This window comes from Mastacembelus armatus, chromosome 18 (assembly GCF_900324485.2).
Source record: "Mastacembelus armatus chromosome 18, fMasArm1.2, whole genome shotgun sequence".
NCBI lineage: Eukaryota > Metazoa > Chordata > Actinopteri > Synbranchiformes > Mastacembelidae > Mastacembelus > Mastacembelus armatus.
Genome location: NC_046650.1, coordinates 15,241,501 through 15,363,396, shown reverse-complemented (window position 1 = coordinate 15,363,396; position 121,896 = coordinate 15,241,501). Strand labels below are relative to the sequence as shown.

Genomic DNA, 121,896 nt, shown 5'->3' with positions numbered 1-121,896 from the left:
CAGCAGAAGCACATCCACCTGTTTCTGTGGATCAGCGGAAACTGTGCATTTGCTGTGTAACCACGGCAACATCTCCAAAGCCCCCACCGCGCGGACTGAGCAGGGGAGGCTGCGCTGTCTGCAGCTCACCTGGCTTTATCAACAACCCACCCGCCTCACGTGGTCAGCCCAGCCCAGGCACTATATCCTTCCCATTTGCAAGGTATTTTCGACTGGGTGGTGCTTTTTTTTTTTCCTCTCTCTCTCTCTCTCTCTCTCTCTCTCTCTCTCTCATCCGGAGCGATGCTGCTGCTGCTGCTGCTGTGAGGGAGAGAGGTGCGCGCAGTTGGAAAAGCTTTTCCTCCCCGTCCTCCCAAAGCTCCTCCTCTGCCGCCGGAGAGCGCAGACTGGTCACATTGTGCTCAATGAGAGCACGAGGGCAGCGGAGAAGGTTTTCCTAATTTCAACCTGCTGCTGAGCCGTGCGGCCGTTTTCACGCCTCTGTCAAAGGTAAGGCACGACACGGTCTGCAGACGCTCCGCGCGTCATGCGCCTCGCCTGGGAAACTAGTGTTGGGCTGCTCAGGTCGGGGACGGTGGTTTGCGGCTTGTTGTGTGATGATGATGATGATGATGATGATGATGATGCTGCTGCTGAAAGGGCGAAGGCTTGACTGAAGGGCAGACAAGAGTTGTCAGTGCGAGTGGCGTCTCGGGCAAGGCGTTCAGTCTAAACGCAGCAGGCTGTGCATGATTGGAAAGTCAAAACAGGACGGGACGTGTGTTTATTATGCGCTTTGACCTGAGCACCAGCGTCGTAGCGTTTCTCGTTTTCACTGGCTGCAGCCGAGCGATGTCCGAAAACCTTCGGCCTTCACGTTTCCTGGTAATTTCTCAGGTAAAACAGCAGATTTCAGGGTTTTGCGAGTGATTTATGAAACATCTTGACGGGTAGAATTTAAAAATGTTAAACCAGCATCAGTCAGAATAAGTTTTCTCCGTCTTCTTTCAGTCTACTGTGAATTACATGTAATGGGAGATTAAAATTCCACTAAATGTCAAGGAGCCCGATGTGTCATCCAATTTAAACTGATATTTAGACACTTGTTTGTTAAAGAAATGTTTAAGTTCTGCGTTTATCGTTACATGAGCATTAATTTTCCTGTTGTTCTCAGGAATATTCTGTATATTATTTAGCTCAGTCCCTGCATGGAGCCTCTTGGCAGTGGTCCTGCTGCTCTTCATGTATGTTTAAAGAAAACAACACTGTACTTTAGTAATGTGGACAAAAGCAGCAAACCTCATATGGGAGGTTTTTACTTAAAACCGAGTAAAGAATCCATTAAATGTTTGGTTTTCTTACTTTGTAAGACAAATATTGTCTCCTCGGTGTCCAAACAGGTATTTGATTTGGTTGGGTTGTAATGTCCATTGTTTGTTTCTTGGCTCAGTAATATTTTATCTTTGTTCTTTGGACTTTCACCAGCAGAGGCTAATATGAAGACATCATTCGGCAAACCAGACCCTGGGAAGCACCTACTGAGCATTCAGCTTATTTGAAACTGAGGACAACACAATGCGTCGTCTCCGGTAAAACCTGTACCCGTCTCTTCCCTATTCCTACCTATCCATCAAGAGTGAGGAGACCAGGAGCTGCAAAGAGATGGGTTCACATCAACCCTGCATGGACGCACTAGAGCAAAGACCCACACTGGGCACTGCCTTCAAGCGGCAGGCCCACCGCTGTGTGAGGAAAAAGCTGAGGCCTGTGCGAATCCTAGGGTTCGTCTTCAGCCTGGTGGCCGTAAGTGCCGTCTCCTTGAGTGCCTTGACCTGGAGCTCAGGGGGTCTGAGAGAGCCAGTGCTCCCCCAGGAGAGTCACCACCAGTCGGCCCCCCACAGGACTCTGCTTTTCACCCAGCAACAGACTGACCCCAATGTCTCAGCTGACGTGCCAGTAGCCATGAAATCTACTGCGGATGGCAACGTGAGCCAGGGGGACTACCCGCCAGACCTTTTCAGCCTTGAGGAGAGGCGCCAAGGAGCAGTGGCCCTCCACATGTTCGGCATGATCTACATGTTCATTGCCTTAGCCATAGTTTGTGACGAGTTCTTCGTCCCCGCGCTCACGGTCATCACAGAGAAGCTGACCATTTCAGATGATGTAGCAGGTGCCACCTTCATGGCGGCGGGTGGCTCAGCTCCAGAGCTCTTCACCTCCATCATCGGTGTCTTCATCTCCCACAGCAACGTGGGCATCGGGACCATTGTAGGCTCGGCCGTCTTCAATATTCTCTTTGTCATTGGAATGTGCGCCATCTTCTCCAAGGAGATCCTCAACCTAACATGGTGGCCGCTCTTCCGCGACGTCTCCTTTTACATCCTGGACCTGATCATGCTCATCATCTTCTTCCTGGATAACTTCATCTCCATGTGGGAAAGTATCACGCTGCTGTCAACCTACGCCGCCTACGTCATCTTCATGAAGTTCAACAGCAAAGTCGAGGGCTTCGTCAAAAACTGCATGAACAAGAACCAAGTGGTGGAAGTTGAGGTGCAGCCCAAGGTGAGTTGGTTTCTTGATCCATATTATTTTAATCCCATCACGCCATCTCCTCTGAAAAATACACTTTTATCTATAACGTCATACTGTGAGAGAGTTGTAGTAGGTGTATGTAGTGATGAGTTTTAGTATTTTGGCTGAGAGACATGACCTTTCTCTTCTAACTTGGACACACACTCATCCTTTCACAACTACCGAGCAGCTGATTTGTTATTCCAATGAGACCAGGCTTGTTTTGGTCATTTTTCCACTTTGAGCGAGTGGAGGCGCATACGCACTTTTACTTCCCTGTATCTTTTTGTTTTTCATCAATCTAACGCCCGTGTTCAAATCAACAGATGTCCCGCTCTCTGAGCAACTGATTCAAAACATATGGCTTATGATAATTATTCACATCAAGCTTGTTCATTACATCTTGATGAGGAAGATAGAATAAAGCTCAACTTACTCTCAACAGCTGAACTGTCTTTTAATATGATTCAGGCAAAGCTGCGCAGTGCTGGCATATAGTATTCCACAGTGGGGATTAATAAAACAGAGGCAAATGTGTAATTCTGGGTTAAGCTGCACAAATTGTGTCCCAAACTGAAAAAACAAATCCCTTGGAAAATCTCAGGAGCTATTTTTTCCCCAGTTAAAGATTTCCCCCACTGTATTGAAACTGTATCGTATGTCTATGCAACCACGTAGAGCTCGATGAAGGGGATCACGTTCAGTACATGGCACGAGGACTGCTGCAGTGGTCTTGTTTGTCTTTCCTCCATGTTTCCCGTCAGAGGAGATTCCTCAGGTACCAATCAGTGCATTTTTCACATTTTGCTCATTAGTATAAAGAGCCGGTTCTTAGACGGGAGCAGTACAAGTCATTATATGAACCTCACGTAACATTCGCCCCCCTCAATGACACTGGAGGGCAAAAGACATTGCAGTGCAATTTGATACCTGTGTAGAGATTATCCGGATTGACTTAGATTTCTTTGTGACATGAGATGGAAATGAAATTTTGAGAAAGTTGTACCATGAAGCTTTTATTAAAGCAGGATTTGTTCTAAGTACATAAAAGATATTTAAACAGCAGGTTATGTAATGGTGGGAAAAACTCTTGAGGAAGCCGACATTAAGTGGTGACATTTGCCATGTAGCATGTAAACAAAATGCTGAAACTGTCGAACTTCATTATTGCAAAAAAAAAAAAAAATGCAAATAGTTATTTCACCTACCTGTTTGTGATGCATTACTTTGATTTAGAGCTAATGTGCAAGAAAAGAGTGAGGACTGGGGTGCAGAGGCTGAGTGCCAGAGATGGCTCAGGTGACCTTGAGCTGCAATGGATTCTGGGTACTTTGGCTTAGACAGACGTGTGTGTGTGTGTGTCTGTGTCTGTGTTGGAAAAACAACTTTTGAAGGAGCGGAAAAAAATAGAGAAATGAGTCAAAGTCGCCATCATGTCTCGTTCTGAGCATCACTTTAGCTTTAGCTTCTCCTCTCCTCTTGCACTGTGGGTAACAGTCCCATGGGTGCACGTGACATCATATAAACTACACCACATTAATGCAATAACAGTGTACCAAATTAGTCTAAAGCTATTACTTTACTGGGTAGAGTTAACCTCGTTTTAGTTTCTAGTCTGGGGCTACGGGGTTAATGGAAGTAGTAAAGGCACAAATATTATTAGAATATAATCATCCAAATACCCTTTTTAATCAGGCTTTGACACGTGTATTTCAAGACACAAGTGTTATTTTGAGAGTTAATTGGCAATTTAGCGGGCGTGTGTGTTTGTGTGTGTGTGTGCGTGTGTGTATGGCTATGTATCGTGAGGACCAGTTTGAGATTTATACCATGGGAGTGAGGACATTTTATCAGTTCCTCGTGTTCTCACAGCTTCTGAGGGATGTTGGAGGGTTCAGACTGAGGTTAGGGTTGGGGTTAGGCATTTAGCTGTGATGGTTAAGGAGGGGACTAGAGTAGGTATTATGTCCTGGCATATCCTGAGTGTGTGAGAAAATTTATACACATTCATGAAGAAGGTGACATGAGGGCAAGGATTAGTGAGTTGATTGATTGAGGGTCTGGTTTGCGTTTCTATTTTAGGTGACACTCAGCAGATTTTTTTTTTTTTTTTTCTTATAAATGAATCATTTCATTGTCATGACTGAGCTCAAAGGTGCCTTTAAAACTCCATAGTATTGATCTCCAGGTGTTGCATTAGCAAGACACGAGGGTGCGTTTTGAGGCTGTGCCCTTGAATTAAACACTTGATTAAAATGAGATTATTTCCACTTTATAATACTGAGCTATTCCCACATTGTGTGTAAATGTTGCTGCCATTAGTAGGAGCACCGGCAGTCTGCAGCTGAAGGATAGTTCAGATAGTTGAAGTGACAGCAGATAGATGTTCTATTAGAAACCGTCCCTTAGTTTTGTTCCGTGACTGATGCCTCTTCTCATTACGTAACGACTGGTACTGTCTTCGAGGTTTTTCATTTATTTATTTATTTTCCATAAAAAGTTGTTTCTGTATAAGTTGCTGCAGGCAATATAAAAATAGATGGCCTTGTTTCTGCTATTTTCTAGAAAATAATGCCTTAGCTTCCAGGCACTGAGAGCATAGCTCAGGAAGATCATTTGACCGATCATAGGATTTTTTTCTGTTGTACCCCCAGCCTACCTCAGTGCATCACCAACAGAGGTGTCATATCTCACGTTCATGCAGTAGCTGCTAGTTCTGCTTAAAGCCCTTGTTTTCTCAGCAGTTCAATGGTCAGCCTCGTCAAAAGCAGTCTGCAATAATCTCAATAATTATAGCTGCAGCTTTAAGGTCTAAATACAGTGCATTAGTTTGTTTATCGTACGTCGCTTATCACAAAGTTGCAGAACCTCAGCTACTAGTCAGTGAATGGATCAGGTGGAGGTGGAACATGAACCCTGCTTGCACTGGTCAAAGTCACCATGCTGATAATTAAGAAAACATAATTCTGCTTAACGTGGCTGCTAATAATTTATTCATTCAGATTATGAACTGATTTTATTTGATTTTTTTTTTAGCCAGTTAGGGCAGTGGAAACAAGCTGTCAATGTGGAGAGGCACACTTTAGCTTTTTAAAACCAGGTTCCTGAAAATGATGCAAATGATAATAAACCAGAACAGTAAAGTTAAAGGTAAAGCTGATAAAATGCTCAGATGCTGGAAGGAAGTATTTACTGGTTCTTAATACCTTTGTTTACCTAAGATGGCGTCACTTTGCTGTATCGCTGCTCTTAATTGCTGCACATTGTGTTGCAGTTAAGCTTCTTAGTCTAGTGGTGTGTCTGGAAGTCCACTTGGGCCCATGTGTGAAGCTCTGATCACTGAGTGCAGCATGATGCCTGAACACACACCGCTCACATCCACACACTCACTACTATCCAGCCAAAAGGTCACAGTAGAGCAGGAGGCTCCTGCTTACAGCTCACAAGCTTCAGTGGTCGTGGCAGCACAAGATGGAGGCGTTCGAGTATCACCAGCACTTTTCTCTGCTTCAGCCACTTTTTACTGGGGAGGCAACAGATGTGTGTGTGTGTGTGTGTGTGTGTGTGTGTGTGTGTGGGTGTGTGTGTGTGTGTGTGTGTGTGTACTAGAGTTGGCGTTTGCATGCTGATGGTGTCCCACTGAAGCAATCATTGATCCAACCCTTCTCTTTTTATTTCTGTGTGGAGAAATGGCCCAGTAAACTGAGCCAATCAGCACCGGCGTCTTTAGGACCACCCTTTCGCCGTGGAAAAAATAAAAATAGCTTTTTTTTTTTATTCCAGGCTGTACTTTTTTTGTTTTTCTTTTTTGTTTACACTTTTTTTTCTACTGTTGCTGGAGATTTGATCATTTCGAAGCATGTTGTATGTTTTTAAAGGGGTGAGTTTAGCATGGAGAAATCAGATGAATCAGGACCAGCAGTGCTGAACGTGGCACTGGAAGGGTCTTTTATCATTTGCACATCGCCTCCTCAGGACCACCTCACCAGACTGCTCCGGGCTTATCTTGTCATCTTGTGGCCTCTTTTGCTGTTTGGCTGATGGACTGACTGACTGACTGGTTTTGCAAATACCGGGCCTGAAAAATCAGATTAGCCAGCAGCAGTGGAATGACACAGTACTTAATGAGATTGTTGTGAACAAAAGTCAGTGTTTCTCAGCAATAATCATGAAATCAGCTATTTTAAGTCATTTGGCAACACTTTGAACAAATAGTTGAACAGTTAATGGAAGATTATATAAATAAAGCTAAAATTTATTCCGCTAACTCATAGCATTAAAACCTCCCGAGTGTGACATCAGGATGAGCAAATGAAATGAGTCACTGGGCTTAATAGGACAGTAAAGAAAGTGACTCAAACAAGAATCAAAAGCTTTCGGATACTTGTGGAAATAGTCTGCACTGCAGTCAGGGTGAGACCGCATCTAGCCGCACCATCCTGCCTGCTATCGTCAGTGTGTATCGAGGCAGATGTTGGTTCTGCTGAGATGGAAGGTGTGACCTCTGATGCATTACCAAGCTATAAATAGTGTCACGGAGGCGAGATCTTCCATCAGGATGTGCTTTGGAAAGATCGGTTACAAAGCTGGTTCTGTGCAGGGAGCAGCCTGTTTCTCCTCGCTGTGGGTTTGGACATGTGTGTCCCAGTGCAGATGCTCTACCTTCTGTGTATTCTCAAACACACACACACACACACACACACACGGTGCTGCTCATTCGGCTGCTACTTGTTTTAATCCAGTCCAATCATGGTGAACTCCAGCCTCCTGCAATATATTAGCAGACTGCACTGCATGGACTCAGTTTATATCGTCTGTGTGATGCCTTCATGGACTTATCTTCCATTATGACGCATGTCATAAGCTCATAAACTACATCGGTTTCAAATGGCTTCTTTAGGCTTGAGTGGCTAATATCGGCAGACAAGCTCATTTCAAAGAAGCCCTGTTGAATTACTCATTTTTAATCACAGTACACTCTACATTCCTACAGGAAGAATAAGAGGTTGTTTTAACAAATGTTCAAATATGAATTTCCTGTGGCAGTCTCATCTGTTCAGTACTTGTCCTTGGTTCGTTCTGTGTATTTCTCTGAAAGCACTAAAGTTATTTGTGTGAAGTTGTAGAAGTGACCTTGGTTTAAATGAAATTAAAAATAAGTATAAGGCATTTAGAGCTTGTGTGTATTTCATGCAGACCCAAGGTTAGTGAGGGATTGGTGGAAGCAACAAAATAGTGAGTATGTTTATTGAATCCTAAATTATTTAAGCAAAGCTTGATTGTAAAAAGCAAAACTGTGTTTATGTGTGCAGGACACATGTACACACCTCTGCACACACAGAAAGAAACAGTCATTTGGAGCTTGAGCTCAGCCAGTGACAACAGAGTCCAGAGTCCAGTAGTTTTAAAAATAGAAGACCTGTGACTCTGATCCCTCCATGATGATGAGGAGTCCAAGTTTTCACATCCAGATGTTCCAGATGTGGCTCTTTGTCTAAGGAGGGGGGGCGGGGGGGGGGGGGGGGGGGGGGCGGGGGCTATAGAGTTAGTTTGAGAAAAGTGGAGCAGAAGGTGGACTGAGCCTGGTCATTCATCGAAGGTGTCATTCTTCGCTGGCATCCTGCTTTTCAATTCAATTTAACCGCATTCATTCTGGTAATAATTGTGCTAGTGAAGTTCTCATTTGCATCACAGGTGCTGATGCCTGCGTTTTATGTCATCCTCAATTGGTTAGTGTAATATTTTGCTTCCCCCTCCATTCTTATCAGAGTGGCCAGTGGCTCTTCACTGCCTCCTCAGTGCTGCTAATGGTTTTAAAGGCCACCCTGTTGCTTTTACAGCATCTGTGTAATTATCAAAAGCACAGTGAGCACAGAGTAGTGTGCTTTTAACAAAAATGTAAACAATAGTTCGAATTTTAGCCCTAAAAAAGATGATTCATGCAGTGTGGCTCCATTATGAGGTGGCCAACTTTATAGTTTATGCAGCAAATTGTGTTACATGCCCCCTGACGCCACTGGCTCCCAAATTCATTTCTGCACAAAAAAACGTCCTTTAGTTCATCTTTCTCTTCATATGTTGTGTGAATCGGCTCTAAAGAGTCCACATACGGCGTGTAAGCTCTGAAAAGAGTACGAAACAATGTGTTTTGAATTTTAATGTGGAGTCAGACTAACTGAGACTCATCACAAACTACTAATGTTTGTTTTCTGTTCAGCCTGAGTCACACTGAACACGGTCTTGGCCCTTAGTGCAGCACCATGGACAGCACCTCCTTAGTCACACTGGGCTCCAATGCTTCAATAAATATTAGCATCTGTCATGCTGTGTCCAATGTCTTCAGTCTCACCCTCAGCCCTTCTCCTTTCACGGTCCTGGTAAATGTAGTGGCGTCCGTTTTCATCGAGGGCTCCCCGAGTCCTTTCACCTCCTCCTTATCATTTGTGCTGTTCTTGTTTAATTGTCTTTAATGTGGGAGGATTGAAGTGAAGGGTTAAATGGTAAGACAAAAACCCGAGTCCACGTGAACGTTGGGGTCAGTTTAGATCATCAGATGTTTTGTGGTTAATTTAATTAAACCAGGGAGAGACCTCACTAAGACGACAATGCAGAATATATGATATGGAATGAGGCAGAGAGTGCGCTAGTATACGTTTTATTTCATAATGATGTTAGTAATGAATGACGACTATTTTACACATTATGTTCATCTCCTGAAACAGTATCTTGCCACTAATGCAGAGATATTTTAGAGAAGGTGAAAGGGGAGATTGCTTTTTCCTCCCTCTTTCTCTGAGGGAGAGCCTGAAGGTGAAATGTTGAGGCTTGCAAGAAACTGAAAGCCTTATTGATCACAGGCTATTTTTGAAAGCTGGGGTGAATTGGGTAATATAACTGCACTGTAAAAAGCGTCAAGTGAAGGGCACCAAGATCTCTATCTCGTGAGTGTATGAAATAACACACACAGCCCAGCGAGATGGAAACTGTACATGGTTGGAGGTGGCTGATGACCGGCGGGCCTCACGTACTTAACTCCGTCCTCTGGGGGGGGTTTCTGACCCTCAGCACCAGCCTCACTAAAGCTGCAGCAGGTGTACATTACATCTGCTCTGAGTCCTGGTCCGTGTACAGCACCCGTCAATTATGAAATCCAGGGTGAGGGAATCGGCACAATGCAAATATGTAGATCTCACAGCTGTAGACAGGCCTGACATCACACAGATAACCTCGGAGAATTTTAAAGCAAATTTAAGAAAAGTACATTTACAATGGAAGTGATTGCAATCAGACAGTCTCTAATGAGCTAATGAGAAAATGCTCCGGGGCTCGGTGAATGTGCCGAAAGCCTCTCCTCCTCTGTTCTGGTCTCCAAGAGTTACCACTCGTCATGTCCGTCACTGAGGACAAATGCTGCATGATTCTGCCCCTCAGCCCAATCCTGCCCCCACTTAAGCACCTTGGAAGGTCACGGTCTTGACATTCATCTATCTGTACCAAATGTATCGGGCTAATGTGGGTGGCTATCAGAAAGCTTTTCTTTTCCTCCTCTGCAAGGTAAGAGTCACCTGTCAGCCGACTTACTGCTAATGCAGCAAAGCCTGTGGGTTATTTGGATGAGTTCCCTCTGTAGGAAAACTATATGTTCTATATAAACAAGTATGTTAGTACTTATCTATCTTATTTCCGTGTTACTTTCTAGAAACTGTTAAAAAGATTTCAGTGAGTACCACTGTACCGAGCAACATGTTCCTTTATTACGACGGACACCAGTTTATTTTGAGTCAGTCCCACACTGTCCTGCTGTCATAAATAAAAAGAATTAGTAGGAATAAATGGGCTTGGTACCGAGAGCCACAGGCAGTCTGGGGAGATAGGAAATAGCTAAGTGGTGGGAATACATCATCTGTTTTCTAATGTGAAACACTGAAATATTTGTGTTGCATCTAGTCGTCCCTTGAGTTGTAATTGAAGAGTTTTGAATAGAACTAGATTATTGACACCTCAAGGTTGAAATTTCAAAACTGGGAACGATCATTCAGCCAAATCTCATCATTAGTTTTAATTCAGGAAATGTTAAATAAAGTGTTTTGGGGTTTTGAGAGGAGAATAGTGTTATGGGTCCCTGTGCGTTAACAAAGTCACCGATCTCAGAATCCAAATGAAGTGAACATGGTTTTGTGTCTTTCTTTTCAGCTGGCTCCTGACCCTAGTATCTCTGACTTTGTGTAAATAGAGCTGGACTTTCACATGTTATTAAATGTGAAGCTATTTATAATGTATTAATATTAATAAGTAATGCTAGAGAGAGAGAGAGAGGGAGGGAGGGAGGAAAGTCAAACATCATCAGTGGAGGGTGGACTAAACGAGGCTGCTACAGCAATACTGAAAAAGCTGGAAAGTACATGTGGATGCCACATGTGATCTGTGACCAATACCTGGGTTGCCTAACTGGCTCAGGGCACTGAGGTTAGGAGAAGTGTCGGTGATTGAGTTTAGTTGGGAGTCCCTTTCAGCGAGACAGCACTGTAGGACCAGTAACTGTACGTACAAATCTAAATAAAACACAAGAAATCATGTCGTGCAAGACCCTCAAGATAAACAGATCTGGGGCGGAGAGCTCGGCAGCAGGAGCATAGTAGACGTGCTGCAAAATACAAATGCAGACTTCTGGTAGAAACTTCTGTTCATTGTTTGCTACAATCTCAATAACAAAGGCCCTGGTATTGTTTACTGCATCTGCAGATCAAACCCATCTCTGATCTGACAGGAACAACAAACCACAGATCTGATCAGGCTGACAGGAGGCCATTTTCCCACTGCTTCTGTTTACTCAGCTAAAACATTACATTGCATTACAGTTACTGAGAAATCTGAACAGACTACCTGAACTTGTACTGACTCCACTACCAGCATTGGTAGATTAAAAAAAATAAATAAATAAATACTCGTGTCTGGTCAAAGTCAGCTTTGGGTGATTGCATTCACTTGTAAAAATGACACAGCAGTTTCCCTATTTATCTCTCAGAAGCCTGATTGCTTCATGTAAGGGGAGAGAGTAAGAAGAAGCAATTTTGGCTTAGTCCTGGTGAGCATTGCCTTGTGGGAAATCAGTGTCGTGGCAGCTCCTGTAATTAGTTCTGCTTGTTAGAAAAATGAAGGGGTTACTAATTAGCAAGTGGATGGCTTCTTGACTTGTTGTGCATCTTTTCCCCCCCTTTTCTTGAAGATCATCATTATTGTCTTGGGCAAAATGAGGAAAAGAGAGAGAGAGAGAGATGCTGCTCAGTCATGCTGCTCAACAGTTTAGCTGTAACACCATAAATCTAGACGGACAAATCTCGAAGGGTGTTCTGTCATTGCTCTGACAGACGGGCTGCCAAGTGTAAGCATGTGTAGGCAAATGCCTGGAGCTGTGCAAGATTTCACTCCTCAGGTTTGCTTAACAAGCCAGGCAGTGCGCTTTTCACAGATCTCTACATACGCAGGCTGACATATGTTTTATTTATAGTATATCCACATTTACTGCTTCAACACGTAAGGATTTCCTGCACAAGGACTGTGACACATCCACTGTTACATAACCTTTGTCCCAATAAGCCCTGTCTGACTGAAATCCTGACTTGTGTAGATTTTTCTCCACATGCCCATTGAAATGCAGTGTAAAGACCCTGTTTCTCATTAATAGCTCATCAAATTGGATTTTGATTTCAAAGTTGTTTTGCAAGTAAAAAAAAATCTTTTAGATTGGAATCAGGTGCTAAGTGGCTGAAAATGTCAGTGTTTAATTTAAAGTGTGTGTTACATGGTTGTGAAGACTGTGAGAAGAGTTTGAAAACAAACTTAAGAAACATGCAGTCTGCTGGTTTTTCTAGACACAACTATGAGATCAGGTTTGGAGAAGCAGTATCCTCAGTGATGGTCCTGGTTTTCATCTGATCCATGTTTAGATTGAACTCTTAGAAAACCCCTCAACTGTGAAAAGGAAATTATGTGAAACGACATGGAAAGTGGCTCATAAGATTATAAAACGTAATGCTGATTACCGTTATCATATTTTATAATACATGTAGGGAGGCCTATATTAAGGACCTGAACAATGAAGTGCAGCTGTGATGAATTTAATCAAACTCCACCAAACTACAAAGTGCGTATGTGGGGAAAAAGTATCTTGGCTGATGTAATTTGGCTTGGACGCCAAAGAATAAAAGGAAATGCAAATCAAATTCCTCCAGTAATAGAGACCCCTTTTGTGCTCTCAGACTGCATATGAGAAGACTTACAATCTGCTGCTCGTGTTTGAATGTCAGGACTTCCAGCTCTGCCTTTGCATTTCACCGCTGTGCTCCGATTCCTACGAAAGTCTCCCTTTAAGCTGTGGGCAATTTGAGCCGTGAAGGCGGAAGTATTTTTGCATGATGTCACACTTTCCATCGATAATTCTCCATAACACGGCGTTACATGCATGCGGCTGCAGAGACACATTTATCTCTTTCAGCTGATCCGCTTCCAAGAATGATCCTGATGTGACGTTACGTAAGAACTGGAAGCCAGAGCTGGTGGTATTAGAGAACACACAAACTCCAGAGAACATACTAATCTCTCTGTGTGATTATTAGTCATAATATTTAACGCTGGCTTAATGAGCGGCCCACTGCGTAATCTCTATCTGGCACATTCACCTGTTCTCCCAAAACCCCCCCTGACTTGCCTTTGAGGAGGGTGATAGGGAGTGAAATAGAAGAATCGTCCCTTGAATGTGCAGGGAATTACCCTGAAGATATGAAATGAGGGAATAAAGGAGGTTACAGATGTATAGGTCTGTGGAAGGTCTCAGCTTTAGCTCGCCTTCTGTTCAGTTTTTCCGGATAAGGTTTAACTTTGGCCTCCACACTGTGGTAAATATTCTGTAGTTTTGCAGCAGCAAGCTTTAATATATGGTAAATTATGAACTGTTAAACAGACACAGTGGGACCAAGTGGGAACTGACATTCACAGTGCCTGCAGATGAAACCAGCTCCCAAGTAGAAATTATTCCAAGATGAGGATAATTAGATTTGACAAGTCTGTAATTTTTTTTTTTTTTAAAGGGAATTAACAAAAAAAGAGCCACAAACAATTTCATTTTCTTCTTTTCATGTAGAAATCTGTTGGGATGAATGTTAACACCCATGAACCTGAGTTAGCATCACACTCGTCCTCCTGCACAGTTATCGAGAGATGAAATATTCAGTACAATGCAGCGTCATTTAGCATGCAGATGAATCACTGGGCCGATAAGCCAGGAGGCCTGTCTTTAAGTGTGTATGTTTGCCTGCATTTTTAAACACCGACAAGATCAAACTCCATCATTTTCTGCTTTTCTGTCGGCATTGTTGGCTTTATCAGCGCACACCAGTGCCTCCACGTTCCGCACGTTTCCGCCTCAAACCCGTGCTGTGAAACAAAGCTCACGCTAAGATCTGAACAAAAGCTTTGTGTTTGCTCCCCTTGTAGTTGGGAACAGAGGCCTTAAGTGACTTAACACACCAACACATTTCTGGAGATGAAGTGAGCGCACTTCACTCGGGCACTCGATGAAAAGCTTTTGTTTCAAAAATAGTTACAGTCCTGCACATGCCGAAAAAAAATGCCTGCTGCAAGCGACGGCAGAGGATTGAGAGATTGTTAAAAGACAGAGCCACCGTGGCATCATCAGGCTCACACACACGCTCACATTCAAACAACCTGTAAGGCCAAGCTTCAGAGTATTTAGGTCACGACACAGCGTCGACACGGACTCTCCAGAAAATCTCTCGACTGACAATGTTGATACTGGTTTCCAGTTTCCCATTTTTATGCTAAACTAATCAGCTGCCAATGGGAGCATGATCAAGAGCTTTATTACTCTACCTTACTTTACAGTGAGTTCTGATGTGAGCTGACGTTTGACTCAAATGGGTGAAATTTAAATGACACTTTTAAAGATTTTTTTTGAAAAATTAATTTAGCCGTAGTCTAATCTTGCTCAGTCTGTGACTGAGACAGAGGAAGGTGTCCCTCAAGTCTTGTCCACTTATACCAGTCAGTCATCACCGTCACCGTGACTGTGCCGTAACGTCTCTCTCTGTCATCCCTTCATCTTGTCTGTGTGGTTGTGTGTGGCATGCTTCACATCTGTGTCCTGTTTTCTCTCCCTCTCCCCCTTTTACTGTTTCTTCTCTTTGTGTTGGATGAGAAGACAAGTCCCGGGGCGCCAGAGGATGATGGCAAGCTGTCGGTAGGTCCTGTCTGATTGACACACTTCCTGTCTGCTTCTGTTTGTCCCTGTTTCTGTGTAGACGTAGTAATGTAACTTGTGTTTATCCCTTCATACTGTGAACAAACACGCACTGTTATCTGTAACCTGCAGCCACCCTGTGCGCATTTGTACATTTTGTACGCAACAAGCGAAAGACAACCAAGCAAGTTATGTGCTTAGAAATCCGAAGGCTCTTCTAATACTTCTGTTCTTCCAAAGAAGTACAAAAGAGTGCTTCATTTACAACCGGATTTGAAAAGGAGAAGAAGAAGAAACGGAGCCGCTGAAGGAGACTCATTGGGGTCATGTTGAGAAACCTCACCTCCAAGACCTTACACGAGCCCTTCCAGTCTCCATTCCAGTCTCCCTTGCCTCCCACTCACACCCATATGGGCCTGTGAATTAGCACCTAACACCTCCTGTGCCTACGTATCACTTGTGGGCAGCCAAATGCAAGCACACTCCAAACAGCTGCCACCTGCAACCGTGCCTAATTTCCCCACAGTTCTCAAGTTCAGCTTCAGCTGCTGGAGTGACCTTGGTAAATTAAAGAAAAAAACAAAAAAACAAAAACAACTCAAATGCCACTTTAACGGTGAATGCCTGTCTCAGTGCATGACTTATATTTTAAGAAGCTGTGGTACCAGAGGTTTTATGCAGAAGAGGATTAGGAAGTCGAGTTCTAACCAGGAGCATTATTGAAGGTAGTGGAGCATCATACGTGCTGCAGTAACACCAATCCTTCCCTCTAAGCTTAAAGTGTAAAAGCACAAAAATCAATGCACCTAAAACCATCATTCTTTATAATGTAAAATTAAACAAGAACAGCAGGGTTTCCTGCACTTAGCTGAACGAGCCTGGATTAGAAATAGCGTTAGAGAGGTGGTGATATTAGGCTGATACTTTTGCTTCATGACAAAAATAGGAACCAGTTAAAAGGCTGTGACTAGTAGGATGCATGCTGTACGTCAAGAGTCCCACCCCAGACTGCAGGATGCTTGACTTGACACCTTGTTTCTCCTATCACAGGCCAGGCCTCGGCTGCAGAGGGGGGGTAGTTCTGCCTCCCTGCACAACAGCTTGATGAGGAACAGCATTTTCCAGCTGATGATTCACACGTTGGACCCCTTAAGTGAAGGTAACAACACAACTCTGCAAGGCCCAGATGATACAGTAGAAATGTTCTTGTTCTACTTTTCTCTATTTTCAGGTTGATCTGCCTCGGATTTAACATAGTCTTTGGCTTTTTCTGCTAAAATGGCTTAGATCAAATTTTTAGATGTAGAAATGTAAACAAAGAATTGAAGACTATTCACTTTGTCCTGTGAGCAGCAGCAGCAGCACCCAGCTGAATAAAAACACTAGCTTGTATCAATTGTCCCTTAAAATCCAGTCTCCACCATTAGCATTTAGGAATACTTGCTAAGCCCCTGCTTCATATGCCAAGACTAAACACCTTCTTTCTAAAGATAGTCCACTTTAGACAAGGTAAGCTGTGTCAGAGCACAGCTGAGGTGAAAGAGCATTTTCCTTTAATCCAGGATGAAGGCCTATTAGTTTAGCTAAGGGAAATGTAAAACGGCAGCGTCAGTACTTGGCGCGGGGGATAATTATGTTAATGTGCCGGGGGTGGAAGGTTGCAGTGTCATCCCGTTCTCAACCCAGTCTAAAAAAGATGGAGAAAAGAAAAAAAACATCATGTTAATGGAGACATATGGAGAATGTTTCATTAGAGCATCTTCTTTTTCAGGTTTGGTGGAAGGAACATCTCAACATATTGAGTCCTAAGCCTTACAAATGAATGGTTCTCCCTTTGTGTCCTTTACTTGATAACAAAATATCAGATCCAGAAGCCATTTTTGGGCAGAAAACAGACTTTTGCACAGCCAGACTTAATATTTTCACATCCCATGGATGTTTTCGCGTTAGCAGATGTGTGCTCAGAAGCAAAAGAGGCATTTCAGCTGTCTGCGAAATGACTTTGCGTTCCTTGAAAGCCAAACCTGGAATGAGTCAGCTCAGAAAGATTAATCACCTGTGTCAATACCGGCCTTAAAGGGCCCATTAACATGCATCAGGTCATTGTCGTACACTGAATCCAAGGCGTTGCGTTTCTGAGCGTATTCATTTTTGCATTTGAGTGATTAAAATGTAAATCAAGTCTGCTGGGGTAAATGGAAGTCTGTTTGGCCGGTCCTATATGAAGAAGTGAGGGTTATACATACTCCACCCTGCCAAGTGCTGTAGAGCCATTTTTCATCTGGTCTACTTGGTGTCTAACGTGCAGTTATAATGGTACACTGAAATAACTGCTGCTTGTTTGACTTAATGAAGATTAATACACTGGACAATGCATGCAAAAGACTAAAGACTAATCTTTTGTTCTGGTCTCACCACCTGACGCATCTTAAAATGGGTCTCCAGTGTTTATGTGCTGCTAAATATGTTGCTGCTAAAGTGGGTTTAAAGTCGTCAACCAGGCAAATTGTGCTTCGCCACAAATGCAGCAGAAACGTGGGGATGTAGCATTTAGCAGCTTTAAGTGATGAGTCTTTTGGCAAATTACGGACTGGAAATGAATGCACTGACAGCAATGACTGTGATGTGACATGAGGATTGAATTAATTACTGCAGAAAACAAAAGCAACACCTCGGGCTGCAGTTTGATTTGAATATATTATTTTTGAAATTTCCATTGAGCACATTGGAAATCCGTGTTTCGGTGAATATGTACTGATGATATTGGTCTCGAGTACGTTTTAAAATTCACTCATCACATGCCTCGTTCATGTAAAGTGTTAAAAAATTTCACTGATGAGCAGCTGTGTTCTCTGCACATTTACTAATCATTAATACAAAGGAGCATTTTGTTGGTGAGCTCACGGCCTGGAGAGCTACAAACAGGTGCATCCGTCAAAGACAAAGGCTGTGCCGCTTGTCCTTGCATGCTCTTCGGCTTTAAGTGTAGCTCAGCAGAGCCGCGAGGGAGCTGGCAGGGCTTCATCCATACATTTTTCATAGACAGCTCTCAAAATAAAGTCGCCTGCACTACAGAGCAGAGGAAACATCTGAGGTTGTTTTGCTTGTTCTGGGAACTGGTTACCTTTCACTTGTTTTAGAACTGGGATATTCAGACGTGTGTGTGTGTGTGTGTGTGTGTGTGTGTGTGTTTACAAGATTTTACCAGACAAATCACTTCTGTAGCATTTGATCTGTTTCGTGGCCAAACAAGTGTAAATTTGATTTTAATGGCCAGCTATAATTAGTGTTACCTTGCTATGTGGTCTCTTTACCTACAGACAGCCACTGCATTTAATTACTTATTATTTAAAGATTAATATGACACAATATAATGTTACTAAAGATTAAAACATGACCTTTTTGATCACTGGGGGCAAATTTCTAGATTATAAACCGGCTAAAATCAGTTCCACCTGCTAAACATTTACTGCATTGACAACAATAACCCGACAGGGGTTATTCTGAAAGTCACCATTTTGCAGGATGAGTTCTTCAGTGTGTGTGTGTGTGTGTGTGTGTGTGTGTGTGTGTGTGTGTGTGTGTGTGTGTGTGTGTGTGGTTATACATGTCTCATTAAAATATTTTGGGAACTGTGGCTGTTTGCTTTCTTGGCCAGAGTCAGATGAGAAGGTGGAACCACTGTCTGACCTGTCAGTCCATCTAAAACTGTCGTCCTGCTCAGTCTTCTCATCTCATGCTCAGCAAGAATGTAAATAATCATTTCCCAAAATGTCAAATAACAGAATCAATTTCCTAGCACAGAGAAACGGACTATTTGCTCTTTAATTTCACAGTTCTCATCTTGAAATGATGCCCATCAATGATTTAATGTACCCAATCGCACTAAATATCACCTGGATTTATCTTTTCTCTGTTTCTGTCTTCCTATCTTCTTCTTTTTTTTTGTTTTTTCTACTGTCTGCTCAGAATTTGCTGACTCTGGTGAGTTACTCCTATAATTTCTGTATCTTCCCCCTGAAAAATTCTGTATGTTCTCATTTCAACAGCCTGGAGACAGATTTCCTGCCCAACGCCTCCCTTATGTAAACATTTCCCAAGTGCCGCTGTGCTGTATGTCAACTCTGTACTGTCCATCCCTGCAGACTCTCACCTTCAAATACCTCATTCTTCTCTGTGGATGTATTTTTTCTGGAAACCCTCTGTGACCATTTCTGCATTGTTTCCCCATTGTCCCTTATCCTCTCTCTCCTCTTAGGAACTGCTTTTAGTTCTGGCTTTGTGTTGCCGCCCTCTGTGAGACAGGTAGAGGTCCAGAATGAGTGTTTGGGGTTTGCCTGTCAGCATTGTCCCTCCGGCTCCTCGGTGGTGCGGGGGTTAGTTCATTAATTGGTGTAATGGGAAGACGGAGAAATGTGGTCAGCTGTTTTCTCTGCCCCTCTTCTCATGCTTTTCGTCAGGGTTTGGAATCAATAAGAGCTTTACAGAGCAATAAATGGCAGTGGACTCCTTTTTTTTTTTTTCTCTTTCTCTACTGCATTTTACAATTAGCTGTTCCCACCAGACTATTAGCAATTGAAGGATCCACATGCTCCTTGAGAGACACAGTAGATGCTTGTACAAGAATAACAGCATTCCCACTCTTGTTAAAGGAAATGTCAATAACAGACCTTTAATCCTGCGTGTTTTTCATTGGAGAGAACATTGTAATAGTCTGGTACAGTTAGTTCCAGGTACAAGTGTCTGCATCGCTTTTTCCATCAGTCTGGAGCTACAAACAATATCACTTAGGAGTGGCATCAAATATTGAACTACAAAGAGAGACGGGGAGCGAGAGGGGCTGAGTGGCTCTCACTCTACTGGCTGAGACAAGCCTCCCAAAACAGCACTTAGGATTCCAACTGCGTGCATGCCTCCAGCTCAAGCCCTTCAATAAGATTTGTTTCCCCAAGATATGAACTCTGTGGTCTCAGTATGGTGGAAGATCAGCGCCTGTATATGACCACAAAACGTATTCTAATGGAAAAGTCATTAACTCCATGCATTTTAAATAGTAAGTGGTGTTAATTTCAAACATCTTTTCCTAACGTCACTGCCCTGTGGTGATGTAGTACAGTAGTGTAAATATGGCAGCACAGGCCAGCTATCTCATCTGACGCAGATCATTATCTCACTGAGATGGACTGGAAATATCACTCACTGTGCCAGTGTGGCCTTGGACATCTTTGTTGATGTCAGGCCATGTTTATCGAGCAGATATCGTACACAAGTCCTCCATAGGCCGAGCAGACAGAGGACCCAAGGTCGTTTGGGCCAACGGTGACACACCCATCTGAGCAGACAGTTTGATTATTGGGTGAAATGTTCAGGCAAAAGTTGGTTTGTTCTCTGGTTTCATTGCAAGTTTTCATTGCAGACACGGAAGGAAATACCCCAGGGGTCGAAAACGAAGCTTAACGTACGTAATGTTCTGAAGAGTAATATAAACAAATGAGGGAACAGCAAAGTAAACTTGTATTAAACAGGGTTTGAACTTTCTGAGCTATACATTTCCATTATTTGAATAGTAATCTTTATAGAGGTAGATCTGTTCATCGCTCCACCCCCCACCAGTATTACTGTCTGTGTGTGGTGACCCGGGGCCTGATTGATTTACACTGTTCAATAACGCAATCACTCATCATGCACACCCCCCCACCACCAGCCTTATCCCTGGAACAGAAATATATTTTCCACTTATGTATATAATCTACAGCAATAGCTTCAGTCTGTAAGGATTAAACCAACACGATCCTAGAGGTGCCAGTCCAGAGGAGAGCCAGCCGAGCTATTTTTGTGCTGAGCTAACAGGTGGTCTGGTCTAACTCTTCCAGGAATATATTTAATGTGCATAAAGAACCTCTCCTTACCTTAAATCTTATCCTCCATTAGTTTCTTTGTATAGGCAATCACACTTCCAGGATGTTATGCAACCAGCCAGTCAGCACCTATCAGCCCATCATCCCTGCAACCACAGTCATACACCAGAGCACACACACGCACACACACACACACATCACACCCCCCTCCTGTGCCCTCTGAACCACCTCCGCGCCGGGTGGGTGAAGGAATCAATGTTAAAAGCCTTTTTGCTCCAGCACAGGCTGTGAATTTCCCTGCGTCCCCAGCCCCAAGCAGATAGAGCGGGCATGCACATGCAGTCTCACGCACAGCTCACCAGAGGTTTAGAGGTCACACCGCAAGGACAAGAGGGCCCCTGGTAAACAACAACAAGCCTCCCTCCCTCTCCGGCTGCAGAGGGCAAGCAGACAACTGTGTGGACAGTGTCTGTGTCTGTGGGCTAATTGCCCTTGGAGAATCCCGTGTTAGAGTCTGGCCTTGCCGTGCTGCTGCACTTCAGAAATCCAAATCACCTAATCATATGAGACTGAGGCACTTGTCTGGGAGTGCAGCAGACGAGCAGGGCGCTCTGCATCGGGATGTGTTTTCATCTCATTAGATTGTGTTATCAGAGCTGCCAAGTCTCACATTTGGCTTGAGATTCACACCATAATCCTCTCACATGTGAGTGGAGTGGTCGCCCACTGTGGGACCGAGTTGGCGTTATTAGTGTGAGTGCCAGTGGGCTTGTGGGTGTGGGCACACAGAACTTATTGTGCTGTACACCTACCACAGCTACAAAACTAGAAGTCTAAATGCTTAGGGAGATGGGGTTGGTTCATCCAAATTACAAAAAATAAAAAAATACCGGTACCTTTACTTAACCTGGAAGAGCACACCGAGTCACATAAAATATTAATTCACGTAGAGGAGATTTCTATATATGTATGTATTTATAGGAAGCCTTTTCAAATAAAGTTTGTTTTTGGCCTCTTCAGCACTAAATCGTCAAGAACAGAAAGTTTTTAAGTTGAAAATGTGGATATTTTTCTGCCTCCACACTGTCGGCACATAACACAGTGAAGTTGGTGTGGATTTACCAGCCTGCTCTCAGCGGTTCAGTGGTTTGCGAATAGTTTTGGATTTATTGGCCCAGGTTTTGAGTTGCTATTGCTCTATTACATAACAGATAGTGTCAACTGTTTAAGAGTGACTGTTTCTGAAAACTGTGTTGTTTATGGATTATTGAGATTAAGGGGCATTGTGTATTTAAAAGATGTAGTCACATTTTCTAAATAGCATTTTTTCAAAGCTTTGGACTCAAGAGGTAGTCCTCCACCTCAAAAGCCTCCTTCCTTCCTTTTTTTTTAATATAATTTGGATGAACCAACCCCTTTAAAACTGTCACCTGTGAAATATTACTAACAGTGTACAAATTATAGGTTGGTCAGTGCACAACAACCAGCAATACCTGTAATCGTATTTGTAGTATGTGTAGTATGTCTGGGAGGAAACTCAGACAGAGCATTAGTTATTTAAAGACGCACACAGCAGCTCTAAGTGCCACGTTGGAGGCCGACTCTTCGCGTTCGGCTGCTGCTGCATGTTTGAATTCCCGGCTACTCCATCATGCAGATGTGCTGACCGTCTGTTTACCGCAGCACAAAGAACTGCTACAGTAAGGGAGTCAGATTAATTGTCCGGGTGTCATTACGGAAAGGAAATGCTGAATCGTTAAGCCTTGGAATAAGTTTGTGTGCAGAGGAGAAGAGGACTCATATTTTTGTTGCATGTTGACCCAGTAAATTCTCTTCCGACTTTCCTGTTGTTTGTTTTTTTAATATATCACTGTGTCGAGCCTCTTATTATGTTGTTATTCTAGTTTATTATCTGCCCCTTCCCCCTCCTCTTTCCTTTCCTTGCAAATCTTTTTATATCTTTTTTTTTTTTTTTTTTTTTAGCTTTCTAACCTGTGCCACTGGCAGACCGAGTTACTGTGAGACTGAAATGTGTTTTCTTTGTAATTCAAGCTGCTTTGTTTTGCACTTATCCAGTGATGACTCAGAGAGACTGTCTGCTTCTGTATGTGACCCTCTTGTGCCTGTGTCAGTTTGTACAGTATGTGATATAGAACCAACAGATCTGTCTTGTTCTGTCATGTTTCACTCTTTTCCTTTTCTCTGTGTTTGTTGCCTTACCCTTGTCTTTTGCTGTGATGTTGTAGAGCTTGGGACTTATGGGAAACTAAAATATTATCACTCAATGACTGAGGAAGGTAAGCCTGAACGTTTTCACTACTACTCATTTCTACTTTGAGTCTGTCATCCCTCTTGGTTTTTCTCCATGTTAATCATTATAAAACACCCCCAACACCATTTTTTTTTAGTTTTGCTTGTGAAGTGTTGCTCGCACAGTTTTGCTTTTAAGTTCCACAACCTCTCTGGTATTTCACTGATATAAGTGCAAATCATTGTAGCCATGCCATTTTTTTTAAAAGTTTACTTTTTATTTATTTATTTATTTATTTGGCTTATTTTTATTTCTGCCCAGTAAATGTGTACATACATATCGTGTGTTACTGTGTGTAGTGTTTTTAATGGATTTTAAACTAATCTACAGTCCTTACAGTTGTTCGATTTGGTGAGAAAACCACTGCTATTTCTGTGGATTATCTGTCAAATTTTAGGACATTATACTATCTTACACACACACACACACACACACACACACACGTACATTATACCATCCTATCACCCATGTTTCCTGCTCTAGAGAAACACATGGCTCAAGGTTTTCCTCTTTCTTGTTTTGTTTGTCTTTGGCCCTTTTACCCATCATCCATGCCCCAGCACACACTCGGAGGTTCCCCTTGCAGCACCGACGGGTGCGCACATGGAACACGTACATTGCTGAATTTGGCGAAGTGGAGTGACTCATCCACCCTGTAGTTGCGTAATATGAAGGCTGACAGGGAAAAGGAGTGGATGTGCAGGGCGGGAAGGGAACGGCTGGGCTCGCTTATTCTCGAAGACTCTGTACTTGCTTCATCATTATGCAAATGATGTGGTTTTGACAATTGTGTGCACCTCAAATGGAGCTGGAGGAACCATGTGTTCCACAATTCACTGACTGAAAGCAGCAATTTAATCAAGACAAACTATCTTAATTTGATTTATGTGTTTGTGGCATGTGTTTGTATGTAATTGTTTTTTGTCTTTGTGCTGACTTTCTTCATGGGTGATAGAGGAAACAGTGAGTTTTTGTTGGAGATGTTTCCTTTTTGTCTGCCCTTACAACTACATTTGATGAAAATTCAAACCAAAACCCTACGAAGACAAAACGCAGTGTAAAATATTTGGTTTTGACTCGGTGAGTTAAGACCTGGATCTGACATTTTGACTGTTTAACCAGATAGATATTCATTATTCCACAGAAGAGTTTGATTTAAATGTGAATTAACAACAAACTGAACTAAAAGTGAAGTAAATTTATTAGGAAACCTGAAAAGCTTGTAAAGACATTTTCTCACTGCTTTAATGACAGATTGGGTTTTATCAGTATTAAAGACCTTTAAACACCTTCAACACAAAGCCCAGCCCTGCTAATGGTAAGCCTGATGTAAGCCATGATCTCACACCCACATTGGTTTAAACAAACACACACACACACACACACACACACTGCTGTAGCAGCCAGCTGATAATGACCGCCTGAGGGGAGTGATGTCAAGTCAGTGGAGTGTGTGATGCTGTCCTGGCAGTACAGTACATGTACAGTATACGTGTGTGTGTGGCTGAAAGAGAGAGGGAGGTGAAAGGACAAAGTGAAAAGAAGATGGTGTTCGCCTCGGACAGATGAGAAGCAGGAGGGATGGAGGAATGTAGCGTAAAGTAGAGGAGGCAGGACGTAGACCAGTGATGACTTACTGTAGGTTAATGATTTTGGCAGAAGGTCACAGACAGTGTTGGCATGGCTGGGTGGAGTATGTATCGACACATCGCTACGTCAGGCCCACTGACAAATGAGCCGTGCCCTCCCAAAACACAAACACACACAAAAAAAAAATCTTTGAAATTGATCGTACTGGGCTGATTTGGATCAGGCACGACAAGCATGCGAAGACTGACGCACAGAAAGTTAGTGCAATTAAATATTTGACAGCAATGAGATTAATGAAGCACAAATGATTTGATAGGTGAGTCAAAAATGTTTTCGTAACAGCAGTGGGGTTTAAAATAAAAGCACTTACATCAGCCACTCCTACTGACCAGCACTCAGCCATCAAATATTAAACTTGAACTTGAATTCAAAAGGGAATCTGCAAACCAGTTCTGCGTGACTGGTACACCTGGAGTCTTGTTTCGTCGTGTCTCAGTGCTGTGCTGTTGCATGTGTCATCAGTGCTTATTACGGCATAGGAACAACATCCTCGCGTGTCCCGTTGTTTGTAATGTCAAGAGGGCACGCTGTTTATGTAAACCACAAGGTCTGACCTTCGTCGACTGCGTGACAGCATCGTGTGTCCTGGAATAATGAAGATATGGATTTATTGCTGTTTTCCCTCTGCGCCTACAAACGGGGAACAGTCCAACACGCATAATGCTATAATAGAAGATCCATAGTAATTGGTTATTTTGATGTGCTGTGATGCTTTTCCCAGCAAAGCCATTGGTTGCCCTTTTGTTTTCACTAGTTTCCAACATATCTCTTGTGAATTTTTGATCTGATCTGAGAACTGTACAAAGAGCAGGAGTGTATTTGATCTCCAGACAGCAGATCTCTTCACAAGAGACTCTCTCCCTGCTGGCTTTGCCTCCGCCAAGGACCAGGACATTGCAGGATCATCAGTATATGATACGCCATGTTATTCTGACTGTCGATTGTTGTTTGAACGCCACTTTTGTGTAAAGCCGTCGCCCTGTTTGTACTGTGCTTTTGAAATGTGACCCATCTGAGGTCAAAGGCGACAGCGGAGGAGCTCTGACCGGGATGAGGCCCAGAGGTCTGGGAGATGCTGCGTTCTGCACTGCTTGTTCCTCGTTTTAAAGAATGTGGCGGTTCTCTTGCAGGTAAATTTCGAGAGAAGGCGTCCATCCTTCACAAGATCGCCAAGAAGAAATGCCAGGTGGAGGACAGTGAGAAGGCCAATGGGGTAGCAAGCTGCTCAGGTAAAAAGGTCTTGGCTCCATCAGTGTTCCTTAGATGATAGTTTGACTTCATTAGAAATGTACCTACTGCCTGTATGCAAAATATCAAAGTATTCCTTTAATTAAATATTAGCTCATTACCCACAAGCACCTATTCTGTTGATAAAACTGTGACTCAGCATTACTCAGCTTACTATCCCTGCTATTAGTCATTAGGATTGCCCGCTGAAATGGCTAATGAGCAGCACATCCCATGTTAAACAAGCATGACATTATCAAGAACTGCAACAAATTGATCGCAAGTGTTGTCTTCAAGCAGTATTTAAATCAATCACAGTCACTGCCAAGTGCAATTTGTGTGTGTTTTTCACTTCAAAGAGCACTGGACCAAAGGATAGACAGGAGGCCAGAGGAAGCGCTTTCATCACGCGCCGCAGTCAGAGCTGCAGAAACAAAAGCACACGTAGATGTTTGTCAACAAGGCAAAATTATGCTAACAGTACAGCATTAACGTATTAGCATCTCAATCAAAATGCATGACTGGTAGTCATCTGAGCATTCTTTACTTTTCTGAGGTGTCTTTAGTCAAAGCAGGTTTACTGTCAGATCAGTTTCACGAACGATACATGTGATTAAATTCATGTGACGAAGGTTGTGCTGGATGATAGTGGTATCAAGTCACATTATCTGGCTAGGAATCTTTCTAATTGTGTCACAACCACACTTAGATTAAAGTAATTTTCACAGCAATTATAGTTTTATCGTCTGATTACATGGCTTTCAGCTTTTTAAATATTTTAATAAGAGCTGTTAACTAAGTCTGGCCTCAAATGAAATGGGAGTCCTAGCAGTCATCACTCACGATGAGGGAAAAGAGAGAAGTCTACATGGATGTTATCGGTATTTAGATTTGCACCCCAGTACAAAATGCAAATATTAATGGAAGAGACAGAATATATTCCAGAGAGATGTCTCCCATCTCTCGCCACATCAGACCAGTAACACCCTCATGTCTGTCTGAGGCGTGAGCAGCTTTTGTGCCTCTAAATGCTTTTCACTTTGATTATTCTCCAAACGCCCCACAGATAAGAACCTTCCAAACAGCTCCAATGTGGAAGTGGAAGTGACACCACCCATGAATGGAACAGCAGGACAAGAAGGAGAGACGGTAAGAAATCACAGTACACATACATGTGCACACATGACAATAGAGGAATGACCTGCAGTGTATTAGACCAACTACATTATTTATTCATCTTAAAAATATCTCCTGTCCAATTAACTGGGCCGTGTTATGAAAAGCTGATTGAGTGATATCAGAGTTAAAGCGATATTAATATTTTATGCCTCTTATCTGTATCTCTGTTCCACCTTGAATGTGATTGATGCAAAGGTTGCCCCAACTATGGAACAGGTCACTACTGCTGATAATTTCCCAGCATGCACTCAGGCGAGTTCCTCTATCTTCAGCCAGACCTGCCAAAGACCCGCCTCCTCCCACAGAGTTCTGTAATCACACTCCTCACTCACCTGCTGCTCCCCACTGCTGGGTGCTCGAAACGAACACACTCGCCACGCACTTTGTGGATGGCACCTGTGGCGGTTGTGCTGGCATGAGCGATGACGGAGCGAGCAGCCAAGTCAGCAGACGGTCCTGGGGCAAGAGGGCAGTGATTCAAAGTTGCACACTGAGCGGGAAATGGGCAGATAAGACAGGCCTGTCGGTCATTCTCGCTCATTAGATTTCCAAGACCAAAAGTAAGACGGACCGAAACTTTCCAGAGAGCATGAAAAGGGTTCATTTTGGAACTGGGTGCTGAAATATCAAGTTGCACAATGTCGACAATCAATTATAATCCCTAAGATTTGTTAAAAACTTGCAAAGGTCTCCACAGTAATAAAGAGAAAGATATAAGTTTTGACCAATCCTTCTATGGACACCTTTCTAGTTTACTTGGTTATTGTGAACTAAACATTATTTAAAAAAAACATGCTTCTGTGTACCTAAAAATACTGCAAATCCTGTATCTTTGTCCTTGGTGAGATAAGGTAGTTTATAGATGAAGTAGTCTATAAATACAAGCCCATCTGGAAGCCTATCAGAGCATCTCAGGCTGGACTGCACAAGTCAAGTTATTTTTAGACCACATCTAAAAATAGGAGTTGACTGAAGAGATTTACAGAGATAAATCTAGAATAAGTAAATACTTAAAAACAACAAATATAACTAATAGAAAAAAATGAAATGCTTTTGTTATGAAATTTCTCCTTGAAGGAATCGGCTACAGTTTTATAAAGATGGGCAATGTCCCAAGATTTCAGGCAGGACTGATTGACTTCCAGATAAATGAAGCTGCGGTAATTCAGGTAATTCAACTTAATAGGAGCTTGTAAAAAAGGAAAGAAAAGTTTGCTGTTGAGCTTTAGTGGAAAAGGCAACTAGTAATAACAAAATTCAAAAAGCAGATTTTCAGATTGTATAGTGGGAAAAAAATATATATAGACCAGGATGGAGCCTTGGGGTACTCCATAGGAGACAAACCTATTACTGGAAGATGGTTTGTTGGACTGGAAAGATTGCTTTGAGATTACACAGAATTTATAAAAAACTGTTTTTTTTCACTCCTCTGTTAATAAGAATCGCTATAATCAGTCCCCTGAAGCTGAAACTATTAATAAACGAAGGCATTGCAGCCTCCTTCAGACAATTTTTAGATTCACTTCAAAACTTTTGGTGGAAAGTTGAAGGTGGAAAACCTGGTAGGTAGAATATAGAAACACCTTCTTCAGGTGGTGATTCACAGAATTTGGAAGAGCTGAGCAGTTATTGGCATGTCTAATTGTCACATGCTGCTATTTTTAGAGGTTTGTCCCACAGTGCTCTTGTTTGTGGCAGCCAGGAAGTAGCTGGAAACAGCTCACATGTTCATATGCTGCCAGAGGCCCCGTTGTACTAATTGTTCAGCTCCTCCTGGATGCCTTGGCAGCAGAGACTGAGGAGTAAGGAGATGGTTAAGGTCATGAAATTTCCGTAGTGTTTTTTTTTTTTTTTTTTTTTTTTTTTTTGTTAAAACCCTTGGGAGCAATGTTGAGGGAAAGGATTGTCATAGTGTTTCCCAAAACAGGGAACATTAAGTGGTTTATTGTGAACAAAAGTAATATTGCCATGTGTAGATGTGTAGTACATACATGTACACATTCAGTCTATGACTCATAGCAAATTGCCTTTCTGTAAAAACATATTCAGGATTTTCTACTTTCAGAATTAATTTAGGACATTTATGAGGCCGTAGAGCTCCTGCAATCGTTCTTTATATAAGATACTGGGAAACTAAAGGAAATAATAACTGACAGGATCTTCTGACTCATTCTGCCTATTCTTTCCCCAACTAAAACGATTTGAAAACCCTCTCGATGTATCATGTTTATCGTGGCTTTCAGGATGGAAGTAACATCTGAGCGCAGTATCTGTTTGCTTTCCTTTTTGCTAAATAGTGAGAATGAGAATTTCATATCCAGATGGAGCCTGAGTCACAAAAAATACAACCAGCAGCAGATGCTGATATTGACGCTATGGCAGCTGCTGCACTTGTATATCAAAAAAGATGAATCCATCACGTGACTGTCATGTCACTCTATTAGAAAGTAGTTCAGCTGGGAAAATAAATGTAGTTTGTGAAGGGAAGTTTTAAAATGAAGTGTGCAGAGAAATCAAATGACATAGGTGATGTATTTCAAAAGAAGACTTAGTTAACATAAGCATATTGAAGACGATACAACAATAGTAAAAGTTAGATGAACAGATGAATTCAGCAGGTTTGGAGCTGAAGCTTATGAACTGTGTTTTTAACCATTTTGTGCTACTGACAGCTTTGTTGCCCAACACACACGCGTCTCTCCAGGATAAAAAAAAAAAGAAATCTGAAAATGTCACACTTCCCCTCGCAGCTCTGTGGTGCCTGGTAAAAGTCAGTGCCTTTAAGCTCGGAGTTGGCAGTGTTGCCAACTGAGGCACCGCAGGGCAGGAAAGGCCCCCAAAGGGCTGGCATTTGGGCACCAGAGCAGAGCAAAGAGAACCAGCTCTATGGGATCCTCCTGCACATATGCAGTATACTGCAACTTTTCCTGCTAGAAATGTTATTATCCAGCAAACACTACAGGAGGTAGACGGAAAGACTAATGAAAAGCTCTATCTTTTACATCTTTGAATAACAGTGGCTTTGGTTCAGAAGTAATCTTCACACGGACTCAGCTTTTTGGTTTTAGGCTTTTTAACAGATAACAATGCAGCCATCTGGACATGGAGAGGACGAGAAATCAGAATGCTGAGCATAAGTGATACGAGGACTGCCTTTTGTTTGGCAGCTCTGATTACCAAGGTTACCAGGCAGTACTCAACAGCGGTGGCCGTCACAGCAGGATTAGCTCCGTATGATTCATGCGGCAGCAGATTTCTGCTCCACTCTCTGGGCGCGCTCAGCTGATGTGATTGAAGCTGTTAAGATTCAGAAGGTTTTCTTGAGAAAATTATTATTTACTGAGCAACATCTGGTAACAGCATCTGTCCTACTGTATATTTCTTTTCCATCAATGTTTTGCAACTTTTCACTGTTGGTCACAACATCTGCCCAGATTTGCATCTGTGGCTCCTCAGCATCCTTATATAATTGGATACAAGGGATCCAGGACTTCTTCCCAGTCTCAGAGGGCTTTGTTGTTGTGACATCAGTTTACAAGAAACAGTGTTTAGTTTAGAGTCTGCTTTTGTAATTGCAGACGGGTAAATGAGATAATTTAGCTCGGTCTTTCTTGCCTACCTGGCAGTGATTCAGAACGTGTCATCTTCAGACAGCGACAGCTTTATACTCATCTGCAAGGAAGTGAGAGTCTTTGGCTCACTTGGCATTCTAGTGGCAGGTCCAATCAGACCCCCAGGGCCTGTCAGTGCAGCCACCATCAGCAGTCAGCAGCAATGACTGGAGGAGCACAGGTCCCTCTGGTCCAGCACAAACTCTCAAATCAGAGGCATCAGGCTTCTCTGTTTTAAGGTCACTGCTAAGGCACGTGCACATCCAAATTATGTGGAACCTGAACTTAAACTACATGTTTCTTAGGGGGTGTTTCTCATTCTGACAGATGTTTTGTAACCTCTTTCTTAAGTCCTGTTTTTGGTGTCTCCCCCCAGGCTGAGGATGAGGAGGAAGAGGACCAGCCCCTGAGCCTGTCCTGGCCTGAATCCCACCGCAAGCGCTTCACTTACCTCTTCATCATGCCTATCGTCCTCCCCCTGTGGCTAACACTGCCTGATGTCAGGAAAGCGGTGGGTGTTGTGATCATGAGGAACAAATTGAGACAAACTGGAACTATGCAGCAAAACATTTGAAACACGAGCAGCATCAGTTTTTATCTTTATAAGTGTGTGTCCACTTTCCTTTGTTTCTGTCCCTCAGTCGTCAAAGAAGTTCTTCCCCATCACCTTCCTGGGTGCCATCGGCTGGATTGCAGGTTTCTCATACCTAATGGTGTGGTGGGCTCACCAGGTATGCACTGCTCACCTGGGAACATATTAGGACAAGGCATTGTGAAAATAATCAAATATTATATGATCATGACAACGGAAAAAATATTTTTTGTGCACCTGTCATTCATTCAGTCATAAATAATTACAGTTGTCTCCCTGAAAACACAGATTGTCAAAGTCCTGTCACCTCCATCAGCTCCCAAGCTTCATAAAGAAAAAGAAAAACAGGGGGAACAAAAGATGAGTTTGTTTTTTTTTTTTTACCCAAAAGCTTAGTTTCCTTTTTTCTTTTTGGCAGGTTGGAGAGACCATTGGGATTACAGAGGAGATTATGGGCCTGACTATATTGGCAGCTGGAACCTCCATCCCTGACCTCATCACCAGTGTTATTGTGGCACGCAAGGGCCTGGGTGACATGGCTGTGTCCAGCTCCGTAGGCTCCAACATCTTTGACATTACCGTTGGGTATGCCTTCTGAGCGCACTTCTCCATTTTATTTTAATGTCGTCAGAAACATCAGGGCTGGGCTTTCTACTTTCAGATGGGCTCACTGTCCACCTCCTTTTGCTGCCAGTACTTTTGATGCTGTACCTGTGTGTGTGCGTTTTGATATAGTGACAGTGCAGGTACAGCTTTGATGTTTAACCTGCTTACATCGCAGCAGCAAGGTGACAAACCCCTGTAGGTCAGCGGAAACAAGATCCTCAGCACTTTTGTGCACTTTAATATGGTTTAGTCTGAGTTACAGGGTTATAGTTGTCACATTGTGCATTATGTCAAATCATCTGTACATTACGCCATGCTCTGCTGAATGTGAGCAACCTGAAAGAGAAATACAAAAAGGAAAACTGACTGCTGCAAAGTAATTTATCTATACCAGGATGTTCTTTTAAAGGGTCTATTTCCTCCTGCAGTACCTACATAGTTTTTTTTTTTCTTATTGACTAGAACCACTCACTGTTGTTTGCTAATAAACGGTATGTACTGTGCGTTTGTGTGTATTTGCAGACTGCCGTTCCCCTGGCTCCTGTGGTCCCTGTTCAGCGAGCTGAGTCCAGTGCAAGTCAGCTCCAATGGCCTCTTCTGTGCCATCGTGCTTCTCTTTCTCATGCTCCTCTTCGTCATCATTTCCATCGCCGCCTGTAAGTGGCGAATGAGCAAGCTGCTTGGCTTCATCATGTTCATGCTGTACTTCGTCTTCCTGGTGGTCAGTGTCTTGCTGGAGGACAGGGTCATCACCTGTCCAGTGTCTGTCTGAAGACCTTGAGGACCTGCTTCCTGTTCTGCGTCACCACTAGCACCACTACAGCCATCCTGACCGTCTGCCATTACTCTCACCTGACCTTCGTGATCCTGTCCCCCAGAATTAAAAGCATGAGGAGGACTGGACAAGAGCATAATCTAAAAACACGGAACTGACAAGTATTTGTGATAAGCAGGTGGTGGGTGTAAGGGTGCAAGACTTTGACTTGGCTGGTTTAGCATAGGCATAAGGTGAGTGAGTTTTTATTTATTTTTATTGATTAGCAGGTAAGAGGGTGTGTCAGCCAAATACTGAAACATTATGCATGCCATTAGTGTCACTAGAAGAGCTGGAATGAGGACTGCACCTGGTGGGTTGAGAAGAATTACCTCCTGTAGACTTTGGGGGGGAACAAACAAAAAGATGCACTGTATAAAACTCTGAAAAATACATGCAGTGGAATTGTGAGCATACTATAAATTACTTAACAGACTAAGACCATCAAAAGCGAGCAGGGATTAGTGGAGGAGGAAATGGAAAATGGCGTGGATGAAGATTTCATTCCTAACGTGTGTTTCTGAAAACACACCTGTGGGCTTTGCGTCTGAGCAACAAAGGATGAAAGACTCTGGCTGAGCCGACAAACTTCTTTGTTTTTTCTTGCTTTTTTTTGCAAATTCATCTGTGCTCAGTCTGAGTAACGAGTTTAAAGCTTCCACTCCTCCCTGCCGGGTGTCATTTCTCACCATTGAATGTCTCTGAAGAGGATTCTTCTGTTTTTCATTTTTGGATTCATGAATATATTGAGGTAGCATTAGATGTACTGTAGCAGTATTACTTGGTGTAGAGTCCTCTTGACAATCTGCTCCTCTTTTTTTCCGTTTTGCCACTGAACACACGTTCTGATTGTACAGAACTTTTCATGCTTCACATGCACCGACCTACAAAGGCACGAAAAAAAAAAAGCCTAACAGAAGATTAGCCTGTGCGAACATATGCTAGCCTTTAATATCGTTCACCGGTTTGCAAAAAGAGCATGAGTATTTTAGGGCCATTCCAGTTCTATAATGAAGTCAATGTCAAAATATTAACATTTGAAAAGAGTTTAACAGTGTTTAAGCGTCATGGTTGATTTAGATTAGTAACTGTGCAGTGATTTGTTCACAGTAGAACTGGGCTCAACTCACCGGCTAGTCGGGCTCCTGGGGTTGTAGTTTCTAAGAGCCAACTGCATGTAAACAAAAAAAAAAAAAAAAAGGTGAATAATAGCAACACTCATTAAAGACGTTGCATACCAAGATGTATAGGTTCTCAAACACAGTTCATGACATCATATTGCAAACCACTGCTCATTCTCGCTGTGTAGAAAACGTCAACATGTATGGTCAAGGATATCTATCAAACTTGTGTGATTTTCTTTTCTAATCAAAGGTGCTTTTGTGTGCATGTGTGCAATCTGCATTTGAAGTCATCACACAATGACCAGTCCTTAGATTTATCTATGAATAGAGGTAATACTACCAGTATTTTGCAACTAAGTGCAAAAAAATATATATATATATACACCAATAATGTGTTTTATACTGGAATAAGAAAATATAATCATAGTCTCTTTAAGCTACATAGAATGTGGAAACCACAGGTTTAACAGCAATATAACGTCTATGTCGTCGTCGAGAATCGCATCCCCCCACGCACCTTGTCCCCTGCTGCCCATCCTGTCCGACATGCTCCAAAACCCCCGTTAGAAAAAGTGGGAGACCATTTGTCCTCAAACGGACTCGTTCCTGGCCACAAACACCCGCTTTACCTCAGCACAGTCCCTGTACAGCAGCTTAGTAGAAATGAACTGTACAATAATAGTAAATAGAGTCTCTGAGTGTGTGAGGAAAAATGCATGCAATGAATTTGGGCTGGTTACCCATTGACTGTACAGCTGAGCTTAGACCAACTGTGTGTGTTCACTGTTATGCATACATTCAGAAACACCAAGAACACATTGGTTTTACTTTGTAAATATAAACTGTCTTTTTTTTTTTTTTTTTCAAGAACCAAATGTATTTTAGCCACTTTTATTTATTTATTTTTTTCTAAGAGTAGATTGAAACGGACACAAACACTGTGTGCTGGTTACCCTTTAGCATCATGGTATTATTGAGCAAAAAAAAAACAAAAAAAAACAAAAAAAACAAGCCTTTATTTTTAGACTACTCAGCATTATCATACATTAAACTTTAAACATGCCTGTTCAAAAATAACGAGGGCTTGAGATGCCATACCGCCTCCTCGGATTTAACAAATGTGGGATTAAGTGATGCTGCCACCATGCTTCCTGACATCTGCTGCAGGTTGCAAAACAAAACAGTGATCCCTGCATAAACCAGGCTCAAGTTACACCGCAGTTTGTGGCATGTTCTCAGATTGTATATTTCCTTGTACATTTCCCAACGCCCAGACTCGAAGAGATAATTTAAGGCTCCTATGATGATTCATGTACTTTGTGAAATTCTCCTATGCACATTTGCCATTACACTCTTCCCTCAGAGCGCCCACACACTCTTGTTAACATGATCACACCTCACCTCTAGTTTCTACTCAGCCCTCTCTTTTAAAGGAATACTTGGATGTTTTGCAAAGACGACTTCTGTGTGGTAAACAGGAGGAAACGACTAACAGGGTCGTTCGTGTGAAGCAAACTAGCAATTTCTTGTGTTTCCACACTTCGTACTAAGGAGAGCAAACCATTTGCTGGCAGTAGCTTCATATTTACCGCAAAGACATGAGCAACAAAGTGAGTAAGCGTATTTTGCAAAATGTCTTATCTCCTGCTTTAACAGGGAGCTTGTTTGACCTTCTACCACTCTGGTCATGTGCACACTGTAATTGTGCACCAAAACCAATCCAGTCAGGACAAGATTATTTTTTTTGTTCTTTCTCCAAAGTTCCCTTTTTTTTTTTTTTGTTTGTGTGAGAGCATGAATGATAAGAGAAGAAAGAAAAGGCAAATCTCAGTTTGAGGATGTGAGCTTTGAATTGATGGTGGTTTACCATGAAAGTTGACCATCGATGAACTTTCTTGCACTGTAAATGTTTTATTTTCTTGGTGTTAATGTAAGATTTACTTAAGGTGTGTGTGTGTGTCTCTGTGTGTGTATATGTAAATATAATACATATACATACAGATATATACACACACTGACACAAATTAACCATATAATCTATATGTGTAAAAGAAAGATGTCTCTTTATGTAAAAACACAAAGTATATAATAAAATAAAGATAATTCATATATGCAGCCATGTGTTTGTGGGTTTTGCATTACTGTCACTACTCATGAGTAGTTTGCTAAATTTCAGTAAGACTTTTTTTTTAACCTCCAACATGCAGCTAATATGAAAATGTGTGTAATTATGTATCTTTAGATTTATACTTAGAGCTGTCATACTTGTTTTTATGTAGGTTCTGCATATTACTGGGTTTTACTAGCACTACAGAGTATGTCAAAACAGCAAATCATTACTGAATTGCATTATAGGAAATGTAGGATCGAAACTAGAGAATAAAAGGAAGGATTTGTTTCTTGTATAAAGTTCAACTAACCAAAAATAAATTTCCTCTGGGGTGATTTTGAGCATCTTAATGCATTGAATGGACAAAACAAATCTGTAGTTGATAGTAGTAGAGTTGTTTGATTTACTTTGCTTCCTGCTTGTATAAAGATGAGTTGTGGAATAGGGCGCCCTCTTGTGATCAAACCCTGACACCCTTTAATGACGCAATGATGATCCACCCACCTGAAACTGTCCTGGAGCAGGGTTAAGTTTTAGTCATTCCATAGAAATATGCCTCAGAGTTTTCCAAGCACTCTCTGTATTCATACCCTCCTATTGTAAAATAAACTGGAAATAGATCCAAATCAAACATATGGCTCGTTCCTAACTCGTTCATCTCAATAGGTTTATGATGAATTTGTGTGATAAGGTTTTTCCACAGTAGATGTGACTTCAAAAGCCGACTGTGTCTGTGTGGCCGAAGCTCTGTTCAGCATATGCTGGTGTTTACAACAACAAACGGGTTTAATTTTCAAACCACTGACTTTCAGGGGGGAAAAAGTGAAAAGGAGCACCTACTCGACACCCACAGACATGAAATCCACATGGCTTAGTAGATGACCTGAGACAGTGAAGGCAACTCTGGGTCCTGACACTACACCATGAGCATCACAATGGGCCACAGGTGATATATTGTTTTAAAAACAGGAAATCTGATGCTGTAGGAGTATATGGGGGAGAATGCATTGAACTGGATTTCTAAACACGACAAGACAAGCATGAAATTCTTCACAGTGGGGTTAATAGATCAGTCACAGCAAAACCTTCACCAAAGAATTTGGTTTATGTTTAAAAAGGTTTTTTCTGCACACACATACCAATGTACATTTCCTGGAAATCAATTAGACTGATTTAGAAACTATACCTCGCCCACACGGGTACAGGTTCACACATTTTCAGAAACACAGTATTTATGCCCATGTTCACTGACATGTTATTATTCTTATCATCTCTGATCTTTCCTCAGAAGCGTCTTTCATTCTTGTAGGGATCCCCCCACTTTTCCACAAGAAGTCCTTAAATCTTTCACTGGAAAAGGATTCAACATGACTGCATCTCCTGCTGAAAGTTACAGTGAGTCAAGCTGAATCATCACTGGGCTAATTCACACACTGATTTTATACAGTTAACCAACTCTCAGTCTGCAAAACAACAAATCATGAGCATTTCCTCAGAGAGGAGTTGTTTCTGTCACTGACAGCAATATTTTCACAACTGTGATGACTGTTTCAGAGTTTTTTTATGGATGTACATGAGACCTTGGTTTGGGGTACATGATGGTACGGTAAGTCTGATTCAGCTGTGTTAATAAGGGGGATTGATTTTTAAGTGCTGCTTAGCATGATATGGGTGGGGACAGGAAATAATACTTAAAGAAACTAAAATTAAAATTGAAAGGCAGATAAGAGATGAAACTGGAAGAAAAAAAAAAAAATATATATATATATATATGTATATACGTATATATATATATAAAAACTAGGTTATACTAAAGCTGAGTCTCAATTTGCTGCCATAATACTAATGAATTTATTATTAGAAATTAATGAATTCATTATTTTTAAAAATGTATTTATTCTGTCTATATTTGTTCTACTGTGAATTTATGTTCGATTTACATCCATCTATTCTTAAGTTGATCCTGGTAGGAGCCTTTCTGAGGGCAGACATTTTGACTTGTCATACATAGTCAGCATTATCTGTGCGTCCGCTCTCATCCCAGTAACTTTTCTAATATTTACTCCTGTGTTTTTCCTACATGTCTTCTGTCCTGTTTCCTGTGGGGAAATTAGGATTTGTAATATATATATATTTTTATTTCCATGCTCTTTTCTTGCTTCTGATCAGTGACTTTTGTGTTCATAGTTTGATTTTGATTTTTTTTTTTTTTGCAGTGTCTTGACTTTTGCAACTTAGTGGTATCTTTTAAAGCAAAGGCATTTATAACAGTACTGTAAACTGTGGCAATTGTAGTAAGGTAGAATAATATACTAGGGGTCATAATAAGCAAATGAATGTAATTAATAGTGGTTGACAGAAACTGAGGACATTTACAAAAGTACAAACGTGAGGTAGAAGCGTTTTGCAGAATTATCGTGCAAATTCATTGTCATTGTATTTTGATTATATGTGATTTTAGCAGGAATTAGCATTTTTGTAATATCTTTACATGGCCTTACGTAGGATTAGTAATATTCTCATGTATTATGGTATTTTTATATTACTTTACTAGGTCTGAGTGTATTTTCACAACAGTGATGATGGCAGTTTTAGTTTTCCTGTTAAATAAAAAACATTTTACAGACATATTTGTTTGAATCTGTTTTAGACAGAAGTTTAAATGTGAATGTGTTCACAGACGTTAAAAGAACTAATTACATTTTCTTCCCTTTGTCACACAAAGCCCCAACACAGATATACTGCAGGAAAAAAAATATCCAAAAAAAACAGGATACTTTTAGAAATTACCATTTTATTTATCCACAAATTCTATTTTTTTTTCTTTCCACACATTTAATATCTGATACTGTTATTTTGTGTACTGAGTTTTGTGCTGTCCTCTTGGCCATGTGTCCTTGTAAAACCGGTTTCCAACAACAGCAGAACGTACTTAGTTCAAAAATATAAAACAATAATGTAATACTCACCAAAATACCACTGAACTGTACAGACTGCAGGCAGGCAAACATAAATACAGTTTTTGCATGTAAAAGCCAATTCAGGTGAATTTCTGAGAAGTGGTGTAGTTTCAGAGAAACTGCAGAAGAAGAGTTTTTTCTTCTGTCTTGATGTATTTATGTAACATTACACAAGTCTAATGCATGTCTTGTTATCCAGAATATGTTACAATAAATGACAGCAGCTTAAAGCATTTCCAATAATCAAAACAGCTAATGGTGTTGACTGCACAGGAATCATGGCTCCTTTTGAATTGGTGAGTCAGTGGCAGTGCTGACAGGGTCTGTGGGGATTTTCCTTCTTCCAGCTTACATCCACGACAGGCCAGCTCACTCTCTAACTCGTCTGTGAGCAGTTAACAAAGTCCACATGGCTCCGAGGGCAAGGTTAGTAGCACCGAGGGTGGCTTGCTCAGCTCTATTGGCCAGACTTTGCTCAGTGACTTCATCTGCTCACTGTGACACCGTGAGCATGTGGTTGACTCAGCAGAAAACATCTCAGAGGAGGTTCTCGTCCAAAGCCTGCACACTCACCCAGTCCTACGACCAACATGGCAGCAGAAAAGTTTGTCTGAGGCAGATTTTTGGCTGCAGAGTGAGAGAACAGTTTTAAAATATCTTAGACGCACGCGAGTCATCACCAAAACTGCCCTGTTTAGCTGTTTTCAGTGGATTCATGTGGCGGGTAATTTTAATGACGCTTTAAAAAGGGGCCTCAGTGGACCTGAGACCATATGATGACTCACAAGAGGGTCTGTGTTGATCTGAATGATCTGAATTGTAATTTCTGTACATGTGGCAGTGTGATTCAGCTTGAGAAGCATCTGAGAGAGGGCTCTGGTTAACAGCACAGGGAACACGATGCCCGGTAACGGTCGTACAAGCTCACATGCATCGATGCCGCACGTCATTTTGCTGCTTTCAGCTGAGTCACAACCTGCAGTGATACCAAATAAGGAGACGCTACAGCTAAACTTGAAGTAAAATGCATCAGTTTTGTTCCACTTTTTTTTTTCCTTCACTTCAATGTTCACTGATTCTTCTACAAACACTTTTACTATTAATGTGATTCCTCACACACGACCCTTTGCAGGAGCAGTTGGACCTGTGGTGACATGCCGTGTTATTTGTTTTTTTGGTGATGGTATCTGAGGTTTAAGTAAGGGCTCGACCTATTTAGATGTATATACGGCTCCTTGCTAACTGTGCTTGGAAATGCTCTTTACATTAACGGGCATCCCAGAGCAAACTTCTTCACATTGATCACGACCCCCTAAATGTTTTACGTACATTGTGGTTACCATGATAAACAAAAGCCTCCTATACGTAATGGAAACATTAACCCTGTCAGGCCCCGTCATTGTCTTTTTACATTAACGTATTTGTTCTGTGGGTGTTGACAGGCGTGGCCCACGTTGACACCTTAGGAAATGAGTCATTGATGCTAAATGTGCTAAAGTCAACTTCAGCAATGTCAAATTGTTTGAAAAGAAAAAGATTATTTCTTGTTCATTAGCTCAGAGTCAATCACTTGATGTCTACACCCAGGGGAGTCTGATATGTGTCTGATCAGTGAGTGTCTCCCACAGACTTAAAGAGATCCCAGATCAGAATTAGTTTATGTTTCTAGATGAAGCTGGAACCTGTGAAAGTAGCATTGAAAAGTAAAAGTACCAGCACAGCATGTGAGTAAAGGTCCTGCTTTAAAATAAAGCATATTAGATGCCAAACGTACAAAATAAAAATCATGGACCCAGTGAGGTGAGTGAGATATGTTATTAAAATGATTTCATACTGGATGATCACTTCAGTGGGTGTAGTTTGTGCTGCTGTCGTATTGCATTGTGATACACAGGTGGCTAAACAACAGAGACAGCTCTGTGTGTAACGTCGAACAGCCCACCTGCTGCAGAAGCTCCAGCCTCCAACAGTATCAGCCAGCTGAAGCAGAATCCCTGAAATGTCTGAACAAACTCTTGAACATTGTCACTGTGAGGAAGGAAATTCACTGCAGGACTGTTGGATTAGTTTGAGTTAGAGGTAAGTAGGTGCAGCGTTAAATGAACTGCTAAGTGAGCTGTCAGATACATTAAGACAAACATCGCTGTGTGAAATGTATTTAGGTACAACACTCACATGACGATTAGACCTGGTGGACACAGATGTTGGTGACTGTCGGCCATCATGAATCATCATGTACAACACTTGTAACTCAGTGTCACCGGTGGGAAAACGTGTCAAACTGTGTGTATCTGCTAAACCATCAGCATCTACACTGTGTTTGCATGGGAGAGGTGGGTAATTAAGGGTCATAAATTCTCATCAAATGAGAGCATGTCCTGGATAGCCACTGCTGTCTGGTCTAGACAAATTTGAATCATTCAGTGTGATTCATAAATGAAGCAGATCCTGGTTGAGTTTGTGCGTGGATCAGCAAGTCAGATTTCTGGTAAACTGGAACTGGGAGTTTACCACTTTATGTCAACCATTTACAGAGTTTTGGTATTTAAGGGACTAAAAAATAGGACAGTTTTATGGGGTTTGGCAGAGTTTTAGAGCTAATTTGATCCTGGAGCCTTCAGTGACCATTTAAATGAACTTGGTAACTAATATTTCTATTATGCCCCTTTAGTATTAAGTTTTTACTGTGAAGACTTATTTACAGGTTTCATTCCTGACAGGTTTGGGCGGATTTCTTCATAGATCAGTCTATCTCCTCTCAAATGAGGCTAATGGGATTTCTCGTCAGCGCCCAAAGGTGCAGGAAGCCACGCCAGAGCTGTCCAGCCGATCCCAAAACACACCTACTACAAACTGCGACAGTCATTCACTTACACGAGTGGGCGGCGGAAGACGGACTTATCTCTTCCACCCCAGCCTACTTTTATTCTGCTGACGTCTGATGCCATGATACATGGATCGAGGACAACGACGGAGCTGGGAGCTGAACGTGGGGCTTCCCTTTACACGCCTCAACAGGTAGATGTGAAGGCAGATAGTTGGCGCGAAGGACTAGGCCTTAGGGTCATTTTCACAAGCATATGTTTGATTTCTCTCGGTTTGCTTCTGATCGACCTGTAAGGTGAGAGACCCTCTCCATGAGGCGCTACCTGCGCCTTTTCCATTTCCTTTTACGCGTGGTTGACGTTTCTGGCCGTGCAAAACTAACATCAGCTTCTGAAGCTGTTAAAGTCTGGAATAATTCTAATTACGCACAAACCTGATGGATGGGTTCGCTTGGCTCGATGCTTTTTTTTTTCACTCCACATTTTACAACTGTAGTGCGTCTTCAGTCGTATTTGGATTCTTCAGCCCTCCTGAATGAAACTGGACCTGGGCCTGAATTTATGAATGAGCTGTGAACAACATCAGTATTTGAACATGGGTCCAGGAAAGAAGGCAAGATGTTGGCAAAGCTGTTGAGTTGAAAGACCTGCTATGCCAACAAATTGTCATCTTTCTCTGCCCTTTGCAGCAAAACCCCACAGGATCTTTCAGAGTTCTTCACTTTTTTCCACTAGACGCTTCTCTGACAGGTTTACAGTCCTGTGCTCTGTTGTGATTTGGTTGATATGTGTTCTTATATCTGAACCCTGTGCATGCATGATGTTAATTCACTGATGCTCATTCAGTAATTTATGTAAACTGACTATGGGATTGTGGTTTATAAACTACAGAATGACTGTAGCTGCTGTTTGAAAGATGGTTATTTCTTTAAAGAAGTGCATTGTTTACTCTGTGTCTTAGGTTTTCTTTTTAGGTTTTCTCATAAGGCCTGGCACTAATTTAATTTTCCAGATTTTCTATTGAATTTCACAGGACTTATCATCATATCCAACACCGTGTTTCAAAATGACACAATCCTTGTATTTCTAACTCAAAATCAGTCAGAAAGTTTGTTTATACACACATGCAGATGTTCCAGTTGTGGCAGATGTGAAAATTAGTGTCAGTGCTATTTAGAAAAAAAATGTGTTAATATTAGTAGCCTGTAATGATAGAAAACAGGACAAAATGGTGATTGATAGATAGATGTGTGTGTGTGTGTGTGTGTGTGTGAGAGAGAGAGAGATGAGTGAGTGTGTGTGAGAGAGAGAGTGCATGCATGTGTGTGTACTTTTATTTATACGTTCCTTTTACCACAACCCCTCGCCATTGCTTAAGTGCACTACTGTTGGTCCCAGTATCAACACTATATGTAATACAGCTTATCCAATCTCTACTGTATCAGTTCTGTGGTTCCACGTAATACCAGTGTGTGTTTAATATTTATCCTTTTTCTTATCAGCTAATTTATAAAACAGAACTGTTTTTGAAATACAGTCTACACTAATTAGTTTAAGTACACTTTATTTCCTCTAGCTCTCGCCCAGCTGACAGTAGACACTTTAAAATATTTTTTGTTTACTTGTTTTAGCCTTCAGACTTTTTTAAATAACCTTATTTAATACATGTTAATTCAGATGAAACATAAAATTGCCAGAATGACTACGAAGTAAAGACAGAAAATAATGTAGAGCTGTGTATACAAATAAAAAAAACAATTTTACATAAATATATTAATAATATTATATTTATGTAATATATGTTGTTTTTCTTTTTTCAAATGTACATTTATAATTATGAATCTGTGGTGAACATGTATTTTTGTTTAACATTTTCCATGTAAGAACTTTTAAAAATCTAACATGTTCTCATATTAAAGCAAATTCAGCTAATTTAATATTAATAAAAGGACAAACTTAATTTTCTCTTTAGAACAAGAATAATACAAAAGTGGGTGAGCCACAGTTTCAGGGTGAGCAGAGCAACAACAATGTGAAACAATGTCATCTTCAAATTATTGTATTTATTTAATAAAATCTTTAAATAGTTTTTTTTCATCATTATTTTTGTAATCGATGAAAATTGGAAAAAAGGTATTAGCCTGTAATTTCCATAAATCAAAATAAATTAAAAAAATTATAAATTTTATGAACGTGAAAAAAAAAAAAACGTGTGTGTTGGTCACCTGATCAGCACTCACGGGTCATGTGACTGCCTGACGCAGCCTGACGCAGCGTGGTCGCTGCTGCTCTTTGCTACCTCTTCTCATTTCTGCTGTGTCTTCATGCCTGCTGATATTTTGGAGGAGTTTTGAAACACGGAGAGAGTCACAGGTCAGCAGAGAGGTAAGGGGGGGACCGTGGGAGCTGCTGGGCCTGGTTTTGGTCCTAACACCTAAGCTTAGCTTAGCTTAGCCTAGCCTAGCCTAGCTGCTGAGGTAACACTTCACTATGAAAACATGCTTCAGCTGACCTTGGCTGAGAGCTGGTGCCTTTATTTAGCTTAGCCTCGTCGATATAAATGGGAACTATAACCTGTTCCGAGGCTGCCAGGTACAAACACGTCTGTACCACTCCGCACCCCCAGGGTATTCAGTAGAAGTTTCAAACCCAGACAGATCCAGACTCTTCAGACCACCCATGTTCTTTTCAGGTTTGACAAAGCTCCTCCACAGAGCACATGATGCAGCTGCTTTCACAGGAAGAGGAGTAAAAAGCCTTTATCTGTGCCTAAAGGAAAAACAGGGAATTATTTGGCCAGTGTCATTTATATTTTGTGTTTATGTTAAAGCCTAAAAGTTTGGCTAAGGCAGCAACTGGATATTTGTAGGCTGATATATAATAAATATTTTAAAAATGGCTGACAATATAAATACACCTATTACTTTTCAAACAACCTTTTCAATCAAAGTAAGTTCATTAAGACCTTTTACATTTTTTTGAGTAACTGGGACATTTTAGTGTCAGTGTGGGAAAACCTGTGTAATGGAAACACTGTCTAACTGTATTTGATGTATTTGACTTTAAACTGATCGTGTGATGAGTCCAATCAGGCTGTGTTTGTTTAAATGTGCACCACAGGTATTTCACAGTTGTCAGTTACTGTTAACCTGGATCTCTGTGTTTGACAGAGATGAACGGTGAAAACTTCGCCCTGAGTGAGCAGATAGTGTCATCCTCTTACATCCGACAGGGGTCTCAGGCGCGTCGCAGCCATGAGCAGCTCATCAGGCTCTTACTGGAGCAGGTACGGTCGACCGCTGCCTTTATGTTTCCTTGACGTCACTGCAGATGCGGCCGGATTCACGCCGTGTGTGTGTGTGTGTTGCAGGGAAAGTGTCCAGAGGAAGGGTGGAGCGAGAGCACCGTAGAGCTCTTCCTGAATGAGCTGGCTGTGATGGACAGCAATAACTTCCTGGGCAACTGTGGCGTTGGGGAGAGGGAAGGCCGGGTGGCATCCAGCCTTGTGGCAAGGCGACATTACAGGTTGACATCTGACATGAATGTTTTATATGCGAATGGGGCCACAGCCAAACAGTTTTCAAACTCTGCATTTGTCTGTCAGAGTATGGTTGTTACTGTATTTGATGTTTGAGCGATAGATCGGCTAATGATACATATCAGCCAATATTGTCCTGTGGCACCTCAGGGTCTGCTCACTGGCTTTTCCTGCCACAGATTGTATCCATGGATGGCGTTTGCTGTTGTCGTGGCGATGGCTCAGTTGTCCCCCCCTTTGTTTTTTCCATATTTACAGCAGGTCATATTATGTAAACTGAATTATCTCTATGACAACAGGACAAACTCCAACTTGCTGAACGCTCCAGGTAGAAAGTGAACCTTGAGTAATTTAGTCAAATGTGTAACAAGCAGGACATCTATCTATATATTTATAAACCTGTAGCAACCCATTTTGTTTTTGTACACACTCTTGTTTGTTGTTGGCTCACATTAACCCTCACACTGATTAATCTATGGTGATTTAAAATCAGCACTGATCCACTGGATGTTCCTGCCGTTGCAGCTGTTCACTATTGACCGGTGAGATTAGTTGTATAACGGTTCCTGTTGTGACGTTCAGTTGTTTTATGTAGGTTGATCCATGGAATAGGTCGGTCTGGGGACATCGCTGCTATTCAGCCCAAAGCTGCTGGATCCAGTCTGCTTAACAAGCTGACCAACTCAGTGGTGTTGGACATTTTGAAACTCACAGGTGTGTGTTGTGTCTTATCTATGAGGGATGTTACACAGCGTTTACTCTTTGTTTCAGCTAATGTTCGGTTTGCAACTCAGTTACCTCCTAAATGCCCAGTTGAAATCGGTGCTCTTCCTCTTTTTCACTCAGGCTTTTCTGTTTCCTCTGGGTAACAGGTGTCCGCAGTGTGGCGAGCTGCTTTGTAGTTCCCATGGCAACGGGAATGAGCTTGACTCTGTGCTTCCTGACCCTCCGTCACCGGAGACCCAAGGCTCGCTACATCATTTGGCCCCGCATAGACCAGAAGTCCTGTTTTAAATCCATGATCACAGCAGGTGATGTCAGTAATGTCCGATCTGGTCAGCCTTACATCCTGTCCAGAGACTAGACTGGTGTTTGTCTGCTGCTAGACTCTTTCAGTCAGAAATTGGTTTTGAGACTCAGAAAATCTGAAGTGGTGTAGAATAGAGTGTGTTTCTTTCTTACACCTGGAGGCTTGATAACATAACAAGCTGTATTTGCAGGCTTCGAGCCAGTGGTGGTGGAAAATGCTCTTGAAGGTGACGAGTTGCGGACAGATTTGGAAGCTGTTGAGCGCAAGATTGAAGCGCTCGGAGCCGAGAACATCTTGTGTGTTCATTCCACAACATCCTGCTTCGCCCCACGAGTCCCTGACAGGTAGCATAAGCTTTTACGTGTTCACTGTTCCAGATGTCACTGTAGAATTATTTTATGAATACATGTATCATCTTTTTCTGCAGGATTGAGGAGCTGGCCGCTATGTGTGCCAAATATAACATTCCCCACATAGTTAACAATGCCTACGGGGTACAGTCATCCAAGTGCATGCACCTCATACAGCAGGTGAGTACCTCTCATCACCAGTACAGCTATCATTTATATTCTTGAAGAGGTTTGCTTTGCTGGACTGACTTTCTTCAGGGGGCTCGTGTGGGAAGAATTGATGCCTTTGTACAGAGCTTGGACAAGAACTTCATGGTCCCAGTAGGTGGCGCCATAATCGCAGGGTTTGAGGAGTCCTTCATACAGGAGATCAGCAAGATGTATCCAGGTGAGTGTTGCATATTTATGTGTACATTTTTGCCTGCATGTTCATACAGAGTTGTGTTAATTTGAGTTTAAATAAACTGTGGATGTGAGATTGACTCAAAATACACTACAGTGTTTTATATTTCTCTGGATTTTCTTCATCTAGACAACAACAGACTAAAGACCTGGTCACTAATAGATCTAATAAGTCTACAACTTGTACACTCCTTGTTAATCTAGTCCATATTTGCTTTAGAAAGTTATGTCTTGAAAAGAGTAGCTAATGTTATGATGACAACATCATTGGAGTTATCTGTAAATGAAGGGCAGTCTGATCAGAAAGAGAAAACAGAATAACTTGACCTGAGGCTTTTTCCGACTTCAGGTCGAGCGTCGGCCTCCCCCTCCCTTGACGTCCTCATTACTCTTCTCACTCTGGGAGCCAACGGCTACAAGAAACTCCTGGCAGAAAGGAAGGTGAGAGCACACATCACCTTTCCAAGGCTAAAGACAGTTGGACACGTGCTCTGGTGAGGGTTGATATCTGCTTGATGCTCTCAGATGATATAACTGCACTGCAGCAATGTCAGTCATGCATTGGAGTCAGATGTGTTTCTGTGTATGCTGTGTCAACACTTTGCCCCTAAACACAGCAAATAGCTCACATTAGATGTATTTAATGGTAGTTGATCACCTGTCATGACTGTGTGTGTGTGTGTGTGTGTGTGCGTAGCATTCTGACTGCATTGAATTGTATAGGGGATGAGTGTGCTACAGCAAGATACAGTTGATCCAGAAGTTTCAGAGAACATCCCTCTTTGAAGCAGAGTTACTCACAATGCAGCACCCCCCTCTTTATATGGACAGCACTGCAGCATTCTCATAGCTCTGAGCTGCTGTACTGTAAATGTACTGTAAATGCACTGGACTCTTTCTGCTAATATTGATATTCAGACCCCATGAAGACCAGAAAATCAATGACTTGTTTAATAAGCTGAATATAAGCATTTTTTTTTTAGAAGTGACTTCATATAAAAGTGCACTGGAATAACAAATTAAACTCAGCCTAAAGTGCTCATTTTACCAAAAAAAAAAAACCCTCTTTGGACCTGATATACAATGCCTAAAATATCATAGGCATAAAATTAAATTTGTAGCAGAAATATCCATTTGGGAAATTCCTCTGGCATCTCGTATCACCACACACCATCGAGGCTTATTGATTTCTCCTGCTCCACATTCTGCATAATTAATATACAGGACCTGTTTTCCACAGTGTCGGCAGAACTGAGTGATTTCCTCACATGCCCCTTGGGGTCAAAAGCTTTAAATAATGTCATCCGTTGAGGTTCACTTACATCCTAATATCACCTTTGTAGAAAATGTTTAGATACTGAAAAGAAGCAGTAGATTGTGTTTTTTTTAGCCATTGTCACACACACAGACACACACTTATTGTCTGCAGAGTCGTAGCCATGCACCGCTCCTCTTAGGACAATAGAGTCGTCCTTTGTTATTGGAGAACAAGGGACACTTAGAGACACTTGACATCATCCAGAGGGTGTTTGTGTTTGACTCAGGGCAGAGAAAATATTTTCCTTCTTGATGTTTTTAAGTTGGGAAAGTATGAGTCAGCAGAGTATGCTGACACACGCCCACTGTTGCAGAGAGCAGCTCCTCTAATGTGCGATGCTTCGCTGGGGAATCTGGCACCAGTATTCAGCAACAAAAGCGCTGATTGGCTGTTGTGCAGCTTCCCTGCCTGGCCTGGTCTCATAACATCTGTGTTCAAACAAGAGATAGACACAATTTGTCAGCGTGTGTTTAACATGTGGATGTTAAAACATGTGTTCAGCCTGTCTAACTAATCCCAGAGGTGGATGATGTGATGTGAGCAAAGATCCTGGCCAGAGATGGAGACAAAGAGGACACGTTGCTTTTGCTGAAGTGTGGAGGGAAACACACGCAGGAGGAAGGCAGGGGGTCGGACGTGGACCGACCTGCTTGTGGGTAGATTTGCCGGATTAGCAATAAAACCAAAGCTGCTGCTGCTAAAACGTCTGTAGCAGTGTGTGAAAGGAGCGTTGTGTGATTATTTATAGATCTTTTGTGTTGCCCTCTGCCCCCTCTTCTTCTGTCTCTCCATGTTTGTTTTTTTTTCTCTGCGTCTCCTGCAGGAGATTTATTCTTTCCTGGTTCAGGAGCTGAAGAGTCTGGCCTCTGCACATGGGGAGAGATTGCTTCATACCCCCCATAACCCTATTTCACTGGGTAAGCTCACTGTCCTGATTACAGACCAGCACATCCACAGACTTTTATTCTATATTTCTGTTTGTTTGTATGAATCTTGGGTGTGGCACCTCTTTTTCTTTTCTTTTTTTTCCTGCAGCCATGTCTCTGGATGGTCTTGAGGCCAAGAGCAATGGGGCAGTGACTCAGCTGGGCTCCATGCTGTTCACCCGGCAAGTGTCCGGAGCCAGGTATGAAAACTTTAAAAGGTCAGAGCCGCGATTTGGCCTTGAAATTAAAACTATTTAAGTCAAAAATGAGTCTACGGGCTTAAGAAACGCAGCCAAACACAATGGCCAGTGGAAATCAGCAATCAGACAGATGGGTCTGCTGAATACGGTGGAGCAGAAACTACTTCAGTTGATTAGCCTGTCCATCATATCAAGGTCACCTCCTAATTTAACAGGATATTTTCATTATGAGCCACAGAGTGATGTCTCCACCAAGACAACAAGCACTTACTGACGCAGCTTTGACGGCCACCTTCATGCTCCCACTGGGAGTGTTTTTCCACAGCAGAAGCAAACAGAGAATCTCTGTTATTGCTTTTTGCTTCACTCACTCATGGCTGCAAAAATGCTGATCACCAAGTTGGGGTCTTTTTTGTTTTTCCAATTTCCCTTCAAAAGTTTAGGACCAAGCACAGGAGCCCATTTAAATATTTCAAATATGCGTGATGAATGATTTATTTGGGTCATTCTGTCCTGATTGTTTTGTGTTGTTGAGGTTTTAATGCACTCATGGATCAGCAACAGGGCCTCCACACTTTCAGGCTTCCTCTCTTTGCTTTCTTGCAAGGTCAAAGTGTGACTCTAACACAAACCTTTGTTCCTTGTATCCCTGTAACATCCCGAATAAGAGAGGATGACATCTAAGGTTGATGCGTCAGTGACACACATTCATCTTTATCTTGTGCAGCAGCAGAGTATGATAAATATCACAGTACTAACCGTGAATACAGTGAGATGGAACTGATCTTTTTTCATGTCGCCAGCTTTTCTCTTATTCAGCAAGACAGATTAACAGAAAGCTGCGTCTTATTACAAAGCATTTCTCTGCCGTAATGGTTTCTCTCATACATAGTCCTAATAGCCGGCCAGTAATTGATTTTCACATTAAGGTGAGTCTGAACTGTGCTGACAGTGGTGAACCGATGCCAAATTTCAGAGTTGTATGTACTGTTTATAGTATTGCAGAGTTTGACACTTTGAAACCAACTATAGTTTAAAGTTTTGCTCATTTTGGACCATGAGAAGGTTGCAGTATGTCAGTAATGCAGCTCTGTGTTACATCTCTGCTAAATGATTTTAATAAGTTTTTTCCCAGACAAATATCCATTATTCCTGCTTTGCGTCCATATTTCTAGGGTAATACCACTGGGCAAGGAGCAGACCATAAGCGGGCACACGTTCCGAGGCTTTATGTCGCACTCAGAGTCATACCCCTGCCCCTACCTCAACGCCGCCTCAGCTGTGGGTATCACTCGAGAAGACGTTACACTGTGCATGAAACGGCTTGACAAGTGCCTGAAGACTCTGAAGAAGAACCAGAATGTGACTACGCCTACTTCCCCAGTACCTCCGGCAGGCCCGGAGGACCCCCCTGTAGAGTGACACGACTAAAATAAGAACATCTCAACAGGAAAAGTAGAAAACTAGGGATTTCTACTTCATGTGAGTCCTGTGCTGCCTGCACTTAATTCGCCCCTGATTCTGAGTGACTCTGATGGATTATCAATCCAGACACTGTTAGAAAGTCAGACCTGGACTCAGCACAAGTGATGAAACTGTGTGGGTGTTGATTTAAAAAAACAAAACAAAAAAAAAGACACAGCTGATGTTGCTGATTAACCTGTGTGAAGATGTGCTCATTAGTAGATGCTGTAAGAACAATCTGCATACAAATGCATCTCAGGAGCAGTTGTTGTATGAAACTGAGCTAAAGATAGACCAAAGATGCAGCAGAAGCTTTACTTTATTATTAAGTGCTATTTAATGTCAGCTGGACGTGCGTCAAGATAAAACATGACCAGGACAGCAGAGAATCTCCATAGTAATTGATTTTGCAATTAAAAATAAATAATGGACCTATCGTTTACAATGATCTTTTCCTTTTTGTGTAATGTTTCTCTTAATGAAAGCCTTCTATAGCCTCCACTGTGCACTTAGTATTCTACAAACCAGTAATCTTTCATCTTGAAATGTGGTTTGTAAGTTTTTCTTTGCTAATGCCTGTCTGTGCATGTTCCATCTGCACTCTGTTTGGGGAAAATATGAGGCACATTTTTCACTCTGACATATGAAACAATATTGCTTTATAACATAGTTTGTTGGGCTCTGTCTTCGCCAGTGTGTTGTAATGTGATACAAGCACAGCTGAGCCATTAACTCAGGCTGACCTGTGGACTGGATCAGCTCATGTGTTTTCAGGCTTGTAAGAGATGGCAAGTAACAGATAATCAATGAAGTCCACCGAACATAGCTCACTGTTGTATTAGTAAAGGGAGTGTTTATTTTTAGTCTCAGTAATGAGCTGTTTTATATGCAGCGTGAACAACGTGAGTAGGATTTTACTGTTAAACAACACAGGATGAATTTCAGTCTGAACCTCACCTTGGAGCTGCTCTTTAATCGCACGTCTCCTCCGTGTTTGCACCTTTCAAACTGTTTCTTAAACTGTTTGTCTTATTCCCTCTGGTCTGTGACCTCAGTCGTTAAGGAGCAGAGCAGGTAGTGCCCGAGGCACAAAAATAGACTCCTACTAGCGCCTCTCTGGCTCATGACTAATCTGTATTTCGATACTGCATTGTCAACGTTCTCCGTGTGCCGCCCTGTTCAATCTGCTGCACATTATCAATTGGGATTGCTCTGTGTCAAGCCTGGGGCATGTCAGGTAGATGCTGCTGCATGTGTGGGAGTTCATATGCTCATGTATGAATCTGAAGTGGAGCTACACACTGTCAGAGTTGCTGAATCTGAGCTGGGCCCAGGTGTGCTCTGCTAAATATACAGTCAGCATGTGTTGCTTTTTCACCTGCAATTAGTAATGCAGGTCTGAATACATGTGTAGCAGCAGCAGAATAAGGCGCCCAGCACCCTTCTCTAGCAGGAAGTAGTCAGGGAGATACAGCTGCTGCATCAGCACCCTTTCCCAAGCTGCACTGAGCCTTTGACAAAAGGTAGTGGGAAAACGGTGCACTGTGACAGAGCTGCTACAGTGCTGTGAAAGTGTGTTTAACAACCGCTTTGGTTTCTATAGCAGCACAAAATGTTGTGCCTCATCAGCAGCAGAGTTATTAACTAATCAGCTGCATGTGGAACAGTACGGTTGGGTTGAATGATCATCACTTTATATCCAGAGTTATTATGCAAATGTTGTTTTCCTGTCCACTGTGAGATTTGCCTTGTTTATCTCTGCTCGTCACCAGTTTGCCGTGTTTCCTCACATGCTGTGCTGATGTTGCAAAGAGTAAGACCATTTTTTTTTTTTTTTTTTTGTGCTGGACAGTTTTAAATGAACCCCACTCTGCCTTTATTGATCAAATCTGCTGCAGTGTGTAAATCAGAAAAGTGCTGGGAGCCACTGCAAAGGACATTATGTTGTCTTTTTATGCAACCGAACGATCAGTTTGATGCCGTGCCCTGAATACTCAAACGCCGGGAGATTCTTGCCGTCTTGTTTCCCACAAACCCACAGGACTGTTTACCATCATCCATCCTCACCAAAATAGATTGGCTTTAAAATATTCCCCTGAATCTGCACTTCACACACTCAATCATAAATCTAAGGACTGCAGGGATGTTGGTTGCATGACAAATGGCCTTTCACTCCTGGCTCTCAGCCGCCGCCAGGTAAAGTTCAGTGATGATGGATGCCAGACATGAACAGGGCCTCAGATGAGGACCTTGTACTAAAAGGGCCCTAGTTTACCAAACTGCCACCACAATTATGGAATAGAAAACAGGCTCTAGTAGCCACGCACAGTGTGCACCCCTGTTTCACTGTACAATAGTTTATGCACATTGTGCATTTTTTATCTAGAAGCCAAAGATCTTTAACTTCCTCAGAAGTCCAGCGAGTCTGTCCTACATGTTTTGATAGTTATGTATAAGCTCTGATCGGGACATGTATTTGATCTGTGTCTTTTATTTTACCTTCCACTTTAAACTCCAGTTTGGAAACTCTGTTTTATGTTGATGCAGGTGTCTCTGCACAAACACTGGCTGCTCTGGTTGCATATGCACCAGTCAGGTGTATAGGTAACCACTGCGTTTGGCTGGAGAAGCTGTAGCAGCTGGGCCACAGAGGCGCTGTCCAGGGTGCTGCATGTTTGCTGTATGCAGGAGGGCAGGGCTGTACAGCTTACTGTCAGGCGAATTCACTGTGCAGCAATGTACAGTGTCACTTCCCCTCCAGCCTCATTCAAACGCGTTGGCATTTCATTCTAGTTAAAACGCTGCAAAAAATCCATTTATTTGGAAACATCTGCCACAGGATGTGCATGTGTCTTTCAGAGAAGTGGCACATATGTCTAAAATTTGTTTGCATGCTTTGAAGCGTGTCTTTAAAAGCAACATTTACTGACCAGCTCTCCCGTGTTTGTAATGCTACATCATCATTAATATCATTATTATTATTGGTATTATTGTTTTCGATGTATGGCGCATGGTTGTTTAACCAACAGCTCTCCAACTGGAGCTCAGGATGAATAAATAATGAAAGTGTCCGGCTGGGAGCTGCAGCTGATTTGCTGATGTCAGGGAGCCAGTGCAGCATTTCATGGTGCAGGGTGTAAACGCGCGGTGCCATCTGCCTCGATCGGTGCTCTCAGCAAAGCTCACACATGCAAGCCCGGCAAGGAAGATGCTGCCAACTCTCAAGATCTGGGCATTGCTCTCCGTGTCGCTTTTCTGTGTCGGTCAACCGGGCCATGTGAAGAAGGCTTTCCGATGCCCTTCAACATGCAGCTGCTCCAAGGAGTCGATCATTTGCGTCGGGTCCGCCAATGTCCCAAGGATTACCCCCGGCGACATCAGTTCTTTGTGAGCAGCCTTCATATATGATTTTCTTTTGCTCTACGTAAACCATCCTGTGTAAATGCTCATTAAGTTTTATTCCTGTTGCCTCTGGCTGTGTTTTATAATGTTAACAGCATCTCAATGGGCTGGAAGGCAGTGCAGAGCTGTTTCCTCTCTCTGCCTCCTCTGCTCACTCATTTCATTTCCTCTGGTGACTTTATGTTTCTGCTCCTTCCTTGCAGGAGTGTGGTCAACGGGACTTTCTCTGAGGTCAAAGAGGCAATGTTTGCTCACATGTCGTCTCTCCAGCTCCTGTAAGAACACTCCACCTGCCTGTGCTGCCTTTGCTTTTAAATGGGTGACTGTTGTAACATTAGACTTGCATTAAACTTGTTAGTTGTACAGTAGAAATGTGACAGTCTGAAGCTGCATCACACACACAGCCAGCACTTTTTATTATAGCCTGGTCTACATTAAAAATAAAACAATACCATTAGCATCATGTAATTACAGCCTTCATGCTGCTGAAGCTCACATGTCTATTAACTAAGTTTTAATTTGTGCAGGATGTTAATACAGACACTGATGCTGATGTTTGGTGCATAGTGAAATATTGGCAGGGAAGGTTTTAAAGGATGGGACATCAGTCGATGGTGTTACTCCACTAGTGACAGCTGTGGGGTCAGTGTAAACAAAGGCGTGGCAGCAAAGTGATGACATGCTCGATGATTTACATCTTGTGGTGTTTTAACTCTTTGTTTGCTGGGTGAGCTCGTACTATTGTGCTAGTTTGGCTCAATAATTGTAATTTGATGTTGTATCTTGGCCTGTGAGGGCTCAGATGGGGGGACTAGGGCTTAGACAAGATGGATGGATGGATTAGATCATTTCTAATAACACAGTTTGCTGAAATGACTCTCACATTCACTGACCGTCACTGATGATCACATATTGATCTCATGTTAGCTAATGAGCTTACTGTGTTTGTGTGTCTGGAATTTTATCCTTGTGTCTTTGAGACAGGAGCATAAAACAACATAATGTTGGCAGCCAGCATCTGCTACTCTTGATTTTATTTTTCACAGGCTTTTGAATTCCAACTCTCTAACAACTATAAGGGATGATGCGTTCTCAGGCCTTCCACATCTTGAGTACCTGTAAGTTCTTGTTTCGTTTAATCAAAGCATGGACACTTAGTTAACACTCACCAGAGTCAGTATCATTTTCATTTAAGTCCAAACAACTAAACATTCTCCTTGTAAAAACAACTTGACTTAAAAAATAAAAACATAAAATTCACTGTATTTTCTTTTCATCTTCCACAGGTTCATTGAGAGTAATAAGATTGAAACTGCATCCAAATACGCCTTCAGAGGACTCAGGGACTTGACTCACTTGTATGCGCCAATATTTATCTGCTCCAAGTGATTTTAATAAGAGAGAATAAGTGTGATGCTAAATATTTGACTTGACAGTGCTGTGTGTTAATGGAGATGTACAGCTGTATGGTGTTTATTATCTTCTTGTCTTGGTTCCTTTTGCTATATTGATTGTTGGTTGTTGCTTCTAGGTCTTTGGCAAACAACAACATCAAAGCCTTGCCCAGGGACGTCTTCAGTGACCTGGACTCTCTGATAGAGCTGTGAGTTCACTTCATTATGGACTCTTCATGATCTTTGTCAAGGATTTCTCCATCAGTGTGTCTTCCACCTCCTCGTCTTCTTCTTCTAACGTGCTTCTAGCATGTCGGCGTTGTTTATTGACATGCAGTGCTCCTCTCCTACAGGGACCTGCGAGGCAACGCCTTTGAGTGTGACTGCCGTGCCAAGTGGCTGATGACGTGGTTGAAGAACACCAATGCCACAGTGTCGGATGTCGTGTGTGTTGGACCAGAGGACATGAAGGGCAAGCGCCTCAATGATATGACCAGCCTGCACAATGAGTGTATCTCGACGGGTGAGGAACACCTGAGCCAGCTGGCCTGATCTCTGGTCTGACTGGCATCAGTATCAGTCGTATTAGCCCTGACTTACATGGGGGCACACAGTACTGATCAATGTCATTTTCTCTTTTTATGTGGTGATCTTTTGCTCTTAAGAATCTCTTAGTGTCATTTTTGGATGTGCCTGTTCCACAGATTTTGTCCTCCATCAGTCTGTGGTGTCGGAGTCTCTGTCTGCTGACACATTCAGTTATAAAAATGATGTCTACGTGGCTATTGCTGCTCCCAGCACGGAGAGCTGTATGGTTTTCCAATGGGATCACATAGAAATGAACTTCAGGACTTACGATAACATCACAGGTACGACACCTCCTTACACACTGTCCCAGAATGCCTTGGTTGAGGTTTACGCTCATGTTATCGGCCTGTTTGTTTCTGTTTCCCTCCTTTCAGGGCAGTCCATTGTGGGGTGCAAGTCAGTTCTCATCCAAAACCAGGTGTTTGTCATCGTGGCTCAGCTTTTTGGTGGTTCCCATATCTACCAATTTGATGAGGACCAAAGCAGGTTCAGCAAGTTCCAGGACATTGAGGTGTCCAAGATCTCCAAGCCTAACGACATCGAGGCGTTCCAAATTGGTTCTGACTGGTTCTTCGTTATTGCAGACAGCTCGAAGGCGGGCCTGTCCACCCTCTACAAATGGAACGATAAGGGCTTTTATTCATACCAGTCGCTGCACGAGTGGTACCGGGACACAGATGCAGAGTTCTTGGATTTGGATGGAAAGGCTCACCTTATCCTGGCAAGCCGCTCACAGGTGCCTGTGATCTATCAGTGGAGCCGGAGCAACCAGAAGTTTGTCCAGCAGGGCGAGATCCCCAGCATGGAGGATGTAGTAGCTGTGAAGCACTTCCGGATCAAGGAGGAGCTGTACCTGGCTATGACACGCTATATCGGAGACTCCAAAGTGCTACGCTGGGGTACCAAACAGTTTGCAGAGATCCAGGCCTTGCCCTCACGAGGCTCCATGATTCTCCAGCCGTTCTTTTTCAAGGAACGTTACTACCTGGCCCTGGGAAGTGACTACACCTTCTCACAGATATACCTGTGGGATGACGAAAAGAAACTCTTTGACCGCTTCAAGGAGGTGTACATCCAGGCACCGCGCTCCTTCACTGTGGTCTCCACAGACCGCAGGGACTTCATCTTTGCATCTAGCTTCAAGGGAAACACACAGATCTTTGAACACATCATCATTGACTTGAGTTTGTGAGGGCTGTGCCCCATCGCCCCTCCTGCAATCGAACGTCTTCCACTTAAATAATCCAGAGAGAACAGGACAAGAACTTTTAAATATCAACTCATACTTAGTTTTCTGTCATAAATTAGAGCAGGGCCAAGTAGTTCTCAGAATCCTTTTAGTTTCTTAAGGCGTCTTGAGTGTGTCTGAACAGCCTTGTCCTATTAGACAGACAGGTACTCTTGCAGAACCACAGAGAGGGAAGTCAAGAGGGTGGACAGCTGTGTCCTAGAAATCCAGCTGACATTCCTGAGGGTGGAAAGACTTTTCAATAACAATGAATCTGCTTTGATGTATAGATTTTAGTTAAATATCCCCTGTGCTAATGCTTTTATACAGAGAATGATTATATAACTCATTTATTCTCATTTGGGACAGCAGAGGATGTAATGGGTGTGGTTGTCACTTACCTCATGTCCTCATACCCTGTTGTGATGTACAGTATATTGCCTTATCAGCACTGGGGTTCTGGGTCTGATGGACCCTCAGTGCCTCCTTCTGGCCGTGATACAGTATCACACTCCTTTGCTTTTTTTTTCCTGGCAGGGAATGTCTTGAAAGCACAAACCTTTAATTGTCATAGCTGAGATCCCAGTCAAACTTAGAGTGTAGTTGTTTAGTGGAAAAACTTACTGCAGGTGCTATAGATTAAACTGCATACAGTCAAAGTAAAGAAGTAGTTTGATGTGGTAGGAGTTTAAATATTCAGGACTGGATATAGCTAATGCCTTCTTTGAAGAAAAAAAAAAACTATGTAGAGTAGAAAACCCCCATCTAGGTACTCTTGTAGTTCTGAGGTACTGTAAGTGTCAGAGTAGATAGAACCTCTTTTTATCTGTTTAGTGGAAAAGATCTTGTGTCTGGGTGATGTCAGGGAAATTAAACTACTTCCAAACTGTTTTAGTGCTGACAGAAGTTACCTTTTTGTTTTAGACTCACTAAAAATGCTCCTCAGGTTCTTGGCCTGAAATAGATCAAACTGATGGGACATAATTTCTTTGTCCAAAATTTACTGAAATGAAATATGCATGTAAATATCTTCACCCAAGCTGAGGAGCCTTTTCAGTCTGTCGTTCTGCTCTGTGAAAATACTGAATGTCGACTTACAAGCTATAAACTGTACATAAAGCCACTACCTGTTTGTCACACACAAATCTGAATGGATCTTTGCACTTACTCTTCACAGACCTGAAATGTTACCGCAGCCTGCAACAGCATGACATTCAAAAAAGGGTGTTTGCCAAATAGTTTTTACATGAACCTACAACTAACCCTCAGAAGACTAAAAGTGCTTCTGCTCATTAAGTGAATGAAACTGCAAATAAATAAAAAAAGATACGGGAATATGCAAGCTTTACGACGTTTTGTATGATTTAGTTTGAAGTATATGGAATGTTACTCTGAAAATATACTGTAAGTTTAATCAGTTAAGTATCAAATAAATGTGTAAAATTATGATTGTAAGATGTTTTATCATTTATTAATAACTGGGATTATGGCACAATGTTAATTATTTACTAGTTGTCTTATGGAAATATGACCTATACCCTCTGATAGAAAGTATTGGAAATATTTACTGCAAAGAGCTTTGTGCTTTAGTGTCTTATCCTGTCCAGCAGGTTGGACCTGCCGCTTTAAATAGTGACAAGTGTTTTAAATGGGAGGAGCAGAGAGAAGAAGAAAACGAGAGAGAAGAAGAAAAAGAAAGTGGGTGAAAGAAATCAGAGCCACAGACTAGAAAGGCACAGAATGTGATTAATGTTACAGAGGACACTTCACTTCAACACTGTAAGTTCATTTACCAACAATCCTCTAATATTTATCTAAAAATTCATTCTAAAATACTCAGTGTGCTTGTTCTTCTTAATCCATCTACAGGTGTTTTGTTTATTACGTTTACCTACAAAAAACAAGATTCATCTTTGTTCTTACTGAAAACTGATTCATAGACATTTCACTGCTCTGCATGTACAAAGTTGAATTCTCGTAAAAGTCGACCTGAATCAGGAAGTTCTACATCTCAACATGGATCGGACACACCCTGTTCATTATCAAGTCACCTAAAACATAAAATCTTTAGTATTAGCAATATTAGGATAGGACCAGTGTTCACTAAGACATATTTAGATTCTGCCTCAATATCCTGCTGCTCTTCCAAGCCAGTAAAGTAACTGTGACAGTGATCAAGTTGTAGAATCACATTTTTACACATAAGGCCTGCAGTGCATACAGGTACTTGTCTGAGGTGTGAGTCATAGTACCAACTTTGTACCACCTTTGTACCAACCTGAATAGCAGGATGAAAGGTGAACTTCTTAAAACATTATAAACTTGATATCAGATTATAATAATATATTTTAAAATGGCACCAAATGTTGTAACAGTATTATTATTTTTGTTTTTTCCACAGTAATCTGAAGCAAAGAAATGAATTTCTTCACACCGGTACAGGTGGCAGCCCCAACTGAAACACACCCCATGATACAGTGTATAGTTAATGACCAAACAAAGAAACTGAAGAAATTAATAAATGCCAATAACATTAATGATCTTTACCCATGTAAAGAATGGAATGATTATATCACCCCACTGATTGCTGCTATTGTAAATCACAAGGATGATATTTGTTCTCTACTACTGCGTCAGGGTGCAGACCCAAACAGAGAGTCAAAAAGTCGTTGGACACCATTGCATTATGTCTCACTTTCCAAAGCTCACCCTGTTTTTGTGCAGCAGCTGCTTAAAGCAAAAGCAAATCCAAATGGATGTAATCCTGTCCAACGTCTCACACCCCTTCAAACTGCTGCCATACATGACAGGGAGGATGTGATGAAAGACCTCATCTCTGCAGGTGCATTGGTGACATTATTACCTGTAACTGATCCTGAGCATATTATCCATAATAAAAGAATATCTGAAAAGATTCATCACCTTGAGTCAAAAGGAAATGAACTGTGCTCCAAAATAAGCTGTTTTCTGGATATGGAAATAGCTGTGCGAGAGACACGACCTGAAGAAGTCTTCAAGACCTTTGAAAGTCACATGCTGAAAGAGCATCCTCAGAACCATCTGACCATGATTGAAATTCTCTTTAATGTTATCGGACCAAATAAAGAAAAATACAGCCAAGGGAGCATCAAATGGCTGAAGGACACTGGAAAGCTGAACTCCTACATCTCAAGTGCCGTCAGTCGCTTTCCAAAGATTCCACTGGAAAATGTAAATGTAGCAGTTCTCACCTTAAATGCTGTTTCCTGCACAATGGAAGACATACCAGATGAACAAGCACTGGGTATAGTTCCCCACCTGCTGCGATGCCTTTGTTCAAAACATAGACCTGATATATCCCATACAGATGTCCTGGAGACACTTTATGTGATAACACAGAAAACAAATGGTGTAAGTGACTGGGATCCCACCTTCATTGAGAAGTTATGCAGGACAGTTGCTGAATTTATGCAAGAAAAATACCACACTGGGATTAGGATCTACACATATGGCATATTTGCAAACTTGCTTTCAGTTAAACATGCTGTTAAAATGTTCACATCACTGAACATTACTTCAGTACCTGAGGACATACTGACATCTGCAGATATGATGATGCTAACAGACCTGAAAGAAGGGCTGAGACGACTGAAAAATCATTTCAGCAAAGGAAACTCAGAAGGTGAAGACTGTACAGTGTCACAAGAATCCAAGAAGAAGAAGAAGAAGAAGAAGAAGAAGCAGAAGAAAAAGGAAAAGACAGAAAATGAAGAAGACTCAAAGGATGAAGTTTGCAGTTTGCCCACATCTGTTCCTGTAATGGAATCTCTTGAGACTTCAAATGTTAAGCTGAGCCACTCAAACCCAAGTACACCACCAAACCTGCAGGAAAGGCCAATAACCAGCAGGAGGTGGAAGGAAAAACTGGAGAAATTCATTCACACTGATAAAAGTAAACTTACCAGGGTTCGAAGTATGATGTTTGTGAAAGATCCTGAATTCCACATAGCAAAAGGCAGTGATGGTACTGAAGTCTTCTTGGGCCTGAGAGTTGATGGCACAGAAGTCGCGATTAAGAGAATGTCTAACAGCAACTATAAAGTGCTGACGAATGAGAAAGGATTTCTCCGACTTCCAGAGCTTGATCATCCATTTATCGTACAATATATGGACTTTGCAGAAGATGAGAACTTTGGATATCTTGGTCTTCAACTTTGTGAATACACCCTGGAAGAATATGTTGAAAAATATTTTCCAGTAGACAGACAGTCAGTAGTGAAGCTTGTGCACCAGGTCCTGGAGAGTTTAAAGGTACTTCACTGCCAAAATCCCCCAATTCTCCACCGGGATCTCAAACCCCAGAACATTTTAATTGGTGAGATGTGTTGATCACATGCATGTCACTATCTATAACTTAATTACACATATTAAGTATAACTGACATGTAAATACATCATAATTTTTGATGACACCATTTGTCCTGCAGATGTTACAGGCAGGGCAAGATTAGCTGATTTTGGCATCAGTAGACGTCTCCCCAGGGGTGAAACAACTTTGCGCACAGTCAGTGCAGGAACAAAATGCTGGATGGCAAAGGAGACACTGGAAGCAGAAGGTGCTATATCATACAAGTCAAGCACAGACATACAGGTCAGTGTTTCTGCTACACAAATATAATTGATGACTTTTTATTTTAAAACAATATCTCCTTGATTGTCTAAATGTCCTGTTTATTTGTAAGGTGGCAGGGATGCTGATTTATTACATCCTCTCTGGAGGACACCACCCATTTGGTGACAAATCCTATAAATGTGAAAGCAACATTGTTGATGGGAAGTACAGTTTGGATCATGTTCAAGATATTGTGGCAAAGGATCTAATCGAGTGGATGATCAACAAAGAACCAAAGAGCAGACCTAAAGTGGAGGAATGCTTGAGTCACCCGTTCTTCTGGTCCTGTAAGAAGTAAGGACACGTTTGCTTCAGGGTCAATGTGTTTTCTACCTGTTCCAAATACCTGCACCCAAAAGCAGGGTGTAGCCCTCAGTGTAGTTTTTAGGTCCACATTTCAAACAGAGGTACAGTGAGGAATCTTTTTTCATTTGTAGTAGGTGACTGCAGATTTTATCAGGTGCAGCTAGTTAATCGATGCTAATTACAGTAAATGATAAAAATTAAATCTCTATCTGAATTATTTTGCAATAAGAGCCATTAAATACACATTTCATTGCTAGACTGCACATGGTATCAAGACTGAAATTAGAGGACAAAGCTCAATGGTCCAGCCAGTAGTTAAGTAGTCCATTTGTATTATCTGTATTTATATTGGGCTTAGAAGATGAGAAATACTGTAAATACATTTGGTTAACATACAGACCTGCTGACATTACCCTAATACACTGTCAGATCCATTTCTTACATTTATTCCTGACAGGATGATCTGACGTGCAGAGATAAAAACCATGCTAAGCCTGCTGTGCTTCTAATTTCTTTGTTTTTAAATTCACGTAGCCTAAAGGAGAACTCTTTTTCAGGAGAGTAGAGTACTTGAGAAGGATCGGTAACAGGGATGAGGCAGCAAACTGTCGAAAACCTGACGAGAAGCTGATCTGTTCACTGGAAGAATGTATAGGCAATGGATCCTTAAAACAGTGGAAAGACAAGGTGACTGAAACATGTCAAGTGTAACATCTACGTTCCTAAGTTCAACTTTATAACCAGTTATTTTGCTGTTACAGTTTCCACCACAGTTGGTCCAGAAGATGGATGCTAAGAACAAAGCCTATCCCGACAACACACTGGGATTACTGCGCTTCATCCGCAACCTCCATGTGCACTAGTGAGTGAAATCAAGTTAATGATGCATTTTTAAAAATCATTATAGACACTAAAGAATAATTACAGACCTGCTGTTTCTAAATAGTTATATAGTTCAGCAAATCTTTAAGACAAAGATTTTAGTATTTGCATAACATTACACATGGTAACATTACATCCCACTACTTCCTCATATATGCACCTGTGTTCAGTCCGATAAATGGATGTCGTCCATACAAAGTATTAAATTGAAGGTTTGATTATAATCTTACTGAGAACGTGGGGTTTGCTTTCTTCAGCCAATAGAGCCATGTTTGCCTTCTCGTTTGCAGTGACCAGGATGCTGCTAAAGTTGATGTGATGACGATCTTTCCTGATCTCTTTGGATGTGTTTACAAGTTTGCCAAAATCCAAGGGTGGAACTTAAAGATCCCTCTAGAGGAAATGTTTCAAAGAGAAGACTCCACCAGCAACTTGGCAATGATGCCAACAAGCCTCGAGGAGAATCTTCTTGTCCCAGTACAAGAGTCTCAGCCCAGTGACTCCAAATGAAGCTGAATCCAAACATGACTTGATAAAGAGTCAGATTAAAAACATAAGCAGCAACTCAGTTTGCAGCAGGGCTAATAAACAAGACTGCACAGGAATAATTATTGCTGTGTATGAATTACATGTATGTTGTGCAGCAACTTACAATTAGCAGTTTATAAATTACTGGGGCACAGTTTTGTGGAACCTTCTCTTCACATTTATATAATCTTTTTTGAGAACTTTTACCATTAATTATGAATGATTTCTATTCCTATTCTATTTTGATTATTTGATGCAATTTTACTGATTAAATATTTTTACTGTAGAAGTAACTTTCAAATTGTAGGTTTTTGGAGTATAAACATATTAGGGAATAATTTTTGCTATAGAATGGGGAGGTAAGGGAAGATTATTTGCATTTCATACGAATTATGCGCTCCCATGCACTGCTGAAATGTGAGGCCGCAGGTGGATTAATTTGATTTAAATTTATTTTATTTTAAATGTCTTTGTTTTTAAATGCTATTTTCTCAATGCTTTTAATGTAACTACATGCCTTGTAAAGCACTTTGAATTGCGTAGTGTATGAATGGTGCTATACAAATAAATTTGCCTTGCCTTAAAACTCCAGTGTATCCCTTTCTGAAGTAGGCTCCTTTGCAGGCGATCACCATAGAAATGCAAATGCCTCCTTCAGCTCTCTGACAGCTCCAACAAAATTGGTCCTATTGTCTGAATAGATGTGGGACACTTGGCCACGTCTGCTACAGAACCTTCGGACTGCGTTGATGCAGGCGTCTGTATCCAGAGATGGTGCAATTTGCTCTGCTTGCAAGGCAGGTGAAGATCACACCATATGTTTTGCAAAGATCACAACCTCTTTTACAGTGAGTACGGAAAGTATTCAGACCCCTTTAAATTTTTCACTCTTTGTGTCATTGCAGCCATTTGCCAAAATCAAAAAAGTTCATTTTATTTCTCATTAATGTACACTCAGCACCCCATCTTGACAGAAAAAAACAAATGTAGAAATTTTTGCAAATTTATTTAAAAAGAAAAACTGAAATATCACATGGTCATAAATATTCAGACCCTGTGCTCAGTATTGAGTAGAAGCACCCTTTTGAGCTAGTACAGCCATGAGTCTTCTTGGGAATGATGCAACAAGTTTTTCACACCTGGATTTGGGGATCCTCTGCCATTCTTCCTTGCAGATCCTCTCCAGTTCTGTCAGGTTGGATGGTCAACGTTGGTGGACAGCCATTTTCAGGTCTCTCCAGAGATGCTCAATTGGGTTTAGGTCAGGGCTCTGGCTGGGCCAGTCAAGAACGGTCACAGAGTTGTTCCGAAGCCACTCCTTTGTTATTTTAGCTGTGTGCTTAGGGTCATTGTCCTGTTGAAAGGTGAACCTTCGGCCCAGTCTGAGGTCCTGAGCACTCTGGAAGAGGTTTTCTTCCAGGATATCTCTGTACTTGGCCACATTCATCTTTCCTTCAATTGCAACCAGTCGTCCTGTCCCTGCAGCTGAAAAACACCCCCACAACATGATGCTCCCACCACCATGTTTCACTGTAGGGATTGTATTGGGCAGGTGATGAGCAGTGCCTGGTTTTCTCCACACATACCGCTTAGAATTAACGCCAAAAAGTTCAATCTTGGCCTCATCAGACCAGAGAATCTTATTTCTCATGGTCTGGGAGTCCTTCATGTGTTTTTTGGCAAACTCTATGCAGGCTTTCATGTGTCTTGCACTGAGGAGAGGCTTCCGTCGGGCCACTCTGCCATAAAGCCCCGACTGGTGGAGGGCTGCAGTGATAGTTGACTTTGTGGAACTTTCTCCCATCTCCCTACTGCATCTCTGGAGCTCAGCCACAGTGATCTTTGGGTTCTTCTTTACCTCTCTCACCAAGGCTCTTCTCCCACGATTGCTCAGTTTGGCTGGATGGCCAGGTCTAGGAAGAGTTCTGGTCGTCCCAAACTTTTTCCATTTGAGGATTATGGAGGCCACTGTGCTCTTAGGAACCTTGAGTGCTGCAGAAATTCTTTTGTAACCTTGGCCAGATCTGTGCCTTGCCACAATTCTGTCTCTGAGCTCCTTGGGCAGTTCCTTCGACCTCATGATTCTCATTTGCTCTGACATGCACTGTGAGCTGTAAGGTCTTATATAGACAGGTGTGTGCCTTTCCTAATCAAGTCCAATCAGTTTAATTAAACACAGCTGGACTCCAATGAAGGAGCAGAACCATCTCAAAGAGGATCAGAAGAAATGGACAGCATGTGAGTTAAATATGAGTGTCACTGCACAGGGTCTGAATACTTATGACCATGTGATATTTCAGTTTTTCTTTTTTAATAAATTTCCAAAAATTTCTACATTTCTGTTTGTTTCTGTCAAGATGGGGTGCTGAGTGTACATTAATGAGAAATAAAATGAACTTTTTTGATTTTGGCAAATGGCTGCAATGACACAAAGAGTGAAAAATTTAAAGGGGTCTGAATACTTTCCGTACCCACTGTAACTTCAATCGGACGAAAATAATCCACTCCTACATTAGTGAACAGGGGAAGATCTAGCGAAACTCTCTCTCATGGCAAATCTGCCATCTTTTGATCACATAATCATCCATTAAAGTGCCAGCACACAGACCATGTAGATATTTTCCTCACAGCCGAGTTTGCTTTGGTGATCCAAAATCTCTTTCTCAACATGGAAAGCGTGTCATTTCTGCCGCAATGGCCCTAATATTTTTGAATATGTTGGTTTCATTGCAGAGACGCAGCTACACAAGCTAGAGGTTACAAATAGAAATTAAATATATATAAATGTCATATCAGTAATGTTTTAGTAGGGTGGCCTGAATATCAGACACCCCCTTCTCAGACCTGTCATGTCATTGTAGCTTCTGTTACAGGAGTTCAAAGTAGACTAGCTGTTTATTAAACATAAAAATCTATAAAGAAGTATTCTGCATTCTTTTAAACAGATTGTCTGTAATAAAACCTAGGTTAGTGAATGATATTACATTTAAACAGTCATGTTTAAACGTAACAGTCTCCTCTAACTGGAGTGTGGCAGAGTTAACAGTGCATTACACTGTTAACTAATGAAACTTTCATTTCAATGAAATCAGGAAAGGCCTCCTTAGAGGACGTCACTGACTCTGCTGTTTTAAGTTGCTCAGGTCTTTAAGTTGGTCAGTGAAAGCTCTGCCACCTCTTGTTTTCAGGCCCAGATTCACTGAGAGCTCAGCTAAACTGCACCAATATAAGAAGTCACATCTTAAAATCTATTCTAAAACAAACTGGGAGCCAGTGCAAGGAGGCTGAAACAGGAGAGATGTGATCTGGTCTCTGATCTGATTAGAGGTCTTTCAGCTGAATTCTGTCCAATCTGAGCCCTGATCATGGATTTTAGACTGGGGTAAAGAAACAGGCTGTTGGACTAATGGAGGGGTGAGGAGATAAAAACATGTCAGATGCATGTTAAAGAAAAACAGCATAAATAAATTAATGATCAATAAACATTTTATTTTGTGTCCAACCAGAAACGCTGCACGGCAGAAGGCGGCAACGAGCAGCCTGCAGCAGGTGAGGAGCGTGCACGTGGAGAGCGTACATGTGTGGACTATGTGGTGGTTGACCCCAAAAGGACAAAGTCCTTGAGGAACACCAGGGAAGCATGGCATGATGGGAGGATGTCCACAGAGAAGGAGAAACGCTAGAGATCCAGACAGACACAGCAGCGTCCAGAGGAACACTTGATAAATCACATCCTGCCTGAGAAAAGAACAGACCCTCAAACTGGAGCAGGCTGTAGTTCTTTTCTCAGTCTGGGAATCAGGGTCAACCCAGTAATAGATAATAACGTCTGTTTGTTCTTGAAGCTGTTTGTTTTGTTCTTGTCACCAGACGTGGTAAAAGTCTTCACATATTATACTTAGGTAGAGGCACAGATACTGTGTGAAAAAAGTAGAAGTACTGATTCAACTCCTTTACTCAAGTCAAAGTAAAAAGTACAGGGTCTGAAATGTACTTAAGTAAAAAAGTAAAAATGTTTTTTTGATGTCAGTGATTCACAACACATCTTTTGATAACTCCACAAAACTAAAAAAGTTTGACAAAAACAGGAAATGAAATGTTTCTTCTGTTAACATCCTGCCCACATTGTCAGAGCGAACAACATCAAACCACACCAACATCAGACAGTTCTTCTAAATCCGCCCATATATGGGGATGTCTTGCTCTTCTAAATCTGCTGCAACACTTCCTGGGTGCCTTTCTTCCTCCATGTGTCACTGCAGGTTTTCTCTCCATCATAACCTGAACACTCCCTGGATTTAACTCTCTAGTTAGTTATGTCTTTTACGTCGTGAGGTTGAAAAAGGAAGGAGCCTGTTTAATAATGTAAGGAGGAGAAAGTACAGATATTTGTGTTTAAATGTAGGGAGTAAAAGTAAAAAGTCCTACTAAAAATCTACTTAAGTAGAGTAACAAAGTATTTGTACTATGTCACTGTACTTGTATAGTCAACTCTGCCTGCTAATTCTACCTATAAAAAGACTCACTCTCCACATCTCCTGACCCAGAGAGTCGTTTCAGACCCAGTGAGACTTTAACCTGGTCTGAGCTGAGACCTGATCCAGCCTACTGCCGAGGAAAACGCTGTTCTTGAAGGTAAGAAACATGTTTGTGTCCATTCTCCTTCATTGAAATCATGTATTGAGGCAACTCTGAAAAAGAAGAGGAAGAAGAACAGCAGCAGCAACTATCAGTCCAACACGACCACGTTTGTCTCCTCCATCCTCTCTGTGACCTGCAGGAGAGAACAGGTGTGAGGTGTCAGGTAGGCGATGACTGAAGAACAGGACAAACTCCTGTCAGACATTATCTCCTGCACTTTGACCACATCACTCATCCAGCTGTTTTCTACAAAGTCTCATCAACATCTGGAGAAAACACAAACATCTAGTCTCACATCAACAACCAGGAAGCAGCTTCAGCTCTGCTGCTCAGACAAACACACACTCACCTGCTGAGACTACGGTCAGGTGGACGATGTTGATGAGTTCAGGTGCTTTTGTTTGACCTTGGAAGACACGACACTCGTATGTCCCAGTGTCAGAAAACGTCACATTCTTCAGAGTCACAGACACGTCTCCATCCTTCATCTGTGAGTCCTTCAGCTCCACCCGCTCCTTAAAATGTGGATGCTGGTTTACTGGATCAAACCTCCCGTCCCGGTACACAAAGACATAGTCTGGATCCAGATCAGGTCTGGTCCACTGTAAATGTGTGATCTCTGAGCTGCTGGGATCTCGACATGGCAGAGTGACGTTCTGTCCACGTTCAGCTGTGATGTTTGTCAGACCTGAAGAACAGAGGAACAGACAGAGAGCAGCCTAAATCCAAAGAAATCTGTTTACAGCCTGAGCAAAGATGAAGTTATTACTGATGTGTGTTCCTCCAAAGTGGGACTGTGGTTGGACAGGAAGGATTCAGATCCTCCATCAGGCTAAAATCCAAAACCCTGTTCTGAGCTCTGATATATTCAAAGTCAGACAAATCTGACAAACATGTTGAAATGTTGAACATCTGATTTTCCAGTGGACACAGTTTAAACGGATCCTGATCTCTGCAATAACACTGGGCAATCTAACAAGTGTGTTTCTATCACACATGTCCTGTCTGATGACAGGGACATACTGGACCAGAGGGGGGTCCACAGGTTTGGGTTTCCTGCTTTCTGTTGCTGCTTGTCTATGGTTCCTCACAGAGGACTGTGTCGGACCATGACGGTTTCAAAAAGCCTCTATAGGAGTCTGGTGTTCTGAGTTGCCAGTGTAGCCCCATGTTTGGTTCTGTTGGACGTAGAGATGAAAGTCCAGACCTACTGGGTCACTGATGGACCTTATCTGGGCTTAGTCTGGTAGTCTGGGTCAGTTTGTTAAGGCTGGTTGTGGAACAGGAGCAGCTGATTTGGTCTCCTTTGGCCATAAATAAGAAAACCAGACCTGATGTCAGTCAGTGCTGGACTGTATAAGGTGTCAAAGTGTTTGGCCAGTGGTTGTTTGTTTGTTTGTTTGTGGAACGTCCTGCTGTCGTAGAAACGACCAAACAATTTGCTGTGTCATCATGGAGTCCAGAGCCATCGAAGGCGAGTGTCGCAGCAACAACAGCTCAGAGTGAACGACACAATAACAACCTTTAAATGAACTGATTCACTCTTCAATCGAAAACCAGTCCATGAACAGGACTCACCTTCAGTCACACAGACCAGGAAACAAAGACTCAGCAGTGCCGCAGGTTTTTGTTCCACCATTTTCTCTTGTCGTCGACTCCTCTTAACGAAGAACGACCTCAGCTCCAGTTATTTCCAAAATCTGGTTTTTACTGAGCTTTACAGAAAACAGGCCTAAATATAATATTTAGAGTTGGGCTTCTGGGTTCACCTTTGTCCTCCAAAACCTGGGTAGAGCGATAGCGCTCAACTCAACTCAACCCAAAGAAGTGCCAAACTGAGACCTGACAGGAAGTCCAGGGGTCCGTCGTGAGAGGTGTCCTCACAAATGCCAGAATGAAATCCTTGTTGTTCCTGCAGTGTTTTCCTGCTGAGAGCTCTGTGTTTATGGGGAGGGAATATTAAAGGTCTGATCTTTGGCCTCGATACAGAATTTTCTCTTCAACCTTTTGTCCATGTGACATTCACCACATGACATCAGTGCAGGTTCCGGTTGTCTGTGTTTGTATTGAATTGATGTAACAACAAATGAGTCAGTGCTGCTAAAAGTCCTGGTATTGGACCAGGAGGTCTGACTTTTCTGGTTCTGGCTCCATTAGGCCTTTAGGTTGTTGTTGTTTAGATGTGGCTTTGTCACCTGTACAAGGAGGTCTGACCTGTTCTGGTTCCAAAAGGCCTATTGGTTTTTGTGTATTGGACTTGGATAGGTCAGTAGTGTTTAGGGGTGTGTTGCCAGTTTTGGCTCCAATAGGCCTGTTTGTGCCCTGGAGGTGGTTGGTTGGTGTTTGAGGTCAGTGTGTAATTGTCTAGTTTAGTCTCGGTAATAAACATCTAACTTCAGTTTCTTGGCTGGTTATACACATATATAGTATTGATGTAGTATTAGCAGTATTTCTTGAGTATGTGTATTGTTCTTGAGTATGTGTATTGTATATAGTATTGATGTAGTATTAGCAGTATTTCTTGAGTATGTGTATTGTATATAGTATTGATGTAGTATTAGCAGTATTTCTTGAGTATGTGTATTGTATATAGTTGACCATCCAGCAACATGTGACTATCTGAGCCTTGGTATGGTGTCCTCTGTAGGGTCAGCTGGACAGTTACTGACTGTTTATTTTACTGACTGCTGACTATTGTGTTTTCTTCTTCTCTAATATTATCTGAGTCCAGCCTCTGTCATCAAACAAGCTCCAATAACACAACAAGTCACTGAGTCAATTTAAGAAGTGTCTGCATTGATTTTCTGCTTCTGAAGCTTTAAGTCCAAACTTGAACAGAATCATTGATGAGAATTGATTATTGATCTTTGTGATGCAGAGATTTAAAGTGCTCATTAGTGCAGTAAACACAGCAGGGGGTCTGATCACAGATTACACTGATTATTACATTATTATTGGATTATATTGATGAGTTCACTTAGTGTTTCATGTCTCAGTGTGAACATGAGCTGAATCCAGATTTCCACATGACCCTGTGGACTCAGAGCAGCACTGTTCTTCCCCTAGAACCAGGTGTATGAAAACCCAGGACAGAGCATTTCCCATATTATGGATGTGGCACAGATTCCATCCAACATTCACAGTGTTTAGAAACATGAAGGATTTAGCAGCATCTAGTGGTGAGATGGCAAAATGCAGCCTGCTGAGCATCTCAGCCCCTGTCAGCCTCAGGTATGTCCCTGATTATGTCCAGCACATTAACTTTCAGGCTTTTGTCTCCACATTTTAGGGTTGCCCTTCCCGACAAGTGACCTGATGCCTTCATGGTGGCAGCAGCACCCGCCCAGGCTGAGCAGCGATTGGCTGAGGGCTTTGATGATGTCATGGTGGTCACCACTGAGCGTCACTTCCGAGCAGCATTACGGAAACCAGGACTCGGTGTGGACCTGACAGGGGAACATCAGCTGGTTCTTCCTGTGACATCAGACTCTTGATTTGTTGATTTTTGAAGGGAGTTTGGTGGCTGCGCCAGAAAGAAGCTGATACACAGCTGGACAGAAATGACTAATAAAGCTCATATGAAGTTCATAGCAACAAGCTCCTTTAAAGCTGGAGATTTACTGCCAACACCAAAACTGGCAACACACCTCTAAACACTACTGACTGATCCAAGTCCAATACACAACCACCAATAGGCCTTTTGGAACCAGAACAGGTCAGACCTCCTTGTACAGGTGACACAGCCACACCTAAACAACAACAACCTAAAGGCCTAATGGAGCCAGAACCAGACAAGTCAGACCTCCTGGTACAATATCAGGACGTTTAGCAGCACTGACTCCATCAACAACCACCAACAGGCCTATTGGAGCCAAAGCCAAAGGCCAGTTCTCTTGGCACCACCAGCCCAGCCACCTCTAATTAATAAATGCAGCTTTTATTAGCAGCCACTAAATAAAGTTGATTTCTGACTAATGATTCTCAGTGTGAACATGAGCTGAATCCAGATTTCCACATGACTCTGAGGACTCAGAGCAGCACTGTTCTTCCCCTAGAACCAGGTGTATGAAAACCCAGGACAGAGCATTTCCCAACATTCACAGTGTTTAGAAAAATTAAGGATTTAGCAGCATCTAGGGGTGAGACGGCAGAATGCAGCCTGCTGAGCATCTCAGCCCCTGTCAGCCTCAGGTATGTCCCTGATTATGTCCAGCACATTAACTTTCAGGCTTTTGTCTCCACATTTTAGGATAAAGGTGTGAATAAATAACTTGGCGGACTAAAACTATTTTAGGGCCTGTCAGGATTTCCTGTGCTCAGAGTATAAATGATAAGAAATACCTTCCTATATTTTTCTGAAGCCTCATGGTGACGCTTTACACAGCACGTAGCACTATGTGCTGTGAAGGAAACTTCACAATAAAAGCACTGGCTTTCCAATCGCCAATTTATTTTATGCTGACACTAATTCCTCTTCAGGAAAGTTTCAGTACATTGTTCAAAACAATGTAGATACATCCGTGTTTTATGATTTCAATCGATTTAAATTTATCATGAGAGGTTTCTCTAACTGCTGTTTTATTTCGAAAGTCCCACTGGAAGTTGGTTATATTTCCTCGCTCCGTTCCGCAGCTTGACAGTCGAGGCTTCATCGGGCTCGTTGCGGGATAAACAAACGGAGGAGGAAGGGGAGAGGCGGCTGGGGCCGAGCTACAGACAGAAGCTGCACCCTGACGTTTGGCCAAAGTGTTTTCAGGACGATGCAGTCCGCCAAGAGGAGCGAGAGCGACTGGCAGGGGCTGGTGGGCGAGGTAAGTGAGTGGAGGAGACCGGGGACAGCTGCTGCAGAGCCGGGCTGCGGATGTTGACGCGTCCCCGGGTCCATATGGAAGGAGCTGCGGGCTAAAAGCTTCATGCACGGAGGAGGAGCACGTAGAAAACTCTGCACCTTAATGCCTTTAGCTGCACAGGCTCTTAATAGATGGGTAAACTAACATGCTACCCCGTCAGGCCGAGAGCAGCCGACTGTCAGGCTGCAGGGTGGGAATGCAGTGACGCTCCTGCCCACGCATGGTGCCATACAGAGCAGCTGGGTCCACCTGTGGGGCTGCATCTACTTGTTAGCCCCACTCATATAAATACATTCATTTAAACCCACTGAGGAAAGCATGAAGCAAACACACATATAGGGATGGGAGGCCTGTGAAGTGCTGTAGTTATCACTGGATGATATGAATTTATAGAAAGACTGAATGAATCAGAGGTTCTTGTTCTTTTCCACATATGGATATAAAGTTATTTAAATGTTGAAGTTAGTGGAACATCTATTTGGTGGAAACTGGTGGGTGGAGCTGAGGACAAACTACTGCACACAGCCGCTGTTTAATTTGGTTATGAGCAGGTCTGACAGCTATCAAGGTTTACTCTGCTCATTCCGCTGAGGCTTATCTGCTCTTCAAACAGCTGGCTGTCTGCGCTGTGTGTTTTTCCACCTGTAGGGGACACGTCAGGGTTAGGTCACTGGTACAGTCATTTGATTTTATTAACTCAGGGACAAGCTGGTCTTCAAAAACCCTACCTACATGCAGTTAAATGACCTGCTGTCTATAGTCATGCATCCCATAATACCACCACACACTGTTCTGTTCCTTGTGTGCTGCGTTTGCGGTAGTTCCTGGTGTGTAAGCGCAAGCTGGAGAGTAAGAAAGAGGCCCTGCTCATTCTGTCCAAGGAGCTGGACACCTGTCAGCAGGAGCGGGACCAGTACAAGCTGATGGCCAACCAGCTGAGGGAGCGCCACCAGGGACTCAAGAAGAAGTACAGGGAGCTCATTGTGAGTAGCCCAGACCCTCACACCTACAGTCCATAATCCAGTGAAGTAGTCGCCTCATGTATTATTTGCTAGATGCTCTATACTAAAGAAACTGTTTTATATTTTAGGATGGTGACCCCTCTTTGCCGCCAGAAAAACGCAATCAAGTAAGTTTCCTGTTGATTTCAAACTGAAGAGATTTACCTTCCTTATGTCACAGTGTAGATCTTGGCGTGGTTAATTCAAACTGGGCCTCCCTTTGTCATGTTGCTTCACTTAAAGTGACAGTAACACCCGACACCTGAGTCTTATAAAACGGGACGTGCTGTTAAGGCTTGGTCAGTGTTTAACCTTTTACTGATATAAAGAGATGTGTGAAATCATAATGTTGGTCAATAATTATTAATGAATTGCTAATAAAATAAAATGGGAAATCAGCCAATGCCAAAGAAAAACCTGCTCTTGCTCACTGTGGACTTTTAATCTTCAAGATCAATTTACTTCTGTGTGCTCAGTGTCTTTCTCTGACCTGTTGTACAGTTTTTCCTTTATCTGTATAAATGATTAGTTTGAGCTGAAGGAGAAAGATCTCCCATCATACACCAGTTTTTGCTGGGTTTTATTTTTTTTTTCGACCGTGTAGTTTCTCTTTCCGTTCACGTTTCACTCGTCTTCACCTCCTCTCAGGTCAACCTGGCTCAGCTGCTGAGAGACTCGAGGGACCGGGTGAAGCAGCTCACTGACGAGGTGAAGGAGCTGACTCAGAGGCTTGTGGAGGCCCAGGGGGACAACAAGGTGAGGTTACCAGTAACACACACACACACACACACACACACACACCGTATATACACAGTTTAAACACTGACCCGACCCCTCACTCTCTCTAGTACATGAGTAAAACAGTGGATTTATTATGTTTTTTGTTTTTTTTTTTGCAGCTCCTGCGGATGACCATTACTCGACAGAGGCTGGGGGACGAGGAGGTGGGTGCACGCCACTTTCCTGCCCACGAACGTGAGGATCTGGTTCGCCAGCTAGAGAGAGCCAGCCTACAGGTTCATACATTCCTTTTATTTTTGTCTGAAAACCAAACAAACACCATTTGTCCAATGCAGTTAGCATTTGGCCAAGGTGAACTTCAGCTAGCCAAAACATCTACAGTTAATTTTAATATTTGGTTTCACCTTGAATAGAGATAAAAGTGTTTAATTCACTCCTTCTTCCACATCCAAATAGCATGTTAGCTCCACAAGGACTTTTCCAGGGGCCCAGGAACCACTTTAGAAACGTATTTAGGTTGGAGGGACTAGCCATAGTCCTTGGTACCTTAAAGGCTTCTCCTCTGATGACCATACTTTCTAATGGCACAGGATCATTTTTCAAACTCACCTTTGAAGATGCCACACCACTAATGCTGTCACTCTCTTCAGCTACGTACATGCATTATGCCCTTATAAGGACTATAGTGTCCATGCTGTGCTTTTAAAGTGTTGTAGTATTGCGTTATATTGACGAGATGATGCTTCCTGTTAAATCTGCTGTTGCAAAGCACAACACTTATGTCTGCTCTAGTACAGTCACTCATTAACAGCAGTAGACGTGGCTTCACAGTGGGGAGCTCCTGAGTTGCTGAATGCACAAAATAGTGTGTGCACTTTCAGCAGCTCAGCCTAAGTAAACAAAGCTTTAAAATATATATGGTCTGAACTTTTCAGTGGCTGTTGTGTAATTGTGCTGGGATTTTTTAGATGGAGGAGATGGAGAACAACGTGAAGGCTCTGACAGACGAGCTACAGGACGTGAAGGCTGAGCGCAGTGTGTTCAGGGAGAAGGCAGACCGCCTTAACGTGGAGCTCAACCACGTCCTGGGGAACCATGAGGCGCGTATCATCGATGTGGACGCGCTCTGCATGGAGAACAGGTGACTGGGACACGGGGGTAGATTAACAAAGTCTGATCCACCTCTGGTTGTCCACGCCAGCTTTTATATGTGGAGCTAGAAAATGTAACTGTATTGTCAGATGAGCTTTGATTCTTATGTGATTTTAATCGTTGTGGTAGGTATTTGCATGAGCGTTTAAACCAACTGCAAGAGGAGGTGAACCTGCTAAAATCAAACATCATGAAGTACAAGGTACAGATGAAACTTAATGTGATGTGTGCTCTGATGCATATGTGCAAAAGCAAATGAGGATAAATGAGGTTTAAAATAGCAGGGTGAGTTTTGTCCCCTTGTTTTCCCCCTCTCCTCAGACAGCCCTCGAGAGGAGGAAAAACTCAAGCACGTATGGGAAATCAACCAGCAGCCCTCTCACTGGAGTCCTCTCTGCCAAACAAGGTGAGAACACAAACTCTTCAGCTCACTTGGCATTCTCTTCAAACACAGAGGGAGACAGATAAAAGTGGATGAAATCACTGCTGTTTCAGAGCATGTCAGTTAGTTTTTGATCAGATAAACTCCGTGACTCATTCTTCCTTTAGTGCAAACAAAACACCTTTTGTTTCTAGCCATGTCTCCTTGCATTATTGAATAACTTAGGACACCAGCTGGGTTACTAATTGTGTTCTGAATGGTAGAGAGCACCACTGGCAGGGAAATGAGCCTGCTATGATGACTGACAGGTGCTGGTAAAAGCAGCACAGTGGGCTCTGGAGTTGAAGTTAAGAGTGTGTCACCTAGTAAACAGCTGTTTCTAACTCTCCATCTCTGTCTTGCTCTTGTCATGCTGTTTTCTCCATCTCTTCTTCCATCTCCCTGTTCTCTCTTGTCTGTTTTTTGCAAAAGTTTACTTGGTGCATTATTGGCAGGCTGTTGGTTAGCGCCCACGTACCCTCAGTGTATGAGGCTATTTATTTCTTATCAAATAAAAATAGTGTTTCCCCTCTTTATATCTACTTCTGTTCCCTTTCCATCTCTCATTCTTTTATCTGTTTCACTTCTATTTTTCTCCTCCCCACTATTTTGTCCTTTTTAGTTCAGGAGATGCTCCTGGAAGAGCAGGGCTGCAGCCTGCCGGCCACGCCTCAGTCCATCGCGGACCTCAAGTCTCTGGCGACGGCTCTGCTTGAGACCATCCATGAGAAGAATCTGGTCATCCAGCATCAGCGGCACACAAACAGGTTCATAAGGCTCGTCTTTTACCTTCACTCACCTGACACACTTGTGTTTGCCTACCTGCTCTGAGAGTCTCAGTACTCCACCTCCAAGGCAAACACTCAACTGTGAACACACTGTTCATCGTTCTGAAAAGACTTGACCCTTGTTACTTGGTCTACAGGATCCTGGGAAACCGTGTTGCAGACCTGGAAAGAAAGCTGAAGACTTTGGAGGTTTCAGGACTGTGGAGTCTTCCAGGTGGGCGTCAAGTGGTAACGCTAAAAAGCAGCTGTGCGAACATTAGAGCGTCCTGAAACGATCCCTGCATAATTCAATCGAGCTCAATTCAGTTATTAAACAATAATAGCGTAATAATAGTAATTTGACATTCAGAGGTTTAGAAAATGAAAACAAACAGCCGGTGATTCATTCCAATATATTCTCTGTTAATGAAGCACATTTCGTTTCATCAGCACAGCAATTTGTCATGGATACAAACACATTAGTTTGTGTTTAAAATAATCATGTTTGTCAATCACTATACAATTATTTGCATTAGTTTCATGTTTCTGAGTTGTCCAGCTGATAAAAATCAATTTTAAAGCAAAGTGGTTAAAAGTGACACCTGCTGTTTGTCAAAACATATCTCCAGTCTGTTATCTATGATTAGGAACAGTGACGTGCTGGTCGTGAACTAGATATATATACTATACACAGATCTTATAACTATACCACAACATTATTATATATTTATAGGCAGTAAATGTTTTAAAATTGGAGTAAACTCTTGTTTTATTGCTTCCCTAAGGATCTTTTCCCCAACATATATATTTATATATATATTTGCTGGCCAACTAGATTAATTCTCTTCTCTCTCTTTTTCTCTGAATAGAAAAATCAGGTTTTATGCTCATACCAGTGTGTTTTTCTCCTCTCTCTGTTGCGTCTCAGGCTTGACCTACCGCATATCTGTGGGAATTGGGAGTATGTATTCCTTCTGCCCCACTTAGTCCATCCGTGCCCTCCACTGTGTCATGCCAGGACAAATCTGGGCAGACGCCCAGAAAGCCTGTCACCTCATGCCCACCGTTTACATTGTGTCGACTCCATTGACCACCAGCTCATGTGTCTGTGCATGATACCATTGACAGAATAAGCTGCCTGAATATTACACACTGAACCTTTTGGTCCAGTGGACCTGTCTTAAAATTTCACTCATGAGGAAGAAGATGCTTTTAAATGTTGGGGATGGGAATGTTTAGGAGGGAGGGAGAGACCTTTTTACGGCAGTACACTGCTTTTATACATTTCCACTGGAAAGAATTTGAATCCTACATCTTGCCAGAAATACACCGATACTCTGTGTGGCAAATTGTGTTGTCAGGAAAAAGAAAAACTCATTTTGATTATCATAAAGTGTTTTTTATTTTTTTCTGTCAAATGGCGTCAAACCAATGAAGAATGTTCCTAAAATTTGAGAACATACAATCTAGATGGCAATGAAATCACAGTTATATATACAACATAACTTTGTACCAGTATTAATTCATTTTCACAGGTTGAGTCCAAAATTTCTTGCCAGCTGGTCCTCTCCTGCAGACGAACCCCTGTCCTGAGTACAACAAAACAAGAAAGAAACAAATCCCCAAATGTTAAGTGTGTCAGAAATAGTACCCAGACCAATGTTTGCAGTCTGGAACAGGAGACGAGTAGTTCCCCTTGTCCCCACTGGAGGGAGATGTTGTGCTTTGTATGGCACAGACTAAAAGGTGGAGGGGCTGCTGCTCAATGGTGGTGCCCTGTCATGAGACCGTCATTCACACCGCCATAAAACTGACAAGCATCCATTACTGAAAATGATTGCCCACATTACAAACACATTTAGTGGAATGTGCCGTTATTAGGGAATTTGTAGGCAAGGGCCCAGAGTGCCTGACGACCACGCTGTCCACCACAGTTAGGGAGACAAGAGATATAGAGAGAGATGTGAGTGTCTGTGGCCTTGATGTGATATGAAGTTGGGCTGATGGATATTGAAGGCAAACAGGATAGGAGTGAGGGCCTTGGCTGCTTACCTGAGGCCCAGAAAACACTAGAGGTTGACTACGTTTGTCTCCGAATGAGAGCAAGCTCAAAACGGTGACATTGATGCAGTTATTCAGATAAAGTTGAGATTGATAGTTCCCCCAGTCTACCCCCACCCCATGCTGGATGACTGGAAGCTGAAATGTAATGCAGTAAGTGAAAGCCTGTCAGTGCATCAGCTATTGAAAAGGCAGAGGTGGATACAGAATGCACCCATGTAGCTCTGTTTTGGTCTACTGACAGAGTTTTTCTAGTTAAAAGGGAGGCATTTCCTGTCACCCCAGGGCGACACAGTACTGCGTCCCAGTGTAGGAATTGGCTGTGTGACAGATATGTACACTTCTTGTCGTTTCTGTCTCCTTATTTGTGATCTGGTATGTCGGGGTGTCAAGTCAAGCAGAAAATCCCGCTCTCTTTGCAGGATGGGTGCTGATGCAGATACAGTGTGCTGTATGTGTGCGAGAGAGATGGCTGGACAGGCAGCTGCCTTTTAAGGTTTAAAACAAGTTTCTGGTGTTTCCTGCCTCCCCCCTCCTGAGTGCTGCCTTCCTGCTGGAGACACTGCTGTGCTCAGCCTGGGCTTCGCTCTGCATACCCGATATCTAACACCACCTTATTATTGGCTTTGAAAGGCATTCCTTTACAGCTTCAGAGCTTAAAGCCTGTGTGTTTGGATGCAGTGGCACAGTGTTAGAGATACAGGCCAGCTACCTGCACCTAATGAAGGAGATTTTTGCTTCCAGAGAACTGCTGACTTCTTTTTTTTTTTTTGACAGCTGTGCTATGACACTGCACCATTAAAGGTTTTATTGTCCTCACAGAAACAGATACAAATAGATGTTTGAAGTTAGAGTTAGTGCAGGAGAAGCTACATTTTTAAAACCACTTTTTCCTGAATAGCTAATGCCAGCTCACCACTCATGGCATCGCTGACATGTTTCCCAGATTTACCACCTTCTTTGAGCGTTGTCATTATCATGTTTGCTCATTAGCCATAAAGACAAAGAGCAGAGCTGAGGCTGACGGGAACGTTACTAGTTTTGCAGGTATTATACCAGAAACCAAAGTGTTGGTCAAATTGAAATTTCGACCTAGTCTCACCAAAGTTATTACAGTTCGCCCTGAGGGGACGTGAATGTTTGTGGCAAATTGCTTAGCATTCCGTCCAGTAGATGTTGAGACATTTCATTCAAGGCCGCAAATTTCAACCTCATGATGGTGCTAGAGGAAAAGTCAAGGGAACACCAAAGTCATGTCTGTACAAAGTTTCATGGCAATCCATCATATCGCTGTGGAGATATTTCAGTCTGGCGTCAGTCTGTCCCCAGAACCATGCCACTAAAACACCAACAAGGTTTGATACCAAATGATTGAAAGCATTGTCTCAGTAAAAGAAGTAAAGGAACTTTTTAGATGAAAACAACTTTATTGCTTTTCTTGGCGCCTCCAGTTGGTATGTAAAGGCCTCAGGGCCCAAACAGCCTCTACCCTACCCTCTCACTCACTGCCCCCACATCAGTGTAAACACTCAGCATCCAGAACAATATGGACTGTGTTCATAACAATATGGTCTCCGTTCACCATTCATGATTCTCATGCATCGTGTCACCCAGTCATCCATTTTCTCATTCTTCTGTTTGTTTTCGTGCCTCACACTTGAATGGTCAGAGAAACAGGCCGGGTTCTGCCTATTCACAGGTTCTCTGAGGCAAAGGCTGATGGGCACACTTACAGGCTAACTGTGTATGTGTGTGTGCGCATATAGTTTTATAGTGTGTTTTATAGTGTGTGTATTTGCGATGTCTGGTTTATAGTGCATGGTCTCCTATGAGTAGCATATGGTGTCAGCCTAAGAAGCGTACAGCCATCACTAATGAAGACAGATGACAGGGAATGGAAGCCACTTCCTGTAAGCAGTGCAATGCATACGTGCGTGTATTTTTGTACACTGTGTGGGTGCACACACATACACAGCACCATGCATGTGCTTGGATGTGCTCCATCCAATCCCAACGTGCCCAAACCTCAGAAAACTTTTCAGGCCATTTACGTTTTGTTGTGGTCTGGATGTGAACGTAACGGTCAGTGTTTGTTCCACGGTGGTGGTTTCGCAGGGACACGAGACAGTATCGCACTGAATGAAAACCTTCAGCCAGAGCTTCGTCCAACACGTGTCACAGCTCAGCCACACGTCCAGCCCAGAGTGCAGCCACCCAAAGGTGAGTATGTAACTGTGTGTAGCTTGCTACTCCAGCCGTTAAGAGCACCCACAGCTAACGGCATAAACAGTGTCATTAGCCACTGCGTGCTAAACGCTCCTTGCTATCTTCCATGTTTAACCCAAGTCCTTTGCCTTCCCGCCTCCACTCCACTCTGCTTCTCATTGGTGCAAGCTGCCCAAATGCCATGGCATTTTGGAAATGTGAAGCAAATTCTCGCCCGCTGACATTCAGAAACTTCTGCCATGTTCTCTTTGAAAGGAGATGGGGGGCCATAAATATGGATGCCAGTTCAAGTAATGTTGCCTTCTTCCTGCATGTTTTTGTGTGTGCATGTGTGTGTTTGAGGAAAGGTGGCTGTGACTCCATGTGCAGTCTTTAACCTTTTTGCCTGCACATCCACAAATATGGGTCAGTAATCCCCAAAGTGAGAGCATATTTTGGCAGAAAGAAGCAGAACTAAGCTGTTGCTATTGCCGAGATGCGGGGCGTCACACTTGTCTTGCGTCCCCTTGTCTGGGCCACTGCTGCTATATTTAGCCTGTTGCCATGGAAGCACTTCAGTCGAATAAGTAATTGAAAGAACTTTCTATATTGACGCTCTAGTCTTACTCAAAAAGTGAAAAGTTTTTTATGCTTTCTTTTTACTTTTTACTTAATATAGAAACATTATCCTAACAGACAGACAGATGCAGCTCTTTGCCCTGAAAATCAACTGACAAAGTGCTTTTTTCTGTTACTACCTTATAAATGGAATTAATTGCAGCAAGTTTGATAATTGAATTTATCAAACTAAATTTGCTAGTTGTTGCTTCACAGATTGTTGATGTATTGCTTTCCCCTGTTTGATATTACTGTAATTTGAAAATTGGATTTTCAGATATTGGTCTGACAAAATCCGAAAAATTTGAAAATGCAATTTATGTGTTGTCAAATGATGTTTTCACTGTTTTCAGACTAAATCTGTGAAAACATCATTTGACCACACATAAATTACCCAGAGCTTAATCTGATCTTTTCAGATTTCTGATTTAATCAGAAACATAACTGATGGAAAAATACTAATAATACTAATCATTAATTGTCGCTTTAAAGAGTAGTCGTCATAATCTGTTTCTTTGTGTCATTGTTGGTGTTGTTCCTAGCTAAACTGGTAATTAATCATGCAAATGTTGCCAGATATTAAAACTGACTGCACCTTTACAAACACAGAATAGGTTTTGTTTGTAATGTGATGCATAAAAACTTTTCCTCTTCCTGAGTAAGACTACTCTGCCTGCAGATCAAGTGATCAATTAACATGACCAGTCTCGTCTTGGGTCTTCCATTTGTGTCAGACGACAGTTCACATGAATCACCATGGGAATGCCACACCGCTGGCAACGACCTTGGCACAGATGGCGTCAGTGGGGAAGACGCACCTGCACTGCTTAACAGCCTGGAGCCTCTCGCGGGGGTGGAGACGAATGGGATTGACAGGAGAGGGGGAGAAACGGCGACCCTGACCGAAGATCGAGACGTTTTACAGCTGGAGGAGGAGCGGAGTCCGGTGGAGGAGGCAGGGCATGAGGTGGAAGGAGCTGAAGATGAAGAGCTGGGTTTCACCGTGGAGGAAGGAGAAGAGGCAGCCTTGGCACTGGATGTGCCGCCCACTGAGCCAGACCTTCCCTGGCTTCCAATTAAACGAGCCTCTGTCGATCAATCAGAGGTAGGTCAGCAACCCTGCGAATTCCCGGACGATGGGTCTAGTCATGTACCTGAACATGTAGAAGCCTCAGTATCAATTGCAGAGAAACAGGCCACAGAGGAGTTGAGTACAGGGGAGTGGGACATTCACTGTCCACCTGCACAGAGCGACACCTGTCACAGTGACAACTTTGCGTGATGTGACCTCACTGAAAGACTTGAGAAGCCCATTTTAATCCTTGTCAGTCTTATTGATGATTGCATTAATCACTCCTAGTTGCACTCTCACCACGTAGACGCTGTTCACCAGCTCCCTTTGCACCCAGCAGGTCTGCTATAGTCAATAAAACAGGGAGAAAAAAACTTTTCAGCCACCATTAACAGAGCAGAGGTGCACTTTTTATCTACACAGGGTTATTGCTGTGCAGAGCAGACAATCTTGTTGCAAACTTTGTGCCCTACAGAAAGAATTTAGCTTAGAAAATAACAAATATGGCAGTGTCAACTCCTGGGCCCATATTTCCTTTTTCCTTCCCCTGTGATAAAATAATCCCAGTTGTTTGCTTTCTTCCTTTTCCTAAGGGAGACCAGTAAACTGAGTGCTGCATTGCATTATTAGTCTCATAAGAGGTCCAAATTAGCTTACCAAAACTTGCAATGAATGTTGTACAAATGTGAAAATGAGTTAATGTTAGGGATTCTGTTGGTTTCTGTTCATCTGTGCAGGTGAATGATTATAATTAGTCTTTAGTTTTCTTCGGAAGTTGATATTTTGAAAGAGATTATGTGTGCCTTATGAAATGGAAGTATTTACTGATGTTTATAAATATAAATGCGTATACCTGCACTGTTCTTGGCTGTTATTTTTCTCCTCAGTGAGCGTTCTTGTTCCGTCACTTGTCATGGAAGATAAGCAACTAATATGTCACAAGAAACATTGGATTTGTTCAGTGCAGTAAATTCCAAACCAGACTGTGGCACAACTCACCTAATCTGAAAAAGAAAATCATTTCATCATACACTCAAATAGATGGCCATAGAAAAGAATGGATATAAACTTTAAATAGTTGGCTAAAAGTAATACAGTAGTGGCTGAAATATCCAGATTCTTTACAAATGCACAAACTAAGCCTGTATGAAAACATAATTTAACAATAGATCATTTTATGTAATTAATAACTTAAATGTCATCTCTTTTAATACTGTTTCAGATGTTTGGAACTTAATGGGTGGTGGTCAGTGAAGGGGTCTTAGGGTCTGTCTGGCAAAAACGGGTCTAGTGAAAGTTTGATTTGTATCAGCTCCATCCTGAAGCTAAAAACCACACAAGCAGGAAATTTGTCTGATCTGAAGTTCAACTCTGACACAGAGTCTGACTTTGTGAACTTTGAAGAATATTTGTTTAAGCTTTCACACACAAATGAGGTTTGTTTGATGGTAACGTTCTCAACCAGAAAATGAACCCATATCCGCAGAAAATCGCTCTGACTAATTTCTAAGTGTTCACAAGGTTGGTCTCTCATTAATTTTAAATGCACCAGCTTCAGTCTTTTGATTGTTTTACAGATTAGAGTCGCTTAAATTGATTCTCTTCCTTCCAGCCTTTGGAAAGAATTGTTCTGGCATCACAGATCAGCACTGTGTTGTCTAAAATCATAGAAATATTCCAGCTGCACTGACATCAAGGTTTGGAAAGATAGATACTTTGGGCGTGCATTTACAGGTTAATTTTATATCATTTTCCACTGTTTGTATTCATGTCCAAAGGGTGTTTTTATTGGATAAATATGCCAGCACATGCACAATAAGCACATCAGTGTGAGTGTGTAACTTAAAAAACAAAGTCATAGACACAGAAAGTTTTCGAGCGCTGTAAAATGGATGCACAGGCACACCCGTTTCATCTTGCAGCCAAAGTCCAGAGCCCACTGTGTATTAAGAATCAGTGGTGAAGCCTATTCTTCCTGCATGCAGGTGACAGCTGGCCTCTCCAGGCAAACACAGCGTCAAAGCCAGAATCCATGAACTGCTTATTCTGCAGAAGGCCACTTGCTATTTTTAATCTCGCACAAAAAAAAAAGAGGCGAGGGGAGAGAAAGAATTCAAGCTAGGGAGCCATAGTGTGTACCCAGTATCGGCCCTGTGCCAGGCAGCTGATTTGGCACACTGCAGCGAGCCTTTCTCCCAAGGAGTTAAAGTTTATAAACCAGATGGAATCTGAACTAATGAAATTGCAAAATGTTACCAGCTTGCCATTAGGTTGCTCATAAAGTCGTTGAACAGTTTTTAATTTTTTTTTTTTTTTTTTGCATGCACATGAATGTGTTCAAGAAATTAGTGAGCTTTGAAAAAAGAAAGAGCACAGTGCTGCTGATGTGCATTGTGGGAATCAGAGGAGAAGTGGCTGTGGAAGAAGCCATATCTGCTGCTCTTGTGGGAAAGTTTGGCATGTGACATGGATTGAAGTTGACGTTATTTTTTATCTGTCTTGCCTTGCGTTCCTAAACCATTAGCCCTCACTTTAATCATTCCCTGCAAGGCCTTTTCAACATGTCGCTTTCGATTGCAACTTGGTTTTCATTATAATCTACAGAGCATTGTGGTGAAATATTTCAGCAGGTTATAAAAAATAGCTGAGGCCACAAATAATTTAAGTATGACCAGAAACTTGAGCTAGATGGATAAAATCAGCCCTGCTAGTAGGTCACCCAATATTTGCTCATGATATGTCAGCACTGATACATATGTCAGCTGATTAAAGAAGTTTCAGTAGAGAAATGCAAAGAATATGTCTAAGGTATTTTAGAAAGTGTCACAATTAAATAGTCCATTCACCAAAGAGCAGTGAGAAGAAAAACCCACACACATTATTACATTTCTTAAGTTTGCAAATAGTAAAATCGGTGTCGACCTCAGAAACGTCTCTGATTTTTAGGTGAATTCAATCACCAGTAAATACAGCCCTAACTACTGCAGCCAGTTAAATCAGGCATTTAGAGAACAGGAACATAAGGCATGGATTTAGGTGCTGCTGATAGAGAGACATGTCGGAAATGTTTTTGGTGATTAACTTTATTAATAGCTACCCGATGTAATCTCATATAACCACACAAACAACAACCACAGATATGCTGTATGGGCATTTCCTTGCTAAAGATCCATCAGAGCCGCTGCCCCTGTGACCATTCAGCCATCGGTATCTGATTAGCCAGTGTCTGGTTTTGTCACACAGCTGATAGAAGATTGCTGAGGGCTGTTGTAGCTAGTCATCTCTGCTAAAGATAAAATGAGCAGCAACTAACTAATCAGAGCCCCGTATCTGTGACAGCAGAATAAAAGCAGCAAGTATAAAAACTGCATCGAAAGGTGCTCGGACTGGCCCCGTGCTGCTTGGATCACCCAGGTGTGTGTGTGTGTGCCTCTGTATTTGTGCTTCAAAGAGAGATGAAAGGAATCACTTGTGTGTGTGTGCATTCCTGTCCTGTGATTATTGGAGCTTTGCACTTAGCTCCTAGCCTTTCATGTGCTAATGTTGATTGTACAATATCATATAAGCTGCTGATCTTATCACTACATCAACTTGCTTTGTTTTGATCACCAGCCCATCTCTTATCCCGCTCTGGAGCCTTGGCACTGGGGGGGGGGGACTAGTCCAGTCACAGCAGTGCTCACTGGTTGTAATAGGTGTGAGCGGGGAGCCAGGGGGCTGCTGGATATAGGAGGCTTTGACACCCCATCATCTCTGGGTCCTCCAAAGGTTTGAGGGATGGGGTGGACAGGGTCAGGGAGCCAGCAGTTTTCAGGCCAACCACTCAGCAGGGTTAATTACTATACCAACCAGGTGGCCCTTCCAGTGATGGTCAGTGCTCTTGTGATCCGTGCTTCATTCACTCACCTTGCTTTTTTACGCTTACCTGAGCTTTATCATGTGGTGCCTCTGAGACATTTGAGCCCTGCAGGTTCGCTCCCCGGGTGCTGCGATTTGAGGAGTGAAGCTTTCTGCTCCGTTGCTGACAAGGCTGTTATTATCTGAGATAATAGAGGAAAGAAAAAACACGGACAAGATGTCAGTCGTCTTTTTCCCGCCTGTTTCATGTGGAGTTAATAATTCTAATGTATCATAGATTCAGGATGTATAATATCATAATTTGCTTGGTTTGCACTTTAATGCGGCTTTGGTGTCTGTAATTACTGTGTGGATTTCCTCATCACCTTAGCTGCCAAATTTGAATAAGGTAAGCCTACAGTATAGTCAGCTGCAGAAAGGTAAATTGTGTAATCGTCAGTTTCGACTCCACTCGGTACATGACACAAGTGATATCCTCTCCATATGGACTTAGCATCCTTCGAAAGATTTACTTTTTGAGTCTTAGTTAAAAACTGGACACAGGGGTGAACGGTTGGTTAGGCTCTGTCTGAAGGTAGCATTAGGCGTCACTGTGGGGTCCAGAACAGCTTACTCTATAAACAAAGACCTAATTTCTAAATCTGAAATATAGAAACATGTGTAAACTGATGTATACTGAATGAATTGATAAGTGAATTAGTGTAATCACTGCTGGTTATCTGGCAACCCCACAGTGACAAGACTCCAGATTTTGTTACCTGCAGATATAGCCATGCTAGTTATTTTTCGCTTACACCAAGCTCATCCTGCTGGCTGTTGTCTGTAGCCCTGTATTTACCAGATAGATGCACTCATCCACCTCCCAGCAAGAAAGCAAATACAAAGGGAGTCCCAAAATGTGCAACATTCCTTTAATGCAACAATCACATGTAACAATCAATCTAATATATTCAGTACTGTTAACATACTGACTGCCATCAGTACACATTTACATTTACCCAATTGCCAAATACGACCTGCCTTGCTGTTGCCTATGGTTCTTCGTCCCTTGTGACCTACCTCAGTAGTTTCCACATTTCCTGGAGGCAAAACTGAAAGCAACAACAACAACAACGTGGCTCCCAAGGCCCTGCTGGGAAGCAAGGCAAGCAATGTCACAGGATGTTGGAGGAGCGAGAGTTTGCTAAGGACCGATAAGCAGAAAGGCCACGCCGGGGGTCAGCACGTAGCTCTGGCATACAGTCAGATCTCTATTAAGATAGAAGATGGTGGGCCAGTGTGATAAGAGTTGACAGGACCTAGTGATGTGATATCAGTGATGGTGCAGTGGCAGCGACTGTTCCTAACCAGCAGGGGAATTAGGGTTGGACTCGATCTTTGGGTTGGGATAATGAGGTAGTTTGGAATAAAGCATTTTTGAAACTTTGAGCAGTTGCAGTGTATTTCATTGTTTTACTTTGCTTAATTTGGAGAAGTATATTTTTTTTTTATCTCTTCCAAACAGAAATCTCTTCAGTGCGTAATTTTGCACAGCTATCACAAGCCAAAATTGAGCACAATAGATATAAATAAACAAAGTTTTCAAGGAAGTGAACTACTTTGTTGTTTCATGAAAGTTTAAATGTATCACTGATCATCATAACTCATAAATATTTCCTCTCAAATGATGCTACGGTGCTTGTTAACTCCACTGAGACTAGAATCTGGTTTTAAGAAAACAGTCTTTGCAGCAGGACTTGACTGTGTTTTCCAGTGAGCCAGTAATAGGCAGATCTCTGGCTGCTCCACAGTCAGTGTGGTGCTGGGTTTCATTTCACTGTGTAGCAGTGTGTTACTATAGTCTATGACCGCAACAGCATCCTCTCTTTGTGCATGTTCAGTTATAAATTGTGCTTACTCACTAATATTAAAACCAATTCCCCAGAATGTAATTGTTAAAACAAATGAAATTAAATTCACTCACCTCCGTGTCTGGGATTGAAAATACATTTGAAAGTTTTGCAAAACATTAGCATATTTCCCTAAAACTCTTAACAGCCTCTGTGCCAAGCACAGCTAATTCTCTGTTGTCCAATTTTATGAAATGCCTCACCCTTATAACATTTCATTGGCAGCCAAGAGACATGTTAAAAGAGCTTGTTAATGCAATATTATTAGAACATTATGCAAACCCACAAACTGCACTGAAGTGTGTTTGCAGATTCAAAGATACTGTATCTATGCCGTGTTTTACTTACGTCAAGAAAGTACAGATCTTAAATATGAATTAAAATAAGTACTAATTCCCTTAGGTGTTTGTTCACTGAAAGAATTTGAATGCCTTTAGTGCAGGTTTTATTTTGCAACACTATTCACAAGTTGATCCTCAGGTTTTTACTATTATTCAATAATTGTTATTTTTATGGTGTGTTGTTGAATGCACTCCTCCATACATGGATGGATTAGGAGACAATTTGCCCCTGAACAGAATCATGCAGAAAAAGACCTCATTTGTTCAACACAGGAGCAAGACACCTAGACTGAAAGAAATAAACATAAAATGTCAATTCCTCCAGTCATTTTGAGTCTCTTTGTAGTTGTTGTGCGTCTCTTTATGGCTATTTTGTGTCTGTTTTAGTGACATTCAGGAGGAATGTCAGGAGGCTCAGTATGTTGTGCAGCTGTGATATGATGGAAAAATACAACAACAACTGGATCAGATATGGCTGGCAGACATTCAACATTAAAAGACTAATTCTCAGCTCTGAATCAGCTTCGAGACTTTCCAACAAAATATGTTAACAGATGTTTCTAACCAAGGCTTCTTGCAGATCATATTTTCCACAATGGGCAGATGTACTTTATTGTCATTTTAAGCAGTTTTACACCCAGTTCTTTACAGCTTGGGGTTGCAGTTTATGTTCATGTAACAGTACTCTAAATGATTATTCCCCAGTATTGCCGACATTGTCCACTACTGGCTCTGCAGCTGTTAGCCAGAGCTATTTCATACACAATTGGACTGCTATTTAATAGCCTGTGAAAGAGAGGCAGACAGAAAGGTGGAAAATCCCCAGTATTTTAAATTATCCTTGAATATTTAAGCATTATGACTTTGTTGTAACATTGCCTTCTTCTTAACATCACCATCAATCCCCCAGCTATAAGCAATGAGCCATTTGCTATTATGCAGCTTGTTAGCAATGTCCAGACTGTGTAATTACCTGTGTCAATGGCAATGATTGTCTTTGGTGACAGATTATTCATCACTTTATAATTGCAGAGGTTGAAAAGAGGATTTTAAGTTCTTCTAACACAACCTAATGGTAAAGAGCTTTATGTTCATCACTGCATCAGGTTGCACCTTCCAGCCTTATAGACTTCAAGAAAAATACTTCCTACTCAGTCGTGGCCTAATGGACAGGGAGTCGAACCTGTAACCCGAAAGGGTTAGGGTCTCAGGACTGGCAGGAATTGTCGGTGGGGCGTAGTGAATAGCCAGCGCACCGAACCCCAACTGCTCCCCGGGTGCCACAGCACTGGCTGCCCACTGTGTCTGAGTTCACTGCTGCTTCGGGTGGGTTAAATGCAGAGCACAATTTCGAGTATGTGTCACCATACTTGACAAAAGTCGTCACTTTCACTTTTCTTTCTGGAGAAAATTTAAAATGCTTCTTGTATTATGTGGAATATATTTTACTATGGCAATTGGAAAAGCTTTAAAAATAATGATTTCAGCTCTTAGATGTATTTCCATTTAACATTAATGTCTTGTGTTTTTACAACTGCTAATTTGATAAAATAAGATCATATTAAGACTAATTATCTTAAATTGCTTTTACCATTAGCTGATCCACAATGATTGAGTTAATGGTTTTTTTGCTTATACAGTAGCTGCTGAATTTCCACACAGAGAGGTTTGCACTTTGCAGCCTATGCATCTTTTCAAAAGGTCATTTGTGTAAACTATTTTCAAAACAAGGATGCTTGAGACAAAAACACACAACTGCAGGTTGTGTGTGTGTGTGTGTGTGTGTGTGTGTGTTGCCGGGGACGACATCATCATCATCATCATCATCCCGACCCGACCCGACACTGAGACGGCGGATCCCCCGCATCCTCCCCCGCATCCCAGTGCACGGCAGCTGCAGGCACCGTCATAGGCTTTCATGGACCACATCATGTGCAGGACTCAGTAAAACCGCGACATTTTCCGTGCAACGTGCTCATCTGGTCTCTGAGTGAATAGGAGGATAATAACGATGAGGTGAGGGCTTCCGGTCGCCATTTTGCCGGTGTTTAACGACCTGCATGGAGCAGCCGATTAGCCGCTAAAGTCGCTGTGTAGACGGATAACGGCGACAGGATGTCCAAGCGACATCGTTTAGATTTAGGTGATGATTATTCGAGTAAAAGGAGGTCATCAGACGGGTATGTAACCGTAGCTTTAAGTACACGCTAGCTGCTCCGTGCTGTTTGTTGTTGTCCTGTTGCTAACTAGCCAATGCTAATGCTAGCTTCTGCTAAGTTTAGCCGGCTAGTTAGCGTTAGCACCGAGAGGCGTCGTTGTTCTAATTAAAGGATAACCAGCCTGTGTGGGCTTGTTGTCGGGATATGCAATGACCACGTAGCAGGGAAACGTTAGATAAGTTAGCGACTAGCTGTCAAACCACCGGCCTAGCCTTGTCCTAACGTGGCTACATGCTAGCTACATGCTAGCTAATCGTTGTGTGCACAACTTGGGGGGTGGGCTCTTAAATGTCTTGACACAAACTCAGGATGGATTTTAGTTGTTACGGCATGTGTGGTTTGCAGCACCCGTGTGCACATACGGTGTCTTTCGTTTGGGATCGTTGTACTGTCACGGTGCGTTCAAAGACTAGACCCAACAGGCCTTCAGGAGCTGGAGGACCCAGGCTGGAGCATCCCAGCTTGTCTCTTCTCGGGGATCATTAGTAAATATAAGTTGTGTAATTTCTTAAGAAAATGTAATAGCATTATATCTATAATTATAATGTAAAAGCGTCATATAACGTGACTTTTCTTGTTAAGCAGGAAGATGCTGCACATGTTTTACCAAACTATGGCAGCCAGTGTGATGCTGCAGTCTGCTGGGGAGGCAGCATAACGCAGAACTGACTACCTGAATTTCCCTTTGGGGATGGATAAAGTTTCTCTTATCTTATCTTATCTGGAGTGCTGACTGCAGCTTCCCCTCTGTCAAGGACATGAAAGATAGAGACAACCTGGGTGGTGTCAGTGTGATCTGTCTCTGCTCTCCAGTCTCACTGTTGTTTACAGCTTATTTTTGTCACACTGTCATAGACATGCAGGGACAAAAAGAAATAGAAATGATTGAAATATGAATAAGCAGTGGGTTTCAAAGTGGAATACACAACTTGTGTAACAGCAATGAGACAAAAATGACACATTCCCACCTTGCACACACCATCCTCCACATTTAGCCAGTGTGCAGCCAGCTTCACTGCAGTGGATCACTGGTCGTGTCATTCTTAAAGTCAGAAACGAAGTGTTTCACATTCAACTGCAAAAAAAATTACTTGATGTGGTTTGTGAACGATTAGTTTATTCGTGACCTTTGCATGCTGCACTTGATTAAGCTGTGCTTTTTTTGCCACAATGAATAGGAATGTGCAGTCACCTTTTCATGTGATTTTAAGAAAAGAACTTGACATGGGCCAAGATTCATGCACTGTTTGTTCCCTGTTGTGTCTTTTATCTTGGCTTAATCTCTTTTTTTTTTTTTTTACTGGATCATTGCTTGGCCTGAGTTGTTAGATGTGCATGTGTCCATTTTATGTCTGTGATAAGTTAAGTTGGTTGGTTTGCGTGGCAGCGCTTACTCAAATCTTAACATCCTGTATCTTATCATAGACGTGACCGTGATAGAGATCGGGATGAGCGATCGAAGGGCGAGGACCTCGACAGGGTTAGAGACCGGCACAGGGATGTGAAGTTGTCCGGCGTGTCCAGCAACCCAGCTCCAGGCAGTGGAGTCCTTCACAAACAAATTGCCATACAGCAGCAAATCAACCCCTTCACCAACCTGCCCCATACGCCACGCTATCATGAGATCCTGAAGAAGCGGCTGCAGCTGCCAGTCTGGGAGTACAGAGAGAGCTTCACTGAAATCCTGATGAAGAACCAGTCGTTTGTGCTGGTGGGAGAGACGGGCTCTGGGAAGACCACACAGGTAGAAAGACAGAATTTTTATATTTCTGCAGTACTAGCATAAAATGCGTTAGTGTTGCCAATTACCCCTATGTTTACTAAAATGTGTCAAATTAAATCAAAATTTGAAATTCAGTGATAAAATTGGTATAATAGTACCATTAAAAAAAAGAGGGTGCAATAAACAGATGATGCATTTTAATCAGTTTCTCTCTGCAGTTGATTCGCAGTATGTGGTTGTTAGATTTGTTTTAAGTTCTTGAAAGAGCTGGCTTGTCTGTTTTTCAAATTTGGATGAGACAAGATTAGAGTAAATCACTGGTTGAGCCTTGGCCTCCTCCTGAGGGGAATAAACTCTTCATCTTCCAAACACTTCTTAAATGAAGTGGGGTAATCTTGTCAGTGCTTCTGCCTTGATGCTACTAGTAAATCTGTATATTTGAAACAATCATCATGAATCTTGACACATTTAAGTTTAGTAATTGTTTCTTCGAATATAAGAGAGGGTGTTTGTGTAGTATTTAGCCAAAAAAAAAAAAAAGGTAAAACACAGCAATAGGAGAAGAATACAGACTATGATTGTACTGGGGCTACATGTTTCAGATGAAGCCTGAGTCACAGTTTTGTCTCTAAGTTATTTGTCCCACAGTTTCCAGGGAAAAGCATTCTTTAAAACAAAAACAAAAAAATACTGTTCAGTTTATTCAAATGCCAATTTACTTGAGGTTGCACACCAAGATACCAATTGAAATTGCAATACAATTAAACATTCAGCCTTACTGAGTTTTCCAACAAATCTGTTCTGATGATTAGGATCAGGTCAGCTAAGTACTAAGGTCAGATTTCAACACAGCATGTGAAATGTTTGTCTTCCAATACTGTCATTGGCATTAGGTTTCTTCTGATTGGGTGACATTTCAAAGACTGGTATGATCTGATTGATCCTTAATGGGAAGTTGTTCTGCAGAGTTTTGTAGTGGGTGTGTAACTTAGACTTGCAAACTGCTTCTGTTTTTGATCTGTAAGCAAGATATGCTTTTGCTTAGAGATGAAAGATTGAGCTTCACATGCATTTGCTTTGCAGATCACACCAAAGTGTAGTAATGCACTGCTGAGTACCAGAACTGTGTAATATTTTATTTCCATAGATTTGCACTTTGTTATTTTTTCGTTTTACTATCTGATCTGCCTTGGGTATATCTCACTTCTTTGTTTTTCATTTAAAGAAATCTTTTTGTGTGTTGGATATGCAGTCTGCTTAGTTTAGTAAACACAGCCTGACTTGTCTGGTATCTTTCAGATCCCTCAGTGGTGTGTGGACATGGTGCGCTCAATTCCAGGGCCAAAGAGAGCAGTGGCCTGCACCCAGCCCAGGAGGGTGGCAGCCATGAGCGTTGCCCAGAGGGTGGCTGACGAGATGGATGTCATTCTGGGCCAAGAGGTGGGCTACTCCATCAGGTTTGAGGACTGCAGCTCTGCCAAGACAGTACTCAAGTAAGAAGGCTGTTTAGAAATCAAAAGTCATGCTGGTTTACTTGCAATTCAAAGTAGAAGGAGATAATTGCCTTTAAGTTTTGAGCCATGTTCAATTAATTCATGTGTAGTAAACTGTGAAGGTCTGAATTTCTTGAGTTCCATCCAGAGTCTTACTCAGTGTAATTCTTCGTGACGAGAAACTGTTCATGTGTGATCGTTTCTGTCCTGCGTGTCTCTTACTCGCCCAGGTACATGACAGATGGAATGCTGCTGCGGGAAGCCATGAACGATCCCCTGCTGGAGCGCTACGGTGTCGTCATCTTGGATGAGGCCCACGAGCGCACATTGGCTACAGACATCCTGATGGGGGTCCTCAAGGAGGTGGTCCGCCAGAGGCCTGACCTTAAGGTAAACACTGTTTTCAGAAATAAAGAGAATTTATCCAGTGTAATTCTAAGAACAAGACTGTTTTTCTTTTATGGCCTTAGTTTCAGGGATAGGTATAGCAGTGTGGATTAGACATGGATTGGTTGGAGAGGTATTGTAAATTCTTATATCTTAATGTGACCATGTATCTACACTACTCGCCGTTCAGATTGGGATGGTCTTTCTTCACTTATATTTTTGTTTTAATTCTGGACGTGGTTTGGTAAAGTGCTGTCAACAGTATTTGAATTGCTTCCATAAGTACAGTGTCAGTGGACCCTTTGGTATGACCTAGTTTCCTGCATTATTTGGTCATAAAATGTGGCTTCATATTCATTGTAGTCACAAGTGTAAGCACAGAATGTTTTGAATCTAATAACACACAAACAGTTATAATCTTTTGTGTCTTTATGGAACACGCACATTAAACACTCTGGGCTGGGGGAAAAAGAAAGTGAAGCCTTGGATTTAATAACTGCTGGAACCTCCTTTGGCAGCAATAAGCTCAGACAAGCTTTTCCTGTAGCTGTGGGTCAGACCTGCACAGCGTCCAGGAGGAGGTTTGGACCTGCTGTGAGCAGCTTTGAGCTCATTCTGCAGCAGCTCTGTTGGGTAAAGGTCTGGGCTCTGACTGCACCACTGTACAAGCAGTTTTTTTTTTTTTTTTTTTTTGAAGCAGTACATTTACTTCTTACTACTTTACTACTTTAAGAAGCCTTGACACCTTGATTTTCCCTGTGAGGATGGCAGCTGTCCAGGTCCAGATCATGATGCATCCTCCACCGTATTTCACCGCTGGGATGCGATTCTTCCCAAACAATTCAATTAGTCTGCAAAATATTTTCTCAGTAGAGCCGTGGAGTGTCAGGGTGCTTGTTGAAGCACACAGTGATGTTGTCCGGCCTTTATCACCATGCCTGTTCACTGATTTGTGTGGGGTAGACTCACGAACAGATGCTATCCAGCTCCTGTAATTCCTTTAAGCCTGGAGCTCTTACTCTGGGCTTCTCTTTTACCTCAGTCATCTTAGTGAGATGTTCATTTTTAGGGACACGCTGACTGATTGATGTAAAAACTGTTTAATAAGTCCAAGTAGCTCTAACACACCTCCAGTTTTCTTGCATTGATTGGACTCCAGACTGAGTCCAGACTCGCGCTTCATTTACATTGTCCAGCTTACACAACCGTAGATCCAAAATGATTTTTGCTCGTGTTTATATATTTTGCTTGCTCCACTTTTTGCCTACAAAACGCTGCTAAAGCACTAAATATTACTTCCTCCTCAGATACATCCAGTGACAGCCCATGTTTATGTCCCTTTTCTGTCATTCCTGCTTTTTGTCACATTTTTCCTGACAGTGTCTCTGTGTCTGACAGCTGTGTATCTGTGAGGAAAGAGAAATATTGCTGTTAGGCTCCAAAATGCACATCTTTTCTGCACCGCAGCACCAGTGGAGATGTTGCCAGAGTCGGCCGTGTTTTAAGCAACAGCAACATGCCGGTGTGGATGGGAGCCTACACGTAGTCAGAAGTTTTATAGGCAGTGTGTGCCAGACATAATTCTCATGAAGCAGATGGATAATGACTAGTTGTTTGTCAGTGTGGAATCAAAGGTTAGGTTGTTGTTCACGGACTGTTAAATGAGGTCTAGGTTATTGGGAATGATCATCCACCCACACCCCTCTATCTCCTTCATCCCTATCAGCTACCAAATTTGAAAGTTTAATTTGCCTTGATTAAGAGCAATTATGATGTCTCGCAGAGCGTAAAGCGAAATGCCGAGACGCTGGCCCCTGAAAATGTTTGAGATTGAAAATGGGAGATGTGTTTCCCATCAGAATCCTAATGCGCTCTATCTAATGGCTCTGAAGAGAACATTGTGTACCCAACATCAGGAACAAGGACTGTCATATCTCTGTGTAGGTCAGTGACTTGGAGTGTAATGCCAAGTTCTTCACTACAGGCAGTGTTTTGGGTGTGTGCCAGTGCCCTCACCCTGAATTCTGATTCAGAGCATTACCCATCCTGTATAGCTTTTTGCACTCTTCATCTCCACTGTGTTGGTGGCAACCTTGTTCACTAAGCTTGTGTCCTTATCCCCAATCATCATCAAGCTATATGAAATGTTAACTCTCTCTTCACTTGAGTGCTCTGTCCCATAATTACCACTGCCATTTCCACTGTGCTGTCTTTACTTTTATCTTTTCTTTCACCTCTTTTATGAATATGTTGTCCCTCACAGACTAACGGTCACACTTCGCTCTCTCCGGTGCCCTTCTCTACCCAGGTCATCGTCATGAGTGCCACACTTGATGCCGGTAAGTTCCAGGTGTACTTTGACAGTTGCCCACTTCTAACCATACCCGGACGCACACACCCTGTGGAGATCTTCTACACGCCGGAGCCAGAGCGGGACTATCTGGAGGCGGCCATCCGAACTGTCATTCAGATCCACATGTGTGAGCAGGATGAGGGTGACCTTCTGCTCTTTCTCACTGGCCAAGAGGTACATCCCCATACATTTTTAATGACACCTAATGAAACTGTAAGCATGCCCTGCTTTGGCAGGTAGTTTTGGGTTGGGAGGATTTGGGTTTATTATGTTTCATTTTTCTACTTATTGATTCATTGTCTAGACTGTAAAATGTCAAAAAAAAAAAAATCAAAAGCTTAATACATTACAATATTGTCAGACTATCAGTAGCAATTCATTCATATGAAGCAGAGAAAAGTAGCAAGTCTCTGCATGTGAGAAGCTAGAGCTAGCAAATGTTTGATAGTCTCTTATCTAATTGATAAGCTGACAACTTGTTTCAGCCTTAGATACGTGGATCATGCTGTGTTTGTCCAAAAATAACACAAATTTAAACCCATGCTAAGATTTTATACATCTTCAAAGTTAAGAGTGTGCATATAATTCAAATTACATAGCTGAATTACTCACACACACACAGTGGCATGAGCACACACGTGCACAGGAAATGATTAATCTTCAGATAGATAGATGTTAATGCGTGTGACTGTCCCTGTATGGGAAGCCACCAGGATTTGCACAGTGAAAGGAGGAAAAAAAACGAGGGCTGACCCAGATTCTGCCCTTCCCACGAATCTCTGAAATTAAGTCATTTATTATTTTTTTCCCCTCCCTGCAAATGTTGTCCAGTGATGTGTAATGGAGGGCAGGGTTCATGCCCAAAATGATGAATTCGGTCACAGCTGGGTGGGCACACACACACACACACACACACATGCACGCACAAGCACGAGCACATACATAGAAAAAGCACCAACAAATGTTGCAGTGTCCTGATCACTGGAGGAGATGCCTGTCGGAGCCAACGCCGTCTGTGCTGCTGTGATTATTCTCACTAATCTGACAGAAAGGTGCATTTAGAAATAGACCTTAACTTGTGTAAATACATTACACATTACAGTGATATGACACATAGCCTTTTATTACTCAATACCAGTTTGTCATCTGCACAAGGAAACATGTCGTGTCTTTTCAGCTTCCCCAGTAACACGTTGTGACGGCATGTTTATTAGCAGTAATTATTTATCACTCCACAGGAGCTTGGCTGTTGCAGTACACCTACGTCAGTTTTTATTTGCCAAAGCAGGATCAATATGCAGTTTGTTATGAATGGGATGAAGTCATTGAAGGGCAGGGTGTTTGAAGTGGTCTCCTTCGGGGGTTGGTAATTGATTTCAGATTTAGTGGTATCCCAGCTGCTCTGGCGGCCAGAAACGCTGGTAGTCCATCCTACGAATGTTTGAAAAGTCTGGGATTTTTGCAGGCAATGTGTTAAAGATGTGTTTTGCAGTTAGATGTAATTTGTTGATTTATATTCCACCCCCCTTTTGCACTGTGTCAAGCTAAGGCATTACTGAGAGCACTCCCACAGTGAGTTCATTATCACCCCCTCCTAATTGGGTTAAAGAAGTTAATGTCTGGTAGGTCTGGCAGAGATGGGTGTTCAAAGGGTGCCGCTGCACACCCCTTGAGCGCTTCTTAACCTCTTCAGTCTCCCAGCAACTTTGATGTAGACTAATGATTGGGAGGCAGATCCATGGCAAAGCCATAGACTCTTTTTATCAGACGATTTAATTTCTAACAGACGAAAGGCAAATGCTCAGGACTCTTGCTTCCACGCAGTTTTCCAGTGATACATTTTGCATCCACAAACAAATAGAAGGGAAGCACCAACTCCACACAAGAAAGTCGAAACATATCACAGCTGTTGAGCAAAGATAAGTCCTTATATTTAAGCTTCCCCCTCAGCTGCTAACATCAAAACATGAGGACTGGAGTGGCGGGGGGGGGGGTTGTTTGCTAGTCAAGAGGAGTGCCTAAATGTGGCAGTTATTAGCTTGGCTCTAGATTGTTGCTTCTGGGGTCGCAGGAAGAGCTGGTGGACAGGTTCCCAACACTGGCCAACGGCACCTATGTGTTGGGACACACACACACACTCTGTCTTCACATCCCTAAGGGACAGCCAGCCAGCTTGCTTCCAGCACTTTGGCAGAGGTTCATTTTTTTCTCCATGGCAGCTGCTGCATCCAGAGGCTTGATAGGCTATTAATACCCAGGCTAATTTTACCAATCCATTCAGATTTAGCGTTTTCCACTTGTCAGTGTGTTGATTAAGAGGCACATGGCCATCAGCAGGGGTTGACTTAATCCACCAAACAAGGGGACAAACAGGGCTAATAACACTTGCGGTCCGGAAGGAAAACAGGACACATCACTGTGGCGATTTCTCATGTCAAGACAAGTGTTACTGGCTTTAGACACTGGTACAAATTAGGCTTCAGTAATGCTTGACCTATTAGTAACACACTAATGTTTCTAGAAAAAGGAAACAAAATGACTAAGATGTTAAAGGCTGTTTCTGTTGTATGGAATAACAAAAGCTCTAATGGTCTTAATCTGAACATGACCACCAGTAAAATAAGTTTGAGCTGCATTTTTCCCATGAGCCTGCAGGTGGTGCAACAGTATAGGCTGTAATGTGACAGATATAGTTGCTGCTTCCTGAGGATTCACTGGTTGTTGTTAGGAAAACAAAGAAAATGGTTCTTAACAGTGGGAGTTGCTTAGAAATGAAAAGCTGCTGTGTGCTGTGTTGGGTCATACTACTACTCACAAGTATGAGTCTTAAAACGTTTGTGTATCAGGGCAGGTAAAATAAAACAAGATTTCCTGTGTGAGTGATGGAGGGTTGCCCATGGAATATGTGGGCGTATTCAGCACAGCTAATATTGTATTCCTATAGGTCTTTTGAGAATAGACCTACGGGTCCAGGCCTAGCCCTGTGCTCACCACCATGCTTCCTTATTCCTGGTGCTGCTCAGGTCCTCTGTCTGTCTGCCAGCCCACCAGCTCTAGAACGTTCAGCTTCACTAAACTGATCTGCCATGATGTGCCGCTGGTTATGCATCAGTGCTGCAGTCTCATCTCACATTCCCCTCTACAATACTGCGCTGTGGAATAATGAACCCTGTTTGAGTCTGTCTGGCTCTGTGTGTGTGCGCGTACTGAGCGTGCGCGTCCATGTTTTCCATGATTGCTGCATTTGACAACAGAGCCACGGGGAGTTCAGCAAAGCATACTGCAGTCCAGGTTTAATTTCCTCCGTCAGATGGAGCGATAGTTAGAACAAATGTACTGTAGCAGGGAACCACGGTTTCCCTGGCCGCTCCCCTTGCCTTCCCCTATCATCCAGATTCACTGCTATTGTTTATCCAGGTGTTGTTCAGAACCTGTTTGATTTTGCTGTTTGCCTATACAAGTTGTGCCGAGATTAATTGTCGTGCTTCAATCTTTCAGGAAATTGATGAAGCCTGCAAGCGAATCAAGAAGGAGGTCGACGACCTGGGGCCTGAAGTCGGTGATATCAAAATCATCCCACTGTATTCCACACTGCCTCCACAGCAGCAGCAGAGGATCTTTGAGCCGCCCCCACCCAATAAACCAAATGGTGCCATCGGAAGGAAGGTATAACTGCCTTGTTGCTATAAAAACACTCAGAGGGGGAGGATGAAGCAGGGAGTTTGAGGGGGAGAGTAAGTGAGGGCTGATGTAGAAAGGACAGATGGGGAATAAGGTGGGTAAAGAAAGAGAGCTGGAAGGTAGGGGCTGAAACTTTTTTCCCTTTCTCAGCTATAGCGCAGAACTGACTCACACAACATATGCTGCTTTTGTCAGCATGCGATTCTCTGCTCTAAATTATAACTGGGGTATTACTCACGCCCTCTGAGCCTGAGGAAACTACTGCATTCTCAGTCATTTTTATCTTTCCACTAAATTTGCACAGGCCCTGCTGCTTCTCAGAGAAGAGGCCTGAGATCTCTGCTGTCTGGAACCATGGGCTATAGACAAACAGGACATTTCTTCCTATACGTAGTATGAGCATCTTCAGTCACTTAATCTCAGAGGAGTGGATGATTATTGATACAGACATGGGACAATTCGTCTCTTCTGTGTGACAGTTTCTATTCAGATGGGCTCATCAGTAGTGGAGTAGCAGCACCACCTGTGCTGCCACGCTGCTGGCCAGGGATCTGACAGAATATCATCACTGTTAGCGAATGAGCAAACATTCACCCCCAGCATCTGATAGGGGACGGTGTTGATGAATGACTCATTGCTACAACCCCTCTAATTCAGGCAGATCGGTCTGACATATGAGCGGCAAAAATATTTATGGACTGCCAGATTGGAAAACATTGGGATACTTCGAAAACACTCAATTCAACTTGGATTTTGTGAATATAGGATTCATTGTGATGTGAATAAATATGAATTACAAAAAATGTAGAGATGTATTATTATAACAGGGATTCCGTCTGTAATCAAATGGCCCAAACAGAGGGTTTTCCTTAGGCGTTTGGATCCAACATTTGACAATATAGTCTTGTCTCACTTTAAAGTCTTGAGTTTGTAGTTTCATCTCTTAAAGCTTTCTGTTTGAATGGTGCTTGTGTGCAGTGCCAGCTTCACAGGCTCAACATTCTTAGTAGTTTGATTACCCAGTGTTGGATAAGATCTTTTTCCAAAGTTCAAGTATCATTCCCAGTGTTTGCCTCTGCTGTTCAAAGGGATGTTGACATGAAACGGGGGCGTGCTTGCGTAGAAACAGGCTTGAAGATTACTTGTTCTGCCACCTGCATGCTTTTATAAGTTTGCATATATAGGTCGAAGGTGATAGACCTAGGAGGGGAAATGTTTTTTGTTCTGGCATTGGGCTTCTTGAATTGCAATGGTTGTGTTATTTGTCCGCAGCATCTGCCAGGTTCTTCATAATTGGATACAGGAATAAAGTATCATGTTAACTTTTCACCGACGAGGGCTGGACGTATACCGTCCACACGACCAGTTTGTCAGATACCTGTCAAATTAGTCGAGGTGGTATCTGAAGTTGCGTTTCTTAAACTGAATGTGCTTCTCCTTAATGTCTGAGTGACTGATCAAGTGAAAAATGCAGAGATGTCATCCAAGCCTGCCCAAGAGGAAGTAGTGAAAAAGAATTAATGTTCGCCGCATCTGCCTCTACGCATGCTAACGACTGCATTAGGCACCCCCAATTAACATAAAGCACTAGCTCGTCATTGCTCTCTTTCTGCAGGAAAGCCACTGATCTTCCATTTTTGAACAGTTTAATCATTTAGAGGCAAGGCAGCAATTGGCTAATTACAAACAAAGACTATAATCTCACTTTGCTTTCCAGCATCTCAAAGATTGTCTCGAACAAATGTGCTGTGATGAGCGTTAGGTTTGTTTTCAGCATTGTCACGTTTGGAATATTCCCTCAAATGTCACTCCTGATTCCACCACATATGCATTTCAATGAGCTTTGAATGCGGGTGCGTCAACACTGCTGAAGGCACGTTCTCTTTTTCCCCAGTCAGGGAAAGGCTTTATTTGTCAACAAGGCTGTATCTCCCGGCAGGGATTGTGAAAGATGGCGTGTGTTAGCCATAGTACTTGCTCTCCTGCAGGTAATAACCCAGAAATAACATGCAGAGATGATGCTCTAATGATATTACTGATGAAGAAGCCAGGATTATCCAGTGCAGCAACAGACTGGAAGGAGCCAGCCTGCGTTCAGTGTAATGGCCCTAGCTTGGATAATCCTTCAGAATCAATGCAGTCAGTGAGGCCACCCATATGATCATGAAATGTGAGAGGGTGTCGTGTGCGGCATCTGCTGGAGCAGTGACTGTGTCCTAACATGCAGGACGGCGCGACCTCTGCTAGTCCATTTTTTAACCGGACTTTGAAGCATTCCATGCCTTAGATTCCTTGCTGGGACACTGGCATATAGTGTCTGTCGTGAGACACCGTCTGATTGCCTTTTTTGGGGCCAGCCACTATAATTTCAGACTGCCACAGTGTGGCTAATTGGTTTCACAGTGATGGGATTCCTCTGTACTTTTGGGCCACTGATAGCCAATTTCCACTGCAGGAACTTAACAGCCCGTAACCTGGAGTTTCGAATTACCCAAACTTTTGGTATTAGGTTCTTTCTTGCATTTTCACTGTAATTCACAACTTGTGTTTTGGATCTGTGCCATCAAAAAAGGCAATGACGCTACCAGCATTGATGTGAAAGGTGGTGTTTTTTTGTTTTTTTTTGTCTCATTAAATTTGTTAAAACAGTTTAAGTGTTCAACCTGTCAGACCACTAAATCGTTTTTCGGTGTGTTTCAGTGCACACACTGTGATCTGTTCACATTTTGGCTACCAAAGCTGAATTGGTGCTGATGGCTTACATGGTGTATTTCATTACGTGACAGTGTACCTTACCTTTGAACCAAGCAGCTAGTTGTGTGAAAGCCCTGCCAAGATGGCTGTTATTCACAGAGCCTGTATTATTTGCTGCTCACGTCAGTCAGATCAGATCAGATCAGGACCTTGTTCATTATGAGTACCCAACCACTTGCCACATAGTGCTGTCTGCTGAGTTTTATGTGGCTGCTTATTGTTACCTCTTCATTCCTCTTGAATTCTAGGGTGAATGTTTCTTTCAATGGGTGAGTTACCTGAGGTCAGGTGCTGAGGTGCAGTGGTTGTCTCTGGCATTAATAACTAAACAGGCATCCTCAGGCTGGAGTGAAATCCTCGCTTAAAAGGTGGGATTTAAAGTCTCTAAGGCTCACAGCTTGAAGACAGCTTGAAGAGGCACAGCCACAAAGGAAGTGTGTCAAGTGTGGAAAATTGGTTCTGTGGACCTGTATCGGCAAAGACTACAGAGAGCAGTTTGGTTTTGTGCTTGGAGTTTTATCATAAAGACCACCATGAAAGCAGACAGCTACCACCAAATAACTCTTTAGGTCAGCCTGCAGCTTGTTCCTGTCTTGGTAGATGTTGAGCAAATAAGCAAGATTTTCAAGTGTGTTAAGGCAGTTTTCCAAACACCCACTTCCATATTAAGCAGTGACACTGGAGTGGCACTTGCCAGTAGAGTGGGCAGCAACCCAGCCACCACAATCTGAAGTGCTATGATGAATGTAGACTCTGTCCAGTCTGTTTCGACTGTTAGAAAAGCTGAACTCATCCTAACGGCAGTCGAGGTTCGTGTGAGAGCAGCTGCAAATCTGTCTCCCTCTCCTCGACTTTGCCCTCGTCCAACTGTTTGTGTATATGCTGACAGCCAGAGACCCATAGGGTGTTGTGACTCATTTGATTTTTTTTTTTTTGGCTCAGATTCAGTTGTCATTTCTCATAGACAGCCTTGCTATAGGGGATAATTGTAATAGAACAAGATGTGAGGCTGGGAGTGCAGGTTCAGTTTCCCCAGTTGCCTTCTTCTCAGGAACCAAGCAGCTTTTTATTTTCCTTGTTTTCCTGACTTTACCTCCCCCTCGCTATATTTCTCTGCACAAACACAGTTAACAATGGCATTTGCCTTGATGCTTAAATCAACATCTGCACCACACTGGTAAGTGAATGTTCACATAAGCCTGCTTCTGTATTATCACGCTTTTGCTTTCCTCAATTTTCAGGTAATTGTAATTGCATTATTACATGGCTAGCTGGATTTAAAAAGGAGGAAATCAGTGGGAATTGTTGGCACAGAGGTGCCATTAAGGAAGTTAAAGACAGACTCAGCAGTCTTGTTCTTTTCAGTAACATGCATCTAGCAAAGCCATCTTCACTGTAAACTTTCTGCTCACCACAATTTCCTTTTTTTTGGTCTCAGCAAATTAAAAAAGTAAACAGTGGTTCCATGTAGTAGGATTTTCAGTGTTCTGATGCTCTTTTTGTCTGTTGTAATCAAAAGTGTTGGATGTAAACCATTTCCTGTCAGCTCTCCAAAGCTCCTACATAAATATTAACAGGTCTGCTACGGGCATACTGTGTTATTTTTCCAATATTCAGGTCAGGAACTTTAAAAATATTTCAAACAAAAGTTAATGCAAACTCGTGCAGTGCAATTTGCCGTTTGGTCTTTGAGGCACAGCATTGACAGAGCCAGCATTGCATTGCACACAGCAAGAGCCAATCAGCAACAATGAGCAATGCACAGTTGGCATGTCTGCAGACAGCAGTGCTCCACATTTTGAGAGACATGTGCTGGGTTCACATGAGAGCTACAACAGCCCTTATTTGGGAGAGAAAAGATGCTTGGATGAAAGCCTTAACCATTGTTGAGCTCTCAGTGTGTTAAAAAGCATGCCACCTAAGAGGAACCATTATATCAACTATTTTCTGTGATTTTGGGAACAGCTTTTCAGGAGGGAAGCTGTCATCTCAACAAAACCAGCAACATGCTGAGGAGAGGCAGACAGAAAACCCAAGCACCCCCTACACACACACACACACACACACACACACACAGAGATAACACACAAATAACACACAAAGGCCAGAGGTAATGCATTTAGATGGGACAATGAGCACCTAGCCAGCTCTCTCCACAAATACATTGACAGCACATTAATGTTGACTGGTGAAACAGTTGTGGTACTCCCTGTTGGGCTGCATTAGACAGCGTGTGTACAGAGCACCATAGAGAGGCATCTGTACAAGCTTCTTCAGTCAGCTGGCTCACATCAGGGAATATTTTTCAAGTTAAAGCAAAGCTGATGTCTGTACTTGTTTGTCTCTCTTCCCACTCCTGCCGAAGAATCAGTATGATTTCTGAACTCCTCCACCATAGGAAAGCACTAGACTTTTTGATTGCACAAAGCACTTTTGAATATTTGAATTACAATACTTCACTGAAGGAAATCTCGCTTTTTGAGCTTTCTGAGTTTAAATGCCTGCTGTTTGAATGGTTCTCCTAAATGTCTGATGATCATACATAAAATTGATTAAACACTATTCTAAGGTTTGTGGTCTAGTCAGTCCCTCCAAACTCCACAGATCGATTGTTTCTTAACCCATAACCAGTGTTCTCCTTTCCAACAGGTTGTTGTGTCAACAAACATCGCAGAGACATCTCTCACCATCGATGGCGTGGTGTTTGTAATTGATCCTGGATTTTCCAAGCAAAAGGTTAGCCTCCCCCCACCGCCTCCATCTTCTCCCACCACTCTATCTGCTGCGATCATCTGCGTCTGTTGCCTGAGAATCCCCAGATAAACACAGCAGTCCACACCTGACAGCAGCAAAGATGGAAAAGCCAGTTATTTATTCCTCTGACATTTCACCAGCCTGGAGCCAAGTCCTACACATGGCTCAAAAAAGACATTATATATTTTCTGTGGTGGACTGTGTGTATATGATATTGTACGTTTTTGTTAGCTGCTTGCTTGGTATTTAACTGTTTATTTCATACATCTGCATATTTTGTCTTTCTCTTTTCCCATCAGGTGTATAACCCACGTATTAGAGTGGAATCACTTTTGGTGACAGCTATCAGCAAGGCATCCGCCCAGCAGAGGGCAGGTCGTGCCGGGCGGACATGTCCAGGAAAGTGTTTCCGCCTCTACACAGAAAAAGCTTACAAGACAGAGATGCAGGTAATAAACAAGGCAATTAGAGAATTATTAGAATTATTTGACGTGCAAACAGGCAATTGATTCTCATAGCTCATATTCTTCAGTGCAAGTGCTTTGTATTTCCCCAGAGTGGCCTCCTAGTAGGAAAAGTTCTCTATTATGCACTATTTGCTATTACAACTCCATGATAGCTGACTTTAGAGGTCGGTGCTAAACCACAGCATCTCCACCCTTCCCTGTCCTGTGCTACTGTAACTACTACTGCTTTAAGAAAGTAAAATAGCCCTTTAAGTGCACTAGGCTTCTGCTCTGTGTTTAGGTTAACATGAGCGATGCATGAGGAGATGATAATCACTGTGATTCATTTATGATGAATTGTTCCTCCTCCTCCTCTTGCACCTCTGACCTGACACAGGACAACACATACCCAGAGATCCTGAGGTCGAACCTGGGCTCTGTGGTGCTGCAGCTGAAGAAGCTGGGTATTGATGACCTGGTGCACTTTGACTTCATGGACCCCCCAGGTTAGTATGGAAAAAAAACAAAAAAAAAACCTAAATACTTTTAAACCTCAAACACATTAGCATTCAGTCCCATTCAGAAGCATCAAACTGTACAATATTTAAGTTGCCTTTAATGTTGTGATCATTAAAATTTGAATGTAGTAATTATTTAGTACATTAAATTAGTGTTTTCATGGCTGTTAACTGCACTTGTTGTTACTGCTAGTGGCACAAACCAACAACGACACGAGGCTTATCACTGCATCAAATATCAAATAATACCAAGATCTTGATTTTTGGGCAATGCCATTTAAATCAGTACAAAGGGAGTGAGAAGCTGCTTGGAAATCTAGCAACATTTAGTTCACCAGTGGTTGTTTTCATGTGCCATATTAAATCAGGGTTGGCTCTGTCATGTGGGAGCTTGAGAAAGATGACAAAGCAAAGATAAAGTGATCTTGGCAGACATCAAACACCGCACAGTGAATGTTTGAGATTTGGGGATAAGTGCTCTGACAGACATGGACTAGACACAGTAGTAGTGCAATTTTTATGAGCAGTCTAAGTTTCGATTGTTGTTGTTCAAAGTGAGAAAAAGTGATGTGTGGGGTTAGTACTGAGCCTGATCTGTCAGTTTATGTTCTGGCTTCTTTTTTTTCTTCTTCTTCTTCTTCTTCTACTGCATTATGCTGGATCTACTCCAAACCTTCTCTCATTGAGGTGCAAACTTGTGGCATTCTCCAGCAGAGCGTATGTTCCTACGTCTTCCCGAGGAGACCGCCCCTGCTGTCCCTATCCTTAACCTCACCCTCCCTCCTTCCTTTTCTCACCATAATATAGTTTTCATCTCACCTCTGAGATTAAACCCATCTCTCCCCGTCCACTGTGGCAAACGCCATTTTGAGAATGAAATTGGTTACATCAATAGCAGTGCTATCACCTTGGCTATTGCCTTCCCTTTATATTCCTCCAGTGAAACGTGACTGACCTCCGCCACCACCTGCACATTTCTCACAAAACGCAAGGGTAAGCGTCAACATACGGGATTGGCCTTGTCTGCTGAGTCTCACTGCCAGCAGTGGGGTGAAGGAAAAGGGGAGGATTACCTTTTATTTATTTGATCCCCTTATAGCAGAAGGTTTCTCCTAACTAGCTCCTGAGCGTACTGGAGCCTGGAGTTAGTTGGGTGCGACAAATGAAGTCTGTCTTGAGCGTATGAGAGTTCCTGAGCGGTTTCTTTCTAATATCCAGTTACAGGGGATCAGTTTTGATACGCTGTGTCAAAGGCCTACCTTAGAGTAAATGGACAGGTCAAAGCAGCATCTATGGAGAGTTGAGAAATACAAGATGGCTCAATAGCAGTATGTGGCTTTTGGGGATACAAGTTTTTTTTTTTTTTTTTTTTTGTTGGTTGAGCTGCTTCATTAATCATTTTTTTGGCATGTTTCAAATTCTAAATGAGTGAATAGGTCGACATTTTCACAATCAGGGCCCCTGGTGTGAAGCTATAGTGTTCTTGGTGTTTTAATTTCAAGTGAGCTGAATTTGCGTTTGAGTCCTCTCAAGCCCCAGACGTCAGTGGCTTTTCTCTTTTAATCTTGTCTGTAGTATTATTGGGTCCCGTGATTTTCCTTTTACATAGAAACACTTGGATATCTAGTTTATTTCTCCCTTTGCCCACCTCCGTCCGCGCTCACTAAACACAGGAGCGACAGCGTGAGGAGCCAACCAAATGGAAAATCCAAAAGAAATCAGTAGCGATTTACACAAGGACTTGCCTGGCTGGGATTCATTTGCCTTGTGACATTTCCAAAGAAGTACCTTTCAAAGCCACTGTGGTTTAATGTACCTTTAGCCTTTTGTCTCATTGATTTGGCTCTTGGTTAATATATCGTATTTTTGTGTGTTGAAGCAGTCAATACTTACTTTCTGATGAGCTGCATTGGGTATAGATTGAATTTCCACACTGGTTCATCATGCTAGCACTACTTGGAAATCAGATTTTCACCTTTTGTTCAGCTCCCACATGAGCCCTTGGTGTGGTAAGTAATGTGGCCGGCAATCACTTAGTGTAAAAAAAAAAAAAAAAAAAGTCGCTTTGATGCCTCAAATCAATATTTGTTAATCATAAAAAAAAAAATGCCTCCCTACTGTTTGAAATTGAATTTTTGAAAACATTTGAGAGAAATGAAAGTGAACAGGCGCTGCAGCCAGTGCTCAAAGCTAATTTTCAGTTAACATGCAACTGGTCATTAGGCTTCAGCTCTCGGGAGCCAAAGGTCAATAATTGCATCTGGAGGAAAAATCTTTTAACCAAACGGTGGAAGCCTTTTGTGTTGAAGCATTAAGTAGAAAGTTCCCCTGTAATTGCATTAGTTGTTTAGGATTGCCTGAGCGAAGGATGAAAAATGAGCTCTGCCATGATTACTTCTCTGCTAAGTTGCTGTCTGGTGTAACTCTGGCCATCACATACAGAGGAGCCTTCTCATTTTAATTCACCTCATGCTCTCTGCCACCAAACAGCTTCCCTTTGTTTCATTGTCTGTGTCTTTCCTTAACTCTCGTTTGTCTTTGGTTAAAGGCCCGAGCACAGCAGGTGAAGGAGCTCCATTGTTTTCTCGGCTTCTTCTTCCTCTTCTTTTTCCAAGTAATGTTCATGCTCTTGAAAAAATAGTTGGTCTTTATGGAGTACTCATATTTGACAGGGGTTTTTTTTTGTTGTTAGCCTCATGCTTGATGCTAAATTAATCCGATTGTGAAGACATACACAGAGAATACAGTGTAGTTTTTATACCCTCAGCCAGTCAAATGTATTGGAAATCTTTAAATCTGCCTGCCAAGTATGTCATATCATCATTGAATGTCTGAACAGTTCGAGCTAATGTTTTAACGCTAAAGCACATTATTGTATTAACTAGTGTTACTGTGAAGGGCTGCAACAAAGGATTATTGTCAATATTGATTAATCTGTCAATTATTTTCTGGATAAATCGTTTTGTCTGTCAGACATAGAAACAGGGCAATATGTCCATTGCAGTGTTTCCCAGCCTGAGGTGAGTTCTTGTCCTGTTTCATCTGATCAATAAACAGAACAGGAAATTCGACCAAAAAGCGCAGGTTGTCACATTTGAGAAGCCGAAGTGGACAATGGTTGGTGGTTTTGCTTGGAAAAAAAATACTTGAAGCAATTCATTGATTGTCAAAATAGCTGCAGGTTGAATTTGTGTGTATGTTAATCGTTTCAGGTCAAAATGTGAACATGTGGTACAAGAGTATTAATCAATCCTTCCAAATTGTTCTCAAGTATTTCTGCGATGAAAGATTGACAGCCTTACAAATGTCTCTGTCTGTCATGTGTGTGCGTTTTGCCCGTGGGGCTTGGGATGTTTTAATGGCCTGTCTCCCCCGGTCTGTCTCCTGCAGCCCCAGAGACCCTGATGCGAGCCCTGGAGTTGCTGAACTACCTGGCAGCGCTCAATGATGACGGTGACCTGACAGAGCTGGGCTCCATGATGGCAGAGTTCCCCCTGGACCCCCAGCTGGCCAAGATGGTCATCGCCAGCTGTGAATTCAACTGTTCGAATGAGATCCTCTCCATCACTGCCATGTTGTCAGGTAATGCTCAGGACCGGCCTGCTGTGTGGGTCCGAACTGCTGCTCTTTCCATTTCCTCTGCTCATGGACCGTGTGTCAGAAATGACCAGTGAGCTCAAAGGAACACACAGCAGGTTTCTTATCATCTATGTCTCTGAAATGTGTTTGCATTGTTTGATCCCTCTATTCATTTTAGTTGTGTCGCTATGAGGACTTTAATAGGGTTGTTTTACTCATAGCAAAAACTACAAGAGTAATGTGTACCTACTGAACTTAACTACAAGCCAAGCAGAGGATGAAGTCAGTGGTGTCAGCTATTATTTGTGAGGAAGGAGAAAAATACATGTCTGTACAAAATGTATAGGTGTAGCTGGAGCAGCACTGGTGTGCTACAGCAGTAATTGCACTTTAGGCTTGCCAAAGCAGAATGCTGCTCATTGAGATGAATCTTGACGCCTTTGAAGGGAGTGTGAGGGTATTTGAGAGTGGGGAAATGGATTTAACTAGCTGCTTGGACATGGTGTGCACATAAAGCAGGTGTTTCAGGATGGCAGGTTTTTGCTGAGTTCATTAGAGTAAGCAGCAAAAGTACACCTGAGAATGGTGCCGGCACAGCAACCAACCATGGGGCTCAATAAATACAGCTTTTACCCATTAAAGCCGCAATCCAGCAGGTTTGACGTTAAGCAATTCAGAGCAGGTTCACAGCGGTAGAGGCTTGAACCGCAGTCCACCAGCTGAATTCTGTGCTACTGTTTGATCTTGCTTCAGTATCAGGGCTGTAAGATGAGATGTTTGTTAGGGCCAGGCATCACATGCCTGCTGTATCTGCTGTGCAGCCATACTTTAATGCATCAGGATGGAGACACCCATCTGCCTCCCCTTCTCCTTGACCCTCCTCCTTGCCTGCCATAAACACTTGGCATTACAGTGTCCCCTGTGAAGTGCTCTGTGCCTCTCTTGAACCGAGGCCTTAACTTATCCCTATGGGCGGCTGTGTTGGGGCCTATACCAACCTTGTTTAGTCCCACAGTGCTTCGTCCGACCCACGGAGGCTAAGAAGGTGGCTGACGAGTCCAAGATGCGCTTTGCCCACATTGATGGAGACCACCTGACGCTGCTCAACGTCTACCACGCCTTTAAACAGAGTGAGTGGCCCCTTCGTACACGGTGTGACCACTAGGTCGGTCTCCAGTTGTCTAAACCAACCCTTGTCTCACGCAGACCATGAGTCCACTCAGTGGTGCTATGACAACTTTGTCAACTACCGCTCACTGATGTCGGCAGACAACGTCCGCCAGCAGCTGTCCAGGATCATGGACCGGTTCAGCCTGCCGCGGCGGAGCACCGAGTTCAACAGCAGAGACTACTACATCAACATCCGCCGTGCGCTGATCACTGGCTTCTTCATGCAGGTCGGTGGGTTTAGAGCCCGATTAGCTATTTAATCACCCATTTGTTTAGCTTTAGCTTTTATTTTCTCCTAAACTGCTCGGATTTTATTTTTGTCACACAGGAAATCAGTCTATAGTGTATGTTCAGCTCCACAGCTAGCCAAGTGTGCTCTTGTGGAGTAAGAGCATTTGAAAAAGTGTTCTTGTGCAAAATGTTTGTACTGACTCAACTCGCACCTGAGATATTTAGCAGAAAGGATAGTCCAACCCTTTCAACACACAAACACAAAGCCGCTTGGTTTTAAACACATAACAAGGAATCAAGTCAATTTGTGCTTCACTGAAGGAAACAAATGGCATTTTGTAAGAAGCCATTTTCAGGGCTACCTGAAACAAGCAACCTGACAAGTTGAATTATGGCCTTAATATTTAAATATTTGTCAACATTAACCTTTATCTTGGAGACAAATTTGCTGCTCATGTTGGAGCTTTCACCGTATTTGAGATCATGTCTTTGTTTGGAAAGGCCTTTATTGAGACTGATTACCTTAGTTAATCACAACAGCCACTGCACTTTCACCAAGTATCTGCAATGTCGCAGAAAAAAACCCGACTCACTGCCTGGTTATAAACAAGTGTGGCTGCTTTTTATCAAAGCATTATTAATTTAAAGATTAAAGATGGTTCAGCTGTAGTTTAAATAATTAAATTAAGCAGCAATAAATGTTTTAGTTGTTTTTATTTTCTTTCTGTCCATGATCTGGGTTTAAATGTTGTTTTTTTTTTTTTTTATCCCTCTCTGTTTCCTGCTCTGTGCACAGGTCGCCCACCTGGAGCGCACCGGCCACTACCTGACAGTGAAGGACAATCAAGTCGTACAGCTGCACCCGTCCACTGTGCTGGACCACAAGCCTGAGTGGGTGCTCTACAACGAGTTTGTGCTCACAACCAAGAATTACATCCGCACGTGCACCGACATCAAGCCGGAGTGGTAAGTTTTAGTTGGAGCTGTTTTTAATCAGGTCAGATGTTTCAGACGAGGCATGTAGAGCAAATAATTACTGGAAAGTTCACAGAAAAGATCATTTAAAAAAAAAAAAAGCCAAGCCTCCTTTTTTTGCCATATTAAGTTTTTTCAGTGTACCTTCAAAGTGCTGAATTTTTCTGTTGAAATGCTTGTGTCTTTGTGTGTCACTGTGGGTGTGTCCTCCCATCTTTTAAACCTGTGGGAGGCAGTTTGTAAAAATAAAAACAGATGAGTCCAGTGTGATCCAGGCTACAAATCGTACACTCTGACCCAGGAAAAAATACAAACACCCTGACACACATCAGCACCCACACCTGATGTTTTCTGTGTAAACCTGTGCACCAGTTCATCACCCTCTTCAGCGTGTCAGGACGCACCTTTGTCCCATTTCTTGGCGTCAGCGTTATTCTTTTGAAAAAGTAGCAGTTTTATCACACTCACTTCAGCTGTGAACAGTGTGTGTGCTGAAGGTTTGAGCTTCACCTTTCTGTCTGCAGTCTGACCAGTAAATCCACATGTTCAGGTGACAAAACCAGAAAATATTTGGCCATTTCTGCCTCACGATTACTCAGATAATCAAAGCCAGTTAATTTATCATCGATCAGATTTTCAAGTAAATGTTTCAACTCTAAGCACAACCTAAATTAAGAAGAAAAAAAAAAAACAACACACCAGTGTGTTCACATGCCTCTGCTGCTGCCTGCATGTCTCCTCACCCTCTGTGACCTCGTGCATTTACATATCAAATCTGTTGTGCCTGCATCGAGTATGGAAGAACAGTGCTCTGCCACAAGTAAACACTGAACACAGTGTTTGTGACTAATGTTTACTTGCTTTCTTTCCTAGGCTGGTGAAAATTGCCCCACAGTATTATGAGATGAGTAACTTCCCCCACTGTGAAGCAAAAAGGCAGTTGGAGCGTATCATTGCAAAACTCTCATCCAAGGAATACACGCAGTACTGAGAAGGTTTGCATGTGCTGCAGCAACATCCTCAATATTTGTACAAAACAAAATCTCAACTCATCTGAGCACTGTGTTTTTCTTTCTTTTCACCTCGTTTTAAATTCTATTTTTGTCTCATTGGTTTTAACACATTTTCATAATTGATTGATGGATTGGGTCCTGTTACTTCTGGGGAGGGAGGGGCACTTTCTGTTAAAGCACTACTATATATGGATCACATGACGTCATGTGTTAGTCATTAACCTTTGCTGTCCGTAGCACGGTGTTTCATGTCTGTTTAAACATTCCTCTTAAAGTCATCAATAACTCCGTCATCAAATCCCAGCTCTGGATTCCTGGCTGTTGTTTTGCTCCTAGAACTGAAACATTAGTCCATGAAGAGAATTTCTGATCAAATGTTGTTTAAACTGGATTTTGATGCATTTGCACATTAATGTGTAAAGAGCAGCCTGGTCATCTTAATGAGAATGACTTTGTAATACAACATTTTTTGGTGTCAGCATGAAGAGAACAGGACAATCTGTGGGGAAACCTGTCACTTAACACACACACACACACACACTGAGCAGTCAACTTCTAACCTTTCAAACCCAGCTCGTCTCCTTGCTCTTCGGGGAAGTTAAATCTTCTTCCTGGGTATTGATAGCTTCAGAAACAGTTGGAGTGAAGGGGAATGTTAATTACAAATGTTTCGGAGCAAGAACAGTGTGAAATCCCTGCTGTGCTGGAGCCTGTTCTCGTTGTCCTGCTTTGTGTCAGCAATTCTCTAATGTGGAAGGAAAAGCCTGTAGCTTGGGAGAAGCACGAATTCGAGGCTCTGCAGTGACCTGAAAAATATCCAGGACAAGTTAGTGGCAAAAACTTGAATGTTTTTATTATTACAGTCAAACTGTGACTGTCTTTGTCAGCATCTGATGCCAAACTTGTGCAAATATCTTAGCAACAAAGAAAAGAAAGAAGAAACTTTCTTGGGAAGCTTTCCCCTCTCGTTCTGTGGGTCAACAGCTTAACAAGCTGCCTGTGGGTGGCGGAGCGTGAATTCCAGGAAGAGTTTCTACAACAGGAATTGTAAGAAGTCTCTGAAGATGTAGGGGGGGACCCTGCCTGGTAGCTCAGTTCATTCTGGATCATTGATAGGGGAGCATCCTGGTCCTTTGACCCCCCCACATGCACTAAAAGTGTCTACTTGGCAAGTAAGTGGCTGTTTGTAGCAGGTGAAGTGTTTTGCCTTATTTGTTTTAGCTATACAGTCACTTGGTTTTTGCAGCTGGGTCGTGCATACGAGCATTTTAATTTCTTAAGTGGGCTCTCACAGGTCAAAGTGAATTTCCATCACGAGAACTGCACAGCCTGCGAAAACAATGGCATAACATTGTCTGTCCGCATGGCAAATTATGGGAATGGAGTTTTAAAAAAAAAAAAAAAAAAAAAAAATGAAGGCGTATACGAGGCTGAGTGAGTCTTCACTAAAAATGGACTGAATTATATCCTCCTTTTTGACAAGTCTTTCTTTACCTCGTCTCTCTTGACGCTCTGTGTTTTAAAGTTGGTTTTAAGGCAGTGATGCTGCAAATTTGTTGCATGTTGTTGAATTTTGTGTGTGACAAAATAATCTAAAGGATCCACTTTTAGCTTCTTTCTTTGTTTTAGCTTTTCCACACATTGTATGTTGCATTTTCTGACATGAGGCTTGTTATTTTCGTAATTACTTAAACAGGAACTCTGCTGATTTTAAAGGTCGGTGTGTTTGCAAGACTTTTCCTGAACTACTGATTATGTGAAAAAGTGTTATGAAGCGTTTTAAGTGATTTAAGTGATTTCCTCTAAGTGATTTCATTTGAGGCAGCAGTGATCCAGTCTGGAGACCACGAGTGTGACAATAAAAAATATGAAATCTGAAGGTGTGGAGTTAGAAACTGAGTGTATCAGACTTCTGTAGCCCACAGCTCCTCTCTGCTTGAGGCTACATTACCTGCTACTACACTACACCTGAAACTGTACAAACTGTATGTATGTAAGCTGCATATTTGATGTTCTAATCTCTAAATGTTGATTAAAATCAATTAACAGTTGCCAAAGTAATTTTTTTTTTCCTCAATCAGCTAAACAACTTGTCTCAGCTGTACTTGTTAGACTCTAGCTGGACAGACATCTGTGGAAGAATTAGAAATAAAAAGGAGCACAACCAGGTTTGAGCTACACACCGTCTCAGCACTGTGGAAGATGCAAACCATAATCTCATTTTGTTTTCATTGCTTTCTTAGTTCACCTTTTAAAAACTATTCATTGCAGCTCTTTGTGTTTTCAGGTATGTCGTAGTATTTCTGATATAACTTTGCTTTCCTTTGTCCTGCATTTCAACTCTACATGGATTGTGAGTGAATGTACATCACACTGACCTAAGGATAGAGGCAGAAATGAGCCAGTAAGCGTTTCTCTCAATCTCTGTGGTGTCTTGGAGTAGGCAGGCAGGCAGAGATACTAGACCCGCTAAGGGAGTTTTAAATTAAGCCTGCAGATTGTGTAATACGCTAAGTCAGGAAATTAGCATGTGTTAATATTTTTGGACTGTTGGGAGACAACTTTTTAAGTGGATGGCCTTTTGCTAGGGAATGTACTCAGGACCACAAAATGGTGCCAGAGAGATTAGTCTCTCCTTCCAAAGTGAAGCCAATAGAAAACCCATTAGTTTGAGCTGATGTGGAAATTATATGGAATTGATCCTGAGGTAAGAGCAGTTTTTCATGCTCAATACTTCCCATTGATTCACACTGCCATAATTACAAATGAAAATCATTATGTCTCCAAGTTGTATTTTGTTAGTGTCTGATGTGAGGCTACACAACAACTGCATGCAGTCCAACAGTATGTTCGTATGGAGCTAGATCTTCACACATTGATCAGAAATTGACTTTGCACAGAATTGGAATGATTTTTTTTCCCCCAGATTTGTTTAGTTATTAAAAGCTGTGAGGTTATTTGAGGTCACGAATATGCAGAGCTCAGCCGTACGGGCACATACTGTATATTTGATGCCACGGCTGTTAACGCACCCGTCCTTGCACCCTGTGCTGATGTTAGTGGGCATTTCATGTGGCTCTCTGACAGTAACTCACCAGAAGTAGCAAACACAAACAAATACCAGACAGGTATTGTTGAACATGTTTCCAAACAGTATGAATCACCGGCTCGCTACAGCTCAATCTCCTACCACCCACGGAGTCCTGGATGGTGCCTCATCATCATTTGAGACCGTGGGGTAGAGAAGTTTATTGCAGAACACCTCAGCATTTCAGGAAATCTATCCACCCACCCAGTCCTCCTCCCATCCCACGCCGGTCCTTTTCTCCCACCAGAGCCACCACCAGTCGTGGCGGAGACAGGTGTCTTATCTCCATCGCACAGCACAAGCACAGCCAATCTTCCAGGAAGATGGCGACTGGAATGTGACAAATCCATCTGTCCTGGTTTGAATTTGTATGCTAATTTGAAGTAATAGCCCCTCTGGTGACAGTGCAAGGGAACAATTCAATCATGCCATCTATGACAGTTGCTTTCCAGCCTTCTCTGTGATATGGGAGTATATGCACATACCGCTGGGTTAGGCTTGATAGATTGGTTATGTAGGGGAAATGTGGCATGTAGACTGCATGTTTAAAATGGGCTGCCGGTTTGGAAATGAATCACACTACTGAAGGCACCTGGGCAGAAATGTGCAGTCACTACCTGTGAGCACAGGGGAAACAATATTTGATTTGACCTCATTTATTTCTCCACCGCGCTGCTGCATTGGTCCTGAACTTTCAGCCGATTGCACTGCCACAGCCTTCATGAGAGATACATGTGAATAATAGAAAAACCCGCACATAAAATCAACACTAACACAATTGTTACATTGTCACACTGAATTATCTCAGGCTGTTGATTTGATTCAGTGAAAAGCTTTCATGCATCACTGGGCAGAAGAAGAAACAGATCTGAGAAACACACAAGTACATGAGCAAGCTGAGCTGTGCTATGTATTCAGAAAGGAGCCAGCTGTACGATTTGTGGCTCCTCCTGGTGCCTGGCACTCCCCTCTGCTGTGCAAATGTATGGCAGTGCACAATCTTTAAATTAATCTACAGCACAGGGCAGATTTTGGTTGATGGTGACAGATAAGACCAATGAACAAACTGCTCCTAATTTTGCTTGCACCAGTGTTTTTCTTTGCCTCAAGACTTGGGCCTCCTTTTTCTGCTTTATCACTCTTATTCTTACTGGCAATATATATATATATATATATATTTCAAAATATACAGCACAGTAATGCAGAGGTGTAAACATACCTTGCAGATGTGACTGTTCTAAGTTGTAGCAGGTAGCCTGTGTACTTTTTCCTTCCACAAATTGCAGTACTGACTTTAATGAATGTCACGAGAAGCAGCTAGATCCAACATGTCAGCCGTGTTATGGCCAATCACTATAGGGAAGGTTCACTGTCATCTTCTCTTCGTATACTCTCAACACTGCACTGAATCCTTAACAGGAGGAGAGGAAAATGCACAGCGCTGTGCCAATTGACCAAACTTCAAACGGGTGCAGATCATGCGTGGCAAGCGCGTCTGATCAAACAAGAAGGCCAGCGAGGAAAAGTGGTGAACAAAAGGCCAGTCTAACTGCACGGCTCTCACGTCGTGATAAACAGTGTGCTAAAAGACAGCTCTCCAAATGAGCTCTGCTAGCAGCCCGGCTGGCAGTTTGAGCATTTGCTATGCTCAGCATGGCTGCACGGGGATAACACTAATCCAACAGTACAGTGTTACTGGTTTAGTTATGAAGGAAGGTTTGTTCACACATTTACAGTTAGTCTACATGGCTGACATATTGTGTTGACACTACTGGTTTAGGCTGGATGTGACTAATATGTGACAATGAAAACACAACCAAACACTATATGTTAAGGACAATTTTAAAAAGCAGCCCTGATGCTGAAATGTCGAATCTACATGTATTTACACCACCTCTGAGTAAAACATAACAACTTCCATTGGTTGGGTTATGTACATGTTGATGCTTTCAGCCTACACTAATCTCTGCTGTGCATGAGCCCCATTGTTGCAAATGAATTGTCTATAATGTTATGCTTTTATGGGTTTATGTACAAAGACATTTGCTGTCCCTCATTGTGTATTGTTATGTACCACACAGCTCCAAGGAGGCAGTGATGTGATTCACCAAGGCTTTCACTGGAGCAATAGCTGTTTGGACGTGCGTCAGAACCACAGTAATATAAAGGTAATTTTATGTCACCTTGTGGTCAGACTATATAAATTTAAGGAATTAATAAAGCTTGAAGAGTTTAGTACGAAGCGGTTTGCAACTAAACCTACTGAACTCTCTTTTAGGTTTTCATTAAAGGTGTGTTTACGTTTTGTGTCCACCTGGGTGTCCAATCCCTGCACTGCCCCCAGCACTAGTCAGTGCTGCATGTAGGGATCATGACAAGGTGTGATATAAGTGTATCAGGAATTTATCAGCTTGCTGTGCTTTGTATTGCTCTGATGTGGTGATAAGCTGATGCACATCTGCCTGTGATTCACATGGGGTTGGGTTATATTTTCTCCTGTACCTGCCAAATCGTGTGAGAAGAGAAAAATGGAGAAATTATTCTAAATGTGATCCTGAGAGAAGGTTTGAAGAAGTGGAGAGAAGCTTTAGCGCATTGTAGGTGTAACATAACCAACCAACTTTAATTCCACTATTTCCATCTTAATTAAACACACTGGCACAGGTGTTTCCACTTATTCTGGCTGATTAGACCTCCACTAACATTAAAGCTGAACGGGAAATTATGCAGTGCAACGAATAATGAAGATGCAAGTTGCGCACAAGTAACAGGTGCTACCAAACTAAGAGGAGAGAGAGAGAGATGTTAGGTATCAACAGTGCTACATGACCGCACAGTCCGGATAAGACATCTGAGCCAACACCTGTGTGACTGTGTGTCCATCAGGCTTTAATTAAAACCATAATGCAGTGAAGTCTTTATAAAACACAGCAGTGGAGCCATGATGGCGCAGTCAAGGGGCCAGTAGCGTCTAAACTGATAAAAAAAAAAAGCACATTTATTGCGCATTTTCCTTCTCAGCCAAAGGCAAAACACTTGTTCAAATACTCACTTTGTTTCTGTGCAAAGGAGAATACTAGTGACTGAAAACGTGTTCACAACTTTTCCTACAAGACCCACAGTGCATTGCTGCACAGACTAGTCCAGAACACCTTTGCACCTGGAGCACCAGGTGAATTTAATTAGCCCCAAACAGTCCAGCGCTTTCTGCCCAGGGGGTCCAGACAGCGACGCCAACAGCAGCCGGTTTAAGCTTCCTGTCATCAAGGTACTCACTGACCCCCCCGGTTAACACCTGCAGCCGGTCCGCGGACCCCCCTTTGCGAACCATCGCCCTCCAAATCGTCCCGCTGTGTTTTTGGGAGACATCGGCCACGTGACAGGGAGGCAGCAGGCAGCGCAACGCCGCTGCTCGGATCAGAGCCTCCACCGCGGCGCCGGACGAAGAGGAAGGACGCGGGGCGCATAGAACAGGAGCCGTTCTTCGAGGGAAGACAGAGACCCCCGTTTGTAACCCAAGAACTCCGCAGACTCCTCCGCCCGACGCGGCTGCCACGCACCATGGACGGTTATGGCCGGACCGAAGATGAGCTGTTCTCCTCCTGCCTCCTGAACCTCACCTGGGAGAGCTGCTACGAGCAGGTAGGACCCGACTCTCTCCAGCACCGCGGTGTCATTCTGCGCAAAATCAGCCTAAAGGTGCGCGCTTTGATTAAAAATAGCATCGTAAGTTGCAGAGGGTGTTTTGAGTGAGTCAGCACATGAGGTCAGACCAGGTAGTAAGTTCATAAACTTAATTTATGTTGAATTGATGAACCGCAGTGGGCTCCCTGGTATAAGCTCCGCTCTCATAGCGGCTGTTTTATAAGCAGGTCTGTCCCAAACTTCTGCTGCTTGACATTACAGTTCTAATTAAATGGAAAAGTAGCCGACTAAGCGCCCCAGTGTCTCCAAACTACTTTTCTGAAAGGTTGCCTTCCCGAACTTCCACAGCTCTCAGTGAGGGCTCAAAC

General features: G+C 42.4%; 6 protein-coding genes across 11 annotated transcripts; all 6 read left to right on the top strand.

Annotated features, from left to right (window-relative positions):
- The first annotated feature begins 353 nt into the window (after positions 1-353).
- On the top strand, positions 354-32,615 carry LOC113125506 (sodium/potassium/calcium exchanger 2). 3 transcript variants are annotated; one of them, XM_026299008.1, is made up of 10 exons: positions 354-489; positions 1,468-2,544; positions 14,771-14,809; positions 15,860-15,968; positions 25,759-25,857; positions 26,922-27,004; positions 31,022-31,156; positions 31,287-31,376; positions 31,656-31,822; positions 32,366-32,615. In XM_026299008.1, exons 2-10 carry the CDS (start codon positions 1,642-1,644, stop codon positions 32,613-32,615), a joined length of 1,875 nt encoding a protein of 624 aa, XP_026154793.1. In that variant the 5' UTR covers positions 354-489; positions 1,468-1,641. The 3 variants fall into 3 exon arrangements, with proteins under 3 accessions (XP_026154793.1, XP_026154792.1, XP_026154794.1); XM_026299007.1 differs by having other exon boundaries at positions 380-489; positions 1,465-2,544; XM_026299009.1 differs by lacking the exon at positions 14,771-14,809 and having other exon boundaries at positions 380-489; positions 1,465-2,544.
- An 11,306-nt stretch (positions 32,616-43,921) lies between these two features.
- Positions 43,922-51,346, top strand: sepsecs (Sep (O-phosphoserine) tRNA:Sec (selenocysteine) tRNA synthase). Its single transcript, XM_026299118.1, has 12 exons — positions 43,922-44,061; positions 44,847-44,962; positions 45,047-45,201; positions 45,810-45,928; positions 46,087-46,245; positions 46,435-46,588; positions 46,672-46,774; positions 46,853-46,982; positions 47,346-47,437; positions 49,138-49,231; positions 49,350-49,440; positions 50,616-51,346. The coding sequence occupies exons 2-12, from the start codon at positions 44,849-44,851 to the stop codon at positions 50,860-50,862; spliced, it is 1,458 nt and encodes a 485-aa protein (XP_026154903.1). The 5' UTR covers positions 43,922-44,061; positions 44,847-44,848; the 3' UTR covers positions 50,863-51,346.
- Positions 51,347-53,501: 2,155 nt separating this feature from the next.
- On the top strand, positions 53,502-58,862 carry lgi2a (leucine-rich repeat LGI family, member 2a). Its single transcript, XM_026312565.1, has 8 exons — positions 53,502-54,291; positions 54,510-54,581; positions 55,353-55,424; positions 55,593-55,664; positions 55,838-55,909; positions 56,054-56,223; positions 56,405-56,569; positions 56,663-58,862. Exons 1-8 carry the CDS (start codon positions 54,029-54,031, stop codon positions 57,478-57,480), a joined length of 1,704 nt encoding a protein of 567 aa, XP_026168350.1. The 5' UTR covers positions 53,502-54,028; the 3' UTR covers positions 57,481-58,862.
- A 305-nt stretch (positions 58,863-59,167) lies between these two features.
- Positions 59,168-64,320, top strand: LOC113146188 (uncharacterized). Of its 2 annotated transcripts, XM_026333518.1 has the most exons (7): positions 59,168-59,295; positions 59,918-61,870; positions 61,982-62,145; positions 62,237-62,460; positions 63,030-63,159; positions 63,234-63,334; positions 63,645-64,320. In XM_026333518.1, the coding sequence occupies exons 2-7, from the start codon at positions 59,935-59,937 to the stop codon at positions 63,862-63,864; spliced, it is 2,775 nt and encodes a 924-aa protein (XP_026189303.1). In that variant the 5' UTR covers positions 59,168-59,295; positions 59,918-59,934; the 3' UTR covers positions 63,865-64,320. The 2 variants fall into 2 exon arrangements, with proteins under 2 accessions (XP_026189303.1, XP_026189312.1); XM_026333527.1 differs by lacking the exons at positions 63,030-63,159; positions 63,234-63,334; positions 63,645-64,320 and adding an exon at positions 62,730-62,823.
- Positions 64,321-68,111: 3,791 nt separating this feature from the next.
- Positions 68,112-84,269, top strand: ccdc149a (coiled-coil domain containing 149a). Of its 2 annotated transcripts, XM_026292628.1 has the most exons (15): positions 68,112-68,247; positions 68,430-68,517; positions 71,813-72,714; positions 73,156-73,334; positions 74,195-74,356; positions 74,464-74,502; positions 75,023-75,130; positions 75,274-75,390; positions 76,084-76,256; positions 76,397-76,469; positions 76,589-76,673; positions 77,311-77,455; positions 77,614-77,690; positions 81,632-81,736; positions 83,074-84,269. In XM_026292628.1, exons 4-15 carry the CDS (start codon positions 73,284-73,286, stop codon positions 83,619-83,621), a joined length of 1,683 nt encoding a protein of 560 aa, XP_026148413.1. In that variant the 5' UTR covers positions 68,112-68,247; positions 68,430-68,517; positions 71,813-72,714; positions 73,156-73,283; the 3' UTR covers positions 83,622-84,269. The 2 variants fall into 2 exon arrangements, with proteins under 2 accessions (XP_026148413.1, XP_026148404.1); XM_026292619.1 differs by having other exon boundaries at positions 68,119-68,517.
- A 7,075-nt stretch (positions 84,270-91,344) lies between these two features.
- Positions 91,345-116,846, top strand: dhx15 (DEAH (Asp-Glu-Ala-His) box helicase 15). Of its 2 annotated transcripts, none has more exons than XM_026327505.1 (14): positions 91,345-91,515; positions 93,144-93,462; positions 94,741-94,934; positions 95,165-95,324; positions 97,630-97,848; positions 101,173-101,340; positions 106,759-106,845; positions 107,163-107,312; positions 107,707-107,815; positions 111,218-111,409; positions 112,414-112,536; positions 112,613-112,803; positions 113,604-113,773; positions 114,656-116,846. In XM_026327505.1, the coding sequence occupies exons 1-14, from the start codon at positions 91,511-91,513 to the stop codon at positions 114,771-114,773; spliced, it is 2,205 nt and encodes a 734-aa protein (XP_026183290.1). In that variant the 5' UTR covers positions 91,345-91,510; the 3' UTR covers positions 114,774-116,846. The 2 variants fall into 2 exon arrangements, with proteins under 2 accessions (XP_026183290.1, XP_026183280.1); XM_026327495.1 differs by lacking the exon at positions 91,345-91,515 and adding an exon at positions 91,526-91,679.
- The last annotated feature ends 5,050 nt before the right edge of the window (positions 116,847-121,896 follow it).

Excerpts from the sequence above, each read along its gene's own strand:
- LOC113125506 (XM_026299008.1), top strand. The coding sequence starts at position 1,642 with ATGGGTTCACATCAACCCTGCATGGACGCACTAGAGCAAAGACCCACA. Across the intron at positions 2,545-14,770 it reads AAGTTGAGGTGCAGCCCAAG|ACAAGTCCCGGGGCGCCAGA; the intron begins GTGAGTTGGTTT and ends TTGGATGAGAAG. Across the intron at positions 31,157-31,286 it reads TGCCTGATGTCAGGAAAGCG|TCGTCAAAGAAGTTCTTCCC; the intron begins GTGGGTGTTGTG and ends TCTGTCCCTCAG.
- sepsecs (XM_026299118.1), top strand. The coding sequence starts at position 44,849 with ATGAACGGTGAAAACTTCGCCCTGAGTGAGCAGATAGTGTCATCCTCT. Across the intron at positions 44,963-45,046 it reads TCAGGCTCTTACTGGAGCAG|GGAAAGTGTCCAGAGGAAGG; the intron begins GTACGGTCGACC and ends TGTGTGTTGCAG. Across the intron at positions 47,438-49,137 it reads AACTCCTGGCAGAAAGGAAG|GAGATTTATTCTTTCCTGGT; the intron begins GTGAGAGCACAC and ends CGTCTCCTGCAG.
- lgi2a (XM_026312565.1), top strand. The coding sequence starts at position 54,029 with ATGGTGCAGGGTGTAAACGCGCGGTGCCATCTGCCTCGATCGGTGCTC. Across the intron at positions 55,425-55,592 it reads CTTCCACATCTTGAGTACCT|GTTCATTGAGAGTAATAAGA; the intron begins GTAAGTTCTTGT and ends CATCTTCCACAG. Across the intron at positions 55,665-55,837 it reads CTCAGGGACTTGACTCACTT|GTCTTTGGCAAACAACAACA; the intron begins GTATGCGCCAAT and ends TGTTGCTTCTAG.
- LOC113146188 (XM_026333518.1), top strand. The coding sequence starts at position 59,935 with ATGAATTTCTTCACACCGGTACAGGTGGCAGCCCCAACTGAAACACAC. Across the intron at positions 62,146-62,236 it reads AGTCAAGCACAGACATACAG|GTGGCAGGGATGCTGATTTA; the intron begins GTCAGTGTTTCT and ends TTTATTTGTAAG. Across the intron at positions 62,461-63,029 it reads TTCTTCTGGTCCTGTAAGAA|GAGAGTAGAGTACTTGAGAA; the intron begins GTAAGGACACGT and ends ACTCTTTTTCAG.
- ccdc149a (XM_026292628.1), top strand. The coding sequence starts at position 73,284 with ATGCAGTCCGCCAAGAGGAGCGAGAGCGACTGGCAGGGGCTGGTGGGC. Across the intron at positions 74,357-74,463 it reads AGAAGTACAGGGAGCTCATT|GATGGTGACCCCTCTTTGCC; the intron begins GTGAGTAGCCCA and ends TTTATATTTTAG. Across the intron at positions 76,470-76,588 it reads CAAACATCATGAAGTACAAG|ACAGCCCTCGAGAGGAGGAA; the intron begins GTACAGATGAAA and ends CCCTCTCCTCAG.
- dhx15 (XM_026327495.1), top strand. The coding sequence starts at position 91,615 with ATGTCCAAGCGACATCGTTTAGATTTAGGTGATGATTATTCGAGTAAA. Across the intron at positions 112,804-113,603 it reads TCACTGGCTTCTTCATGCAG|GTCGCCCACCTGGAGCGCAC; the intron begins GTCGGTGGGTTT and ends CTCTGTGCACAG. Across the intron at positions 113,774-114,655 it reads ACCGACATCAAGCCGGAGTG|GCTGGTGAAAATTGCCCCAC; the intron begins GTAAGTTTTAGT and ends TTTCTTTCCTAG.